Genomic DNA, 144,179 nt, shown 5'->3' with positions numbered 1-144,179 from the left:
CTCAAACCTACATTGCTCCATTTGAAATGGTTTTGACTATGACATGAAAGCTTTAGTGATGATTAAGTAGTACAGCCTGGGATTGTGAACCCAGGGTGAATGATAGCAAACTTGGCTTGAATGAATAAGGATTTTTGAATTAGTTTAAAGAGCACTAGAGGAAACCTTAAAAAGCACTAGAGGAAACCTTAAAATATTAAACCTGAAAATGGGTTGATCTCCTACTGTTCCAAAAGCACAACTCTGTTAGCAATGCAAAACAGACACCAAAAAATCATTAGTGTGTAGCGATATGGAATGCTTCAAGGATGTAAAATAATCATTAGGAAAAGAGTATGCGTGATTTCTAATTTCCTCCTATTTTTCCATAAAAAGCTAAAATAGAAACATGTTCAGACTTCAAAAACATAGTAATTAAGAAGATGAATACTCATGAAATACATATTTTCAAGCCCTAAATAAAGTGTCCAGCATAAATAGCATCTTTACAATAAACTTTTGAATGAACTGTGTTTAGAAATCACGACAATTGTAATTTTGAAAACTTATACAATGAATGAACTTATATATCATTTGAGGTTTCTTTTTTTGTCAAGTAAACCTAAATTATTAGTAATTGCCATGACTTGCTTTGGATTTATATTGGCTTTTAATTTGCTTTAATGTGATAATTTATAATTTCCTTTAAAAGTCAAATATTTGATATATAGTCTATATATACACATATTTGTAGTCTCTCTCTCTCTCTCTCTCTCTCTCTCTCTATATATATATATATATATATATATATATTTACTATTGTTTGTGTGTATGTATGTGTACCATGTGGATGCTGAAAACAAAACTCTGGTCCTCTGCAGGAACATCAAGTGCTTGTAATTATTGAGCCACATCTCCATCTCCTTGATATTTTATTTATCTGTTATTTAGTTCCTTCTATTCAAAACCTTGAAAAGTTGCTATTAAATTTGTAATTTTATATGACTTGTTAAACAAATAAGACACCGTAACTGATTTATTGTGTAGTAATGTCCCTCATAAACATGTAGTGTGTACATAGAGAAAAATATATGTGAAGAAAAAAGCATACCAAGACAGATAAAAGTGGATTTTTCATATCTAGTCAATATTGATGCTTATCATAAGATGATATTAAATTATGTAATTTATGCCTTGCATGTTGGTGTTACGTCATTTTAAAACACTATATCTCTTAAGAAAATTGTTAACCCAAGAAAAGCCAAATTTTAAAAAATTATCAGTTTGACTTAAATTGCTTCAATTCTAAAAGATTGGCATTGAGTCTTGCATGATGAAAGTGGAAAGGGGTGAGCCATAGAAAGACATTACATGTTTGTAGCAAGGTGGGAACTATGAGGAAATGTTCCCACTTTGCAGTGCTTGAACAAACTACTTCCCAACTCCCTGACAAGAGTAACAGTTGTTTACTTCCATGTCTTTGAGAAGAGAGTGATGGCAGCAACAGAGACCAAGAAAGAATGGCAATCTGGAAACCACCATCCAAGGTAGAATCCTTTCCTTCCATGAGGCTGTAGAGTTTATATTTTCCCTGGGAAGGTGAAATGTGGGAGACAAGTCCTCTGAATATCCAGACATCAGCTGGGGTTCATCTAGCTTAGTGGGTTTTAGAATTAAGCTCTTGTCTGTGTTGACAAGAATATGCTTATGGCAATAGTGGAAGTTCCAAGTAGCAAAGTCACTAGTCACAGCAAGTCACTGATCTCAAGCCAAGTCATTGGGATGTAAAATTCTAGTGTCTTTAGTAAGGACCAACTGATTGCATTTTACTTTATTGCATATATGATTATTAATGAGAAAAGAATGTGGTAGAACATCATCACTTTATCTGGTAGGAACAAACAGACTCCTGTGATATTAGTGTTGTCTGTGCAGTTTGACTAGACTAGGAACTACGTGTTTGTGTATTGATAGTGGGTGGCTGAAATCTTACTCAAGCTTCACTGAAGCTGATAGAACTCTTATCTACAATCCTAGTCCCATCCAGACCAATCTTCAGACATGGGTTTCCATAGTAAAATAGCACATTTTTACAGATTACTGAGCTTACTGTGGGCATGCTAGTTGCTGTCCATTTATCACTACCCTCCACTAGATCTGAACATTCTCCATGTTGCCTGTTTTATGGAAGATACAAAAGAAGATACAGGTTCTCAGAAATGTTTTCTTATTTGCCTAACATAATAAAGATACCAAGGAAGAAAACCTCCAGAATCGAATATTTCTATTCCATCTTGCCGCTTAGATGGAGACTTAGGTTCTTGTTTGTTCGTTTGTTTGCTTATGCTACTGTTATAAAATACCCTGACAAAATCAACTTATGGAGAAAGGGTTTATTTTAACTTACAGTACAGTTTCTGGTTATAGTCCACAATTGTGGGAAAGTCAGTGAGAGAACTTAAAGTAGCTAGTCAAATAATATTCACATCTAAGAGAAGAGAGAAATGAGTGCAGACATGTTTGTGATCATCTCACTTTCTCTATTCATATACTCTTCAATATTCCTGCCTAGGAATTAGTGCCACTCACTATCTGGGCCTTCTCACATTAATTAATGTAAAAAAGACAATCCCCTATAGTCATATCTCCAGGCCAATCTGATCTAGACTATCTTTCATCGATTATCCTTTCTCAGGTAATTCTGGATTGTGACAACTCAAACCACCAAAGATGGCAAATTTCTTCAATTATTTTTGCTAAAGTCTAGTGTGTGACTTTAAAAGTCTCTAACCTGAAGATAAACTCTTATGTGATATATAAATATATATATATGATATAAATACATCTATATTATACAGATATTTCGGTTTTCTGAAAGTTAATTCCAGTTTTAATCTAATCCCATCAATAATCCTGCCTCAAATTCTTGAAAACCTGCCTGTTCCCTAAGAAGCTATTTTTCTTTGGAGTTCTACTCACTAGACTGCAAATATTTGGGCTTTCGTAACAGGAGCTGATGGTAGCTGTCATCTGTCACATTTGGCAGGACACTGCAGAAGAGTGAGGTCTGGAGTGTGACCTGTGTTTCAGAGTCCTCCCCTTTTCAGAGCAACTACTTACATTCTATAATACTTCACAGGAGAGTCTGACAGAATTCATACAAATGGATACACAGGTAAAATACTTGCACATAAAATAAAAATAAATAAATCTTTAAAAAAACATTTAAATATCAAGGCTGTGAACCACTTGCCTTCACGGTACAAATTAGGGCATAGTCAAATAGTTTGGCATATGAATATACTTTATATTCACTCAGATTCTAAAATAGTGTCTTAAATTGGATCAAAGATATAATGCATGATGGTTAGTGAACCAGAAACTGTACTTTATTGCTATTTTTCAAAATTACTTCTTTCTATATATTTGGTATATTGTGTCTAAAATTTGGTATGCTCATGCCTACACATTAATCATGTTTATTTATTTTCCTTGTAATGTGATAGATAAATGGACAATCCTACTGTGCAGAGCCATCAAACAATAGTGACTTTATAATGCAGGTGCTCTTACTAATCATGACGTGGTTTTTCACACCTGGTTTTTCTAGCCTAAACATCATAAATGTCATTTAACATAAAATTGAATGCTAAAATTTGAGAATTACACATCATTTTCATTAGCTTCCAGAGTAAACTTGATTTTGAAAGCTAAAATCTTTCAAATCAAGAGAATTACAAACTTAAATGGAAAACAGCATATATAAGAAAAAAGAGTGATACAACAAATATTTTGGGGTATAATCAATTAAAAAAACACGGGTGCATTTTTCTTTTTGGCTTTTGACAACATTCTTCAATGCACAGTACTCAGATTTTGTGAGAATGAGAAAAGACAATAACAGTTATAGAATTCAATGCTGTTTAGACACAATATCATCATTATTGTACAGAAAACATTCCTTTAGAATATTGTCAAGCACCCTTTATCCGAAATTTCACTCATTTAAAAAAGCTACAAATTTTGCAATGTTTGACCCTTTACTGAATACATTACTCTGTGTCGAGAAACTTGTATTGTTAAAGTTTATAAAAATTAGTATTTTCAGTGAAGGCATTAGGTTTATATCAAGGGCAACAGAAGATCTGGGACTGAGATTGACAGACCCTGAAGCTATTCCAATGTCATGTTAAGAACCGTGTCTCGAATACATCCACCCATTGTTACTCTGTTCCTTCCCTGTTTAGTTAGTATCAGATACCAGCCTTTTGTTTATTGTGTAGAGAGCTTACAAAGAAAAGGCAAATTCTCAGCCATTTTGGCAGACATTTGAATACCGTGTTTTAGCACGTGGATCATCCAAACGGAACTTTGGGCATTCCGACCATTAGCTGGGTCACCGACTAGGCACAGGGGGCCTCACCTGAGTAATTTGAGCAGTTCTTCAGCCTGGCTCTTTGATTTGCCTTTCACAGGCCAGTAGTTTTTATTTCTTCTCATCTGTCGGCTATCATGTTAACAAGCCAAGCAAATCTCAGCAGCTCATTGACAACATAATAAAACGAGATGAAAATTTCACCGGCTAAAGAAAGCCTTGTTTTTATGGCTTTTGGCATTGGGACAGGTTTCATGTGTGTCTCTGTGATCAAATAAGGGGGAAAAACCTCACACAAAACAAACAAACAAACAAAAACACAGTGGTTACCCAGGAGGACTAGTTGTCCCTCTGTGCCTGATTGAAAACCAAGATAAGTCCTAAACCAAAACAATACAGTATTGTTCATGTCACCGACAAATTACTGCCAGGTTCATCCCAATGTTGTTTTTGTAGCACTAGTAACTGTGACCTAATTTACATTTTTTAATATGAAGCCTGGTTCAAGACTAGTCAAGTGATGACGATTGGAACCACTGGAAGCCAGCTGCTTCCCATCAGACATTGAGAACAAGTAGGTGGAGTTATGGTCTTTGAGTTCCTGAGGTGAGTATTGTGTTAAGGATTTCATGACTACTGGAGATTTTGGCAGCATCTGAAATCAGTTCTAACGAATGAAAATAAAATTTAAAAAGAAAGAAAACAAATAAACAAACAGATCTCCAAACTGGAAGACAATGCTGCCTCTTGCACAACAGGAGTACTTGTTAGCATATTGTGACAATGAGCTGCAAATTAATATCTAATCCAAAATACATGCAAAATTTTTATTCTAAGTAAGCTGAAGAAAAACTAAAATGAATGGTTCTATTGTGTTTATATTATCAGCCACATTTTCCCATATATGTTATTTAAATTTTAATGTTTTCCATTAGAAGTTATTGATAGCACTTGCGTTTAATAATGTCTGAGCTTATTTGATGACAGTGTAACTTGGCATGGTTAGATGTCTAGTGTCTAATAAAGGAAACTGCAATGGCATCCTTGGTATTCGCCTCTGGACTAGCTGCTTAGTTTATCAGTTAGACATGACATGTTGAAGATTTTGAAAACCAGTTTACTACATCCTATCCTACACAATTCAAGTGATGGGAAGACACACCCCAAATATAAATAATGTGTGTAATAGCCTGCATATAATAGAAAGGCAAATCAAATGATTCTAAAGTGTCCTATTCTTTATTAATTAGTGCAATACAAGAACTCAAATAGCCCAGGCCATTTTAGTGGGAATAAAGACATATTAAAAATACATAAAATGGTGTTTTGTGGCAAATTCTCTTCCTCAGCTATATGAATTGCTTTCCTTACATTTAAATCTTTGCTAGTGCTGAAAGGTAAAATAAAGCCAGAAAGCTGCTAACCCAAACAATTCTTAAATTTTTCTTCTTTCCTAGCCCTATCCCTGTAGAATTCACCATCTGGATTACATACTGTGTTTGATGTTTTAGCTCTTGACACTTTTAAACAATAGCCTTGTGGTATTTTAGTATGTTGTTTTACGATAAAAATAAATGTGTTATGTATTAAAGTACACAGGTATATATGCATCTAAAGTGTATCTGAAGAATAGGCTTTTCCTTTTTCTGTTCTTGATACATTATCATGTAGGGTTGATTATGTGTAATGAATAAATTATCAACTTTAAATTCATTAGTATTAGGGGAGCATATTTCATAGACGAATATGTCAAATCTTGCTTTGCTTTGGTTAATTAGTATCAAAAAATGAAAATGCTTTCTTTTCTTCAATAGTTTCCTTCCCAGGGTGATATTTCTCGAGGTTGAACTGTTGCTGATGAACTGTATGTGATAATAAAAACTGTAAGAACAGCCTTGTGGGGGAGACCTTCTTCTTGATGTCAAATGTAAAACTGAGGAAGGCTTTCACCATTTCAAACTGAACATTTTTTGTCCCTTTGGGCACCTAAACATCATACTAATTATAGAAGTGTGAAAAACTAATATTCTGTTAAATCATTGTTCTTTTTGTAAGGTGTATGGAAGTGAGGAGTTCACATATCTTTTTGAGGTGAAGAAACAAATTCTTCTCAGGGTTCAAACCAATTTTGCATCCTTTAAAGATGGTCAGAGAATTATCGTATGTGGAATATTTGGGACAAATGGAATGTCACTCCTCTATCCCAGCTGTATAATTTATATTTGATTATTAATGACTATTGCTAATGGCTTCCTCCAAGTTCTGGATGTATGTTAGACAAAGAGTTGACTGGATAAATATGTCACAGTTATTTGGTTGACTGTGGCAGCACACTATCTTTCATCTCAGCACTTTGGAGTTAGAGGCAAGTGGGTCTCTGTGAGTTTTCGACCAGCCTAGTCTACATGGTGAGTTCTAGGACAGCCAGTGCCACATACATGATGAGACCCTGTCTCAAACAACCAAAGCAATTATTTGATCAGGATTTTAAATATATTTTTCCTCCAGAAAGGTGTGGTGGTTCACACCTGTGACTTCAACACTTAGGAGTCAAGGACCAGGTTTACTGGCTAGAAAGTCTGGACTAGATCATAGTTCAGCGAGAGATTCTGTCTCCAGAAAATCATAGAGCAACAGCCCTGGTGTCACCTTCTGGTCTCTTCATGAACAGACACAGGTGCGCACACACACACACACACACACACACACACACACACACACATATATATATATATATATACACAAATAGACACACATTGTGTTATTTGTGAGCTCATACTGATGCTGATTTGGGTTAAAATAAGTTATATAACAAGCCCAGTGCACCTATTAATCTGTTGGCATCATCACAATGAAGCTTCAATGTGTCTAGAGGCAGCCAAGTGTTTCTGACATGAATTGCACTTCTTTCAGTTGTGACTGTACCTGAAAAGAAAGATAACTTAAAACCATTCTATAACATTGTCATATTCTCACTAAATATAGCACTTTCTATTATGTCTAGTTTCTAGTATTCTATACTATTCACTGAAAAACTTAATTATGAGTGTTACATCCTATGGACTTGTGTTTGTTCTCTTTTCATGGGAATAAATTCAATATGCTTTTATAAATGGATGGCAAGGAAATGGCAAGGAAAGTCATTGAAGATGTCTCAAACATTTCAGTGGGGCATTACAGCTCTCAGTGAGAACAGCAAGACCTTTCACATGTAAATTTTTCAGTTTTTCAAATCTAGATTTCGGAGTGACCATCCTATTTATTCCATTGGCATTTCATATGAAAGTGTGTCCCCACTCCCAATCTCTTCCTTCCTCTTTTCCTTCTCTTTCCCTTTATGCACCCTTCTCAGAGTTGGTCTAACATGTTACAGATCACCTCCAGGGTAGATTTCAAAAAACAAAAAAAGGTCAGTTTTTTTCCTAGCCTGCTCAAAGGGTGGTTGCTTTGCCTGAATTCACTAGTCTATTCTAATTTGCTATATTCTAGGCAGTCACATAGTGTACTTTAAGAAAAGTAATTTAGGTATAACAAACTCTTAGCATGGCAGTAGTCCTAGGCAGTAATCCTAGTAATCCAATAATCTCACTAGGCTTTTGTAGAACTGGTATAAATTATGAGACCCGTCCATGTATTCAGATCATGGGAACGATCAATGCTTGCTTCTTGTTATTATTTGCTACCTGCATAGCTTGGACGTATAGTTAAGCAATGGTTTAAAAAGAAGTGAAATTATATATGTGCATTAAAACTGATTTGAAATTTAAGGCAACCTGAAAGTACCATGTGTCCTGCTCTCATCAGATGAGTGTTATGAAGTCCTTAGTTGATGAAAGGCTCTAACCCAAATTGACATAAGCCTGTATGGCTGTATCCCTTAATTTGTTTAGTACTTTTAAAAGAAGTTGAGTCATGACAGAATGGGCTAATTCTAGGAACTGTGTGAGTATTTAATGGACTACTTCCTACATGGTGCAACAAATGGAATGTTTTTTAAAAGGAAGAAATCACAAAATGTTTGCAGAAGCAAAAGAATAATAAAATTTTTAATTACAAAGTAAATAAAATAGATAGACTGGTGTCATACTAAGGAAATCCATCCAAGTCCATTAACGTCTCACATCTGAAAGCACTAAGTAGTCTGTCCCTTTCTATTATAATGTGACAAAGGTGCTGAGTTACATGCATCTGAGCAAGCTCTCATTCATTTACACTGACCATTGCTTTAACTTGTGCCAGCCGTGCTCAAAGAAGCTGTTCCCTTTGAACAATATCTGGGAAAGTTGTGATTATATTTACATGCATGCAAATGCTTTTACAGACAGCTTTTGTATGAGGCATTGACTTATGAGAGACATTAGATCCAACAGCTTTTAAGAGTTAAGAGTTGAAACCTCTGATCCCATTCATGAAACTCTGAGGGTTGATGGGTTAATGTTATTAACTATAATATAAAAACTTGCATTTTTTAGAAATTAAATTAGCTAGTCTATGTTGGGCTGTTTTGTGTAAAAAAACATTGTAAGAATTAGTCTTTTTAAACATAAGATACAATTTAATGCAGGAATTTTTAAAAATAAAACAATCAAGCAAATTAATTGGTATTTAGTTTTTCTGATATATTAATTTTAAATTAATAGTGGTAGTTTCATATATATGTATATATGTTTAATATAATTTATGTTTTAGAATATTCTGACTGAAAAAATATTATTTTTTGTTGCAATCTTGAAATTCAATGTTTTTTATGTTTTACTGATGTATCATTTTACAATTAATTAATCACTTAAACTTTGCTTCCACACATACAATGGGGAAGACATATGGATAAAACAAGTTGTTCAGTTTAAATTTGAGAAATATACACTTCAAAAATATTGTTTAGAAAATGCTTTGAAAATAATGACCAAAAGAAGCATGCTTTTCTTCTTATTGGAATTATATTTTCTTCTAAAAATATCATTCTCAGAACTGTTTTGACTTACAAGTAATGTTCCAGAATTTTTTTACAAGGATAGAAATGATTTATGCATATATGTCAGAGCACACTAGCATTTAACCAATTTTTGTTTTTGTGTTGAGCTTTAAATGCAACCAGCTTAACTGAGGAACTGTAGTTTTATATTTCTTTTTAATTGTTTAAAAATTTACTGCCATATGCTTGCTGACTATTAGACAGTTATAGTATAGAAAAAAGTATTACCTCAACTAAATGCATAGTTGTCTTAGCCATCTCATTGATTGTCACTAGGAAATTGGTAAACTACAGTGTGTCCCATCTATGAAGAAGCTTTTTTGTGCCCCTATAATTTGAGAGACATTGGACTTTGAACACTCTGTATTTTGTGTCAATGGACAACATTCACAACTACTGAAGTAGAAACTATATCTTTCATTTTTTTCTGGGATTTACTCTTAAACCATCTTCAGGAGCAAATTATTCTTAGAATGCAGGGACAATCTTTTGGAAATAAATAAATATTCAAAATAGGCCATTATGATGTGCAGTACCATAGGGATGATTTTTGGGTCACACATGCAGCTCCAAAGAACAAATTATTTTTTGAGAAAAATATATAACTCAAAATTATATTTTGAGAAAAAGACAAAAGTCAGAAGTATACCTAAATTATAAACAATCTTGCAAAATTAGACTTTCTAAGTAACAAAATTGTCATATCAATTCTTTAGCTTCAGGGTCTCCCAGTTTCAATACTTAGAGCCCCAGTGTCAAAATTTTGCAATTTAAAAATTATTTGTATTAGGTTTTACTTCTTCCATACCTCATCATGTCTCTTTTATTTCTGGAATGCTTATTTTGTGTGTAAGTCCTATTACTATGATTATTTTCTCGTAATATGTTACTGCTCCTGGCTTCTGTGTTTCCAATCCAGGTCTCCATTAAACAGTCACAGTGAATAGTGTTGTTTGTAGTTAGTAGCTCTCAGTTTTATCTACTTAGTGGTGGTTTACAAATTCCTGCTAATGCTAAATTAGAACTGTAATTTCTTGAGGCTTCTACTCCTATTTTCCTTTCCCCTTCCCTGCTGCAGATCAGAGATGGGGAGGAGGGGAAGCACTGAGGAGATGAAAAGGATCAACAAACTCACCCTGTGGGACCATGGATAAGGAAGATCACAGTTGTTTGGTCAGGGGATCTGGATCCTATTAATGTCACCAGGCTTCTCCAACCCTCGATGGCAGAAATTTGGACTCTTCCTGTTCTTTGGAGATCTTAACATGAACTGAAGTTCACTAAACTCTGTAACTAAATGAAGTCAGGATTTCTGAAGCCCCCCCTTCCTTTAGTAGTACAGCAAATGGGTTAGTATTGCTATTGCCACCAAACAGCTGCTTGCTATCCAAAACCTGATGGGCCAACCTCTATCACTTGGGCGGCCCCTTCTCTCAGACATTAGCCTGCTCCCTCAATTTGTGCTTCAAAACATGTAGTTTATGAAGTACTAGAAGGGAACATGCTGTGTTGGATTTACTGCACACTGCTGGCTCCTGAAGTCTGAGGTGAAGCAGACTTCGGATTTTGCAATTTAACTGGTGTTCATTTATTTCAAGGACAAATAAGTTAGAGTGAGAAGGTAAAAATGAGTGTTAAGACTACATATGGAGAAGGAGATTTTAATTATTCTCTTATGAAACACTCCCTACCACACTAAATCAGTTAATACTTTTATATACACATATATTTAGTGACATATCTGATTAAGCAAGATAATAAATGCATGTATTATGGAAAACTATATGATCTTTTGGTTTTAGCCATGATTTTATTGATAGCAGTTGACAGTGTTGCAAGCTTGTATGCTTGAAAAGGCAATAGTTAGATAACAAAATGTTTAAAAACAAGTTCTAATTTGCTCCATTTAATAGGACTAATATACGAGACGAATGTAATGTATTAGATTAAGTGGAAGGAAAAAAACCAAAGGTAGTGAAAAGTTTCATGGATTATACAATATTTTTTTCTTAGAATCTATAGTATTGTGTAAAGGAAAATGTTTTGTTTTCACACAAATGAAAGAATTTGGCTTATTTTCAAGTATTAAAAATAGACCGCAAATTTTGCCAAATTTGATTACTTAATGTATGGATGTATTAGCAAATAGGTAGCTCCCATTCCACACTTTCTGCTTTTCATTGGTTCGTGTAATGATGGACAAGCCATCATTGTGTCTGTTGAATCTTTGTGCGAATGCTATGATGTAGGTAGGAGTAATTATCTGCATTTTAAAGATGTTGACACTAAGACACCAAGCTGATAAACTCCAGTCTGGGATTTTAATCCAGAGTGTCTGGCCTAATGTCTGTTGCAGTGCTTTTAACTACGACACGGCATTCTCTCTATTTTATTTTCAATGCTGGGATCTAGCCTAACATCATGCGTACTTGAAACATGTTCTCATTTTTTTCTTATGCCCACCCCATTTGCTATATCTAAATAACTGTGTAATTCTCCGAACATTTTGGTTATCAAGGTTAGAACAGACTTTCCAGAGATTGTGACTCAGAAGGCTTAGAAGAGATGGACTGCTCTTCTCAGGGTAGACCGTGAACACTTGGTCTGTCTCTAGCTTGGGAATCATGTTGCTTGGTGTGACTTTTGCTTAGTGAGCTCCAAAGATCTTGTCCTTTTGCCATGTCAGTCATCTTTTATCAAAAGCCATGGGAACTCCAAAGGCTTTTTCTGTCTTCCAAGGGAAACAACGAGTACGAAAGAACATGGTTCATTATTTTTACTGGATTGAGATTCAACCTGTAAGTGATACAGCACAGAGGCAGCCACAAACACATAAGGTCTCACACTAAGCCCATCCTTCATGCTTGCTGTTAAAATTTGTAAATATTATGGAAGACATAGTGCTTATTATTGGTCTGGTTATTGGCCATAAGTCCTCTTCAAAAGGTTTTAGAGACATTTTATGGAGAGGGCTTTGTATGTAGTTGGTAACCAGTTTCCAGCTCTTTGAGTGTGGAGGTTTTATTGTAGAGGAAAAGGAATGTGTACCCAACAGAAACTATACTTGGACTTCTGCATTTTTCTAGACTGGTGATAAGCAGTGGGATGTTTCCTATTGGAGCTGGATAGCAGTGGGGGGTGCAGCCCCTGCTAGACCACAGCTTCTCAGAAGTCAATGACCAACATTCTGCAGTTTGTTGCTAAACTGTGACATGTGATCAACTAGCTTACTTATTTGTGATACTTTCGGTTTATGATGGGTTGTCAAAATGTGAGCCATGATGTGTCAAGGAGGACCTCTAATTAAATAGAAAATCATTTTTGACAATCTGTCTTTTTTGTTTTTGAGATAAGGTTCATTCCATAGCCTGAACTGGCTTAGAATTCATTACTATGCATTCAGGGCTTACTTTGAACTCCTCTTGATCTTTTGGCTCCAGCCTCTCAAGTGTTGGGATTATAGGCATGAGCTAAAATTGGGCAGTTTCAGGTTTTTTTCAAACACATTGATAAAAAATACTCATATTGCTGAATTATGATCCACATCTTCTTCTTAAAGCCAGATTTAAGTCAATTTATTCAGGCTCTGAGTTGACAAATGTGGTAAGTATTTCCATAGACACCTGAAAGAGTTAACATCTAACATGTAGGTTAGGTCCGTGCCAGTTTCTCTCCTATAGGCTGTAGAATTCAATGTTCACATGATCATTGAACCTGAAATGTCCCCACCAGATTCATATATTGAATAATTGGCTTGAAGCTTCTGGTGGTATTATGAAGGCTGTGGAGCCTTCAGAGGGTAGGGACTGGATGAAATCGTTCACTGGGGATAAGCCTCTGATTCTAGACTCCCCCTCTGGTCCCGCCTCCAGCGCTAGGCTGCTTTCTGTTTCTGAGTCACGCAAAGACTTGCTCCAGTGCATCTGCCCTGCGTAAACTCAGTCATGTATTCTCTGATATGATGGACTGAATCCCTGTGATGGCTCAACTTATTTGTCAGCTTGGTACACTTGTCAAGACATGTACCTTTCCACCTGCCAATTGAAACACAGTCTCTATCAGATTGGCCTGTTGGTGAGTATGTGTGTGGGCATGCTATTTTCCTGTTGCAAACTGACATGGAGGGTCCCAGCCCACTGTGGGCCATGACATCCCTAGGCTGTTGGGCCTGAGATCTATATAAAAGGTAGCTGAATGATATTTGCAGGGCAGTCCACAAGGTAGTATTACTCTATGGTCTCTGTGATTCCGTTCATACCTCCATGTTCTCACATGGCTTCAGTGACAGAATGCAAGCTATAAGCTGAAATTATTATCTCCTTAAATTCACAGCAGAGTGAGAGAGATGGGTCTGGAGTTTATTGACAGGAAATAAGGTAGCTATTTATTACTCAGGTCTGGGTTACGCTTTTTATTACTATGATAAATAAGCTATTTCTTATTTACTAGGGCTATAGCCAATTGAAAATCTTAATTTCTAGATAATTAGGGTGTAAAGATGGAAAAGACTGCTTTGTTGGGTAGTGGTGAACATATACAAAAATAGGAACAAATGTCTTGTTTTCTAGAGACTCACAGATAAGGGTGGAATGTAGTCTGGTGACCTTCCTTGGCCCTTATACCAATCTCTAAAATAGTTACTCAGAAATACTAAGCTTGTACAACATGCATGGTTTTCTTATTCTGTTTTTTTTTTTTTCATTATACCCTTTCTAAGTATTTTATTACTTACCTTATTCTGTAAATAATACCCTTGAAAATAGATTTTTTGCTTCTTGTTTGGGGTAGAGTGCTTTAAAAATGATGTATTTTCAAACATTTTCCAGGTTGAAAGGCTGCCATGATCTGTTCTTTGATCTTTCATACATCCTCTGCAAACATACTGGTTGTCTAAACTGGTGACACATATGTCTATTTGGAATTCAACCATGAGCTAATATTTGTTGTTTGTCTTTTTCCAGATTCATCTGTTTGTTTGTTTTGTTTTCCCCGTCTTGCTCTTTTTCATTGTCTGACTTAGATGCATTGTAATCTGTTCATGCTCAGCCTCCAGGTTGAAAGAGGAGGCCTCCTTGACTTTCTCCTCTTTATATTCACTTCTCAACGAATTACCAAGTCCTGAATACCTTGACACAACCCTAAATTTTGTCAAATGCATTTTCTTTTTTGTCAGCTAACATTACCATTTATCTTTAAAAAGTTTATTATTGTGTGTGCAAGCATATGGTGTGGGTGTGTGTTGTACATACATGTGTGTAGATGTCAAAGGACAATTGGGGGGCTGTTTTAACCCCTCTACCATGGGGATTGAACTCAAGTTGCTGGGCTTGCATTGCAAACTCTTGTCTTGGATAATTAGATAGGGATTAGTAGCCTTGGAGGCCATTGAGGATGAACATCTCCCTTGATATCCAATTTAGATACCACCTCTGGTTTCCCTGGTAGAATTAGAAAGTAAAAAAAAATCCATAAATGCAATTCATTAGGCCTCTGGGTCAAAAGAATGGAATACTTCTGCCTCTAGACCTGTCCTTTTCCAAAGCCTGCATACTTTTGCTTTCATCCTTAATAGTTAATTTAGCTGAGGCTGTCAATCTTCTGGCCAGGAGTCCAATTCCCCCACATCCCCACTCCAGAGAAACTATAGTAAAGATTGATATGATCAAGCCATGCTAAAGAGATAGGAGGAATAATTATCCCCTTAATGAAATAATATACTTACCCTTCCCAGAAACATTTTCCCCACCAATGCAGACACTTTGAAGCCTCTGCTGTGCAGTCTGCCCACTTTTCTGAATTCTAACCCAGAAAAGTTTAACTTCTTCCTCTTCTTCTACTTCTTCTTCTCCTCCCCCCTTCCTCCCCTCTCCTGTCTCATCTCCATCTCTCTCTTAGCATGATGACAAAAAAAAAAAAAACAATGTCTATTTTCCCTAACATCCTTTCTCTGAAGGCTCTGCTCCCTTTCTCCATACATCTGTTTGCTAACTTCCTTTACCGAACATACCGTCAAAAGAGGCACAACTTTGTCTCTTCCTGTTAAGATTTACAGATTGTTTGCACTGTGTTTCCCCCCTCAAATTCTATTAAAATTTAAAATTTTAAAGAGGAACTTTAAAAAAATCTTTTTTATTAATGAAACTAAGATTTGAAAGGGAATCGTAGTTTCCCTGGTGACACACTGCTGAGTCATCTTGTAGGCTTTATTTGTCATTTTTATATCACACATGGTTCTTACTCATTTTGATATTGTTTCAACCCTGCCCAACAATGAAAGCAACTCTCCACCCATACATGCACACACAACTCTGGTCCAGGGATACCAGATCATGTGCATTCTGCCCCTTTCACACCTGTACCGTTTTCCATGCAGCCTTTAGCCTGGGATTTTCTTGCCTTCTTCTATTTACCCAGATCTTTTTCTAGAAGACTAATCACAGCCGTGGGCTTTTCTAGGATATGTCTTCCCACATATCTCAGGTTGGATGACCTGTCCAATTAGTGCATATGTCATCCACACAATATGTCCAAACAGTTCCAATTTGTAATGGTTTCTGAACCTGTTGTCCCTTACTCCAGTGTGAACATTTTCTTCTAACTTGTCAAAGACTAAGAGGTAATTTTATAAGTTTGAATGAATACACGATTTCAAAGATACCTCTATAAAACACATTCACTTTTTTCCTCCTTAAAGATCATGTTGGCCAGTACCTTCGACTTCCTGCTAGCTATCTTTCCCAGAAATTTTTTTGAAAGGTATCCTCAAGTTGAAAACTCTGAGCTGGCAAGTCGAGGCTTCCATGGGCTCCTTCCTTTTCTCTGTTTGTACCAGGGGCCTTTCCTTGAGTCCTTCTCTTCCCTTTTAACTCTGGAGTCACTTCCATTGCATTCCCTGTTTGTTCCCCAGTACCAGGCTTTCCCAAAGTCACCTGGATCTTCTCAGGCACTCCTTCCCTTTTCTGATCTCTGAGGAGCAGCTCTACAGGTTTGAGCTCTGCAGGTTTGAGTTCTTATATCCTGGGGCTGGTAGTAGTGTCACAGTGTCTCTACAATTGACTTCATTCATTGAACAGCGAAGCTCCATGATCAAATTTCTGCTTACTAACCTTGAAAGGCAGAGCTGCCATACCACTGTTGCTGTCACTGTTCCCTGTACTAACTTCCACTTGTCCTTCTGAAGGCAACAAAAACAGAGCTGCGTCCTATCAAGCCTGTGAAATCGGTGGCCTATTTCCTCAGATTATATCTTCCCCATCCCCCTTTTTGAGAAGCACTGTCCCTGATTTGAGAAACCAAGGTTGTCCCCCTCCCTTCCCTCTGGCTCTTTCCTATAAAATCAGGGGCATCAAGGATATCTACTGTGCAAATAATCTATTCATTTCAGATTACCACCTGTATCCATTTCTATGTTATACACTTTCAGTTTTCATTGTCAAAGGATAGTTTTCCTCACTGCAGCTAGAGCTTGAGACCATAAACCTTATAAAACAGCCGAGAGGAGCAGCTAAGCCAAGTTTTGTTAAAGAACAAAGTAGAACAAGAAATTATACCAATCTAGCCTAGACTTTGCACCCTCTAATGAAGCTGCTAACAACATAGTCTGTACCCCATACCTTCCAGTCTGGCCATTGATAATGCCATTTTTAATACCTTGTTTACTTATTTTTCTTTCTTTCTTTCTTTCTATTTATTTATTTATTTATTTTTATTTCATTTTACATTCCAACCAAAGTTCTCCCACCTCTCCTCCCACCCACTCCCCCCTCAGCCCATCTTGCATCCACTCCACCCAATAGGCAAGGGCTCCCATAGGAAGTCAACAAAGTGTGGCACATTAAGTTGGGGCAAGAGCAAGCCCCTTTCCCCTGCTTTAGGGCTGAGCACGGCATCCCCTCATAGGGAATGGGCTCCAAAAACCTAGCACATGCACCAGGCATAGATATTGGTCCTACTGCCTCAGATAGCCCAGGATTCACAACTGTCTCTCCCTTATGGAGGGCCTTGTTCAGTACCATGGAGGCTCCATAGCTGTCAGTCCAGAATTCATGAGTTTTCATGAGCTTGATTCAGCTGTCTCTGTAGATTTCTTCATCATAATCTTCACGTCCCTTGCCCATGTATTCCTTCCTCCCTCTCTTGGACTGGATTCTCAGAGTTTGGCCTGGTGTTTGGTTGTGGCTCTCTGCATCTATGATTATAGTTGGGGCATTCATCAATTTGATTACAGTGGTAGGCCAATTTGGGTATCCTCACCACTATTGCTAGGAGTCTTAGCTGGGGTCATCCTTGTGGATTCTTTGGGACTTCCCTAGCCCCGGGTTTCTCCCTAACCCCACAGTGGCTCTCTCTGTCAAGATATCTCTTTCCTTGCTCTCCCTCTCCATCCCTCCCCCCTTTTGACCATCCTTTTCCCTCATGTTCTCATCCCTGATGCTCACCCCTTTGCCTACCCTCTTGCTCCCAGTTTACCCAGGAGATCTTATCTATTTCCCCTTCCCAGGGTGATCTATGTGTCCCTCTTAGGTTTCTCCATGTTACCTGGCTTCTCTGGAGTTATGGATTGTAGTCTTTGCAAATGGACTAGTCTTTCATTTTCTTTCCTAGAAAATACAGATGTTTGGAGGGGGGTGTTAATTTTTTGTCCCACTAGTTGCGAAGTTGTTAGTTAAAAACTAAGTGCTACTAAATGTGTTGTAAGATCACATTTATGCCAATACAAAGGTTCTAACCTTGCCAATTTGGAAGCCTTTTGGCCCTCTCTCCACCTTCCTTGCTAAATAAAACTACTGTGTTTCCCACAATCTCCTTTTTATATTCTCTCTCTCCTACTTTTCTCTTCTTTTTATAATAGACATTTTAATGGACATGAAGTACTATCTATTCATAATTGTTGTTTTCACTTCTGTAAAGATTACTGATGATAGGCATCTTTTTTATATTTATTGACTCTTTCTTTGTCACTGCCCTCCACAGACTTTTTTCTCTCTCATTTTCTCTTTCTTTCTTTCTTTCTTTCTTTCTTTCTTTCTTTCTTTCTTTCTTTCTTTCTTTCTTTCTCTTTCTCCCTTTCTTTCCTTCCTTTTCTCTCTATCTCTCTATCTCTTTCTTTGTCTATTTACTTCTGTAGGACTTTTAGCATTCACTATGCTAAGTACAAGTGATGAAAAGTGGGCTTCTCTGCCTTGTGCAAGATCTTAGACCAAAAGCTTTTAGTCTTTCATCATTGAGTTTGATGTTAATTGTGGACTTTGATTATTTTTCAATGTTATTGTTTCGTGTCTCAATCTCCTTCAGATTTGAAATACTACTATAGTATTTCTACTACCCACAAGACAGCTTTATACCCATAAAGTGACTTATTGGAATGTATATTCCATCTTTCTACAGATGTTCAGTAATATATGGCTCCAGGGTGTATTGAAAAGTGTATGCACCTGTTTAATTATGATGCTTCCTATGCCACGTCCCCAGGACTGATTAGCTGCCAGATGCCTTGGCTCACCATTCTCCCTGGGATTCAAGTGGGAGTCCAATAACATCCTTGAATTTATTTCACATTTTAATTGGTCACAATTCATACCTTTGTGTCTGTTTATATAGCATTTATTTCCTTTCACTGCAATGCTGGTAAAATAACTCACTTTCTATGGCTCTTCACATCCCTTAGTTTTGTCAGGGTGGTAAATTCAGTACCTTACAAAAAGTGAGTTTCAGCAAATGTGACTGGAGCCTACAGAGTTTCATTGTGATAGCAATCACATATCAACAGGCACCAACAAATGTTGCTACTTAGGACAGTAGCATTTCACAGCTGCTAATAAGTCCTGTGAGAAAGTCCAGCTGTTGTCTGCTGTGGTTGAGGATAACAAAAACATTCCAGGAGTTGCAGGGGCTGTGCAGGAGCAGCAGCAGGAGACAGGGCAGCCCTTGACTTTAGAAACATGCCGAGGAAGCTTGAAGTGCATAGCACTATGCTTGATTCAAGTCAGCAAGCATAACTAAGTAAACCTGAAAACAAAAATTAAGACTTAATTATTTTAATGGATTGAAATAATTTCTGGTGTGCTTATGCTTTAAATAGAAGTTATTTTTAAATAGTGAAATAATTTAAATTAGAGCTGAAAAAGTAACTTAAGCATAATTATATTAATATTGCCTAAGTGAAAGGATCATAATACTATAAGCAATGTATTTTCTTTTTAAAAATCAAAACCTGTTTGCAAGTCATCATTGAAAATTAAATTACTGTGGCCTGGCTAGACTTTTGACTATAGTCACTAATGTAACAAATATTTAGATTCTTTAAGAGGAAGATAAAGTAATGCACATGGAACAAGTTAATTTAAAAGAAGTAAAATGAATAGCTGTGAAACGATGGTAATTGTTCTCTGATAGAGTTATATTTAATAAAGTCCCAAGCATATGTTTCTAAGGAAAATAAATGGCTAATAGTCTAATGATAGCATGGTAGGAGTAATTTAGATTCCCAGAATGATCTTATTTACAATAGATTGTTCTGAGGTTACGGTAATGTAGTGAAAGAAATATTTGGAAGTGTGTTGGCCAACTGGATATTCTAACTGCTTATCATGTTGTTGGTAAAGATTGGTAGGTATATGCTGTATTTGTAATGACAGAAACAAGGGATCACAGAAGTTTCAGTATTTGTTGTACTCAGTTTGGCCAGATTGGGAAGAATTTGCCTCATACCAAATTGGTTGAAGAAAGGAGAAAAGGACCAGTACACTTACTAACAGGTGACATCTTGATGATGTCAGAATACTCCCATGGTAAGGGGTGGAGTGTTTCTACTCATCACAATTTCTCTCTTTCATGGTGAGAAGTGAACAGAATTAACCACAGGTTTGTCACAAAGGCAGACGCCACCTGCCAATATCTCAAAGATGGTTTTACAGAGAACAGGACTTGTGTGAAACAGAATTAAGTCATTCACAGTCTAAAATCATTTACACATATGATGTCCCCCAAAAATCCCATGCATAATGAATAAATGGCATCATGATCAATTTTGGTACTTTTAGCAATGAGTACTTCAGATTTTCACAGGCAAATTGGACATCTGTTGTTATGCTTTCAGAATGAAATTTAAGCCAATAACACACCTCAAATGGCTTTTTTCCCCCTGGAGTAGCATTTTGGAAAGTATTTATTTTTGTGTTTTTCTCATGTTATTAAAAGCAGGAGACAAAGAATGCTAGAACTCTGGGAGGAGTGTGGACTTAGTCTTGGGCCTCACCACTTTATTACAAATGATTTTCTCCAACTACCCACTGCTATTCTCCCATCTCAGATTCTTCTCATTTAAAATGAGAATAAAAGACACTGTACTCTTTTGAAAACTAAGTAAACGAAATCACCATGTTTAATACCATAAGTAAGTATGTGAGAATGTATAATTTCTTCTTCTAATTTCGGTTATTGGTTTTTGATAGAATTGCACATGAACAATAGTAACTGGGTCTTACATTATGAGTTAGATACACTAGAGACACAGAATGCCACCCACATGAATTCAAGCATGTTATGGAGGCCAAAATTGAGGAATAAAGACTTAAGAAATTGAGCAGAAAATGCTTGCATTAAGACAATTAGCAATGTTAAAAGTATTATGTGGTTTGAGTTGGAAAATATTGCCACCCGTGTCTAAAAACTTGGCTGAACCTGATCGAGGCAACAATATTCATCTGTGTGGCCAGTAAGGGTTTCGCTGTGTCACTTAAATGTCAAGCCAGCAATAAGCGTTTCTCCTCCATAATAACTGAAGACAGCAAGCTATGGCAGCCCAGTATTTCAGTTCTTCTCTTGTCTAGTCACTAAGTGTTTAATGTGTCTGAATGTTTTTTGGATTCCAACTCATATACCTATTAACAGCTGTTTAACAGATAAGTGCTGCATCTGAAATTATCATCCTGCTTCTATTGCTTCTCCTAGATCTCACTTGGTTCCCCCTTCCACTACTGGATCTTTGACAGGGCAGCTCTGAACTGCTATGGCATATTTTGAGAGTTCCATGGAGCTATGTAGTCTTTTCAGTGATTTAAGCAATCCTTTAGCTTAATATTTTTCACTTTTGTGGGGGGAGGTGGTTTATTTTCCATTGTCAGCTATTTATTTAGCTAGATCTAAGTGCTTTGAACAAAAAGGTAAAGTGATTGACAAGCATTATGAAGAAAAATGGGGTTATTCAACATAGTTAGAGCTGCAGGATCCCGCCCATGATCCTAAGGTATTGAAGAAGCAAGAACCGTAGCTTCTATTTGACTTAGTGCTGTACATTCTGTTGAGTCACATATTGTTGCTGCTAGGTTTTGTTTATTTTCATTCATCTATTTATTTTTGTGGTACTGTAGTTTGAAAATAAGGCCTCATGCTCGATAGGAAAGTAACTTACGATTCTATTACATTTACAACCTTTTAATACTTTTATTTTGAGACAGGGACTTGCTGTGCTGCTCAGCAAGGTGTTCTGTGGCCCAGACTGACCTGGAGTTTGTAGTCTTTCTGACTCAGCCTCCTCAGGGTCTAGGATGACAGATACCCCATGGCTACTAGTGAGACTTTACAGTGATCACTAAGAAAAATTGCACAAAATGTCCTCTCTCTCTTTCTCGCTAAAACTCCAGCCACAAGTTTCTAACTACATGCAAGGAGTTGTAATAAATGGCCACAGAAAGGCCACTGTCCCTACTTGGCTGGCACATTCTTCCTGAAATCACACTTTGGGTCTTGCTGATCTCTTTACTGGACCACATATTTAGCCCTTTAGAACTTGAAGTGCTTAGCAAATCTGTAAGTAATATCATTGATCTGCTCCAGAAAGGAGGAGACAAAGGCATCAAGTATTTTACTACTTTTGCTTTTCTTCTTCAAGTTTCTAAAGACTTCTCTGAACGTTCGTCTCTCTGTCTACCCAGATGTTCTCTTCTAGGGTCTCTGTCTCCTCCCGTGGCCAATTGGAGCACGGAAGCCTTTTTTTTTCAGGATTTGCAGGGTTCTAAATGCCAAAATGCAAGGTCATACCCAGTGCACGCACTGGGCCTAAGTACATCTGAAAGCAAGGAGGGAGTTGGCAGAGACCTCAGTGATTGAGGTCAAGTTTAAAGGCAGCGGCAGCAACTGTTCAGCCTCAGCAGATTTGCGTTAAGGAAACGCAGGCTCCATTATAGCAGATCTTTGGGGATTTTCAAGAGAAACCAGAAACCCTAGATTTTTTTTTTTAATTATGAAATCATCCGCTTTCTAAAAGCTGTCATATGTATTATGTAAAATTCTGCCATGGGCCAAAGAAAACATGTGTGTGGCCTTGATTTGCCCAATGGGCCATAAGTCTGTGGCCTCTGCTGTAAGAAGCATCATTTATTATCTGCATGATGATAGCTCAAACTTTCTGTGCTCAATCATTTGTAATACTTATCCTAAAAATGCTACTCCTCTTCTATTTATTTGATTGCATTATCTTGAGCATTTTGTATTAGTTTACCAGGTATGATGCGCAGAATTCCCCAAAATGGACATTTCCAGACTCTGAAATCTATTTACATATACTGAGTATCCCACTTATCTGTATTTTTTATTTAGCAAACACTATTTTAAGGCATCTCTTACAATTACTACTTTATTATTGTTCAATTTTTCTTGACTATTAGCTTCTTTCCTGGGCTAGATTATAAGTAACTGTAAGATAGTTAAGTTAAAGGAACATAGAGATATCTTTCTTAGTCTCCTCTAGTTAGCTATGTATACACAAGATAGACATTAAATATTTGGACAATTATATTTAAAGTTAGGAATCCCTTTCTGAGTTATTAACATAATAATATTTAAGATATAATTAAGTATATTTAAAAATATTAATTGTTAAATAAATATTTATAAGTATATTTAATTTAAAGGCTATTTATTAGGTTATCATTAGGCATCATGGGCTTTAAATTCTTGTTATTTGGGTATTATTAACTCTATTTAATAGAGGTAAATTAAAAATCCCTTAAGTACTTGAGCTAGAGGCTTAGTCTAGTGGCATAACAGTTGTCTAACATTGAATCCTAGAAGTCAATCTTTACTGCCACAAGACGGAGAGGAAAATGCAGACAAATATCAAAGATTTTTTCTTCAAGTCACATATAGAGTACATATCTGGTGTATACTTTAATATTAAAGGTACCAATAATAGGTTATAAAATGAATTGAAATGAATAACTGAAAAGATAAAAAGTAGGCTAACACAGGATAGTAAGTCACCCATAACTCAGCAAGATTATATAGAGTATTATTTAAATATATTTTCTTCCTCATTTCAATATGAATCTTAATAAATATTCAGAGTATTGACACCATGCTATAGTTAGTCTTACCTTCTAAAATATAGTCTTCTTCCTTTCCAGTTACTTATCTTCAAAGGATTAATTAATTATTTTAAAAATTAGTTGGTCTGAAAAATTAATTGGTTCAGTATTTCCATTATCAAATGAGAAATGTAGATAGGAAGAGATTTCCTCAAGTTTATCTGACCTAGAAACCAGGAGTCAGAAAGAGTAAGGAGTCAGAAAGCACAGAAAAAAGTAAGAACTTAACATTAGCATTGTTTGTTTTAGATAATCAGTACAAGCCTGCTGGGAACTCATTTCTAGATTGACAGAGAATAGGTGCATGGGAGTCATAGGCTGATACTATACTTTGACTACTGTGAGCATCCTAGCTCACAGAAGGTAGCTATCGATGAGGAGTTTATGTTTACAAAAACAGTTGATAAAGATTTTCATGCCAATGTCACCTCACTGGGAGAGGGCACTATGCAGAAAAGTAAGACCTTTAAGTTAGCAACAAGACAAATCATAGATTTACTTCAGAGAAAGAGAGAGAGAGAGAGAGAGAGAGAGAGAGAGAGAGAGATTTACAAAGACATGTAGAAAAGCATCAAGTGACATAATGTAACAAGGGACTCTATAATTAACATGTATGGAAATATTTAATGCTGAGAGAAAAAATAATAGCCCAGTCTCTGGCATAGGAAGTATTATGTTCCCTTTATCCCTATAATACCAACAATATGGTATATACTCAAGACATTGGTGGATGAATTTTTGATCTAATTGCAAAAACCAAAGACTAAAGCAATGATTAAATTAATTATGTCCTTTTCCTAACCCTAAGTAGGTAGTCATATATAATGACAAGGTCTTTAATTCAATGTTTTCATATTTTAGTTTTAGCTTATAAATCATCAGATTTTGTGATACTCTAAATGTACTCTTGTTTTTAAAAAACACCATTTTAAAAATAACTTTATTTAGTGCTCTCTAAAAAAGGCTTAGGAAAGAAAGTGATTCTTGTCTTATCGAACAATAAAAAAGTAATCCAATATTCATTAAAGCATGCAGCTGACTCAACTTTTCTGTCATTGGCTTGGCTTTGTATGCATTGATAAATGAATTACTGTTAATCTTGTCTTTGTGTCACTGAGATATTTTAGTAAATTTGAATACTAGTGAGTATAACTTGGTTAGACAACTGTTGGGGTCTCTGTTGCATCCTGAGCAGACCTCTTTTTGAGAGCAGATATAAAGAGAGTACAAACTGGGTTAATTTAAACTCAAACACAAGGTCAGTTGGCAGAAAGCGAAGACCTCTATGACCTCTTGTTCAAATCCTGGAAGCTATAAATTCTACCAAACTACTCAGGGCCTTATTAAGCAAGTCCAACAAAAGATAATCAGCATTGTAATTATTGTTCACTTAGGGACTGAACAATAAGCCTGGTTTTTATTTGTCAAAACAACTGGCCTTAAGTCATTTGTAAAAACAGTCTCATGAATAGTAGAAGGCTGTAGGTTACATAAGTAATTAAAGGAAAATCATAAAATCCAAACACTTAAGACTACAGCTTTTTGAAAGTCTAGGTTATAAAGGTAATGAAACTGCAAAAAAGTGAGGATAAAATCCACTGAGTTTTCACAGTCTGTAGTATCTCATATTTTTCAAAAAGTTCAGCCAAAGAAAGAAGGAAAATGGAAAAGCCCCAAGTGACAAATTTAAGTGGCCTTGATTTCCCTTGCAATATGTGCAAGAGCAAGATGTAGGATGTTCCTAAACCAAACATTTAAAATTAAGGTAACACTTCATGGTGTCCTTCTAAGTACTTAAAAAAATTACCAAGTAACTGGAGGAAAATCCCTCCTTAAATATTCTAAGGTGTATTTTTATTTCTTTGCCCATGCAACACATAAAGCAATGTGTTTTATAGGCCATTACAATTGAATATTAAGTTATTTTAAAGTGTTATATTTCCTGAAAGTATGCTATTGTTATTTGTAATCACAGAGACAAGTTAATTTCAAAATTAAATTTTCTTTGAATTCTAACAATTTATACTATGTCAGTTTTGATAGTATTCATTTGTAAATGAAAATGACAGAGGATTTATCAAATAAAAATGGCCACTTTTAAATACAGTTGATAAATTGATAGAAAATAAAACATAGGGTAATAATATGACACATTTTGTATATAATTGCAGCTACTTTTGATATGTAAGTCACTTTTTAAAATCTATACTTGTGCCTTAATTTTCAAAAGTTAGGAATTTTAACTTTGCTTTGTAATGTATATGAGCATATGACCAATACCCAAGGTTACAAAGACTTTGCAGAATAATCCACATTTCATAAACACAGGCAAAGCTGAAAGCTTGCCTCACATTGCCACAACAGACTGAAGAGCATGGGGATGCCATAGCAGACTGAGCAGCGGCAGCCTACCATGACATTTCATTTTTGTTCTATGATGATGAGTGAATGAGGAAGCTTCCTCTGGTAAATGTGAAACTCACCATCTTGGCATTTTGACTAAGACTCAAACCTTTGGCAAAACACACATTCTGTTTCTAAGAAAAGAGGGTTCACAGAGCTCAGAAAACCTTGGACATCAAATACCTCTTACAAAACAACATTTTGATGATTTAAGTGTAGATGAATGAAAAACATATGGATTAAATTTCTCTTAAAATACTCATGGGTTTAAAAATTAAGGACAAAAGTGCTAGTCAAAATGAATTTTTTAGTTTTCCTGACTCCAAAAAGTTTGAAAAATAGTTGAAGTTTTTTAACAAATCCAAGGCACAACTGGGTTCTTCAATTTCTCCTTGGTAGAACCAACCACCTGAACTCAGACTCTATGAATTTCTGCCCTGTTCTACAGATGCAGCCTTGACATGGTGGTATAATTGCCAGCAATATGGGCTTACCAATTACACAGTTGTAATCCCTAGGTTTAGATGTTAAATCATGGACTGTTCTTCTTGGACCTATATCTTTCAACCATTGTTTAATTATTACAGGAAAGCAGCAAAAGTTTTCAGAACTTCACAGTAAAATCTAATGTCTTTCTGCTTAAAAAGAAAAGAAAAACCAAACACAAACAAACAAACAAACAAAAAACAGAAGAATTGATTATATTCAAGTATTCAAATGGTGGAATGCAGACCATCTCTATCAGAAATAATATTTACATAGAGACTACTAGACTCATTTTTCCTAACTGGAAAGTTATTATGACACAAACATTCTCATTATTATGCCTTCTTGAAATTCTGAGAATTACCTTTCCAATACTTGAAACAAATAATGTTAGATGTCTACTTTCTGAATGGCTGAACTCAATGCTACTCTTGTTCAACTTTGCAAAAACGGGCTTTGAAGTATTTCTTTTTGAGAGGCTTTACAGGTTTTAAATGCTGTTCTAGTCAATGGTCTTTCTTCTATGTATTTATTATTGTCTACTAAAATACAAGTGAGAGAACAGTTAAATAACTTCACACGACTGAGAAACAGTTTGACATATTGTAGTCTCCATCTTGGTAATATTAATCTGCCTAAATTGATCCTCTCTCCTAACTCTCATGAATAATGTCAGGGGAGTAAATCTTAAGTTGAGGATACAGTATCTTCATAGTCAGTTGCTTAATGACTCTCTGTCTGTATCTGGTGTCGCAAGAACAAGCAGAAAGTTTATCCATGTAAGGTGATACTGTGAAAGAAAAATAAGCGATGAATCAGAATGACATAAAATATTCATGCTGCAAGATACAAAGAAATGTAATGACAAGAGACAAATACTTTTATGCTTATAGTTATCGACAGCATTCATTTTTAGGATTAAAAGCTTTGCATGTATCTGTCATTTTCTACATTCAGCTTTTCATATTTTATAATTGTGAGAAAAAACAAAATATGACGAAAATGTCTTCTTACCTTTCAAAAATCAATGAGAATGTCACTCATCTAAAAACACTCTCCCCCATTAGACCACCTCAGATTTTCATTTTTGCATTTACAAATGCACATATAAATACCATATGTAAGTATAATACATGAGTGTATGTTTCAAAAACATTAAAATTCATAATTATGACCAAAAATTAATGCTTTAAATTAATCCAACAGTAATAATTTTGTTAGCAATTACTTCTAATTTTAATGATTATAAATTTAGCTTAGCAAATTTGTTTACCTATATCCCTAAATTCAGAAATCTACACTATTATAGAAAAAAATGATCATTATCTAAATGGGTTTTCTAGCACATCCCTGCATGGTCACCTAATGGTAGAAGTTTAATACCTAATTGATTGTGATGGTGAATGTTGATTGGACACTTTTATGTGGCTGACCTGGAGCTACTTCTCCTAAGCATACATACTTTTCAAAATACGTGCCAAACACAGGTACTAATTTCCTATTTAACATTCCCAGGGCCAAAAATCTAGAACAAGAGGAAACCAGGCCTTAAACCCAAAACGGGCTCTTTCCAAGGACTGTGCTCTATACCTGGATCAAATAATGCACTGAAATGTTTCTCTATTGTAAGGCTTGATATCAAGTTACTACAAGAAAGTTAAATTTGAATATACTATAATAGCTGAACAAGGTTAATTTGTTTGACAAAAAAAAGAGGTTTATCTTAAATTTTTAGCTTAATTTTTCTCTTTTTCTGGTAAGGAGGCTAGATATTCCATACATGTTTATTTCCACATACATTCTTGGCCATTTTTTAAAAAGAACATATTCCCCTTCTATTGATTTGTGAAAACCAAAAGCTGGTTTAATTCATTTTCTCATTTTGGTGTTTGCCCTTGAATTTGCACTGCTATTTTTTGACTCATAGAATTGATTTATTTGAGAGATAGAAAAACCAACACCTTTGTGTTATTGCTAATTACCCCCTTTCACATGTGCTCCCAAAGTCCCATTTTCCATTTTTTCTCAATTTTCACATTAATTTATCAATATTTTACAAATAAGTAGGATATCGTTCCAATTCATCTTAAGTCAGTATTCATATCTAAGAAGGTTTTTTAACATATGGATTTATTCCTTATTGTATAGTATTAACTCAGACAGTTAATAGAACATTTTCTGTGAATAGTTTTCATGTGCAAAGCGGCTTCCTCTCATCTCCACGTCTCACGATTTGGTTTTGGCTTTCCCCTTTCTGGCTGCAGTTGCCAAGTCCTTTATTAATGCCCAAATGAAACAAGAATAGCAAGTAGTTCAAGGATCTCAAATTGTGTTGCTGTTTACAGGGAATTCCAGCAACAGCGGGGCTCTAGAATTTTCCCATTTATTTGCTTGTTATTTAAACAACATTCACTGGGTGACAGTTATTTGCTGATCTTCATTTGAAATATTTGGGCTAGACCTATAATAACATAATAACTTTGAAGCCCTTAGTCTAGAATTATCATGTTTAGGTTAAAGGAATTACCTTGAATCAATAATGTAAATTACTTAAGAAAAACATTAATGTGTTGAATTTTGCAAATTGTCTTTTTTTCCCCCTGATTCTATTGGGACAACTTTTCTAGTGTGTTAAGATGGACAACAGTACTGATGATATCAGAGGTTTGCCAAAGTAGCAGGTTAGACATACTCTTTATGTGACCCCCTCAATCTAGAAGTCCAGGAAACAGCTGGGCAGTGGTGGCGCACGCCTTTAATCCCAGCACTCAGGAGGCAGTGACAGGCAGATCTCTGTGAGTTCGAGGCAAGCCTAGTCTACAGAACAAGTTCCAAGACAGGCTCTGAAGCTATAGAAAAACCATGCCTGGAAAAAAAACAAAATAAAAAAGCAAGGAAAGAGAGAGAGAGAGAGAGAGAGAGAGAGAGAGAGAGAGAGAGAGAGAGAGAGAGAAAGAGAGACACACAGAGAGACAGAGAGACAGAAAGAGAGACAGAGAGAAACTAGGAAATAAACACTTAACTGGAAGAGAGAAAGAAAGACCATCCAAAATCACAGATGAGACTGGGTAGAAAAGCCCAGAGACATAGAAAGACTAAATAGTATAATAAACAAAGACAAATGAACAAACAACAAAAACTTGGAGGAACCAGTTGAGACTTTGTGGTAGAAAAACAGAGCTGGGGTGTTCCTCAGGTTAGTAGTAGGTGGAATTGCATTTAAAAAGAGACTACAGTTCTGCCAAACCTCAAATTCAGTTTGGACATTCGGTCTGAGGGAAAGTGACTCCTGTGAGAGAAGTCAGCACTAGAGAAGTTCATTTGGGCATGTGCCATACCAGGGACTGGGTTACACTGGTGCCATTATGATGGTGGACTTATGGCTTGAGATTGAGTTACCTGGAGACCTGAGGACAAGGTAGTCAAGCACCCCATTGCCCGCTAAGAGGTAACTGCAGTAGGCAGTCATGGATGAGACAGAGCTGAGCAAGGATGCTCTGAGAAGGCCTGGCCTCAGTGTGCTCTGGCACTGACGAAGTCTGTGGGAGCACTGAATTCCAGGGTGAAGGACAGCATTAACTGCAGAGGATGAAAGCCCTGAGGCACAGGAACAGGGGGAATTTCCATGTCTACTTACTACTCTAAAAATGATATTTTCATTATTCGTGAGACTTTCGTATATGTATACAATGAAACATAATCAAGCCCACCTCTCCTTCAAATGTCTCCCAAGCAAGCCAACCCTCTTCCAGCTTCATGTGCCTGTATCCCATTAACTTCAATTAGTGTTGTCCAATTGTGACTGATGTGGGGCATCCATAGTGTGCACGAAATATATTAGTGACTTCACATTAAAAAAAAAAATTCTTCCTCCTCTAGCAACTGTCAACTGCTCTTCAATAGGGGCTAGAACCTGGAGATCCCCTTCCTCCATCTACAACATGGCTATTTCTTTGTCTCTTGGTAGTTTACAAACGGGGGAACTTAGGTCTCTGAAACTCAGATCCTGTGGACTCTGCACAGCTTCCCTCTGTCCAAAAAGGCACTTAATAATTAGTAGAACCATAAGGTACTGAGTCGGGTTCCCTAGTAACAGCTCAGTGCTCCACCTGTCTTCCTCTTCTCCAGCACACTTGAGAGAAAACTCTTTCCTTAGGCAGTAGCAACAGAAACGTCTATAAACTGCGGAGCGAGTTACAAGTGGCTGAGTTCACGGGCTACAAAACTAGAGTAGTAAGTCAGAAACGTACAAAATGTGGGGAGGTTCCATCAATGATTGCAGCACTGTGGACAGACTGACTCTTGACCACCGTTGGCTTAGCACCAGGACAAAACAAGTCTCCAACTTGCTGACCACCCCGCCCTCTTGGCAGGCTCCCCTGTTACAGAGCAGAAAAAGAATGTGCTCAATACATTGGTTTCGTGCCCCCCTTCCCCTTTTCTCCATGTATTTTTCTTTTGTCTTTTTATAATATTCTTACTCTTTATGTGTCAAAAATGACATAGGATTTCCACTCTTCATTCCACTTGTTCTGTCTATGTGATTTTGCTAACACATTTTTGCTGTTGTTTAACTTTTAATATCTTGTTATTTTCCCTCCCTCCCAACCTTCTTTTCCTGTCTTTACCTTATATGTTCTCTTATGTAGCCTAGATCATTATTGTTCCCCTTACTTTTTCCTCTCTTTATCTCCTTCAATAGTTACTTTTCCCCTAAATGATTTTTAACTTTGTAGCTTACTCTAATATTTTTGTTCTTTTCTTTTCTATGGTCAATGATGCATAATAGTTAAGAGTCAACTAGTTTAAAATGTTTTCTGTATGTGTTTTGGTTCAGTGTCCCTCCTATTACGGTGGTTTATTTTCTCCCTCCTAGTGGTACTGAGGACTGAGCACTTAAGATAGAACTGCTCAACCAGAAGATTTCCAAGTAAAACCAGAGAGATGCTCTCACCCAACAGATGTGCACATTGCAACACAGGACAGACATGAAAAGCAAGGCAATAATGCTCTTTCAAAAGGTCATAATTTCTCAATTACAAATGCAAAGATAATTAAGTGGGTGAAGTGCCGGCTCCTTAAAGAATACGAAGATTAGTTTGTAAAAATCATAGACTTCGAAGAAAGAATCAGCAAGCAGAGAGGCATGAAGATAATCAGTTAGGAACCCAGATAAGAAAGTAATACTGAGGAAAAAGTTGGTGATGAAACTCAAAGCAATTCCACTAAAATCAGGAACAAGCCAGACAAGGCTGTTCACTCACTCCATATCTATTTAATTTAGTACTCAAATTTCTAGCTGGAACAATAAGACAACTAAAGGAAACCAAAAGGATACAAATTAGAAAGGAAAAAGTCAAAGTATTACTATTTGTAGATGATATGACAGTATACATAAGCAACCCCCAAAATTCTAATATTTATGATCTTCTAATATTAAATATTAGTATTTTTAATGGAAGCAGAAGTTTGGTTACATTTCTTACATAAGTTTGCCAACTTTATTCATAAGTTCTGTGTACATTAAATTTTGATATCTAATTTTGTTATTGATACTATACTAGATTTAGAGAAGGAAATAGGTTTTTCCTCCTATTTTTTTTTGTAAGAAATTATATCACTTTGGAACTTACTGTATTCAGAATTTGATAGACCTCACATGCCAAGCAATTTGGACATAGTTGTTTTGGGAATTTATACTTGTGGATCTGCTTTCATAATGAAGTACAAAAGTTCTCACCATTTAAAAAAAAAAACTAAACTAATTGGCCATTTAATTTTTTCTTTTACTCAAAATAGATTTTTTTCCCTCACATAATATAAACTGCTTATGGCTTCCCCTCCCTCTACTCCTCCCAGTTCCTCCCAACCTCCCCTCTCATCCACATGTACTTCCTTCTGTCTCTCATTGGGAGACAAACAGGCATCTAAGGAATAAAAAGAATTAAATACAATATAATAAGCTAAAACAAAAAATAACACGCAAGAATAGGACAAAACAAACGGAGGGAAAAAAGCCCAATGGAAGGCACAAGTAAGGAATTCACAATTAATTCACACAATTAAGGGATCCCACAAAACACAGTAAACTGAAAGCCATAACATATACACAAAAGATCTATAGGGTAAAAAGAGAGAAGGAAAATGTATAAAGTAGCAATAAAAAATAATAAATTCTTTTAAAGGGCAGTGGGGTAGTGTTCAGGGGCAAGTTCAGACAAGGAACCCCCGAAGATGCTGTTGAGGTCATTTTCTGTTGGCCATCTACTGCTGAGCATGCTGCCTACCCATCACAAGTAGTTTATATCCACAGTGAGACTCCCTTGGAGAAAAAAAATTCATTTGTAAGTAGTTATCAATTGGAGTTATCCATTGGAGATCGCTTCATGGGGGCATGCGTCTACTCTTTCTTTTAGCTCTCAGATTCCATCTGGTGCATACCTATACAGGTACTGCTTATGCTGGCACAGGCTTCATGAGTTCATATATGCCATCTATGCAATGATTTACTCTCTTGGTGTCCTCCATTCCTTTGGCTCCTACCCTTTTGCTGCCTGCCTCCTCTTCCCCAGGGTTCCCTGAACACTGAAGGAAGGGATCATTTGATAAAAGCATCCTATTTAGGTCAGAGTGTTCCTGGGTTTCTCACTCTCAGCATGTTTTCTGGCTGTGGGTCTCTGTATTTATTCCCATCTACTTCAGGAAGAAGCTTTTCTGATGATCCTTGAAGATTAGAATAGCAGAATGTCACTAGGAATCATTTATTGCTACAATTGTCTTAACAGTAGTGTTTGGTGTTTATTCTAGGTCCCTGGGCTATCTTCTCTGAGGTTCTTGGTCACCCAAGCAGTGTTGGAGTGTCGGGTATGGGTTACATCTCATGGTGTGGACCTTAAGTGAAATCAGATATTAGTTATTTACTCCCACAAACTTTGTGCCACCTTTGCATTAGCATATCTTGCAGGAAGAACACCATTGTAGATCAGAAGATTTGTGGCTGGCTTGGTGTTTACTTTTCTCCTTTAGTAGTGTTCAGATTACCTTCCTGAAACAAAGATGCTAGTTTTTAAGGGTGAAGGCTCCATATAGGCACCATCTCAACTTCTCCATGTTCAATGAGCTGTGTATGTGGCCCTGCTGTCAGTTTGGGGAGAGCAACCTACAGTTTTGACAAGATCTTGATTTTTGTGATTAATATTTTAGCCAGATACTTTGCTGAAAATGTTTGTCAGCTGAACAGGATTTTTCCAGTTGAATTTTCATGGTCACATATGCATATTATTATGTCACTTGCAAACAAAGATACTTAGCCTTCTTCTCTTCCAATTTGTATCCCCTTGATGTCCTTCAGTTGTCTTGCTGCTTTAGCCAGACCTTTAAGTACTATATTGAAGGTATGGAGAGAGTGGGTAGCCTTATTATGCTCCTGACTTTACTGGAATTGCTTTGAGTTTCTATGTCAGTTGATGCTGGCTATGGGCTTGTGTAAACTGCCTTTTTTATGTTTATGCATGTCCCTTGTATCCATAATCTCCCCTTGATTTTTATCATGAAGGGGTGTTGGATTTTGTCAAAGACATTTTTTTTTTTTGTATCTAATGAGATGATCTTTTGGATTTGTCTTTCAGTTTGTTCATAGGGTGGATTACATTTTTATGATTTATGCATGTAGAGCTATCGGGGCATCTCTCAGATAAAGCCTAACTTATTTATAGTGTATGGCTTTTTGATGTGTTCTTGGATTTGTCTTGCAAGTATTTTATTAAGAATTATTGCATTTATGTTCATAAGGGTAATTGGTCTATAATTCTCTTTCTTTATTGGATCTTTATGTTTCTTGGTTATCAGGGCAATCATGGCCTCTTAAAATGAATTGGGCAACATTACTTCTGTTTCTCTTTTGTGGGATTATTTGAGAAGTATTGACATTAACTATTTCCTGAAAATCTGGTACAAATATGCATTAAAAATATTTGGCCCTGGGCTTTTTTGATAGGTAGACTTTTAATTACTGATTCTATTTCACTAGAGATTATAGATCTGTTTAAATAGCTTATGTAATTGTTTTATTTATGGTAGGTGGTATATGTCAAGAAAACCATTTATTTTTTAGAATTTACAATTTGTTGAAGTATAGGTTTTTAAAGTATGTCCTTATGATTCTCTGAATTTCATCCATCTTGTTATAGTGGCCTTTTCATTTCTAACTTTCTTAATTTGGATCTTCTCTCTCTACCTGTTAGTTAATTTGGATAAGGGCTTGTCATTATTGGTTTTCTCAAAGAACCAATTCTGTGTTTCATTGATTCTTTGTATTGATATGTTGCTGTTTCTATGTTATTGGTTTCAGCCCTGAGTTTGATTATATCCTGCCATCTACTTCTTTGGGATTTCTTTTACTTTCAGAGCTTCCGAGTGTGCTGTTAAGTTACTAGTATGAGATCTCTCCAGTTTTTTTTTTTTTTTTTTTTTTTTTTTTTTTTTTTTTAACATTAGCCGTAGTTGTATAAACTTGCCTCTTAGAAAAGCTTTTGTTATGTCCCTTAAGTTTAGGTATGTTGTGTTTTTATTTTTATTCAATTCTACAAAGACTGTAATTTCTTTTTTGAACCACTTTTTGTTCAGTAGTGAGTTGTTCAGTTTCTACAAGTTTGTAAGGTATCTACTGTTTCTGTTGTTATTGATATCCAGCTTTAATCTGGGGTTATTAGAGAAAATGAAAGGAATCATTACAATTTTCTTGTATCTGTTGAGACTTGCTTTGTGTCTGAGTAGTGGTTAATTTTGAAGAAAGTTCCATGAGGTGCTGAGAAAAAGGTGTATTCTTTTGTGTTAGGGTGAAATGTTCTATAATTATGTGTTAGGTCCATTTATTTTATAATACCAGTTAGCTCCAGCATTTCTCTGTTTAGATTTATCTGAATGATCTGTCTATTGGCCAGGGTAAGGTATTGAAGTCTCCCACTATCAGTGTGTAAAGGCCAACATGTGATTTAATGTGCTTCTTTTGTGAATTTGGTGAGTGGTTGTTTGGGGGTATATATGTAAAGAATTGCAATGTCCTTTTGGTGGATTTTTCTTTGATAGTATGTTGTTTCTTTCCCTACCTCTTCTGATGAGTTCTGGTTAGAAATTGTTCTTGTCAGAGATTAAATTGTGTATACAATCTTTTATCTTAGATTCATTTGCTTGGGATATCTTTTTCTATTTTATTTTATTTTTTTTGGAGGTGACATTTATCCTTGATGTTAAAGTCTATTTCTTGTATGCAGAAGAAAGATGGATCTTGTTCATTGCATCCATTCTGTTAGTCTCTATATTTTTATTGAGGAATTGAGATTATTGATGTTGAGAGATTTCAGTGAATAGCATTTGTTGATTCCTGTTATTTTGTTGTTGGGGTGGTGATGCTCATGGAGTGTGTTCTGTTTCCCTCTTTTTGATTTCCTGGTCTGGGATTATTTTCATTCCTTGTATTTTCATGGGTTTGACTAACTTCTTCAGGTTGGAATTTTCCTTCTAGTTCCTTCTGCAGTGTATTTGTCCATAGATAGTGCCTAAATTTGGTTTAATCATGGAATATCTTGTTTTCTTCATCAGTGGTGATTGAAAGTTTTGCTGATTATAGTTTAGGCTATCACCTGTGGTTTCTTAGAGTTTTAAAATATCTATACAGGCCCTTCTTTTAAAAAAATTCCATTTTTTTATTTGAATTAGAAACAAAATTGTTTTACATGTCAATCCCAGTTCCTTCTCCCTCTCCTCCTCTCCTACCACCCCCCCACACACACACACTAAAACCCTATCTATCACTTTTCTTTTCTGCTCCCCAGGGAGGGTGAGGCCTTCCACAGGGGGTCTTCAGAGTCTGTCATATACTTTGGGATAGGGCCTAGGCCCACCCCCGTGTGTCTTGGCTCAGGGAGTATCCCTCTATGTGGAATGGGCTCCCAACGTCCCACACCTATGCTTGGGGTAAGTACTGATCTACTACAGGAGGCCCCATGGATTTCCAAGGTCTCCTCACTGAAACCCATGTTCCTGGGGTCTGGATCAGTCCTATGCTGGTTTCCCAGCTATCAGTCTAGGGATCAAGAGCTCCAGGTTGTTCAGGTCAGCTGTTTCTGTGGGTTTCACCAGCCTGGTCTGGACCCCTTTGCTCTTCACTAGTCCTTCTCTGCATCTGGATTCCAGTTCAGTTCAGTGATTAGCTGTGGGTGTCTGCTTCTACTTCCACCAGCTGCTGGATGAAGGCTATATAGGATAGCATATAAGCCAGTCATCAATCTCATTATCAGGGGAGGGCATTTAAGGTAGCCTCTCCTCTGTTGCTTAGATTGTTAGTTGTAGTCATCTTTGTAGAGCTCCAAACATTTTATCCTGGACCTTCTTGCTTTTAGAGTTTTCATTGAATAATCAGGTGTTATTCTAATAGGTCCGTCCTTTTTATGTTAATTGGTCATTTTACCTTTTAGCTTTAATATTTATTTGTTTTGTATGTTTAGTGTTTTCATTATTATGTACTAAGAGGAATTTCTGCTCTGGTCCCAGTCTATTTGGTGTTCTGTAAGTTTCTTGTAGCTTGCTAGGCATCTCCTTCATTAGGTTATGGAAATTTTCCATAATTGTGTTGAAAAATATAGCCTGTGCCTTTGACTTGGGTTATTTCTCCTTCCCCTGTTCTTATTATTCATAGATTTGTTTTTTTTCATAGTATCCCAGATTTCCTGACTGATTTGTGCCAGGATTTTTTGGAGGGGAGATTTAATATTTTCTTTGACCAAAATATTCATTTATCTTATTGTGTCTTCAGTGCTTGAGATTCCTTCTTCCATCTCATGATTCTGTTGGTGAGGCTTGCCTCTGAGATTCCTGTTCATTTATTCATTTATGAATAAATTATTCTAAATTATTCATTTCTAGATTGTCCTTAGTTTGGGTTTTCTTTATTGATTCTATTTCCACTTTTAGGTCTTGAATGATTTTATTCATTTCCTACTATTTGTTTTTGTTTTCATAGAGTTCTTTAAGGGACTTATTCATGTCTTATTTAGGGACCACTAACATAGTTATAAAAACTATTTTACAGTATTTGTCTTGTGCTTCAGCTTTATTACAATATTCAGGACCTACTGTGTTAGGGTTTTGGGGCTTTAGTTGAGAAATATTGTCCTGGCTATTATTTACTATGTGTTTTAAACTCATGTCTAGGCATTTGTGTTGAGTTTGTGATCATTGTATAAGTTTAGGTGCTGGTATTTGTTTGGTCTTGCCTTTGTTGTGTGGGTTTTTGTCCCTTGCTTTCTGTTGTCCTCTCTGGTTCTCACAAGAGTCTGGTGGTTGTGTGTTGTTTTGTAGGGAATTCTTCTGGGATCCTGCCAATTGTGACCACTAGACATTCCAGGTAAAATGTGTTTATAGTTATTGGAAGCTGACACTTAGAAATGGGAATAGACTAGGAGAGTGTGGTGAGGGGGTCCAAGGGAGGGAGGAAAGCAGGGTGTTCCACAAAAATTTGCTTAGTTCTCTGGGTATAGGGCCAGAACATGTAAAAAGGTAAACAACAGTTTTTAGTCAATATTCACAAACATGTCGTTTTTGAAATGTAATCACCAAGAGTTTGTCTAAAGAGCAATTTAAAACATCAACTCTTGTTACTAAACTTGATTCTTATTTTTATTTTCTTTCCTATTTGTATTAGCTTTGATATGATTTTTTTTCCTGATTTGGGGGGATTTTACTTTAATCGAGTATATAATTCCAGTATTTTGAAATTTCTCTTATGATTTTGTCAAAGCAATGCCATTTCTCACTTTTAAAATTATAAAAAGTTAGTGTGTACACTACCTTTTCTTTGAAATTTGTTGCAACCTTAGCTTACAGTGTATAAAGATATATAATCTTTGAGAATAATGTATATTTTCTAGTTGTTTGATACAGAATTTTTCTATATATACTCTAGATTTTCCTTCTTGATTGTTCAGATTATATCTTTGTTGACTTTATATTTAACATAAAGATAATTAGTCATCAATTATTGAAATTAATTTCTTTGTTTCTCATCATAATTCTGTCAAGTTTGTTCATAGATCCAGAGTATGACGTATTGTGTAGTAGATATCTTAAATTATTTTAATTTTCTGAACACTTTTTTATCATTTGTATTTCTAATTATGTTTTTCAATAAAAATAATATACCCTCCTTCATAATAATGGTATATAGTAAAGAATTAGGGCTTGCCCAAGGACAAGTGTAACCATTGTCTTGGTTCCTGGGATGCAATCTCTTATACCCTTGAGGTTATTGTGAGGGTGTTTTTGCTTTTTATGTGAATTCTGTGAACAGCACCTCATTCTTTATTCTAATAAGACGTTTGTTGTGTTCACTTAACCAAGTCCTAGATGGAGCCGGGATGGAGCCGGTATGGGATTTAATTTAAGATATGGACAATTAATCAAAGAACCATGCCTATGCAATGAAGCCCCTTTAGAACTTCTGGACATTGAGGCTGTGGTAAAAATTCCTATGTTTGTCACATATTAATGTTGCAGGGTCACTTGTATTTGGAACTGTGTATCTTTCCTGTAACAACTCTAACTATGGGCATAATGATGAGGGTACAAATGCTTTGGGTAAGTTTGCATCTTCTAGCAACTTATGAAAACTGTGTGTGCTTTGGGAAACTCTTAAAACTTGTTGGTTTTTAGAAGACTTAAAGATTTGGCAGTCTAGGAGACTGTATCTTCATATAGTTTGACAATTAAAAGTTTCTACTCTGCCTTGTTGTTACTCTACCTGGTTTTATTCTTTTTATTTTATAATGATTTGATTCATTTTAACTATGACTTTTTAACTTTACTGGTTTCAATTTATATACTCATTTTAAATTCCCATATTTTAATTCCTTTCAATTATTTATCTATCTTATAAAATTTCCCAATCATTCTTTAAAAAAACAATAGGACTTCTACTGCAGCAGGGATTTCTACTTTCTCATATCTGATGTGGCTAATCATTTTTCTTAATTTGTTCAATTATAGTTTCATCAATTTTAATTTTTCTTTCAAAGAATTACTTTTTGTTTATTTGGTCCGTTTTATATTTTTTCTGAAATTATCTATATCATTCCTTTCATTTTCCTTGATTTAAGTTGATTTTCTGTTTTCTCACTATTTTCTGTTTTTCTAGCTATTTTCCTAAGATGGTAGCTTAGATCATTAATTTAAGTATTTTTAAAACTAATAGCAATATACAATGCTATAAACATACCTCTAAAGGAGTACTTATCACAGTCCAGAAAATTCCATCTGTTGCATTTTAGTCAAACATTATTAATATTGTTGATTCTTCTTTGACTCACAAATCCTTTAGGAGAGACTCATTTGTAAATTGCTGTCATTTATTTCTAATTAAATTATGCTGTGTTTTAAGATCATATTTTTATAATTTAATTTTAAATATAATATTGTAATTAACTTGAGAACTTCATACAGACATACAAATATACTTTAATAATATTCCCTCTTTACTCTCCCTAAATCCTACCAAATTCACCCCCCATTCTCTCAACTTCATGTTCTCTCTGTCTTTGGCTTTGGTTTCTGTAACCCACTGAGTCCAATTTGTGCTGGCATATGTCCATGGGAGTGAGACCATCCATGGGAGCAAAATTAACTTAACACAAACTGCATCGCTAAAGAAAACTGACTCTCCAGTCCACAGAAGCCATCTACTCTCAGTCTCTCCTTAGCTGGGAATGGAGGCTTGCGAACCCCTTTTTGCTCCATACAGGGGTGTTGTGTGACTTGACCTGGTATAGATCTTGTGTTAGCAACCGCAGTTGCTGTGAGTTCATGAGTGTTATGTCCAGATGTTACTATTTCTCAATAGTGCCCTCCCAACATCTGGCTCTTACATTCTTTCAGTTTCTTCTTCCATAATAGATTTCTGTATGTCCTTTTCCAGAACCTTGTGGAAAGGAGTGTGATACAGATTTCCCATTGACTAAGCACTCCAAAGATGTTTGTTTTCTGCAATTTGTCCAGTTCTAAGGCTACTGAGGTGGATGGAAGGACAGCTCTTAATGGAGACAGCACAGGTGATTTGAAAGAAGAAGGAAAGTGGGAGAGTAAGAAGAAGAGGGATGGGGAAAGGACTAACTAACACTAAGGATGTTTGCATAGAACTAACAGAAACTTATTATATAAACTTGTTAAATATGTACATACACACACTGTGTATAATTGGCATTCTGCTACACAGGTGATTATGCTACTCCAAGAAGCCATAGTTGCCCAAAACAAAATGAAACAAAAACAAATAAGCAAACAAACAACCCCTAATACCAGGTATGGGATACCTCTCCTTGAGTTGATGGTAAGAGATGCTCTGGAGACTCCCCAAACAATACAGATTACTTGTCTTGTTCTTGTCTGTTCACTAAAAATTGATGGTAAGGCCCTATTGCTGAAGATATCATACACTTTAGTCACAGGATATGGGGAATCCACGCTAGCACTGATCAGGAATTGTCCTTTCTGTGGTTATCTACCGTAATATCAGAAAGTATTATAAAGCTGTTAGGAAAGAGCCATCACCCACCAACAGTCTTACCAGTTGTAAATACCATGTGGTACAGTAAAGACCCAGCCTGGTAAGATATGCTCATTGGAGCAATAGTGACATGAATGCTATGGGGAACCCAACCACCTTCTGATTAGATTCAAGGTCCACTCCACATGAGGAAATGCATATCTGAACAAAAACTCATGGCTGGGAAGCTCATAGTCCCCAAGCATGACCTTAAACTATTATTTTGCTAAATGCACGCTCTATTAAATATCTTCCAAATGTATATCTCTTTACTAAGAGATTAGTGAAGCTCTCACTCTTCCTCATGGATGCTCCTTTGTGCAGTGTATGGGAGTTAATTCAGAAACTCAGAACTGGAAAAAAAAAAGCTTTTGTTCTTTTAGATCAATTTAGAAAATTTATTGTACCTTTGATACTTGCTTTGCATTTTATTGAGCTTTGAATTTCTTATCTATTATATTTTTCTCCTCCATGTGTAACTCTTTTTAACATTTCAAGCACCACATGTCTGGCATGTCAGTGACAATGAATTGCCTCAGTGTCTACATATCCAAGAAAGTATCTGTTCTCTGACACTTTGAAGGATAAATTTCAATAGCTCCAGCTTTATGGTTTTAAGCTTTTTTTCTATGAACATTTCACTCTTCCGTTCTTGTGTGGATGGTTCCTGTATGAAGTCACTTATTTTGCTTCTGCCTCTTCCTCTTCCCTTTTCCTCCTCTTTTTTACTTCTCCTTAAGATACTACCCCATTTTGTTTTCTTTGATATTTTTCAGTTTATTTTTCTTTTTACATGTATATGAGTTTCCCAGGACCACTGGAACAAACCACCATAAACTGGACAAGTTAAAGCAACAGAAACATATTTCCTCACAGTTATGGCCACCAAAAGTCCCAAATCAAGGAGTCAGCAAGACTGTATTCTGTGCAAAGGCCTCGGGGAGGCGTTTTCCCTTTTGTCTGCCAGCTTATGGGGGCTGCTGGCAATCTGTGGTCCCTTGGCTTATGTGCACGTTGCTCTAATTTCTGCTTCTCTGTTCATTTTTCTTTCCCCCTCTGTTTCTGTTCTCAAATCAGCCCTTTTCTTATCAGGAAAAGATTTAGGGGCCACTCTAAGTCCAAGATGATCTCAGCCTGTGATCCTTAATTTAATTACTCATGCAAAGACAAGTTCCAGGAGTTCGGATTTGGATATGGCTTTTGAGTGGCCACTATTCAGTGCACAAGAACATTCCAGTTTGGGACATTTCTTTTGGTATTTCTCTATGATCGCAGATACTTCCTTCAGTCCATTACTAGGCCATCAAAAGCATTCTTTTTTAGTTTGCTTTCCAGTGCTTTATTTTAATTTTAAATTAAGTTTTTATCTCTCTGATTATATTACCATTTGTTCTTGTGCATTGTCTACTTGTTCCATTTTCCCTTAACATATTAGCTTATTACCCTGCATATTAATCATTTTAAACTCCCTGACAACTTAAAATCTGTGTCATTTGAGGCCAGTTCCAATGTTTGCCTTGTACACTCATGTTGTGTGTTTTTTTTTCTTTTTAGTGTTTTCTTTTTTGCCTTTCAGTACACCTTATGGATTTATCTTTATGAAAGCCAGGCATGATGTCCCAGACAATTTGAATTGAGGTATATGGGCTTTAGTGAGAGGTTTTATTTTAATCTGGCCTCAAAACAGGCCATGTTTGATATTTGCCGTAGTTGAAGGGACCAAATTTTGTAAGTTCTCTCATGTCATTGTTCACAATCTTCTTTGGGTTTCCTTGAGTAGTCCTTGTCCCAGAGTCTACACTTCTTAAATCTGTTTCATTGGAGCCCTGTTGCTGTAGGGTGCTGTGGGAGGTAAGGAAGAAAATCTATAATTTTATGATTTATCATCTAGATTTGCTCTGTAATCTCAGATGCCTCTCTGTCTGTCTTCAGGTGAGACAAGAACACTAGAGGATGCAGAGTTGGAGAAAAGCCTTCCCTCTAGGTGGTATATACACTGGTGAAATTATTCCCTGGCAAGTAAGACTTGACTATAAAGAAGGGTCTTAGCATATTTCACAATGATTACTCTATCCTTTGGTCACAGCTGGGTCTCCAAAATGCATTTTCATCTCATTATTGTGAGAAACTGGCTTTCAAAAATGTCTCACTCTCAAGCTGTTCCAAATCTTGTCTTCAGAAAATCATCACAGTGGCCATTTAACTATCTATACCTGCTGTGGATTTCATTTTTAGATGATGGATCTCAGGTTGGGCTCTGTAGATTTTCTCTCCAGTTTGGAGTTAGTAATCTTCCTGAGCAACGGCTATCTGAAGCTAGGGAGGTTTGACACTTCTCATTGTTTAGCATTTTCTTGATGTGGGGACATTTGTAAAATACTATTTTATGTGGACTGTTTATGTTTTATGTTGCCTTTTGCTCTACACCATTCTGAGTCCCCTAGTATTCATGTTACTTTCCTTCTTTTTCAGAGTTCTCTCAAATGGAGCATTTCTGATAGTTTTCAGTGTGAGTTGCCTCATATAGCTGGACTAACTGAAACAGAAAGTCCAATATTGTTCGTCTAAAATTCATTGCATGGTTTCACTATGAGACCCTGTGCTTACTGGGAGAGAGTGTCTTTCTCCTGTTAGAGTCTTCTAGTCCATCAACTTAACCACTTGGCCACAACTACATGTGTTAGAGTCTTCTAATTGCCATTAAAAGATGGTCAGGTCATTGGTTGGCAATGCCTTGGGAGTTTTTCATGATACTATTATTTTCCCCCATGTTTCAATTAGTGAGAGAAATCCCAAGGTGAATGCAGAGCCTTAGTATTAGTGTCTTGTTTGTTTTCTGCTACCTCTTCATTTCTTGGCTCTGTCTTCTTCTACAATCTTTTTGTTTACCAATCCATTTGACTTATTACTTGTGCTTTTTGCAATACGCTTTTTTATTTTGCAACATCTGTCAGATTTCATACACTTCCAGCGGTCTTCTGCTGCCTTCTTGTGTAAAGATTTGACTAGTAAATGTTGTCTCAGCATCCCTAATTCATCTCAACCTTCAGAAAGCCTTGCCTGTTTAGACAACAGAAGGGTTCTCTCATACTTCTTCTCTCAGAAAAGTTCTTTGGGGTCCTGGAGGGACGGATCAACCATTAAAAGCACTTGCTGCTCTTCCAGAGCACATGGGTGCAGTACCCAGCATATGCCTGGTGTTAGATTTCTGCTTAAATTAAAGGCGTGCTCTATGGAACATGAACCATGGAGAGTACATTAAACAAAGTTTATTACAGATGGGGGAGGGGGAGAAATGGAAGAACAGAGCGGAGCAGAGAATAAGAGAGAAGAGAGAGAGGAAGGCAGAAGAGGGAATAGGTGGAAGAAGAGGAGAAGAGTGCATAAGTGGACAAGGGTCTGTCTTTTAAAGGGGTCCTTTACACCTGCGTGCAGACTTAGCTCCCATGGAACCCTGGGCTGACCAGGGTACTGCCTGAGTGGATTCTGCCAGGTAACAACGGCAGGTCAGCATAATGCCTGAACCTTTCATCTGGGGTCTCACAACCATTTGTAACTCCATTTCCAGGGTAACACCCTCTTTTGGTGTGTGTATGGTCCACATACTACAAGCTGGCACACCGTCTTATGCATGAAATAAAGGTTTTGATTATTTGTCTGCTATTCAGTGCTTGGCTTATGATCTGGCCAGAGGATCTCTAATTCTCTTAGTCTGCTATACTCACAGAAATTTACCTTGCTCTTGGGACTGAGTTTGCTCTAATTGCCACTCACTCGAATGCAGCATCCAAAGCTTGACTGTCATTCTTGAAGTTTTTGGTGTAATAACATCCTGAAATTCTCCCTATAGTAACTGGTAACTGGTCCCTGTACTGATGTAGAATCTTACATTTCGGAGTTTTCTCGTACCCTTTCAAGAGCTACTTGTTTTTACTCTCTAACTCTCTACTTTTTTTTTTTTTTTTTTTTTTTTTTTTTTTTTTTTTTTTTTTACACAAACAGGTTTTGCATCTACCTTATAGTGAATGGAGGGAACACTTGAGTTTTCTTTGGGCTGGGGAAATAGAAAGCTTCCTGTCCACAACTTCAGAATTCCAAGGCTTTTACCCTGCAAGAGGAGAGGGAGGGGTCCTCCCAAATTTTATAGATAGCCTTTTGCTAATGTGCTTCCTCTCTGGTCCACTTTGTTTTGTTTTCAGTTTTTTTTTTTTTTTTTTCCCATGAGTAATCAGTCATCTAGTTGAATCTCATGGAAGAATATTTGCAAATGAAGTTCTTTAGACCCAGTGACATTTTATACTTATGTTAAAGAGACAAGTTAGTTGAAGTTAATTTTTCAACTGGTATGTAATTTCTCTCTTGGAAACTCTGAAAGCAGGGTTCCACCGTGTTTTTGCTGCCACGGTGCTGTGGATGAGAGAGCCCTCGTCCTCTGCAATGAATACATTTTTCTCTACGTTGTTTAAAGTGGGCTGTCTCTGTTCTCCAGCAGTGTATTTACTTCCTGTTTCACAGCATGTGTTTGGCATGGACTTCATTCCTCTGTCCTTGCCTTGCTTTTTTCTTGTTCCCTGTATCTTGTCTCTGGAATTCCCAACAGACACAATTGGATCTTGTCTCGGATCCTTTTCATCACTAAATCTTGAAGTCCTCCTTTCAAGTTTTATTCTCCAGATTTTTTTTTACAAATGCCCAAATATTTGCTGTTCATGACTTTGTGTTCAACAATGACTTATCTTTCAAATGTGATACCATGAACCTGCTCTTTGAACATCATATGAAAGGTGCAGGCATTACGATGGCCTGCCCCTGTTACCTGGTGGAACAGGCAGTACCCTGGTCAGCCCAAGGTTCCATGGGAACTAAGTCTGCACGCAAGTGCAGAGGACCCCTTTAAAAGACAGGTCCCTGCCCATTTACGCTCTCTGTTTCCTTACTGCTTCCTCTCCCTGCTTTCTCTCTACTCTGTCTCCCACCTATGCTCTCTCTCTGCCTGCCTATGGTGACCGACCATGATGGTCAGCCATTACCCTGTTCCTTTCCTCTTCTTAGTCTCCCTACTCTGCAGGCCCTTATAATAAACTTATAGTCAACATGTCTCATGTCTCAGCATTTCTCTTTTCTTCTTTTTAAGTAAAAGAATAACATATTTTTTTCATTTCTTAAGATTTTTCTTCCAAGGACTGAATAATGCACACAAGTTATGAAAGAGGATACGAAGTTAATTGTCTTTCTAGTTTTCATTCTGTCAAAGAGCTTTCATTTTTGGTGGTGGATGACGTCATGAAAATATATTTGATAGTGAAAGTTTAAACTCCAGTGTGAAGTTCCACAGCTTCAGAATGGCTCCTCTTACTTTATAGAAGTTCGTTGAGACGTATAAACCATGAGTTTGATAATTTTGGCATCTGATGTTTATTTTATTTGTTTTTTTAATGCAATAATTTTAGAAATTCTTCTTTAAAGGTGAGTTTCAGACTTCTAATATTTTAGTTGAATTTTCGACTTTTTGATTATCTACAGTACTAACATACCCATAGTATATTCACATGATATAGTGTCCATTTTCAGTCTCTGTATAACATATGTGTTATGTCCATCTTCTTGGTCTTCCCATGGCATCATAGAATTAGCAGCTTGAGCAGCAGGCATTTATCTTCTCAGAGTTCTGGAGGCCAGACATCTGAGACCACAGCACCAGATGGCCCAGGCTCTTAGTTGGATTTCCAGGTACTGACCTTCCCATTGTTTCTCTTGACTTTACATAGAGATAGAGGCATCTCCATATAATCAGAATTATCATTTCTGGTACTGATAAGACTAGTACTCACAGGCTGTCATTTAAAATAAATTACCTATTAAAGCCCTAACTCCAGAAAAACAGCCCCTGGGGTTCAGATTGGGGCTCCAGTGTACAGATTTTAAGAAATATTATTAGGTCCTTAACTTGTGTTTTTCTTTTTTCCTTTCTTACTTGCAGTGCTTGCCTTTGGAAAGCCCATTCCAGAGACTTGTGCTGGAGTTAGGGCCACTCTTAAATAGGATTCCTCTACTCTTCTCCAGGCAAAACCAGTTCTCTTCAAGCCTGTTGTTCAGCGTTACCCATAGTCCTGAGATAAACAATGGAGACAAAGACCCGGGACTCTGGATGCCTTTGGGTCCAAACAGGCTTCCTACTGTGATGCAGGTTCCCAGTGTTTTGGCTACTTGCTGAGATTCACATTCCCAGCATGTGATGCCGCTCCTGTTAACACTGACGGTATTCTCATCTAGGAAAAACAAGTCGAAAACACCAAATTGTTTACGTGATAATCTCGCTTAGATTTGTATGTGCACATTTTTTTTTTTTTTTAAGTGTTCGGGATGTTCCGGATTCTTTCCCAGTGTGTTGACTTCTTGGTGAGGTCCTTCTTATAAATTAAGACAGAAAAATTCATGATATTAACCTGTTTCTTTAGAACCTTTGTGAGACAAAGGTGCGGTTGGAGATAGATAAACTACTATCAGGTGTTTCTTATAAAATAGAGGAAGTGAAGGTTTTGGATAAAGTGTACTTTGATAATGCTTTTGTGAATGCAGCCTGAGAATAACATGAGCTTAATGTTTAAAAAAAAAAAAAAAAGCCCAAACAAGTTTTTTCTCACTGGAACTTAAGCCTATCTTGTTTAGTCTGAAGTGACCTTAGAACTTTGTGATTTGGCAAAATGATAGAGAAGATAGAGAACGCAAACATATATAGGAAACAGAGAATGTTTAATTTACAGCTTACACTCAGCACATTTTCTCTCTGATGAACTGAAATTAACCAGGGCTTTTTGATGTTTCTGTATTGTTTTATGTACTTACATAGTTATAAATGCAACTTTTTTTTTTACTTCTACATTTTTATGTTTACAAAAGAATTTTAACAACAGGAGTAAATAATATTTGACATAAAATAATGGGATATTGGAGGATACAAAGTTTGAGGCTCTAGTATATAAAACTCAATTATGTTTTTATCCGGTAATTCTCAATTTTTCTCTAAAAATATGTATAGTAAAGTAGATACACATGTAAATTTTACTTAAATATTTCACCAAATCTGTTTGTTCCCTGCTTGTCCCTCTGCACATGTACACACACTTTTTTTTTTTTTTTTGATTTTTCAAGACAGGGTTTCTCTGTGTATCTTTGGCTGTCGTGGAACTCACTCTGTAGATCAGGCTGGCCTTGAACTCACAGAGATCCACCTGTCATTGTCTCCTGAGTGCTGGGAGTAAAGGTCTGTACCACCATGCCTGGCAATTATTTATTAATGTGACACCATTTGAAAATTAGTGGCAGAGGTACTGATGGTCCACCTCTAAGTAAAATGTGCATTTTCTAAAACAAGAGCATTCTCGTTAGAAAGTAAACAATTTCCAATAAAAAATCATGCATTGTCCTTAACGGTGCTTTATTGATTTTTTTAAAAAAAAAAACTTTTATTTTCTATTAAGGACCCCACTAGTAAACACACATTGTACTTAGCAATTCTGTCTTTTGGATAAATTTTCTTTTCCTATGATGCTGTTTTTGACAGTTGCTCAGCTGGAGTTCTCTTGTAGTTTCATCTTATTTAATTTTTTTCCTGCCCCTACTATTTAACTGGCTTCTCTGTTTCCTGCAATGGAGTTGGAGGGTTTTGATTAGATTCAGGTTAAGCATTTTTGATAGTGATACTTTAGGAACAGTTTTTATCTCATACTGCATAATATCACTTAGAAAACACTAAGGTGTCTACCATTAAGGATGCTAAGTGGTCATGGAGTTAAGAAGATACATTTTCATCATTTTTTAAAGTGTTTCTGGGTGGTTTTACTTAGGACTCGTTTGTTCTTCCCCAGTATGTTTTTCTTGGAGATTATAGAATGCTTTGATGATTCTTGCCTAAATAATGAACCAACTTCTAATCCTAATTAGGATCAGAATCAAGTCCTATGTCCCTTAATGGATAAAACTAGGCCGTCTCCTGGTCAATAGCAAGGACATTTGATGCCTTCTTCTGTTCCTAGTCTTATACACTAAAGAGATGCAAAAACAACTTACCTACTTAAGAACCTTGATGTGTGTATCTGCACGCTTTTCGATTTCTTTTTATTGGAGCTAGGAAGTCAATGCAGATTTATTTGGTCTTATTATTAGGTCTGCATATATAAAGTCAGGAGACACATAAGAGGAGAAGTGGAAGAAAATAAAGTAGAATAGGAAGAAACAAATCAATCTTATTAAGAAGAACTCTGGATTGGAAACAAAAGTTCTTATCAACAGTTGTTACTTTTTGCTTGACAAGGACAGTGTTCTTATGGAGAGTTAAATTTTCAGATTCAGAAAGCCCATTTACGAAATGATTTTGATAGAAGCATCTGATTGGGCAAGGAGCTAAGCAGAAACAGTTTTTAAGTGCCTCTCAGGCTTCTGTCTTGCAAATTCAAGCTAAGTCATCTTGAAATGATTAGCTCTTTTAATAAAAGTCATGACTATAAAAATGGTATTTCTTTTATTTTCATAAATTGAATCTAAATTATTTACACAAACGAGTTTTGATTTCTCTACCGTTTTGAACCTCTTCAACATTGAAACATTTTCATTGTTTTGAAGATGAACTTTATTTTTGAAAAACAATTGGAATTTGTGAACTAAGCTTGGTGACTAAGAACCATGAAATAAACAAAATAATAACCAATTTGGTAACAACAGAATATTTTCGCTAAAAGTACACAAAATATGGCAGCGGATAAAGGACCAATTATTGTGTCATAGTTCACAACTATTTACAAATATCAAATGCTCATGATTTATATAATTTATTGGTTTACTATTTACTTAATAATCATATAAGACAAGCATTATATTTTCATTATGACTGTTGGAAAAGTTGAAAAAGCTTTGCTGTATCTTGCCATTGGAAACTAAATAGGTCTCCCTCAGTTCTCTTTCCTGTCTGTTCCTGTTCATATCATCTTTGTCTCTTTAATTCTGTTATCCTTGCTCACAAACATCCTGTTTGTGGGCATGACTCATGGCTTAAGCCCAACTTGTATCCATGAGAGCATTATATAATGGGTGCCCAGGATTTAACATTTCACATTGGCTTTCTTCTGCCAATCAGGACCACAGTCTTATTTTTCCCTTCTTTGTAGAGTAGTCACTGATCCATTAATTATACTTTTATTAAATATCGGTTACACACAAGACGATGTACTAAAATATGAAAATGATGGTGAGATCTTTCTTAATTGAAAGGAGTATAGGCTAATTGTCATGGCTTCCAAGTAATAAGCAGTAATTTAATAAAATATGATAAAGTATAATTATATTTTAGTTTCTTAGACAACTCCATAGCTGACAAATGTTCATTCCACTGCTTTTTGTTAATGCTATTTCCTCTTTCCATTCTAAAAATAAAATAAAGTTGATGCTGTGTGGTGTCATCAATCACTCTCCACCTTCTGTTCTGTCATTAAAGTAGGGTCTCTCATTTAAACCCAGAGCTCACTCATTGAGCTAGTTAACCTAGCCAGCTTGCCCCTGGTATTCCCTGCCTTCACCTCCAGAGCATTGGTATTATAGGGGGCTGCTAGCCACACCTGACATTCCTATAGGTACTCAAGATTCAAACTCTGGTCCTCATACTCATGTGGAAAGTGCTTTACCCATTCTCAATTCTGTATTTCTATAGTTTGTTTAAAAATTAGACATCTTAGACTACTTGACTCCCTCAGCTGACCATTACCCAACTTAAAAAAAAAAAAATCTAAACATTTTCTCTCTCTGGATTATAAGGGTATCATGTGAAGGCAGTGGGGTCATTTTCATTTTTCTTTGGTAACTGTGCGAACTAGAGATGTCACTTTCCATGTGAGAATCCACTTATTGTGGGAAGTGTCAAAATATTCAGAAGTGAATAGAAATTTGTTTTATCTGAGAGAGCAAAGAAACTATCCCTGAGCTGTTCGTTTATTTGGGGATATGATTTGAGTTACAAGTCCTAAGGGAATTATTTGCTTAGTTTTTTGTTGTTGTTTGTTTGTTTGCTTGTTTGTTTGTTTGTTTGTTTTTCTTGTTTGGTTTTCTATTAGATTGTATTTTGATATTTTTAACTTGTGGTTTGAGTAGATTCTATGAGATTACAAGGTACATACACTTTTTTTTCTTACTCTTTGGTAAAATATCAAGCATACTATTAGAACATTAGAAACATTATTAGTTCTTAAAACATCTTTAGAAATGGGTGTTCAATTTTTTTTCCACTGTGGCCTCTGAGCATTATCTCTTAACTTTCTTTGGTATATGTTAAAGATACACATGATGTATTGATAACTATTTGTTCCAAACCTACCTGATTCCTGGATGTTTAAAAACTTACTGGTCTGGAGACCCTGATGTGCTCCCCCCCCCCCCCCCCCCCCGACCCCCAGGAGCAGCTGCCTCCTCCTTTGCCTGTTTGTCTTTGTGTCTGTCTGACAGTTAAGAGAGTTTGTCTTCACCCCAGAACTCAGCCTCCTGAGGACACAGAACCCAATACCGCCACCCCCCCATTACCCATGGCAGGTTACTTGCCCCTCCCAAAGGCTATGTCTCTCACCTCCTTAACTTGTGACAGCTGGGTATCCAGAGCCAACCCTGCATCCTAAACCCTGATAAGTTCCAGGATACCTGCCCATGTACCTGCTTCTGAGCCTGTCTTCATTCTCTTCCCCTCCCTGGGCCCCATAGCCCCAGGGTCTCCTGTTCCCATCATGTGACTGCCAGGGTTGCCCTCTGTTCAATTCCTAGGGTAGATTAATTAATCTATCAAGATTAAATTTCTAGTCATCAGAAGGTTGAATGAGTGAAACTTTCCTAGCATGGAAGACCTATAATGGGTTTGAACTAGACTCTGGGACTGGACAGCATGTGGGGTCAGGCTATTGAAGAGAACAACTATTTTGACTGTCTGTGCATCTGTGCTGTGGTGCCTGCCGGCAGCTTCCTGTCCACCTCATAAACCCTGGGACCAGAAGGTGCTCCATGTCCTCCACCCACCACTGTGGTTGCACCTGCTGTCCATCTGGCCTTTGGGAGATGGCAGTACAGGCTACACCTGGGTTAGTGGCCATGTGCTACAGACCTGGCCTCCCGTCTTCCTTTATGAATTCTCCATCCTGGATGCCAATCTCCAGACTGTCCTTTGAGTGGTAGTAGGGCTTTGCTGGACTTTGTGGCTGTGGTAGAGACACCAACTGAGGCGAAGACTAAGGAAGAATCTTGAAGTGTGGGCTATATTATCAAGCAGTAGCCCTCACAGATACTCTAGACATGAGAGTGAAGGCTGTGAGGTAGGGAGCTACATTTCTCATTGATTATATGTTCTTGAAGAAGCAAAGAGGCGATGGGCCCTCTCCCATGACCAGTTGGAAGCCACCTCAGGATGAGGAGACCATCACCTCAAACAGAATTCAAGATGCTCACCAGCCCTGTGCTTTTGTTCCTAAGGCAACCCCTTCTTTGAAAAACAGTGCAGCAGACAGACAGGGGTGACTGAGTGGTTGGGAGCTATTGTGCCCCTCCCTTCCTTCTCTTCTCTCGCCTTCACCTGTGGCCTTGTAGAGGAGTATATATGAGAACCCTCCTCACTGTGTTTTACCGTTTACCAACAGTTCCTATGCACACACTAATACTAGCTTTTGAACTTTCCTACCCACTGCTTCCTCCAGTCCTCCAGGGCCTCTGCACAGGAGGAGGCCTTTGAAATCCAGGACTAGAGTTTTTCAATTGGGTTAGTCGCTAAAAGGCAAGTGGATTCAAATATGGCTGACACACCACTCTTCCATTATGTCCCTTTGGCCTGTTAGTTTAGCTTCAGAATGTGGCATTTTGAAGGGTCTCTGCCTCCTCACTAACAGTTGTAGAGGTTGAGACCTGGTGGTTACATCCTAATTCCCTAGGCCCTGCTGGTGCTTTTTGCAGTGTCCTATGCCTTCCTCTCCCCACTGTAGGAAGGAGACTGTGGTTTTGTACTCATAAACTTTGAAACTTTTTAAACACTGGGAGATACATGTGATGGGAGAGGTTAGAAGAAAGAACTGATGTGGGATAAAACAAAGGCAACGGCAGCAGCTGGGTTCGAGTTGGCCATCGCTTAATCTATTCTATTTGTATTAAAGAAAAAATTCCTTGAGTCAAAAAGAAAGAAAGATTATTGAAGTAAAGGTAGAATCAGCACTGACCTATCACTGTCATCTGAATAATGGTCCACATATAAGGGGAACGAAGCATCCTCTATCCCAGTTTCCTCAGCTGTCAAACACAAGCACATAAAAATTTAGCACTGATATCAAAGATCCCCCTAGTCTCCAGACTTTTGCTGTTTTATAGATGTTGATTTTTTTCACTTAAAAAAAAATCTTTCCTTCATCTTTATTATTAAGATCAACATCCAACTCTCTTACCACGATGAGCAAGATAAATGCAGGCAGCATCATTACTGTCATATTCACTGAAGAGATGCAACATGGTTATCTACATGTCAACATCAGTTTCACAAAAGCACAGAAGGATTAGAGTTGGGTAGTTATTCTCAAAGCAGACTTCTGGTCTTATGGGGTAAGAACAGGAAGAAAAACAAGTCAAGGGACAATAGGATGGCGATTTCAGGAACCATGTTCTCAACATATTCCAGAGTAGTAAATCAAAGAAGTCGGGGCCATTTCCTCATTGGAATCACTGATCCTTTCTTTAAGATCCAGCCCCCTACAGGAGCCAGGGTCACTCCCACAGGTATTCAAACCCAAGCAGGAAATTGTCACCAGGTGGCGCCAAACTTCAGCTAAGGTTGAGCTGAATTTGAGTCGTGTGTGTGTGTGTGTGTGTGTGTGTGTGTGTGTGTGTGTGTGTGTGTGTGTGTGTTTCTCAGTTCTCTAGGTCGTTTTTGGAGATTTTAAAATTTTTTTTATTTTGTTATCTGTCACATTATGAGCAAATGTTGAAAGTATTGACAACTCCTCTTGGGTCCAGTAGGGTAAAATTGAGAAAGTTCAGTGTTGTTCAAATAAGCCTTTCTACTATTTTTTTTTTTTTTTGTCTTGTTTTCTTCTGAGCACTCACATTCATTCACTTGGAAAGACCAACTATTTGTTAAGTTTCCATCTCCCCATGCCTTTGCCAATCCTCTTCTTTTGTCTGGGATGCATTTCCGGCCACAGTCTTTGTGTTCTAGATCTAATTAAAAGCTTTTTCTCTGGAAAAGGTCAAACCTGTAGTCATCGACCCCCGGAAGTGTCACCTTCTGTGAACCTCCTTGGATCACTTCCACCTTTTCAAAAGGCAAAGTTAATAGTCTGTGTTTTCTAGTCTTCCAAAGCACTTTGCTCATGTTTGTTATAGTTATCACATTAAGATTTCTTCATTGCATTTGTCAGTTCTCTACTTAGTAGGAAGGCCATCCAAGCATAGGAACAAGCCAGACTCTCCCTCTTTGCATCATCATTGACTGATGTCACACTCATCTCACACTATGCCTTTCAACATCGGAAGTGGTAGTCTAAGAGAATATGTATGTTCAACGTCTAAGATGCAGTAAATTTAAATAAATGAAAGCAGGTAGGCACCAAAAGAAGATAAAGATCATCTTCCTATAAAGGAAATGATGTTTTGCAAATATGGATGAGCACTGTGTTCTTTGTATTGTCTGACTGCACCCTAGCAAAATATTCGTAAGTGTTACAACATGTTCATATACTAATGGTTCACAATGGTGTGTGTGTGTGTGTGTGTGTGTGTGTGTTCTGTTTAGATGTGGGAGACTAATAGGACAAAATAGTTATGTTTGAAAAATAATATTTCTCTCTTAAGTGATGGTCTTCACATATGAGGGAATAACTTGTAAGTATTTCTGGATCTATATTCCTCCTAGTTCTCTTATCTACATAGAGTATCATTAAATAACAACTGGTATACAGTTTTTCATTGACACCTAAAATACTGCAGTTAAGGTCCAGATCAAGATGCAGTTTATTTAATGAGCCAATAAGGACTATAATCCTGACTTTGAGTTTTACAGGTAGGGAAACATAATATAGAAACTTTAGGTGAACCTCGTGCTAATTACTGGCAAAATAGTAAACAGAATCCCACTCTTTCCACTGTTGATGAGTGGCTCTGACACACAGAGTAACAGGTCATCTTGATTTACTCACTTTATGAGATTCGTTAACAAATATGAAAAATAGAGGAAAAAAAAAAACCAAGTGGCACATATGATTATAAACCATAAACTGAAAAAATCCGTTCACAGGAATGCAAGCTGAACTTATAATTCCACATCAGTGCCTTGGTTCTTAGACCTCCACTATGCTCCTGTGAAATGCTTTGGAGATGCTCTCAAATCCCTTCTGCTTTTGATCTGGTCTGGGATCCTATTTTGGCAGTTAGAGGACTTGGAGTATCCCACGGGGACTGTTTGCTTTCTTATCTAATCTTTAGTGCATCTAGCAGCAAAACAGGCCACTTGGTGATATCACACTGCCAGAAGAAGGTTGTCTGAGGATACACCACTCCTGTCGCTTTTAGTATGCAGTTGGGTAAATAACTGGAGGCATCTCCAGCAATTGACTGCACTGTGTATTTATAATCTCTCTGCAGCTCCATTTTACATCACTCCTGTAATGATAGAGTCCAGCTCAGGATCCAACAAGTGAATAGGATTGGCCTTCTGTTTGGGCAGCACAAATTAAGAAGCCTAACAAAAGCAAACTCAATGTTTTTTTGTTTTGTTTTGTTTTTTAATTCTCCACTACCTCCTCACTTGTGAAGAAATACTTGGCACAGTTCACTTGGCCCAAACTTTTCACCTGTTTCTTCTTTTCTCATTGCCTTAGTCCCTTGTAAAAGTCACTCTAAAGCAAAAAGACCCATTGCCATGCTGTATCCCCCTTTGTTCACACATGAGTTGTTTGATTAAAGCTTCAGACCCCACTAGCCTGTGTTAAATAAGCATTAAAGTACCCATGAGGCCCCTAATTTGTAAAAGGGCTGATACCAATTTGGGAACTGGTGGGTTCCCTGGGTTACTTCAAACAGGAGTTCCTTCTTGGCAGGCTCAGCCACCTGCTAACAAACCAGAAACACTCAGTAGGATGCAAGCAATGCTCAGAAAGAAAATTAATTTGTCGTCTATGCCAGAAGCTTTAGAGACCATTGCACAATCTCAAGAAAGGAGGAATGAAGCAGTGGGTAGACACTGATGGCTGCAGGAGCACCTGGCTCCAATAACAAACCAGAGCATTTTCAATTGAAGGAAATGTGGACATGGCAGAAGAACAATGGCTTGATTTACCTTTGGTCAATGGACAAATTATAATGCTCTATGGTGCTGCAGAACAGTTTGATGCCAGTCTCATGTGCTCACTGACCCCCCCCCCCCCGCTGGGAGGGCAGCAGGTATCCCAGGGACAAGGTAGAGGTGTCTTCTGAGTCTTCTTGTCACAGTTCAGGGGTGATCCCAGATACAGATGCTCAGCCAGGATTAATTTAGGGTTAGGTTTCTGCCAATCACTGGTAACACAAAGTGAGAAACCCCATAACCTCTGTATACAAGGAAGGATAATCCATCTAAAGGGCTGTATAGTCTTCTGAGAGTAGTCATTTAAAATGCGGATGAAATGCCCATATCTTTATGGCATCACAGAGAAAACAGAATGTAGACAGCAGCCTTTCTTTATTGAGCAAAAAGTCCTTGCTGCTTTCAGATGAGTCTTTGTCAAATTAGATGGATTTCAAATAACTGAGACTATAATGTCAAATTTCTTTAATTTCTCAATGATTGGTTTAAGTTTCTGTCAGCCCTCTGTTATAAGTGTTTTCAAGCATTTGTTGAAAATGGTCTTCAGTTACATGCTTCAGGGACACATAGACACAGAAAAATTTCAGCACACGTAAAGTCCCTTGCCCCAGCACCTTTTCCAACCCAGGGGTGTGCACTTGTATGATCAAGTACATCTGTTCTTTATAGGCAGAACCACATCTTTTTTTTTCTCTCTCTAAATTTGGTTTACTGATCAAAACTTATTGTTATATCTTTGGCTTCTTTGAGTATACGGATGCTGGTGGTACATGTATGTGTATGTAGTATATGAGTTCTTTAGGGTTGGGGCAGAGGTTGAGGTCTGTTACTCACCAGCACACCCAAGGTCTGCATCTCCTGCACACTGGGTTTGTAGACAATACTCCTAACTTTTGAAATATTTGATGGGATTCTGGACTTGGGTCCTCATGCTTGTATGCTAAGCATGTTACCAAGTGCACTATCTCCCTGGTCTCTTTATTTATGTTTTAGCATTAGTTCTTTTGTATAAAATTAATTCATGTTTATATCTTCTTGCAATTAATATAATATAGAAAACTATCCATTCAAGCACTTATCTATGGAAGATAATGTCTTAAACTTGTAATCCCCTCTGTTTCTGGTGTAACTCATATTTGTCATTGGCCAGGAAATGAAGAAAAATTATAACTTAATATATGAGAAAGATAAAATGGGGGAAACTAAGGGATTGGGGAATGTAAACATAAGGCAGGATAAGTCATGAAGGAGAACATTTTTCTCACTCAATGAATAACTTAATTTTCAGGACACATGGCAGTCTGCTGTCCCAGTGAACAGGCCTTCTGATATTAACTCCTTATATGATTTTTAGTTCTGTTTCTGCTTAGGTATCTTCAGTGAGCTAATGGCTTGAAGATAACTACCCTATTTTCCAGAGCAGCAAATCTTAGTCCATAGATACAGTTATATTATGTTCAATATATCTACCCATATTTTACCTGTTTCTTGCTATTATCTTCTATATCAGTGTAACATAGATCTCATACTTCTTTGATATGTTTCTTCAAGTAGATTCAAATCCAAATTTCATGTTCCCTCTAAACTATTTCTACATATTTCAAATATATTTGGATCTTTTTAACTCTTGGAAAATGTTTTAATGAGTTCTAAATAGACTACTTGATATGAGTTAGCAACTATATTTTGGTAGTAATAAATAATGTATGTCATCAAAAGAGATGAAATTTTCTGTGGGTGTCAAACGTATTGAAAATGGATAATGTTAGAGGCTTTCTGGCTAACGACACAGGTCTTCTCACTCAACTTGTTAAAGTCTTTACTTATATACACCTGCTTGCATTTATTGTGGGACGACCACAGACAAACGATTAAACTTGAGATGTTTCAGGCAAACTATGCTGGTTCTTACTGTAAAAAAAAAGGGACATTTCTGAGTCATTGCAGTCTTGGAATGTAATACCAAACAAATGAGAACCAGACCACAAATAGTGGGGCCAAGTACATCATTACTGAGTGAGTAATGTGAACAACTTGCATAAACTGTGGCCGAAACTGAGTTTTTAGCAGACAACCATAACCTTTGATTGCACCAAGAACAGTTAAAAGCCCTTTAATCTGCATGGTGTTCTTCAGGAAAGAAAAATTCATCAATCCAATTCATAATCTCAGAGATCTGTGATTCTTCAATAGGAGTCAACCCTCCTTTTCAGATTTTTTTCCTAGTTAGCAACAAAAGCTATCATAGAAAATTAGTTGAGGCCCATGTATGTTTCTTCTATCTGTCAAAAGAGGGGAGGCATGTAACAGGTAACAGGGCCTGCCCCTTCCTTCCCAGTGCCAGGTGATGGACTCCTCCAAGTGTTAGATAACAGAACACTGTATGTTTTACTTTTGAGTCGTTGTGTGATAGACTATGTTCTCAACTTTTAGGATTTCATTTACGTCAAGATCATTTCTTAATTCTGATGAGTCACGTGTGCCGAAATCCCATTTCCTTGGGGTCTTTCAGCTTCTTCCAATAAGCAAAAGGCCAAAACGTTTTTCTCTAGAACACATCCCTCTGCTTTAGCTTCCCAACCACCATGCATAGATTTGTTTTTCCTTTTGGGCAGTCTGTGCTTTGCAAGCAAACTATATTAAAAGCATCTTCTGTGGCAAAGAATAAAACTCTTTCCTGCTTGGTTGCATACACTTTCGTATTCCCTGACAGCTACTTGCTAAGGATTCCATAATTTATTTTGTTATTTTTTTTTGGCTGTCCACAATTGTTTACTGGGTATGAATTTTACAAACATTGCATGCATTAGCGGTAATGGTGGTGCTGCAGTGTGTAGTGCCTTCTCCAGGCCGCAGGGCAAGAGCCACTTACAATATGGAGGAACTTGGGGCCCTTTCCAAAGCGCTCTTGAGGCTAGTAGACCTCAGACCACACATCTCTCTGTGTTTGTGGATTGGTTTGGTAATCCCCTGGGTTCCAGGATTTCTTCTGATAGCTTTATGGAAGGGATCAATGAGGATAACCTCAAAAAATGTATGTGGGATCTTTACCAACCCAGTAAAACTGCAGGACTCTCCAAGTTCCCCAGTGGCGTTCAGCTCTCTACTCAGCAGCCGACTGAAGGCTTTGGGCAAACTATAGCTGGTTGACACCATGATGGACAGGCTTACTGTGAGTTGAACCCTGAGGAAATGGGTGTTTGCGACACCAGGCAGACACGAATCCTGTATATGACATAACTTTGTTTTTCCTTGTACTCCACCGCTCCTGTTTCATCAGTCCGGGTGGTACAGGGAACTCTTTGCTGTACAGAGAGCTGACAGTATTGGCAGCAGGGGACCCCAAAAGAAAGCACATCAAGTCGGACTTTTCTTTCTCCATAGCTCCTGGATGTATTGATATGCACCAATCTTGGCTCACCTGATAGCTGCCGCCAGAGGAAAGGGAGAAAGCATTCTACATACATGTATTTTTATCTTGAAAAAAATGTCATATATTATTTACTACCTAAATAAATATTTATGTTCGAAGTACTGATATATTCAGAACACCTGTGTATGTACTAAGCATCACTAAAACCTGTCTTCTAGTTGGGATGGGTTTAATATTTCGGATACCATATTTATCTTAATTCATGTTTGAATGAGAATGTAATTTAGCTCTATGATGTTTAGAAAGAAGTTTCCTCTAAAGAAAGAAAGTTAGCAATTTTCTTGAGTAGCATCTAATATGTTTTAAAATGAAATTTGTATATTCTTTTTGACTCTCTCCTTGTTAAATGCATTTTTCCACTGCTGTTATGGGAACTATGCATCTACTCCAGACTCTGCCTCTCCAGAGAAGAATCTTGATTTTAATAAGCTTGATGTTAATAAGGCAATCTGTAGACACATTTATATGTAATCAATCTATTTGCTCAATATCTAACACTGAAATGATTAAAGTAAATTATTCTGACCTGGTAACTCCTATTACCCTGGCCAACTTACCTAATTTTTAAAAGCTCAATCCTTCCCAATGTTAAGGTCCCTCTGTTCTCAACTCTTGAAGAAGAAACAAACAGAACTCAACATAATTTCAATATCCATGAATGGAATCTTTAAAATAGTTTTCGTTTTTATGACTTGACTTTCTGATTTACAGTTTGTCTTGCTCTATCCTCACTGGTAATTATATATTAGTCTGCAATTTATTTAAAACAGAGCATCTAGATTGGCAGAATGGCTCAGTGGGCAACACTGCCTCTTGCCAAGCCTGATGACCTGAGTTTCTTTCACACACAATGGAAGGAGAAAACCAACAACTCAAAGTTGTCCTCCAATCTCTGCACTTCAGCTGTGGAGCATATAAGTAAGTCTACACACGCAAATTCACCTCCACATCAATAAATAAATGTAATTTAAAATTAACAACATTCTTATCTTTTAAGTGGTCCCTTTCTTTAATCATTGCCATAAAATACATGACTTAACAACTTAAGGAAAGTAGGGCTTCAGGCTCATGGCTCCAGAGATTTTATTCTAGCATGGTGTGAAGGGCCTGATGGTGGACAGCATCTTACATCATGTCGGTTAGGATTTAGAGAGAGAATTTGAGCATAAGTCTTTTCTTTAGTCCTTCAATCACATCAGAGCCCTTAGCCTATGGGATAGTATTACTCATATCCAGGATGGATTTACCAGTTACTTAATCCTCCCAGGAACAATCTCAAAGACACATGCAGTGGTGTTTTCTAACATGCTTTTGGGAATTTTTAATCTACTCAATTTCCAATCTGTATCAACCATCAAAGCTGTAACATCAGTCTTTAACATCCTAGTCATCACCAATATTTTATCTCTGGTTTTTAAACTTTAGCAGACCCTCTAGAGGCTGCAATCCATCTGATTTTCATCCCCCCCCATTCTTCTAATCACAGGTAACTTTTCTCCTTACTTGGCCTGTTTTCTATTGTCAATCAATAATCGCTCTTTTTCACCCATCTTCAAAGCATTTCACTTTGAAATGTCTTGTATTGTTAGTCTCACATTACCAATGTTTTTTTTTGTAATTGGCTAAGCCAAACTCCCCATCTATTTGTGCATCAGTATAGCTGTAGGAAAAAGAAAATAAAAAGAAAAGAATCATTTTGCTGACCAAATTTTAAAGATCACCAACTTTCCATGAAAGTCTGGATTGCCTGATAATTCCATTTTGTGTTCTTTTCTAGAACTAATTTTCTTCCATTCCTTCTCTACCCAAATCTATAAATAATAGCCACTACACATTTTTTTTTTCTTCCAGTGCTCATGTGTTCCTGTTCTGACTCCTAGTTGATGACTTCACTTCTTACTTCTAGATTGAGTCTAGAACCAATGAGAAGAGGTCTCTTCCATTTGCAAGTATATTTACTTTCCAACAAATTGGGGCTTGCTTTCCAATTAGAATTCGAGAGTAGTACTACTAGAAAATGAGATTCTTTTACTAAAAATGTTACCTCTGCAGCATCTCCTTTCTCCACTGTCTCTCATTATAAATTAGTACCCATGTTTTAAAGCTACTGTTGTGTTGCTAGCCTCCCATTTGTTGAAAGTCTGTTTTAAAGAGTTACCTATATTTGCTTCCAACTTTGTTTTTGTTACATCCATAGCAATGATCGATGCTTATGCTTTTTTCCTCCCTACTAAAATTTTGTGGGTTTTTTTTTGTCAAAGTCTTCAATGATCTCTCTAATTATACACTATTTATCAATGTTCGACTGCATTTGCTTGATCTATCAGTGGTGTTGGGTAAAAATCTTCCTGCTATTTCTTGAAGCCACTCTTTAAAGACATTTCAGGGTACCACTTTCCCCTGTGTTGCATACTTATTGTTTTTTTCTCATCCAGTCTGCGTTTTACTTGTTCCTTTTTCTTTTTTTGTGCCTTTAAATCTGGTGTCTTTCAGAGCTCAGTCCCTGACCCTATATTTTCTGTTTTTTCCTCTTGACAGTATCTTTCATTTTTAATTTTCTATCTTCAGTCCTGACTCCTCTTATATGCAGCTGTCTACTCCACTTCTCCAGGTTGGTGCTGAACAGTACATTCAAACTTAGTACACACACACACACACACACACACACACACACACACACACACACACACACACTCTAAGCATTCTTCAACCTACAGCTTTCCACATTCCATTAGATGGCAATTACACTTGTTGAGCTCCCAAATTAGATTAAGTCACTATTGGCTTCCTCACCAGCAAGTCCTGTCAGCACTATTTTCAAAAGGTACCCTAATTCTGACTTCTTTTTACTGTTATGTATGGTCTTCTTTCAACTCTCCAGTTTCTCATGTGCCATGGCAAAGGCTCCTGCCTACATTACCTTTGTCTGCCCTTGTTAACACACCTTCCAGTTTCTCAATAATAGCCAAAGATATTCTATAATCATGTTGAAATTAATTTCTCTACTCTTCAAAAACCTCCAAGGTGCATACCACACTCAAAATTAAAGCCATTCTCATTGCAATGGCCACACATTATCTACATCTGATTTTTTCCCCACACAATTTCTACAGCTTCCTTTGGTTATTCATTCTAACTTAGCTACAGAAGTGCCTACCATAGGGCTTGGGCACCTCCTGCTTTTTCTCTAGAAATATTTTTCTTCCCAATTCTTTGAATGCTTTGATATCTCTATTTGCTTAATTACTTTCCATCGACTTCATCACACAGATATCCAATCTCTTCTTATTACCTCTATTAACAGAGTTCAACCCTTACAAGAAAAAGAATATGAGGAAATTTTGCTCATTGTTGTATCTCTGTGCTTGCTTAGCGTTAAGACACTTTACTTGTACTAAACATGTCTTTAGACTGTCTGATTGGATGGATATATGAGTTTTTATTAACACTTTCGAACAAGTACATTACAATATCATCTCAAATGATGGGATACTTAAAGACTTCTTTCTTTATGGTCTCTTGAGTATAATTATTTAATGCTCTTTTGTAAGACTCAGCAGAGATGAGCCATAGAGATCACTATTTTTATTCAGACTCTCATGTGAATTGCACATTACTGTGTCATGAAAAAAATCCTGTCATTAATATAATTAGGGATTTTTACAAGAACCTCACAAATAGCCTTTTACCCAATGGGTACTTATTAAATACTTGAGCAGTGACTGACTACAGTAATTGAATCCACTTGAAATTATTTATTTTTTATCTTGATCATTTATCCTCCAGTTTGACAGCAAGGCAAGGCCATTGTAATTTGTTTTTGGTTGTTATATACAAGTGTAGTGCCCCCTAGAGATCCCACATATATGCTAATTGATGATAAAGTGGATAGTGCTCTTTCTGGCATCTGTTATAGATTTTCAAAGAAATCTCCCTAGTATATTATCATAGAATTTATTAAATCTAGAAACATTTCCAAAACATATGTTTATAGTTTTGTATTTTGAACTGTTCCAAGAATGAATTCTCCTCACTGGTGTTCCAGCCTCCTGCCTATCTCCCCTCTAAACTATCTTTCATAAACGCTGAATTACAATTCCTCATCACAGCTCTAATCAGTCCATTTTCTTCTGGAATACTGATGCTGATTTCCTACTTAATTCCAATTACAGTTCAAAATTATGAACATACATGTGAAAAGACAGACCCAGTGTCCACTTTATAGCTTCTGTTCAATTATTGCATAAAGTATTTTATGAACTACTTGGTTAGCATGGGGTATCAATTGTTTTCCAGTGAAAACAGAATAACTAGAATTTAGGTGAAATTAAAATTGCTTAGTAAACATGGAATTGGCTTGAATTCAAGATTTTTTGTAGACTTTAAAATTCTAAATGTGAATGCCTGAAATGTTTTGACTATAAAACTATATATTTTTTAAAAGAAGTAGTTATATTTTACACAATTATAGAATTCTTTTGCAGCATAGTTTGCAACATGCTAACTACAACTTTACTCTCATATATTGCCAGCCATTAGAAGGTTCTTACCACTTAACTGAATGGCCCCAGTCCTTGACATTTTCTATACATTTTGGTGTTTCTAAGAGCACATACAATGTACCCCTGTTTAGAATATTCCAGTGACAGTATCTATTTAACTTATTACAGTTCTTTAATATTTTGGCCATGTAAGCATGAAAGTCATTCCTATACTCTCAATAAACATAGCACTACCTCATACCAGAGATTTACCTCATGATATTAATGTAATAGTTTTAGATATCCTTTATTTCCTTTTCTACCTTCATCAAAATGATAACAGAGAATGTGATTTATTCATTATTACATATCTAATGCCAAATAATAAAATAATATTACAACAGTGAGAGTTACACTTATCTATATGGATGAGCATTTGGAATACAGTAGAATACAGTTAGAAATTGTACTGGCTCAGGAAAGTAGGTTTTCCTTTAGGGCCTACGAGTTTAACAGCCTTACATGTACTTAGATAGATGTACAGTCCCAGACATGAGTGCTCCCTCGCAACTGAGTGGGTTTTAAGTTCAATTAAACAGCTGGGTTAGAGTAAAAGCATAAGTACCACTATTGCACACTTGGCAGTATCTTGCCATGTATTGCTGTGGTTCAGAAGATTTACATCTGGATTGAGCTATTGATTGCTGTTGTATCTTGGCATTTTGCATAACATCTATTGCTACTATAAGAGCTAGTTTTCAGAGAGGAGGCTTCTGGGTCATTTCTTGCTAAATTCTTCCAAATCCTGAGTACAGAATGTGTTTATCTTCAGATACAGGGTCTTATCTTTCTTTTAAAGCACACATTACAGATATTAGCAAAAGATCTCTAATTATTGAAAATGTTTTGAAATGTCTTAGAAGATTTACACAAACTTGTATTCCTAGTAATCTAAGGAACTTGTAGATTTTCATTGCTTTGGTTGTAGTGAGCCCTAAGATGACTTTGCAGATGGCAGTGGAGATAGAAGCAAGTTATACCTAAAGAAATCTTTCTTTTTGATTTCCAGAGCTTTGATAAGTTGAAATACGAATAAAAGAGAGTCCCTACCTACATTTCTTCTCGACCTATCACTGGGTGGCAGGAGTGACTGTCAATGTGCCTAAACTAAGAACATTTTTCCTGGAATTATATTTTGCTAACATTTATGAATAATCCTGTATTTTATAATATGCGACATTAAAAAATCAGTTACTTATACTCTCATTAAGAAACTCATGATATAATTGAGTAGGTAGGATCAATCTTCACATAACTATAAAGAAACATGACAGTAGAAAACCAGAATTTTGAATAGCACAAAAATGTTTAAAAATGCATGAGAATTTCTTCCATGTGGGGTCTTCTGGGAGGTCTGTGTGGAAGAACATGTAACCCAGACTTTGATTCAGAGTCATTATAGAAATTTGAAGGCTGAAAAGGGAATTCAAATGCACTGAAGGGACACGGGTGCATAGATAGCAACGAGGACATTCAGGAAAGAGTCCTATAATCCAGTTCAAGTGAAGAGTGTGGTTTAGGTTGGGTCATAGAAATACATCAGATTGGGAGATGTTTTTTATTAACAGTGATTTCAGTTTCAAATGTCAAACTAAGCTTGCTCTGAAAAAGAATAGAATAGAATAGAAAAAAGAAAATAAAAACAGAAAAGCAGAAGCCACTGAAGGCGCAAGATAATTTCATCTCAAGAGTGGATACCAGAGTCTGCCTTGTTGGAATTCTGAAGTAGGTTGCAGGAGGAATAAATGATAAAATTAACTTTTTAAAGTAGAGATATAAGACAATTAATATAGGCACAGGGAAAAGGAAGTGGTAGCTGAAAGTATTTCTCCATGTTTGTCTTTTTTATTAATAGTAGAGATACTGACTTTATAAAAACATGAATTTAAATCTTATGTTGAGAATATAAAAATGATGACTAGTCTTTTAGAGGCTTATCAATAGAATAAGATCTAGTGAATATAATGGATATTGTGAAAGGGTTGAAAGGCAAATTTGAAATATGTCAAGTCATCATAAGTTAGAAAAGAAAGTTAAAATTCATCACAAACCACACTGTCCCTAAAACACTAAATTTCCTAAGTTATGGATTAAATTGTTTGAGAAACTTAAGAAGTCTGTGTACATTTTATGAGTCATATATAAAATCTCAATATAGAAATGTTGGAAATTAAATATTTTCATTTGCAGAAGCATTATCGTTTCTATGTTAGAACCTGGTATAACATGGTTTCTGAGTGGCCATTCTAAGTGTATAGAAGTTTACTGAGATGTAGAGACTTTCAGTGTGGCAAATTTGACTGTGTGGTGCTTTTTATTTGAAAGTTATTTTATAATAAAATGTTTTTATTTAAAACATAAAATAAATATAAACCATCATAGCCTTTTAGCTTTGAAACTATATTGATCTCAATATTTATATTCATGCTAGTGTTGCTATAGGTTTCTAACTTAAACATTACTTCTGCAAGATGACATCCTGAACTTACATTATCCATGAACATGCATTAAGTGACAGTGTACTTTAGAACTTCTGTTTTATTTCTTCTTACACATAGATAATACTAATAAGAATGATAATTTCATCATTATGTGGATTTAATTAAGTCATAAAAATACAACCACTGATTAGAAACAAAAAATTTATTGAGAACCTCAAAGAAATTTTGATTATTTTATATGATTTATATCGCTGGTTTTGCTCTTATTAAAATGAAAATGGGGGTTTAAAAGCAGTTCTTATTACTGCCTTCAAAGTAACAATGATAAATTTATTGTATGCCAATATAAATACCTATTTTAAAACAATTTTTCAAAAACAAAACTAAGTTATTACAACTGTGTTGATTTGCATTTTTGCACAACTTTACTGTGGTGATTAATAGAGGGTGTTGTATTGTTAGTTCCTTGTCATATTGTTTTTCAGTTAGTCTCTGGGAAATTCCACTGGCACTCATGAAATATTGAGAGTGAAAAGGGACATGCTAGTATTCTGAAAAAAGAAAGCTTGTCCTCACAGATCTCCTGACAGGGTATCTGTGGCCAGAACGCTTCCAAGATGCCACTGTGAGAACTGCTAGCATTGAAAAACACAAAAACACTAATATGAAGAAAAAGAAATGTAATGTGAAAAAAAATTGACAAAGAACAGAAAGGGAAAATTTTGTGCAGATGGCAACCCCCCATCAAGAAGGTGTAATTACAGATTTTCACAGATTAACATCAGAAACTTGAACCGTATCAATCAGAATTTGACAGAATTACTTAGAACTTCATAACCACTAGAAGAGATGAAGAACTTGCATAGCAAGCAGTTAAATAATTAATAAGGAAATTGTCTAACAATATAAATATTAAGGTGGTGCTTTCAAGTACACAGGGATATATGCAGATAAAGACAAGGCACAAATTGTGCAGAAACAGGAAAATGACTGAAAAACACGTTGCTTTTGTATTTCAAGTAATATGAAATCAACAATACATGACTACAGTTGATTGACGTGAATAAAAACATAAATAATGGCACTTTCTGACGACCCATCAGAGACCAGGTGAGGGATCCCCTGCTTTTACCCAACTCCTGTCCAAAGCGCCATTCACCCAGATCCCCCCAGGCTTGTCCCTGCTTGAAATAGACACGCCCAGGCAGGGAGGAGCTCCCTGAATCTGGGTACAGGCCACTCTTCCTTCCGTTCCCGGCGACCGATCCACCAGGAGGTGAGTGATCCACCGCTCTTACCCAACTCCCTATGAAGCCCCATCCAACCCGATCTCCCTGGGGCCTGCTCCTGCTTGGGGTTGACCTGCCCAGGCAGTGAGGAACCCCCAGAGCCTGGAAACACCCCACTCTTACTTCCTGTCCCGCCCCCACACACCCGATCCCTATGGAGGCCTAACTCCTTTAGAGTGAGGAGACTATGAGGAGGGGCAAGACCATCCAGAGCTTCGGACATTGAATTCCTGGCCCATATACACTACAGCGTAACAAGAGGAGATAGAGAGATCCTACCTGCACTCACTGGAAAAAGATATGGGAAGAAGACAGAATAAGAACTCGCTCAACAACAGAAAGACCAATATGACACCACCAGAATCTAGGGACTCCACTCCAGCAAGACCTGAAAAGCCCAACATAGTGCATGAAGAAGAGATGGACCTCAAAAATTATCTCAGCAAGATGATAGAGACCTTCAAAGAGGAATCAAGAAAATCCCTTAAAGAAATAGAAGAAAAAGCAAGCAAAAAATTACACGAAATGGAGGAAAAGACAAACCAAAGAATTCAAGAAATAAACAAATCTCTTAAAGAAGCCAAAGAAACCCAAGATAAAACAACCAAACAAGTGAAGTACACTCTTGAAACAGTTCAAAGCATGAAAGCTGAATTAGACACAATAAAGAAAACACAGAATGAGGCGATGCTGGAAATGGAAAGACTGGATAAACGTTCAGGATCTAAAGACGTGAGTATAACTAATAGAATCCAAGAGACAGAAGAGAGAATCTCAGCTATTGAAGTCTCACTGGAGGATATACATTCATCAACCAAAGAAAACCTCAAGTCCAACAAATCCCTAACACAAAATATCCAGGAAATATGGGACACCGTGAAAAGACCAAACCTAAGAATAATAGGTGTAGAAGAAGGTGAAGAAACACTGCTCAAAGGTACAGAAAACATATTCAACAAAATCATAGAAGAAAACTTCCCCAACCTACAGAAAGATATGCCTATGAAAGTACAAGAAGCTTATAGGACACCAAACAGACTGGACCACAAAAAGAAGTCCCCCCGACACATAATAATCAAAACTCCAAATCTACAGAATAAAGAGAAAATATTAAGAGCTGCAAAGGAAAAAGGCCAAGTAACATATAAAGGCAAACCAATTAGAATCACACCCGACTTCTCAATGGAAACTCTGAAAGCCAGAAGGTCTTGGATAGATACCCTACAAGCACTAAGGGAGCATGGATGTCAACCCAGAATACTATACCCAGCAAAACTTTCAATCATTATAGATGGAGAAAACATGATATTCCATGACAAAAACAAATTTAAACAATACATATCCACAAATCCAGCACTACAGAAGGTTCTGGAAGGAAAACTCCAACCCAAAAAACATAACTACATGCACAAAAACACAGGCAATAGATAATCTAATTTTGCCAAACACAAAAAGAAGCAGGAGGGCAAAATCCACACACAATGACACCACCAACAATAAATCCAAAACAAACAAGAACCAATGAACAATGGACATTAATATCCCTAAATGTCAATGGTCTTAACTTACCCATAAAAAGATATAGGCTAACAGAATGGATACGAAGACAGAATCCATCCTTCTGCTGTTTACAAGAAACACACCTCAACTTCAAAGACAGGCAATACCTCAGAGTAAAAGGATGGGAAAAGATTTTCCAATCAAATGGGCTCAAGAAACAAGCTGGTGTAGCAATCCTAATATCTAACAAATTGGACTTTAAACTAAAATCAATCAAAAGAGATGAAGAAGGGCATTTCATACTCATCACAGGAAAAGTCCATCAAGATGAAATCTCAATCCTGAACATCTATGCTCCAAATACGAAGGCACCCACATTTGTGAAAGAAACATTACTAAAGCTCAAACCACACATAAAACCACACACACTTATAGTAGGAGACTTCAACACCCCCCTTACGCCACTAGACAGGACCACCAGACAGAAACTTAACAAAGAAACAAAGGATCTGAAAGAAGTTATGACCCAACTGGGGTTAACGGATATCTATAGAGCATTCCATCCAAACTCAAAAGAATATACCTTTTTCTCAGCACCACATGGCACCTTCTCTAAAATTGACCACATAGTAGGCAACAAAGCAAACCTCCATAGTTACAAAAGAATTGAAATAACCCCCTGTATCTTATCAGACCACCATGCATTAAAGCTAGAATTCAGCAACAATACAAATGGCAGAAAACCTGCAAACTTTTGGAAAATGAATAACACCCAATTGCACCATTCCTGGGTTGAGGAAGAAATAAAAAACAAATTAAAGACTTCCTAGAATCTAATGAGAATGCAGACACAACATACCCAAACTTATGGGACACTCTGAAAGCAGTGCTAAGAGGGAAGTTCATAGCACTAAGTGCCCACATGAAGAAACTAGAGAAAAGTCACATTAGAGAACTGACAGAACAACTGAAAGCACTAGAGCAAAATGAAGCAAACTCACCAAGGAGGAGTAGACACCAGGAAATAATCAACCTGAGAGCTGAAATCAATAAAGTAGAAACTAGGAATACATTACAAAGAATCAATGAAACAAAGATTTGGTTCTTTAAGAAGATCAACAAGATAGACAAACCGGTAGCCAAACTAACCAAAAGGCAGAGAGAGAGCATGCTAATTAACAAAATCAGAAACGAAAAGGGGGATATAACAACGGACACTGTGGAAAGCAGGAGAATCTTTAGGTCATACTTTGAAAATCTGTACTCCACAAAATTCGAAAATCTAATGGAAATGGACAGTTTCCTGGATAAATATCACTTACCAAAATTAAACCAAGATCAGATAAACAGTTTAAATCGACCCATAACCCCTAATGAAATAGAAGCAGTCATCAAAAGCCTCCCAACCAAAAAAAGCCCAGGTCCAGATGGCTTCACTGCAGAATTCTACCAGAAATTCAAACAAGAGCTGATACCAGTACTCCTCAAACTGTTCCGCACAATAGAAGCAGATGGGATATTGCCAAACTCTTTCCACCACGAGGCTAAATCACTTTGATACCCAAGCCACACAAAGATAAGACTAAGAAAGAGAACTACAGATCGATATCCCTCATGAACATCGATGCTAAAATATTCAATAAAATATTGGCTAATCGAATCCAAGAACATATCAGAAAAATCATCCACCATGATCAAGTAGGCTTCATCCCAGGGATGCAAGGATGGTTCAACATACGAAAAACCATCAATGTAATCCACCATATAAACAAACTGAAAAAGAAAAACCACATGATCATCTCACTAGATGCTGAAAAAGCCTTTGACAAAATCCAACATCCCTTCATGATAAAGATCTTGGAGAGAACAGGAATAACAGGAACATATCTAAAAATGATAAACGCAATATATACCAAACCAATAGCGAACATCAAACTAAATGGAGAGAAACTGGAAGCTTTTCCTCTAAAATCAGGAACAAGACAAGGCTGTCCACTCTCTCCATACCTCTTCAATATTGTACTTGAAGTTCTAGCTAGAGCAATAAGACAAGAAAAGGGGATCAAAGTGATACAAATTGGAAAGGACAAAGTCAAACTTTCACTATTTGCAGATGACACGATAGTCTACATAAGTGACCCGTAAAACTCTACCAGGAAACTCCTACAGCTGATAAACACCTTCAGCAAGGTAGCAGGATACAAAATTAACTCAAAAAAATCTGTAGCCCTACTGTATACAGATGATAAACTCAATGAGAAAGAAATCATGGAAACATCACCTTTCACAATATCCACAAGCAACATAAATATCTGGGGGTAACACTAACCAAAAAAGTGAAAGACCTGTACAATAAGAACTTTGAGACTTTAAAGAAAGAAATTAAAGAAGATACCAGAAAGTGGAAAGATCTCCCATGCTCTTGGATAGGCAGAATTAACATAGTAAAAATGGCAATCCTACCAAAAGCAATCTACAGATTCAACGCAATCCCCATCAAAATCCCAACACAGTTTTTCACAGACACTGAAAGAACAATACTCAACTTTATATGGAAAAATAAAAAAACCCAGCCAAAACAACTCTTTACAATAAAAGATCTTCTGGAGGCATCACCATCCCTGACTTCAAGCTCTACTATAGAGCCATAGTTCTGAAAACAGCTTGTTATTGACACAAGAATAGACAGACCAATGGAATCGACTTGAAGACCCTGATATTAACCCATGCACCTATGAACACCTTATTTTTGACAAAGGTGCTAAATCTATACACTGAAAAAAGATAGCATCTTCAACAAATGGTGCTGGCACAATTGGATTCGGACATGCAGAAAATTGCAGATTGATCCATACCTGTCACCATGCACGAAACTTAAGTGCAAATGGATCAAAGATCTCTCCATAAATCCAGCCACACTGAATCTTCTAGAAGAGAAAGTGGGAATAACCCTTGAACAAATTGGCACAGGAGAACGATTCCTGAACATCACGCCAGAAGCACAGACACTGAGGTCTGCAATCAATAAATGGGACCTCCTGAAACTGAGAAGCTTCTGTAAGGCAAAGGACACAGTCAGTAAGACAAAACGACCACCCACAGAATGGGAAAAGATCTTCACCAGCCCCACATCTGACAGAGGACTGATTTCCAAAATATACAAGGAGCTCAAGAAGCTAGCCACCAAAACACCATACAATGAAATTAAAAAGTGGGGTGCAGAACTAAACAGAGATTTTTCAACAGAGGAATCTGAAATGGCTGAAAGACACTTAAGAAAGTGCTCAAAATCCTTGGCCATCAGAGAAATGCAACTCAAAACAACTCTGAGATACCACCTCACACCTGTCAGAATGGCTAAAATCAAAAATACCAATGACAACCTATGCTGGAGAGGATGAGGAGAAGAAGGAACACTCCTCCATTGCTGGTGGGAGTGTGAACTTGGAAGACCATTCTGGAAATCAGTATGGCGATTGCTCAGAAAAATGGGAATCAATCTACCTCAAGATCCAGCTATTCCTCTCTTGGATATATACACAAATAGTGCATGTTCATACAACAAGGACATATGTTCAACCATGTTCATAGCAGCATTGTTTGTAATAGCCAGAACCTGGAAGCAACCTAGATGCCCCTCAACTGAAGAATGGATAGAGAAAATGTGGTACATTTATACAATGGAGTACTACTCAGCAGAAAAATGCAATGGAATCTTGAAATTCGCAGGCAAATGGATGGAACTAGAAGAAACCATCCTGAGTGAGGTAACCCAATCACAAAAAGACAAACATGGTATGTACTCACTCATATATGATTTTTAGACATAGAGCAAAGGTTTACCAGCCTATAATCCTCTTCCCCAAAGAAACTAGAAATCATGAAGGACTCTAAGGGATAAATAGACCCCAGGAATGGGAAGTGGCATGAACTCCTGAGCTAATTGAGAGCATGAGGGTAAGGAAGTGGGTGCTGCCACAATAAGAGCACAAGAAGAAGAGTAGAGGAGAAGAAATGGAGGAGCAGAGATATTGAGTTGGGGGAAGAATAGAGGAGAGAGAGCAGGATGAGAGATACCATATCAGAGGGAGCCACTATAGGTCCGAGAAGAGATCTGGAACTAGGGAGATCTCCAGAGACCTACAAGGGTGACACGATCTGACAGTCCGTGCAGTGGAGGAGAGGATGGCCTAGAAACCCTTCCCCTAGAATGAGATCGATGACTACTCTCTATGCTATCCTAGAGTCCTCATCCAGTGGCTGATGGAAGCAGAGACAGACATCCACAGAAATACACTGAGCTGAAATCTGGAACCTAGTTGAAGAGAGGGAGGAATGAAGAACGAAGGGGTCTGTACCAGGTTGGAGAAACCCACAGAAACAGTTGGCCTGAAAAAGGGAAAGCATATCGACCCCAGACGCTCTTTGGGAGGCCAGTACGGGACTGATCCAGCCCCCTGATCATGGATTCCAATGGGGAGGCCCCTGCACTCCTGGGAGCCTCCGGAGGTGGACTGGCCCTGGTGTGTGTGTGTGGGACTTTGGAAACCCATCCCATTTGAAGGGATGTGCTCTGTCCCTGGACACATGGGGAGGGGCCTAGGCCCAGCACAGGAAGATTGGTGGACTTGGTGGAGCCCCTGTTGGGGGCCCTACCCTGCCTGGGGAGTGGTGGGTGGATGGGGTGCGGGGTAGGTTGGAGGTGGGGGAGAAGGAATGGAGGGGAGGGGAGGGAGAGGGAGAGGGGACTTACATGTGAAACAAGCCTGTTCCCTAACTTGAATTAATAATAATAATAATAATAATAATAATAAACATAAATAATTATGGTATAGTAAGAGAATCTCAACAAATTTGTTATATAGACCATCCAAAAATTATGACTAAACTTATGATGTTCAGACTTTCTGATGGTATGAAAATGATTCATATTCAGGAAACAATAGTTTGAGATGGTGGACTATAGCAGAGAGATAATATTTCCATCTGAACACAAAAACATGAAAGTAAAACTGATAAATTCAGCACATGATGTAGTGAGCAGTTTGTATTACAAAATAGACTATGTGTAGTTTGACTTCAGTGAATGTTAAGAGTTATGACTATTGGCCAGGTGTTGGTTGTGAATGCTTTAATCCCAGCACTCATGAGGCAGAGGCAGGCAGATCTCTGTGAGTTCAAGGCCAGCCTAGGCTCCAAAGCTACACAGAGAAACTCTGTCATGAAAAACCAAACCAAAGAGAAAGAGAGGAGAGAGAGAGAGAGAGAGAGAGAGAGAGAGAGAGAGAGAGAGAGAGAGAGAGAGAGAGAGGAATATCTCTGGACAGTGGTGGAACATGCCTTTAATCCCAGCACTCGGGAGGCAGAGGCAGGCAGATATCTGTGAGTTTGAGGAACCCTGGTCTACAAAGTGAGTTCTAAGACAGTCAGGATTATTAACTAGAGAAACCTTGCCTCAAAACAACAACAAAAAGTTATGAATATTTTTGAAGCAGATTAGGCTAACTATAATACTGATATTCTGTAGTATAGGTACATACAAAACACCTTTGACTTATGATACTTGTAGCTTCTAATAGACTTATTAGAACACAATATACTGTAAGTTGAGGAACACCTATGTATAATTTATGTGTCAAATTTGCAGATCACAATGCTTTAAAGTCAAATGCCAACTGCTATAACGACAAAATTTTCCATGGATTAAGAATTTTGTATGTAGCTCTCTCAGTAGGTATAAAAATGATCTTTACATAATTTTCATCAAACTATTGCTTTAAATAGTGATATCAAGTGGATTAATCAGTCAACTCAAGAAACTAGATGAGATAGCTAATAGAAAGAAAATACTAGATGAAATTAAGAAGTTAGGGCCAAGAGAGATGGCTCAGAGGTTAAAATGCTTGTTTCCTTTCTTTCAGAGGACCGGAGATTAGTTCCTAGCATCTAGATTGGGTAGCCCCAAAATACCTGTATCTCAGCTCCAGATGATCAGATACTTTCCTCTGATCTCCATTCACATACATATACATAGACACACATACTCATGTGTAGAGGAGACTTTTCTCTATCTAACCTAGTCCCATTTGATCTGTTTCTCTCCACCTTTCTGGTTCCCGCAGCCCCTTATAGGATACCCACTCAGAGACTTAGTATGTGTTTAGGATCATTTGCCCGGGAGCTTAGGCTTATGACTGGTTAGATTTCTCTCTTATAAATTAACCCATTTCTACTAATCTGAGTATCACCATATGGCTGTGGCTTACCAGTGATGCCCTGGCATTTTGCCTCCCTGGCTGGCTACAAGATATCTCTTGACTCTGCCTTCTCTCTACGTATCTCCATTCAGAATTCCTTTCTGGCTTTACTCTGCTTAGCTATTGGCTGAAAAAGCTTTATTCATCAACCAATAAAAGCAACACATATTTGTAGCATACAGAAGGACATACCATATATCTCATATTAATAAATATTAATAAATAATAAAATAAATCCTGTTTTAGAAAATAAGTCTGAGTTAAATGATAGATTGCTTGCTTAGCATTTATGAGTTTCTGGATTAATGAATTTGGCAGCAAATACAAAAAACCAGATGTGAACAGAATCAGTTTTTTTTCTTTAATAATAAGATAAAACTCTGGCAAGATTGCAAAAATAACAATAAAAAGAAGAGAGTTATTATTATGAATGAAAAGGTTAAATAAGAACTTTTTGTAAGGTGAATGTGATGTACAATTTTATACATAAATTTTATTAAAGGGAAAACTAAATTATTGAAAGATATAAATTGCACAATTGATAACTGTGATCAAAACAAAATCTAAATGGATAAAACAATAAAAAGGGAATCAGTAGGTGAATCCTCTTCATGAATTTGCTGCCAAGCTCAAATACTGTTATGGGTTAAATTTTAGAAAAATTAAAGTTGTTATATTTTTCTCTCATATGAATCTTATTTTTAAGATTAGGAAGAAGAAGGCAGATATAGAAGTCACTTTAATCTTGATACCTAAGTAGGACAAACAAAATTACCACCTAATTTTATTTAACAAATCTCTAAATAAAATTGTTAAATCCAATGATTGTTGACATGTTCACACTGCTTCATATAAACATGAGTATACCTTCATTATTATGGTTGCCATAGTATAGATCATGTCCTACAAATACATGACTAAGATGTTATAAATGGAATATCAATATAATTAGCCATATTAAAAGACTTAGGGAAAAACTGGTAATTTCAATAGGCATAGAGGTAAGACGTCAAAATATCCTATAATTACTCCTTGTAAAAGCTATTAATAGGAAAGAAATATTAAAGGAGCACTTCCACTATTATAAAAGATAACAGTGGTTAGAATGTAGAAAAGTTATGCATTATGGTGAATGAAACCTTAGCATTCCAACTGAACTCCAGAATAGCAAAGACGATTTCCCAATGACATCTCCAAGACAAGGAGAAATAATTGAAAAAACTGAATAATGTTATTTTGATAAGATCATCTGCAAAGAAATTCCAATATTATTAATGAGCAAAGCTATAAAAATTACAAGAACACTCAAAAAAATGACCAGATTCATTCAGATTTTCTATTTGAATTTTACTACTCACTTAATGCTCACTGCTTTTTATTTCCTTCTTCAGTCAATGTAGCAAAATGTATTTCCCAGGTTCCTCAGATTTCTGAAGATCTCAGAGATAAATATTACAGTTGCCTGAAATTTTTCTCAAAAGCCAGACTTGTTTATTTTTAAATGTCAGCTGTCACTTTTTATTGTATTTATACATTGTCTTGGAGATCAATATCATCTCCTGTACTTGGTTCATATCTGAGACAATTCTTACCTGTGAAGTGTGTTAGCCTAACAAAAAGAAAATTTGTATGCTTTGGTGGGGACATCAATAAATGTCTAGATACAAAACCCTAGTAATTTTCATAATGACTTATTTCATGATATCCATCTAAAATAGAGCTAAATATAGATTCTAAATAAAGGTGATAGCTAAACCAGAAACTTCTGTCAAGTGCCTTGCTGACATGCACTCTTATGACATGATTGAAATTTCTATTGTAAGAACAGCAAACTGTCCCACATGTTTAAATGGAAGACCCATAATCACCTGTGGTAAACATAAGTGACCATGGCATAATGTAAACCACAACCAAAGATGATTTTTAAAATATTGTCATTGATGACATCAAATATTTATATTGTGTACTGATGTACTTCAGTTCCAGTTTTAATTGCCTATTTCCATATTGTGTAGCTTTTCAAGGTGTTTGGTTGCACAAGGTCATCAAGAGTCCTTAGTGGTGCCACAGCAAAGTTAAATCTTACCTCCTCAATCACTGTGAAAAAAGGTTATTTTCTTTTGTATATTATTATTGCTGTATGATTTTTAGACTTTATTGCTGGTGATGTGGCCTCTAAACAATGTGTGGGCAGAATGTAAAAAAAAGAGTCTTCAATATAAGACTCTTGTCCCCTGGTCATACAAATACTAAACTAGGTAGCATTATGAAAGGCCTTTACAAATTTCATTAAGATAATCAATACTGAGTATCCCAGTAAGCTCAAACAAACAACAAAATAAAACAAAACAAGATGAAAGAAGCCAATGGGATATCTGTTATTGACATGTGGTTAAAAGGGAAGTCAGGAGTATTCCAAATATGAGAAAGAGGGAGTCAGTGTCTCTTGGGATAAAAGATAAGGATGATCCAAAGCTGACAGCCAACCCTACAACTGCAGAGAATAAGATTTTGTGAATTATCTGAATGAGTTTGGAAGCAGATCTCTTTTAGAGATTCACAATAAGATGCCAGTGAGTTGAAAAACTGACTTATTCTTGTAGCACCCTGAGCCAAAATGCTAAAGGAACCAATGAGCATCTTAATGGAATCATGATATTTTTACCCCTTAACCTTATTTCTTAAAGCAGTTAAGACACAAGAAAACTAGGAGGAAGACCTAGAACATTCTTATTTATGTCTCTCTTTAACCCAAAATGTGACCTGTCCATTATCAAACTCACCCCATGTCTTAGTGTTCTCACACTGTGAATAGAGTCCATGACCACAGCAACTCTTCTAAAAGGAAGCATGTAATTGAGACTGTAAAACTCCAGACAAACCTGGTTCAGCCCCTTGGGTACCTGACAGTTCATCACCCCTCTGAGCAAGGCAGGCAGTACCCTGGCTTGACTCTGTATGCAGGTGTAGAAGTCCCTTTAAGATGCAAACTCCACACCCTTCTCACCCTAGTTCCCTCTCCCCTCCCCCCATGCACCCAATTTGGGACATGAGGGAGCAGAAAGGTTGAGTTGGGATAAGAACAGAAGAGAGCAAGATAAGAGATAATATAATGGAGGGAGGCATTGTAGGTTTAAAGAGAAATCAGGCACTAGGGAAAAGTCTAGAGAGCTACAAAGATGACACCAACTAACAATCTAAGCAACAGAGGAGAGGCTACCTTAAATGCCCTCCCTTGATAATGAGATTGATGACTGACTTATATGCCATCCTATAGCCTTCATCCAGCAGCTGGTGGAAGTAGAAGCAGACACCCACAGCTAATCACTGAACTGAACTGAATCCAGTTGCATAGAAGGAGTGATGAGCAAAGGTGTCCAGATCAGGCTGGTGAAACCCACAGAAACAGCTGACCTGAACAACCTGGAGCTCTTGATCCCCAGACTGATAGCAGGGAAACCAGCTGGGGACAGATCCAGCCCCCAGGAACATGGGTGTCAGTGAGGAGACCTTGGAAATCCATGGGGCCTCCTGTAGTAGATCAGTACTTATCCCAAGCATAGATGTGGACTTTGGGAACCCATTCCACATAGAGGGTTACTTCCTGAGCCAAGACACATGGGTGGGGTGGGGTGGGCTAGGCCCTATCCCAAAGGATATGACAGACTCTGAAAACCCCCCTGTGGAAGGCCTCACCCTCCCTGGGGAGCAGAAAGGTTATGCATTAGGTAGGGTTTTAATTGGGGGGGGGGTAGGGGAAGAGGGGATGGGAGGAAACTGGGATTGACATGTAAAACAATCTTGTTTCTAATTCAAATTAAAAAATGGAGAAAAAAAATGCAAACTCCACCCACTTCCACTTTCTTTCCACCATCTCTCTGAGGAGGCAGAAAGATATGTCTGTTTCTCTGTCTCTTTTCTCTCTCTCTTTCTTCTCAGCCCCCTTCATTTCCCCATGCCTCTCTCTTGCGCAGTAAAACTTCCTTCCCATGTAAGCTCTGCCTGATGTCGTGTTTGTCCCCTGACTTGGGTTCTGCCACGGTCCCACCTTACTTCATACTTCTAACAGAGACTTGCTTACAGTTTCAGAGGTTTAGTTCATTACAATCATAGAATATGTGGTGGCACACAGGCAGACATGTGTACATACATATGTTTGCCTTTCTGAAGTCATGAAGTGAAATGTTGTATCTCTAAACCTTATTTTTATGGTAGAGCATTTTTTCAATGTGCTTCATTCCATCTTCCATAACACATATACACATATAAACATATACACATATAAACCTTATTTTTATGGTGACATGTAGTAGAGCATTTTTTCAATGTGCTTCATTCCATCTTCCATAACAGTATGTCTGTTAAAGTCTTTGGAACTTTAAAAATTGATTTTTTAATTGATTAAAATAGCTTCTTCAAGTCTTTTGCTTATATTTTCACTCTCATGTTTCTATCTTTGGTCAAAAAATCAAAGAAGATACCAGAAAATGGAAGGATCTCCCATGTTCTTGGATAGGTAGGATCAACATAGTAAAAATAGCAATCATGCCAAAAGCAATCTATAGATTCAATGCAATTCCCATCAAAATCCCAGCACAATTCTTCACAGACCTTGAAAGAACAATTCTCAACTTCATATGGAAAGACAAAGACCCAGGATAGCCAAAATAATCCTGTACATTAAAGGAACTTCTGGAGGCATCACCATCCCTGACTTCAAGCTCTATTACAGAGCTATAGTCCTGAAAACAGCTTGGTATTGGCACAAAAATAGACAGGTAGACCATTGGAATAGAGTTGAAAATGTTGATATTAAATTAACCCACACACCTATGAACACCTGATTTTTGACAAAGAAGCTAAAGATATACAATGGAATAAAGAAAGCATCTTCAACAAATGGTGCTGGCATAACTGGATGCTGGCATGTAGAAGACTGAAGATAGATCCATGTTTATCTCCATGCACAAAACGTAAGTCCAAATGGATCAAAGACCTCAACATAAATCCAGCCACACTGAACCTATTAGAAGACAAAGTGGAAAATACCCTTGAATTAATTGGTACAGGAGACCGCTTCCTGAACATTACACCAGTAGCACAGACACTGAGATCAACAATTGATAAATGGTACCTCTTGAAACTGAGAAGCTTCTGTAAGGCAAAGGACACTGTCAGCAAGACAAAACGGCAGCCCACAGTCTGGGAAAAGATATTCACCAACCCCACATCTGACAGAGGGCTGATCTCCAAAATATACAAAGAACTCAAGAAACTATTCTCCAAAACACCAAACAATCCAATTAAAAAATGGGGTACAGTGCTAAATAGACAATTCTCAATAGAGGAATCTAAAATGGCTGAAAGACACATAAGAAAGTGTTCAACATCCTTAGCCATCAGGGAAATGCAAAATCAAAACAACTCTGAGATACCACCTCACACCTCTCAGAATGGCTAAAAAATCAAAAACACCAATGACAGTTTATGCTGGAGAGGATGTGGAGAAAGGGGAACACTCCTCCACTGCTGGTGGGAGTGTGAACTTGTACAGTCACTTTGGAAATCAGTATGGCGACTCCTCAAGAAAATGGGAACCAGTCTACCACAAGATCCAGCAATTCCACTCTTAGGCATATACCTCAAAAGAAGCACATTTATACAACAAGGACATCTGTTCAATGATGTTTATAGCAGCACTATTTGTAATAGCCAGAACCTGGAAGCAGCACAGTTTTTAATTTTAATATGTTTCAGTTTATTAATTGTTTCTTTTGTTGGTTGTTCATCTGGGTTTGTATTTAAAATACAAATTTAAATACCCAAGATCATTTAGTTTTACACTCACATTTTCTTCTAGGGGTATTTAAAATCAATATTTGTTTTATATTTAAGTCTATGGTAATTTTATGTTGACTTTTATAAGAGAAGTACATTCTTTATCTACTTTTCTTTTGCATGTGATTGCTCAATTATTCTAGCACTCACTATTGAGATGATGAATAGTTTTGCTCTATTGTTGCATGGTAATTATTGTTTTGTCAGTGACAAAATGACTAGTTGATGTGAATTTTTTCTAAACACTCTACCACACTGTCCCCTTGATGTGTTCAATGATTCTGTAGCCCATTTTACTGTCTTAAGTATGGAATTCCATTTTCGGATCACTAAGATGAGGGTAGTAGCATCAGTTACTTCAACTGTGTTCCTTTTCTTTCACTACATCATTAGCTATTTTGTGTCTTTGGCTTATTCATTTAAATTTTGAAATCATCTTCAGTCTCAAACACAGTGTACTGGAATTTTGACTGAAATTGTTTTGAATCTATATCCTATTTAACATCATGACAATATTAATTTTATGCACATATTAATACATGTAATATTTTTCCATTCACTTAGGTTATTGATTCATCTTACTGATAAAATATTCAGCAAAGTGTTAAAGGATTATGATCTTTACTCAAAAAATTGTAATTAACTTCTGCAAATATGTAATTTATGCAGTTAACATATATCATTAGATTGTATGAGTACAGATCAATTTTTCATGAAATTGAGAACTCAGATACAAAAAAGAATTTGGAGTTTTTCTTCTCTCTCTTGCTCTCAGTGTTCTTTTGTTTTTGATTTTTGTTCATGACAAACATCTTTTACATTTTTGGTGGGGAGCCTAGGCTTTAATGACTGAGCCATCTCTCTAGCCCTCTATTAGCTTTCTCTAAGGCTTATTTTGATGGCCTGTACAAGTGAAAATTATTAATATATTTGATTTGTTACTTTTTAAACACATGTCTGCTCACTGGGTCCTGAACTATCCCTACTGAATTGAATATACCAGCTAATCTGCAGAGTATCTAGTTTCAAAGCTTCATTATATTTTAAATGAGCAGAATTTTGGAAGTTAGAAATTAGTTAACACCATTGTTAGAAAAATAAACTGTAAAGAGAAGAAAGTCAGTGATTTTTACTGAATCGATGCTATGGCATTACTCCAGGAATTTTTGGTTGAAATAAAGCTCAAATGTCCATGGTTTCATTGTATCTAAAGGACAATAGATGCTTTATGTTATAAACTTGTATTAACTATTTGTGAACTGTTTGGTTAAGAGCCTACATAAATCTCTTTTGATAAAAGTACAAATGAAGGAGAGGGCATTTGTCCATTTTGTTTGATGACAGTCTTAGTAGGTAGTTGAATCAACTTGGCTGAGGCAAATGCCCGTGTCACTAGTAATTATGTGCACTGACTCTTTCAACTGTGATGAACTACCCCAGGGAGCAATTGGCATAGTTGTTTGTTAGCCTGGGGGGTAACCTGTACTTTCAGAAGTTTCTCTGTTTTCTGTACCGCCAAAGGAAATATGATCTGGCATCCTTGGAAACCATGTCTACTGACTCTGACCTTGTTCAACGTGAGCTTGCTGGACCCACTTTGAAGAGGGGGCCCGACTGAACAAATCCTCTTCCTTAAAAAAGGAAAGCTAATTAGGCACTAAGAAAAGTCTCATTCTTCTGAGACTGAAAGCATTCCATTTTGTTTTGTTCACAATCAAACAGTCTGAACGAGCTAATAGCTTGAAAACAGAATGTCCCATCCAAAAGTAATTAGGGCTTTGTATTTATTTGAGTTATTAGAGGAAATAACTTTACAATTTATTTTCCTAACATATATTCAAATTTTAGGACAGCTATCTTGACATCAATTATTTTCTTATTAAGTAAGAGTTTTTTCCCTATAATTTGAACTAAAATTTAATTTAATTGCTGATTAAATTAACCATTGATTAAAGTGGTTGCATACTAAAGACTTTAGAAAAATTAATAAAATTCTCTGCTTAGTGGCATAGGCTTAGGAGAGCTTTTCAGACTCTGTGTTATAAAAGCAGATATAGAACAAGCAATTTTTGATGTTAACAATGCTTTCCATTTCCTTCTGTTTTTCTTCAGAAGAATCTCGCAGATTTTATAGGCAGCTTCTTATTAAAATACCCCTATAAGAAAAGTAAAAGCAGAAAATCATTTTACCCAATTAAAAAAAGCAGGGACTAGAAAGTTTCTGTCATATAAAATATATTTTTTTATAGTTTCTTGGCAGACTTGCAAGAGTAAAAACTCTTGGTCCAGTTGTAAACTTTATCCTTCTTTTCCAGGAGATGACCCAACAGCATGTGATCCAAGATTCTCACTTGACAAGTCAGTCTGTCCCTCTCTCTACAATTCTGTTTACATCTAGTTTAAACTGGTGTCAAACTCTCCCTGGCTGACCAACCAGATGTACCTACACTGAATAATTCTGTCTAAAAGGGATGAGAATGAAGTATCTATTGTTTCTTAGCCATTTTCCTGATCAGTGATGGATTTGGTTCTAATTTGCCCTGAGGTCCTCTGACTTTACACATGCACCTTAGGCACAGTGCCCAGACCCACAGACCCAGGAGCATTTATTCTTTGATTGATTTTTCAACTTTCTATATATGTATCATTGTTCCCCATTTTTCTCCTCTTCTATGAAATAATGGAAGTTGCTTGTTAGCATTTCTGTGGATCCATGTAGCGCATTACTGACTGAACTGAACGAAGAGTTACCTGGAGAGGTGACTTAAGTTTCAGGAACACAATTTAGATTTCTTGTGAACAATTAATCATAATGCAAACTGGTGGTGGTTTAGGCATGTCACAGTAACTTATATCTTACATTGTGGCAAATTTCTGTGGCACATTAAGACAAGAGACTTGTGTAATAACTATATTATTGTCTTGGGTCAGGCACCAACACGCAATCCTGGAGAACGGTTTGTCCTTCTTTCTGTTCAGATGGGAACCGTGCATGTCAATGGATACAGAGACTGCTATATGGCACAATGTAAGAGACTTCTCTGGATGATATGTCTCTCTTATAAGCTGTATAACAAGATGCTTAGTCTCAGTCCACAGTTCACACTGACACATGGAGACAATTCTGCATGATAGCTGTGTTAATCAAGATGAAGGTTTTGAAACTTGTATCTGAGTCTATTTGAGTCACACTGTGACACAGAGTATTTCCATTCATGAAGTTTGTAGGCCTGTAAAGTAACTAATTGGTGCTTGAATACTCATTCCTTTGTAACACATTTGGCTTCCATCTGTGATTTTATTGGAATGCATCATAGATGAAGAGCTTTTGGGCTGAGCAATTGTTATAGGACTATATTCTTGTAGAAAATATTTTCATAGTATCATCATGTGCTCCTGTTCAGAGCATCACATTCAGCAGGGTGAGGTTCCATGTGGACAGAACCAACAGTGTATTTGGAAAACCAATAGGAAGCAACATATATAACCAAATTGTCATTGAACTGCAAGGTCAGACTTCCCTGGGTTACTTCGAATTTTTGATGTCTATACATTAACTGGCTAAGAAAGGAATAATAGAATTATCAGGAGTGGTTACCAGACTACCTACTAGTGAGAAAGTGGATGGTTTCTCCACAATGGCAGAATGGAATATTGTGTCTGTAGTACAGGAGAGCCTTTGGGGTCTCTTGGAGTTACCATGACCTGTGATTTAGGTTAATGGGAAATTGCAATGCAACCCAGGAGGATGGCAAGGGGTCCAGACTTTTCATGATAAAAGTATGCTCAGCACCCTAGGTAAAGAATGAAGAGCTACTGAGGTGCTTGAGAGAGCAAAGGCAATAGTGATTGAGTAGTAGACAAAGTTAGTAATAAACACCAGCTAATTCTGCAACATAGCCAGTTGCAGAAGTGAGGACTGTAAAAGACATGACAGTTTCTGTTCATCTTGTTAAGAGCATGTTTGTGTTCTTACACACACATATATTAAGGAAACATTTGTGTTTTCATCCCTCTGTTTCTTTGTCATGTAATATGACATGGATTAAGAAAATATCAGTGGCTAAGTACTGTGAATCTATATTATCACATTGAAGTTGTGAGACACTAAAAGACATTCTTCAGGAGACTTTGCCACACATTCTAAAACACAAAGCAGTTGTATTTGGGTAGTCGTATCATGGTAGGTGTAATTACAACCCAGTTATTGTTTTCATTTGAAAATTAGGCATGACATAAGAAGATGTGCTTGTGTCAAATTGAGGGCTTATGATTGCCAATCTTAGTTGCCAATTTGACTTAATCTGGAATCAATCAAAACAAAGATGTTGGGCACTCCTGTGGAGGATTTTCTTGATCAGATTATCTGAGGCATGTGGACCCACCCTAAATGTGGACAGAACTTTCTTATGTTAGCCCAGATAGAAGCACACAGGAGAAGAAAACTTAGCTGTTTTTTTGTTTTGTTTTGTTTTGTTTTGCCTATGTACTTTCCCTCTTGATAACAAGTTCAAGTTCATGTATTCTCTACTGCAGGATTCCCTCACTGTTATTCAGGACTCCAGTATAGACTAAAGACAAGGAGCTCTCCAGTATTTCTCCAAGCTTTCAGCACCCACTGGGGCTTCTGAGACACCTACTCTCATAAACTAATTAGGGCCGAATGTGAGATAGCTGAGATAGCCAGTCTTTTACTATTTGGACCACATTCTGTAAGCCAATTTAATAAACCCACTATATTAGTTGTGTTTCTTTAGAGAATCTTGCCTAATATGTCATTATTTTCGAAGAAAGCAGAAGACAGGAAGATGTGAATTAGCAGCTGTCCAAGGTCTCCAGTGTTTGTCTCTTTGTCAATACCCTACATTGCCCTTATGATTTAGATACAGAATTACTTACAAATAAAATTGAAATCTTGAACTCAGAGGTGGCAGTGAAAGCCCTCAGATCCCTAAATGAGGATGAAATTGTCTCAACATTGGGTTACCAGCATTCAGACTGGATGCTAGCCATCAATAACCATTGCAGCCAAGCTGACACTTGTTGGCTAGTGACCAACTAAGTGAGTGACAGCTCTCATTTTGTTCCACTACTCTATTCTCTTCCAAGCAAACACAAAAAAATTAAAATCAGATTCTTCCTTCAGACCGTCTATGATACAAGGCAAGATTGGGGGAAGTTTTGTTAATTTTTGTAAAAACAACTTCTGTCTTCACATAACAGAGGGTAGACTTTGGCAATGAGTGTCCTGATTCCCCATTTATGCACTATCAGCAGCTGTCTGCTACCAATCTTGATGAATATTTGATGAAGCAATATTCATAAACAAGGCAGACTTCCCACATGCAAAATGCTTCTTGTTTCACAAATTCCAAACATAAATTAAATAAGAAAACTTAAAAGAGATTAAAGATCTGGATAGCAAAACAGTTTATATTAGAAGCAGAGAATATTACAAAATTCCAGGCTGGTTCTGAATAATAAGAAAACACATTCACACACATATACACTTAAACACATACTCTCACACACAGAAGTCTATCTGTTATTTACTAAGTTCTGTGAATCACACAAATTCTCATATGTGATTAAAATGCTGATAGCTGCATGTATGTGTATACATATGTATACTGATAGCTGCATGTATATATATATATATATTTATTGATAGCTGCATATATGTATATGTATGATACTAATAGCTGCATGATGTATATATATATATATATATATACTGATAGCTGCATGTATGTATGTATATATATACATACATACATGCATATATATACATACATACATGCAGCTATCAGTGTCTTAATCACATATGAATATTTGTATGATATCTATATCTATAAATCTTAAAACTCTATGAGTTAGAATATTGCCTCTGAAAATATGCATATGCCTGTCTTTATAACTACATTTATATGTAGACAGTACTGACATCAATATCTATTTCTTTATCCATGTCTACACTAAAACTAAGATATTCTGAAGCAATTGCAATTCTCAATTATTCTGTAGTAATCAGGTTCCTGTCACTGTGGCACATACTCCAGGCAGTCAAACTCAGATAGAGAAAAGGTTTACTATTTTTGAGGTTTTAGATTTTAGTCTTTGATTGGTTGGCCCTTTCTTTCTTTCTTTCTTTCTTTCTTTCTTTCTTTCTTTCTTTCTTTCTTTCTTTCTTTCTTCCTTTCTTCCTTTCTTTCTTTTTGTTTTTCCGAGACAGGATTTCTTTGTGTAACAGCCCTAGCTGTGTTGGAACTAGCTCTGTAGAGCAGGCTGGTTTCAAACTCAGAGATCCACCTGCCTCTGCCTCCCCAGTACTGGAATGAAAGGAGTGGGTCACCACTCTTTGCCCCTTTCACTTTTCCGCCTTAACTCAGTATGTGTTGTCCAACAGTGCCATTGATTTCATGGTGGAGAGGTGGGGAAAGCGAGGAGTAATTGGAGCTGCGTCCTATTATTCTCTTCAAACATGTAACCCCAGTGAACAAAGGATGCCACTTTACATCCTTCTCCAATTTTCTCCTCAGCACTAATAACTTCACTCTGTGAGTGAGTTCTTAAAACGTAAGCCTTTTTGGGGTAGGCGAAAAGTGAGTCCAAACTTTAGCAGGTTCAATTGTTGAGCCATGCCTATGCATTCATGAAACTAAGGACAGTCTTTGCTCTCACAGCCCAGGAATGTAACCTTTGACCTATCCACAAATTCAGCTCATTGTCTCTCAATTTTAAATCGAAAAGAAAAAAAATAGAGAGGAGTAAACATAATAAACAGATACCAGTTTCTTTTTTATGTACAAAATTATTTTTTTAATTTTTGCCTCTTTAGTTGCTTTGCCTGCACATATGTCTGTGCATCACATGTGTGCAGTGCCTGCGGAGACCAGAAGAGGAAAGATCTCCTGGGACTAGAGTTACAGACAGTTGTGAGTTACCATTTGGGTGCTGGGACTTGAACCCCTGTCCTTCCTGTCCTCTGAAAGAGCAACCAGTGCTCTTCACTGCTGAGTCATCTCCCCAGCAGCAATTTTACTAATTTTATGTGGATAAGAGTTAGGCCTGATTGTATATATGTGCACCACATGTGTCCCTGTTGCATTGGAGGCCAGAAAGAGGCAAGAAATCTCTGGGAACTAGAGTGCAGATATTTGTGATCTGTGTGTGCTGGCAACCCAATCTAGGTTCTCCACAAGAGCAGCAAACACTCTTAGCAGCCGGGTCAGATCTCCAGTGTTAACATGCGCCAGTTTCATTTCATTTATACAATGAACATTGAAAACATAACAGACCAAGTCAGCTTCCTGGTTTGAGCCTCTAAAGCAGTGGTTCTCAACCTTCCTCATGCTGTGGTGACCCCTAACCATAAAATTCTTTTTGTTTCTACTTATTAATGTAATTTTGTTAGTGTTATGAATCATAATGTAAATATCTGTCTTTTCTGATGGTCTTAGACAATACCTATGAAAGTGTCATTTCATCTCCAAAAGGGGTTGTGACCCACAGTTAGAGAGCCATTGCTCTAAAGGCTTGCCATCTCATTCAGAGTAAAGTGATGTCCTGTAATGACTTGTATTATTTTCGAGTGTGCCTCCTCTTCCCCAGTAATCTGACCTCAAATACTATTCTTCCTCTAAACACCTTCCTGCAAACACACTGACTTCCTTGCTTTCCTGAAACAGGTCAAGGTGAGTCATATACCTGAGGCCTTTGCCTCCGCTGGTTCACCTCCCCCACCCCCAAAAATGTGCTTCTGGGGTCTGTGTCCCATTTCTCTCTGGTCTTAATTCCATGACAGTCTCTCTAAGAAGCCTTTCTAGATTATCAACATCTACATAACTTCCCATTCCTATATTCCTTTAAACCAATAAAGTGTTTTCTACCTGACAAAATAACTAACATCTAATGAATTTTATTTATTTTGTCAGAGAGCAGTGCCATTCTGTTTTGTTCACTGCTATATTCTCTGTGCAGAGAAAAGTGCATACCATATAGTAACCAAGAAGCAGGGAATCACAAATACTTTCTCCTGTCTCTAATGATTTATTTCTCAGGGCATTTCTTGCTATGCTAAACGTAGAAATAATACAGGTTTATTGTATCTTAATTTTCTGGTAATTTTAGTATGCTTGTACTTTTATATAAAATCTATCTGTATGGATTACCAAGTATTACTCATCTGTTTATGATTCCTTGTACATTTGCTATTGGCCCTCCCTCCCTCTCTCCATGCCTGCCTCCCTTCCTTCCTTCCTCTCTCTCTCTCACTATATTTCTTTCTTCTTTCTTTTTGGTATCTATCTATCTATCTATCTATCTATCTATCTATCTATCTATCTATCTGTCTATCATCTAATCTATTTATTTATTTTACATCCCTGATGCAGTTTGACCTCCCTCCTCTCTTCCCAGTCCCCCCCCTGCTAATTCCCCTCTCAACACCCCACTCTCCTCCATTTTTATTCAGAAAAGGGCAGGCATCCCATGGATATCAACCAGCCTTGCTATATCAAGTTGCAGTGAGACTAGGCAGCTCCTCTACTATAAAGGCTGGACAAGACAACCCTGTAGGAGGAAAGGGTTCCAACAGCAGGAAACAGAGTCAGAGACAGCCTCTGTTCCCACTGTTAAGAGCCCTACAAGATGACCAAGCTACACAACTGTAACATAGATGTAGAGTGGCCATTTATTTCTAAAAAGAAAAAGGAAAACTTGCTTTACTTCTGGCTTTCATGAGCCAGTTTTCTTTATGAAGATTGTATAGCATTTTCAATATGTCAAACTGGTGAGTTCTAAAGTTGAGGTGAAGTTATGGACCATTTCCCCAACTTGTTTGAACCTAGAAGTTTCCCTCAAAGCAGTAGTGCTAGGACATCCTGAACTTTAGAACAACTTTCTTCTGTTTGTAGTCTAGATCTTTTATAGTGTTTTTATGAAAATAGAAACCTGCTTTGGAGAAAGGAGTGGGACACAAATATAAAGAATAACAGATTCAGAAACGATAACAGTTGTTCTAGTATATTAATGACAGTTGTGACATAATTTTTATGATTTCACATATGTTGAAACACAGAGTTATGCATGCATGAAAATCCCAGAATAACTAAGTACTTCTACCATCCTAGAATTGGTGACTTCTTTATGTTAATACCTTTTTCTTTCATAGTGCTGTATCTTTATTCTTTTTATTTTAGTTTTTAATTCTTTGAGTTTATAATAAACCATTTCCCCTTTCCTTTCTCTCCTCAAAACCCTCCAATGTATATATCAATTCTTTATATATTATGAATGCAACTTTTCATACTATATATATTATATATTTTCATATATAATATATATCTGAACAATTCATATTTACAAGACACTAATAATAACCAGAGATCAAACATACATTTGAAAGAAATTAAGTGTCAATTGAAACCAAGAGGAGTCAAAGTAAACAACATAATATATTCATCTAAAAGGATGAGAAGAATCATAAATATCTATTCCCTTCAGTTAGGTTACTAATGTAGGACCCAAAAGCAAAAATCTAGCTTGGTGACACATTGGTTAGTTAGGGTTACTTATAGAAACATGGAAAGCTTCAGGAGCTATGCCACTGAAGAACAGAAATCTTTCTCCTTAGGCAACTGTTAAGGGTCTCTTTCTCTCAATCTCTTTCTCTCTTTCTACACACACACACACACACACACACACACACACACACACACACACACACACACACACCTTTAGAACTGGATATGACCTTGGAACCCCATCCCCCTGTTTATAAATCTTGTGGAGGAGTAGGCCTTGCTGTTCAACAGGGTAAAGATGGTGTCATGACCAGAGGGCAGACTTCTTTGAGGGGGATGACTTTTTTTATTCTTTAATTGCTACTCATATTTACATATCCATCCCTCCCATTCTCCCTCAATCTCGAACCCTCCCATGTTTCCCACCAACCACCTCCAACCCACCCGACTCTTCCCCAGGGATAGTGAGGCCTCCCACCAGGGACCTTCAAAGTCGGTCAAAAAGTTTGGGGGAGGGCCTAGGCCCTCCTTGCTGTATCTGGGCTAAATAGTATTCCTCCAAAGGGAATGGACACCCAAAGTCCATTGTGCTCTAGGGATAAAGACTGGCTCCATCGTTAATGGTCCCATAGATTGTCTTGTCCTCCTCGCTGGCACCCACATTCAGAGGGCCTGGTTTGGTCCAATGTTGTTTCCCCATCTTTATGACAAGGGTCTCCATGCTATCAGTAGGTAAAGTCCACTGTTTCTTCGGGTTTCTCCAGCCCAGTCTTGGCTTCTTTGCTCATCCTTCCTCCCTCTTCACAACTGAATTCCAGTAGTGTAGTTCAATGCTTAGCTGTGGGTGTCTGTTTCTGCTTCCAACAGCAATAGGATGAAGGCTCTCCTTCCTCGCTCTCTGTGCCAGGGCTCCCACTTTGGTCAAGGGTTCTTGTCCCCATCCCCTTCATCGAGGGACTATGAAAGCTTCTTTTGGGGTCCAGGGACAGACTTTTATACCATGACCTGAGAGAGGACAATTACTGTGTATCCTTAAGAAAAAAAAATAAGTGGCAACAAACCAAAACTTGCGTTGTGAGAATGAGTGAAGGTTTTAACTTTTGGGAAACCGGGCATGAAATTCTCTTGGTTACAAAGGAGCTGACTTCCTTTATCACCATCTCTTAGGTAGACAAGTTATCAGTTTATGACTACAATGAAAAACATACTTGGGGTAAGTAGGTGTGGTTATCTGGGAAAGAGACTTATCTGGGAAAGAGACTTTCTTTTCCAGGCATCTAAGTGAGGTGGTCTCATGATTTCTGTTAATCATGGGGGGCTAGCAAGGTTGTTCTGGCTAGAGTTGTACAAGGAAGAACCCAAAGCCATTTTGGAGTCTCTGAGAGAGAGTCAGTCCCAGTGCATCACTGGGGGCTAAGGGCTATTTCCACTTAAAGAGCACTCTTTGGCCTGGGGTTCACTCCCTTTTATCTTCAAAGGCAGTCATGGATGTTCACATCCTCCTAGATTATCTATCACCTCTTCTGGGACATCTCTTACTTCTGATGGGGAAAGTGCTCAGTTGGCATTGAAAAGCTAACAAAGGCTTCTTAGTAAATTACTATTTATACTCTGTGAAGAAACTATGTGTGTGTGTGTGTGTTGCTTATGTTAAGTACACACATCAATCATCATCAGACATGTATCATATATATATTCCTACATATATATATATATATATATATATATATATATATATATATATTCCTAATTATGTAGTAGAATAAATCCTACAAGTATATTTTAAATATTCTGGAAAAGTCTGAAAGGTTTTACAGTGTTGGCAATGAGAAAAAGGTTTGATGTCTTAAGTTAGAAAACAAATCAATACTCTAAATAACCCTTTCCCCTCAAAGCTCTCCTAGAATTACAGCCAAAGTCTATAAATGCTCTAGCACTGGTCACTCAAGTCACCTTTTATACTCTCTAAATATTTCCTTCTGAAATCAAGTCCAAAACACACTCTTTATGAAACTGTAAAAATAATATATTTTAGGCCAATAAGTACAAAGTAATTTGATATTGCAGCAACAAAGAAGTAACACAAGGTCAGCAATAAAGTTTGTATGCTTGTATTTATAACATTTTATTTATTTCAAGACAGACTTCTCATTCACATTGGATATCTATGAGGCTAGATGATATCTTACAACTCTTTAATACAAAGAAACATCTATGATGTGTTGAAATTTTCATTGCCTTTACATTAAGATCCAGAGAGTATGGATGTCCATAGCTGAAAATCAAATCTTGAGATACGGTTGACTGTATTTAGAAGCACTCTATGACCCTCTTTATTGACAGAAAAGACATTATATCAAAATTTTTCTTTTTTATGTAGCAGGTTAACAGGTTCTGTAAATTTTTATAGGCTTTCTTTTTATTTTTGAGATTATAATATAATTACATTTCCATTTTTCCTTTTGTTTTCTGAAATTATAATATAATCACAGTATTTCTTCCTTCCAATAACACTTACACACCTAAGGCTCAGGAACATTGCTGAAGAGGGAGCAAAAAGAGCCAGAAGATCATAGAGGCTCAAGCCCACCCTCAGTGGCACACCTCTTTCAACAAGGGCCATACCTGCTCCAATAAGTCTGTTCCTAATCTTCCCCTAACAGTTCTACTAGCTAGGCACCATGTATTCAACCATTAGAACCTTGGGGCGCCATTCTCATTCAAACTATCACCACAGTTGCTATACAAATGACCCTTTGCTATGGTTTGGATCATATCTTTGTCTTTCCTGCCACTTGATTCATAAGTTGTAAGTCTAAACTTCAATAGCCTGGAATGTCATCTTATTTAGGACTACAGTTGTAGGAAGAATGAGTTAAAGATGTGGTCAGGTCAGACTGTAAAGCCATTATCTGGTATGCAAAAGATCCTGGCTTCTATCTCCTTCATTACAAAAACAAAATAACAAAGGAAAGAACAGGAAAAAAGGAAATTAGATTAGAGCAGGGCATACATTCAACTCAACATGTCTAATGTCTTTGTGGAAGAGGAGATTTTGTACAGACCATGAACACAAGGAGTATGGCACTGGACTAGAATGTGCTGTGTGATCCAGAGAAGCCAGGAAAGCCTTCCCTAGGGCTATCAGAGGGGGCAAGAATCAGAAAGCACATTTTATACTCTAGAATAAATCTTTTTTGTTGCTAGCCATCTTGTTTATGGTTGTGTTGTGGTGGCCAAAGCAAATGAACATCCTCTCTATTTCATGAGATAGCATCAAAACAAATTTACAACAAATCTTTTCATGCTTAATTGTAAAAAAGTTGAATGGATTATCACCTCCTTTCAACGAAAGATTTTGGGCTTCTGTTGGTGTCCTATATTCTTTAGTATATCAGATTCCAGAGCTCCCCTACCTAGAGTTATCATTACTGATACTGTCTTGCTATAAAGATTGTGGAGAATTTGTGACACAAAATGCTCCAGGCCAAAAATAAAAGTTGTTCTTTGCTTTTGACATGCTTTTTTTTTTTTTTTTTTTTGAAGAATGTAGTTTATTATTTGGAAAAGGACTATAAAGATGGCTCCAAGTTAAGAGGGCCCTGGTTCAGTTCCCTGCAGCTATAATGTGGCTCACAGCTATCTGTAACTCCAGTCCCAGGATATATGATGGTCTGTTATAGCCTCCATGGACATCAGGTATGCATGTGGTACATATACATACATACATGCAGGCAAACCACTCATATACATAAAGTAAAACTAAGTGATTCCTTTTTTCCATTTTTAAAATTAGAAACAAGCTTCTTTTCCATGTCAATTCCAGTTCCCTCTCCCTCCCCTCCTCCCCTTCCCTTAATCCCTTTCTGCTCCTCAGGGAGAGGGAGGCCTTCCATGAGGGATCTTCAAAGTCTGTCATATCATTTGGAGCAGGGCCTAGACCCTCCCCTTTATGTTAGGCTGAGAGAGTATCCCTCCATGTGGAATGGGCTCCCAAAGTCCATTTGTGTACTAGGGATAAATACTGATCCACTACCAGAGGCCCCATAGATTGCCCATACCTCCAAACTAACATCCTCGATCAGGGGGTCTGGAACAGTCCTATGCTGGTTTCCCAGCTATCAGTCTGAGGTTCATGAGCAACCCCTTCTTCAGATCAGCAGTCCCTATGGGTTTCTCCAGTTTGGTTCTGACCCCTTTGCTCATCATTCCTCCCTCTCTGCAACTGGATTTCAGAGTACAGCTCAGTGTTTAGCTATGGGTGTCTGCCTCTGTTTCCATCAGCTACTGAATGAAGGCTATAGTATGGTGTATAAGGCGGTCATCAATCTCATTATCAGAGAAAGGCATTTAAGGTAGCTTCTCAACCACTGCTTAGATTGTCAGTTGGGGTCAAACGCTGGACGTTTCCCTACTGCCAGAATTCTCCTTAAACCTATAATGGCTCCCTCTATTGTGGTATCTCTTTTCTTGCTCTCCTCAATTCTTCCTCTGACTAAATCTTCCTGCTCTTTCATGTCTTCCTTTCCCCTCCTGTTCTCACCCTCTCTTTCTTCTAGCTCCCTCTCCCCTCCCCTGATGCTCACAATTGTCTCAGGAGATCTTGTCACTTTCCCATTCTCTGGGGGACCATACATGTCCTCCTTGTTTCCTAGCTTTTCTGGCAGTATGGATTGTAGGCTTGCACTCATTTACTTTATTACTAAAATCCATATATGAGTGAGTACATACCATGCTTGTCTTTTTGTGACCAGGCTACCTCACTCAGGATGGTTTCTTCTAGTTCCATCCATTTGCCTGTGAATTTTCAAGATTCCATTGTGTAAATGTACCACATTTTCTTTATACATTCTTCAGTTGAGGGGCATCTAGGTTGCTTCCAGGTTCTGGCTATTACAAATGATGCTGCTATGAACATAGCTGAAGAGGTCCTTGTTGTATGAATGTGCATCTTTTAGGTATATGCCTAAGAGTGGAATTGCTGGATCTTGTGGTAGACTGATTCCCATTTCCCTGAGGAACCACCATACTTATTTCCAAAGTGGCTGCATGAGTTGGCACACCCACCAGCAGTGGAGGAGTATTCCCCTTTCTCCACATGCTCTCCATGATAAACTATCATTGGTGTTTTTGATTATAGCCATTCTGACAGGAGTAAGATGATATCACAGAGTTGCTTTGATTTGCATTTCTCTAATGGCTAAGGATGTTGAGTATTTTCTTATGTGTCTTTCAGTCATTTTAGATTCCTCTATTGAGAATTCTCTATGAGTTCTGTACTCCACTTTTTAATTGGATTAGTTGGGTTTTTTGTGACTAGCTTCTTGAGATCTTTGTATATTTTGGAAATCAGTCCTCTGTCAGATGTGGGGTTGGTGAATATCTTTTCCCATTCTTTGGGCTGGGTTATCTCACTCGTTTTGTTTTGTTGATTGTTCTTTGCCTTACAAAAGCTTCTCAGTTTCAGGAGGTCCCATTTATTAACTGTCAATCTTAGTGTCTGTGCTACTGGTGTGATGTTCTGGAAGTGGTCTCTTGTACCAATTAGTTTAAGGGTACCACCTACTTTCTCTTCTAGGAGGTTCAGTGTGGCTGAATTTATGTTGAGGTCTTTGATCCATTTGGACTTAAGTTTTGTGCATGGTGATAGATACGGATCTATCTTCAGTCTTCTACATGCCAGCATCCAGATATGCCAGTACCATTTGTTGAAGATGCTTTCTTTTTTCCATTATATAATTTTAGCTTCTTTGTTAAAATCAGATGTTCGTAGGTGTGTCGGGTAATATCAGGGTTTTCAGTTCAATTCCATTGGTCTATTTGTCTAATTTTCTGCCAATACCAAACTGTTTTCAGGACTATAGCTCTTGAGCTTGAAGTCAGGGATGGTAATGCCTCCAGAAGTTTCTTTATGGTACAGTGTTGTTTTGGTTATCCTGGGTCTTTGTTTTTCCATATAAAGTTGAGAATTGTTCTTTCAAGGTCTGTGATGAATTGTACTGGGATTTTTATGGGCATTGCATTGAATCTGTAGATTGCTTTCGGCAAGCTTGCCATTTTTACTATGTTGATCCTACCTATCCAAGAGCATGGGAGATCTTTCCATTTTTTGCTATCTTCTTTGGTTTCTTTCTTTAAAGACTCAAAGTTCTTTGGTACAGGTCTTTCACTTGTTTAGTTAGTGTTACCCCAAGGTATTTTATGTTGTTTGTGGCAATTGTAAAATTATAAAGAATTACCACAGTTATCCAAGTAGGAGAGGAGTGAACAACCAAAGGAACCATAACTGATTTAATGAGTCATTTGTATTTAGACATGCGTGGTTTAATCTTTGAGACAAGTATATGCTACTGGCAGGATCAACCAGGTAAAAAAAAATAAGTAATTCTTAAAAAACAAAAAGAGAGCCATATAATAAAATGTCTCTTTCTAATAGGGTAGCTCCTCTCCCCCAACCACCTCTTTCTGCAAGTGGACACAGCTACAAACATTATGAAAGATTTAAAATTAGAACAAAACACGATATGAAATAGGTGACAATAATGAACAAAACCATTTGACATTCTTCTGTGGGATCATCATCTGATCACCTTATAAAATGTTTCCCAGTATCAAGTCACAACTTGTATTTGGAAGAAAGTAATTTCATTTGACTCAAATGAGATTGATTTTCTCTTAACAATCTTTCTCAGACATAACTATTCCTTTCTCTTCCTTGAGTGATTATCAAGATTCTTGGCCATATAGTTAGTTTACTGTGCATAACACTGTTGTATGTATTGTCCAGCTTCATTTTGCTCATTATGGTGCTATAATAAGAATGCATTGTTAATTTTAGAGGATTAAGAAATAACAGTATCCTGTTCATTCTCACCAAGCTTTGCATTGGACTCTTTTACTCTACCTCAGACTTGATCTTCCTTCTACCTCAAGGCCTGCCCTCAAGCTATTTTGCTTGCCCCCAAATGGTACTGATCTTCCTACTTCAGCTATATAAAGTTGTATTAGATATCTCACAAAGTCCTTCATGACCTGACCACAACTATCTCAATTCTGTCTCCTCTTACTTTCCCCACTTCCTTTTATGCTGCAAGCATGTAGCCCTCTGTCGTGGCCCAGCAAGTCTCAGCCCCAAACCACAGTAGCCATGAGGTTTGGCCTGAGTGGGGGAGCATGGACTTGGAAACTCCTAGCAACCATGCTTCCCTAACCATGAGGCTATTATTCTGTCCTGTCATCCACCCCTCAGCCTGGTCATTCCTAACTCTCTCTGTGCCCTCACTTGTCACCTACATACCTAGCCCTCCACCCAGGTACAGGCCTATTCAAATGCTTAGTCCTATAGAGATGCAAACTAGGGGACATTCTCCACTGAGGCCATGTCATTCAATAGCTGATTTAGCTCGAATCTGCAATACAATTGTAGGCTGGAGCTGAACCGAGATATTTCTTAATGATATTTTCTGGCCCCCCAACAGCCCTCCTTGCCCATGTTTCAACTCTAATTCATTTTCCCGTTAGGCTATTCTTTCACTTTCTGTATTCTTCTGTTAGTCTTACCTTTGTCTTTGATCAAAATAATATTTTGTGTGAGGTCTAAATTCCTCACTATTTCTGAAGTACCCTGCATGAACTCTCACATATTTTATCCTCCTTTTACCAGATGTTAGATGCTTTACTTATGATAAAATACCATGACCAGAGCAATTCCAGGAAGGAAGAGTTTGTTGTGTCTAACAGTTCATAAGTACAGTTCATCCTGGTATGGAAATGACAGTGGTAGGAGCATAAAATACCTGGTCACATTGCATCCTTAGTCAGGAAGCTTAGGGCAGTGAGTGTATATATTCTCAATTGTCTTTTTTTTTTTTTTTTTTTTTTTTTAATTGTAAGCCACCATGTGGTTGCTGGGAATTGAACTCAGGACCTCTGGAAGAGCAGTTCTTAACCCCTGAGCTATCTCTCCAGCCCCTCAGTTGTCTTTTTATAGTCTGGGAATTCATCCCAGAGAAAGATGTTGCCCACAGTGGGCAGGTCTTCATACCTAAATGAACATTGGCTTGTCTGGAGGCCCATTTCCCAGGTAATTGTACATTTTATTGGTTAACAATTGGGTTGAACCACCTCATTCTATCTACTTTTTCTCTATCTATACTTTCTTGCTGTAAAATTATGTGGTTGTTTGGCTTTTTATGTCTTTTTATCACTTATTTGCCTACACTAGGAATAAGCCCTAATATTAAGGGAATCTTTGTTTTGTTTCAATAGTTTCCAAATGCCAGATTAGCACATAGGACAGAGAAGATGAATAATAAATATTTGTTGAATAATGAAAATAAATTCCCTTTTCAAATTAGTAATTTATTTCCACTTTTCTAGAAAACATGAATAAATGTGGCTTTCTGTACATCTCCAGTTTTACATAATCAGTGATAATTTTACATTTGCCTCAGTCACTAAAATTTACCCAGAACACTTTAACTATTTTATATTTCATACAAAACAGTATTTTTTACTAGAAAAGATATGGGAACTAGCAGCTACATGTGATGACTTGAAGTGACTCTGAAAGACCCCCTGGAAGCTCAGGCCTCCAGTATCTCAGCCCAGGACTGCGGCCACCCCAATCACCAGGCAGAGTTGAAAGCTTGATGCAAACAGCATGGGGCTTTATTGCAGTTGTTTAATGAGCTAACCCCATGTTAGCTCGGGGCTTTCATTCACCCGCCAGGGCAGATGGCTAGGAAAGATGGCTTGAAGGGTCTGCAATAGAGATCTTATAGGGCAGTGTAAGGGGAGTGTCTAGGGGTATGTACAGACTCAGGATTGGTGTGCCTCCATGGTTGGAGTGTTTGCCCTGTGTTGATTGGTCAACTGGTTGTTAAGGTCCATAGGCCCTCCCAGGGTGGTTGCTATGCTCTGCGAGTCATTGCTGTGCACTTGTCTGTAAAGCACACCCAGAGCCGTAAAGCATAGCACCACCAGCTAACTTTTGATTGGTTCTTTGCCACGAGGCAGGCATCTGACCTCCTAGTGACCAAGACAAGGTCAGACAAGCACATATTACTGTCATGGCTGCCGAAATGGGGAGCTGGCCCCTTCAACTCAATCATACATTCACTCATTTACATATGTAAAATGACAACTTGTGCTTAGAACTGATAGATGGTTTTGGTTTTGTTTCAAGATGCTGTTTGCTAGATAATTCCAAAACATAGCAACTGGAAAAAGTACATGTGTGATCTCATAGCCTTGTTAGTTCAGGAATAAAGAGCTGCTTAGCTGGTAGCTCTGGCTGAGAGTCTCCATTTGTTTGGAGTCAGGGTGTCAACAATAGCTGATGTCTCTGATGTCTTCATTGGAACTGGTGGATCCATTTACATGTTGGATCACTCAAATGGCTATTGGCCAGAGGCCTTCATTTGTCTGTGTGGATCTTGATTTTTGTCTTTAAAGGCACACTAATTTAAGGAAAACAGAGTGGAGGAGACAGACAGACAGACAGACACAAAACATACACACACACACACACACACACACACACACACACACACACACAGAGAGAGAGAGAGAGAGAGAGAGAGAGAGAGAGAGAGAGAGGGACAGACAGACAGAGACACAGAGACAGAGAGAAAGTTCCCTTTCTGTTTGTTACAATATTTTCTACACCCTCTCAAGAAAGGATTCAGCTCCTGGATCTGGCAGGGAAGGGTAGGGTGGACATTGTTTAAAACTAACCCATAGGGTAATCTTCTTTCCCTTGTTTCAAATGTTCACTAGAGAGTGATTCCTGGTTTGTCTTCTTCCTCCTCTTCCCAATCCTTCCAGAATTCCCAAGGAATAAGAATTATTAACTTGATTTGTGGACATAGAAGAAATTTGTGGGGTCTTGTATTCTCTTTCCTTCCTCATACATTCTTGTTTACAGATTTCTATCTGTTTCTGAGAAGTGGTAAGCCTCTCAGTCATGCTGTGTCCTTACCTCAGCTAGTTCTCTGTGACTAAGTACAAACATCTAGTAGAGAAATGCAATGTTAAAAATCCACCTGGCTGAAGGCCTACATTTTATTCTCTGCTATCTTTTTTAAGTAAAGAGACAATATTTTGACCTCTGTGTTTTTGACTTCTCTGTTTTTTAATTGCCTTTGGCAGGCAGGAAAAGTGATACTATTTATTGACCTTATTGATCTTCAATATGACTCTTAAGTGAAACATACAAAAACACACACACACATACACAGAGAATATAATACAAAACAGACATATGTTAAAAGGCTAAAGTAAGTATGAATTATGGTGGATGTAATGTATCTAGAGGAGGATTTTCTAGATGAACTGAAAATTGGTACTAAAATGATGACTCATATAGAGTCAGTCTAGGAGAAAGGGATACAATATAAAGAAACAGCAATACATACATACAAACAAACATGCATAAACACACACACACACACACACACACACACACACACACACACACACACACCTACACATGCAAGGTAAGTATGTTCAGAAGATATGGTGATATTTTCTATGAGAAACTTTGGTTTGATAAGATTGTTATGGATGGGAGGAAACAGAAACGGTGTACCTGAAAAACTATTATTAATTAAACACATATGTACCTGAAAAGCTATTATTAATTAAACACATAGATATGTACCCAGAAAACTCAAGCAGCAGAATGCTGCAGTTTAGGAGATAGGTAGCAAGACTGGAACATTTACTGCTGACAAATTTCTATGCACAGGACAGGAGGTGGTGTCAGGTGGGTGACACCTCAGACATTCACAATCATTTGATTGCCTTAATGATTTTAAATCAATACAAGAGAAAGTTAGATGAGATGAACATATAGTGGATTGATAAGACAGTAGGTTTAAGACCCCCAGAGTTGGGTCACTATAAATAAGGTATGTATGAGAAGGTATCATAGTAGGCATAATGCTCTAGTGGAGACATGCTGAAAAATTTAAATCCAGGGGAAAAACTGCCTTTTATAATGGGAAAATGTTTTCCTCAAGGGAAAAAGAATAGTTCTTTTATCTTTCTAAATTTCCCATTTGAAGATGGTTGAACAAGAGTGGCCTAGGTGATAGAACTCTTTACTTGAATGAGAAAATTATGAAAATTTGAGACTGGCATGGAGTTGGTAAGCACTCCATGACATTGTAGGCAAAAAGAGAAAACAAGATGTCAGATTTCCACATTCCATGAAAGTTCAGATTACCAGGATGGAATTTACATGTAAAGATCTGTGAGAGGCTACTAAAGCAGGTTAAAGTACACAACTCAAAGACAATATGAGAGAAGGCAGGCATTGGAGAATTGAGAGTGAATTTGGCCACTGAGGGGAAAAGGAAATGAAATGGAGGAAGGCACATATAGAGAGGAAATTCAAATTCACACTGCTGCCTGCCCATGTTTTATTGAGTAAAGCTGTCACATTGCCAAGTCAGAAAGTCATTTATATACCTTATAGAATCCAATGACTTCTTGCCGAAGTAACAGTGAGCTTATTTTAATGTTCTCTCTGGGACTATCAACCACTTGGCCATGTTGAATTTATGATCGCTTCATAACTAATTGTATTTCAAAAGAGTTTATGTTTGTCAGCTAAGAATAATAATATCACTTTTAGAACAAAGTGAGACATTCATCCATTGGTTTTGGCTTATGCTTTGGTTAATCACATTTGCCTTTTCAGGAATTTATTTAATTTCTTTTATATGCTATTTCTCTAAAGCAGTAAATTAAGTAAGCTTCAATCTTTTCCCCCCATTTAAAAAAATTGCTTATACACCAAGAGGTTCAATCTCAAAATGAAAAGTCTAATAACCTTTTAGTGTCTGTAACTATGTTAACACCAAAGCATTTGCTATGTTAATCACCATGGTTTCTAGGACAAAACCATGAAACTTAATTGATCCAATTGTTTAATTTGAAATAGCTGGTTAAAACAAATTCACATTTTTTAGGCGCATGTTTAACATTTCAGTGGGACTTGCCCCAGTCAACTATAACTATCCCAACTGTTCATTATATGAATATTATAAGGTTATCCCATGTATTTGTGTATCTTCAAGTGTATATACATGCACATGTAAGTATATACACATATGTATGAGGTCAGAGGTTAACCTTGGATGTCTTTCCTCAAGTACCACACACATTTTCTTAAGACACGGTCTCTCACTGGACTAGGACTTTCCACATATGCTGTGATGGCAAGTCAGGCCTCAGAGATCTGACTGTCTTCGTCTCCCTAGCACTGGATAACAATTGCACATCACCACCCCTGACTTTTTGTGGGAGTCATAGGGATTGAACTCAGGACCCCATCCTTACAAGGTAAGCACTTACCAACAAACCATTTCCCCAACTCCCCACATCTCAGAATTTTAAAAGAATGACAACTGCAGTAGGTGAAATATTATCATTTATTTAGTCGTCACAAAATTCTCTGAAAGGAAGTTGCCAAGATGCTTTCAGTCAGTTCTTTTAACAATAATTGCCCACAGCACTATTGTATTCTAAGTTCTTACTAGAACTGTCAGTCCTCTAAGCTCTGCTTACAGATTTCAACTTTTTAGTTTTTGTTCAGAATTTCAGAATCTTTAAGATTTCTCTTAAAAACAGCATGGTCAGGTTCTTGACAGTAACACCCCACTTTGTAGAACTAACTTCTGTATTAGTGATTTGTCTGCCACTGCGACAAAGCACAAAAAGGCAATTCATGGAAGAGTTTATTTGGGCTAATGGTTCCAGAGGAATGAGTACATTATGGCACAGTGAAAACATGGCAACAAATGGTAGACATGACAACTGGAACAAGGAACCTGAGAGCCCACATTTTCTACTTCTAGAGAGGTTGCACTTCCTGAAACTTTTGACCTGAGCCTCCATATGCAGTGAAGTTGACAACCATCAGCCATCACAGCAATGAAGTCAATTGTAGTACTTCAATCATTTAAGGGGCATCTTATAATAATCAATAAACAATTGCTTCCTTTTTGTTAAATGAGTTTGGGGATCAATGGCTATGATGTACTTGGAAACCTGTAAAGCTCACTGATATACTATCAAGTATAAGAAGCCCCACAGGAGATTGTGTTTAGATTGTTTAAACCCACCACTTCATAAACCTATTGGTTGTTTGAGAACTGTTCTTATGTCACCTGTACAAACGTCTTCTATGACCCAGTTTGAGGAAAACCAATATGGTCACCTGTTTCTGTGGGTTTCTCTAGCCTGGTCTTTACCCCATTGCTCATCACTCCTTTCTCTCTGCAACTGGATTCCAGGAGTTCAGCTCAGTGTTTAGCTGTGGGTGTCTGCTTTCTGCTTCCATAAGCTACTGGCTGAAGGCTCTAGGATGGTATATAAAGTAGTCATTTAAGCTTGGTGCAGTCATCAGTGGGTAGACAACTGCAGGCAATGGTTCTTTCTCCCTTTGAATCTACAATAGGTAATAGTTCACAAATGAGGGGTAGGGACCTCTGAGCCCTTCCTTCATTCCTGTTTGCTTGTTGCTGAGACCATTCTTACCCAAACTCAATGCAGGTTTCTGCAGCTTTTGAAAACTCATGACTGCAAAGGCTGTTTCTTGCCCAGATGATGTCATTTCACATCACATTCCTTATCTAGCTTCTACGGGTGCTCCAAGTTTAACATACAAAATCAGAAAATTGAAGCTAAAGTCCACATATGAGAGGGAACATAAAGTGGTGTTTTGTTTTTTTTGTGAGGGAATATCACTCAATATAATTTGTTTCAGTCCCATCCATTTACCTGCAAATTTTATAATATTATTTTTAAACTGCCAAATAGAATTCCATAATATTTAAAATGCACAACATTTTCATTATCTGCTTATCAGTTGATGGATATCTAGGGTAATGCTCTTTTATAGTTGTGATTACAATTACAATGTATATAAATAACAACATTTTTCTGTAGTAGGATGAACAGTCCTTTATAGGTCTAAGAGTGGGATAATGGGTCATATACAAATATTTCATTGAGTACTTTTGTATCTATCTTCATAAGAGATATTTTGGTTTTCACCTTCCTTGTCTTTTGCTCTAACACTATCTGATTTGGGTACTACATTAATACTTGCTTCATAGGAGACTGAGAGTATTACTTCCATTTCTAGTTTGTGGAGCAATTTGAATAACATTTGTTGTAGCTTTGCTTTAAAGGTCTGGTAGAATTCCAACGTGGCTCCATCTGAACTTTTTTATAATTACTTCTTTAATCTCCTTTCTTATTTCAGTACATCTATTTGCATTATTAATCCTTGCTATTTCTAATTACTTTTAATGTAGGCACTTAGAACTATATATTTTCCTCTTAGGATTGCTTTCATTGATTTTCTGAGGCTTTGGTATGTTGTATTTTCATTTTTATTTAATTCCAAGAATTATAAAACTTCTTTATTGGTTTCTTCAATGGCCCATTTTAAATATAATGTGGTTTAATATCCATGAATTTGTGAATTTTCTGGAATTTCTTTTAGTTTAACCACATTTCACTTGTGGTCAAATAGAGTGCATGAAATTATTTCAATTTTCTTAAATTTATTGAAATTTTCTTTGTGTCACAATGTGTGATCTATTTTACAGGAATATCTGTGTGTTCTGAGAAGAATGTATATTAGGGTGAAATATTCTTTACATGTCTATTACATCTATTTCGTGGATGGTTCATTTATTGCCAATATTTCCTTGTTTATTTTCACCTGTACAATCTATCTATTAGTAAAAATGGGATATATAAGTCACTTCATATTCTTGTTAGGGTAAATCTGCAGTTTCATGCATACAGAAGCTTGTTCTTTGAAATTAGGTGTACCTGTTTCTCATGTACACACATTTAGAATTTCAGTGTCTTCTTGGTAGATTATATCCTTGATCAGAATGAGGTGGCCCTTTTTATATCTATTTTGATTAATTGGATTTCAAGTATATTTTGTCATATATTAGAATATCACCACCCACTTGTTTCCTGGTTCTATTGCTTGAAATAATTTTTCCATCATTTTACTCCAAAGTAATGTCTCTCCTTGAAGGTGAAATGTGTTTGTTACAAAAGCAAAGTGATGAATCCAGTGTGTTAATCTTTATCTTATGAGGGGGAAACTGAAGCAACCAATATCCAATTATTATTGAAAAGTGTATTATTTCAATTGCTGTCATATAGTTGATTTTGTGATGTTTGTCTTATTGGTCCAAATTTATATAACCACTCTCCAAGCATCATTTATATTTGTCCCTGTCGTCTCAGGGATATGCTTATCATTCCTTTCAGAATGAAGCATTCTTTTCAGTATTCTTTTTAGTGTTTATTTCGTGGCTATGAATCACTTTGACCTGTTTTTGTCATGGAAAGTTTTCCTTTCTCTTTTAGTTATGACAGGCAGTTTTACCAGATAAAATATTCAGGGTTGACTTCTGTGTAATTTCAAAACTTGAATCACTTTGCTCCAACTTTTCTGGCTTTTGACGTTTCCATTGAAAAAACTCATGTGTTATTCTGATGGTGCTGGGTCTATATGTAATTTGGACCTACTATCTTACAGCTTTATGTGCATGAATGTTTTATTTGCACGTATGTTTGTACACCCCTGTTCGCCTGATGCCTTCAGAGGCCAAAAGAAGGCATTGGATCTCCTGGGATTGGAATTACAGACATTTTTGTTCTGTCATATGGGTGCTGGGAATAGAACCCCGGTCTTCTGGAAGTGGTTTTAACCATGTAGCTACTTCTCCAGTCCCAGGGTTTTAATTGTAATATAAAACAAGGAGTTTCTTATGTATGTAGGATATGTGTGCCTCTTGTTCATGGATGGGCACTACTTTTCCCAGATTGGGAAGTTTTATTTTATGAGTTCATTGAAGGTATGATCTATACCTTTGACCTTAAGGTTTCTTCTCCTTCTCCTTCTCCTTCTCCTTCTCCTTCTCCTTCTCCTTCTCCTTCTCCTTCTCCTTCTCCTCCTCCTTCTCCTCCTCTTCCTCCTCCTCCTCCTCCTCCACCTCCTTCTCCTCCTCCTTCTCCTTCTCCTTCTAGTTTTCTTCTACAATTATAATTGGTAGATTTGGACTTTCCATGGTATCCCAAAGTACCTGCATAATCTATTTATGAACTTTAAAATCATACCACTTTATTTTATTGAGTGATCCATTCTTCTACCTTGCCTTACATGCCTGATATTCTATCTTCTACATGATCCAATCTGTTGGTAAAGTTTTCCACTGAGTTTTATTAGGCTTGTTGAATATTTCATTTCCAGTTTCCTTTATGTTTGGGTTTTATTCAATATTTCTCTTTATTGGATTCAGTTTTCATATCCTGAAAAATCATTATTTCATTCAGACGTTTATTTGTATTATACTTCAATATCTAATTTATTCTTGTCTTGTTTAAATTAATTTGGATATTTATTGGTATCCTCTTTTAATTTCTTGAATTCTTTGAACATTTTTATGATTATTCTTTTGAAAGCTGTGTCTTGAAGTTCATCTAAGCTCTTCTTCACAGGGACAATTATCATAGGACTGGGATAACTGCAGGAGACATTCTGACTTAGTTTTTCACAATTTGTGTTGCTCTTTCATTTTGCTGCAGGACCTTGGGCCTCTGAAGTTTGGTTGTTGTTGTTGTTGTTGTTGTTGGTGGTGGTGGTGGTGGTGTGTGTGTGTGTGTGTGTGTGTGTGTGTGCATTTTAATATGAGTTGTTATCCCATCATGTTGGAGAACTCAGGTACAGTGGCAGGCTGATTGGCTTGGAGACCCCCAAGACCTGGAACCAAGGGTAGAGGTCTCTTAGTAGTTAGCATAGCCTGGTGGGGAGTATCCAAATGCAGGGAACTGGATTATGTACATTTGGAGGATCACAAGGAGGTGAGGATAGGGAAAGGGTTCTCTTCATTGCTTAGGCTATGTGCCTTAAGAGGCACCAGGTAGAAGATGGAAGAGTTGAACTTGAAGGTGGGTATGGTCTCTAATCTGGGACTAACCCTGTCTGGTTGAGGATGCCATAGGTAAATTGAGGCATGATCTGCAAAGAATCCTGAGGAAGGAGGTAGGTTTGTATAGACTAAGAGAGAGAAATATGTCTGCCTATTCATCACTGCAGTCTGTGTGGGTCTCAGGCAAGATAGGTAGGGTTTTAGGCAACCTAGGTGGGAGGAAGGACAGGGCTCTACCCATGATTAACATTGGCTTAGGGTGTTAGAAATGTCAGGTGAGGCGCAGGGCTGCTTATGTGTGATAAAAATACAGTACCTAACTGGTAATTTGATTTTCTGAGAAAGGTGGGCAGAGAGGTGGGCTTATAATCACTTAAAACTACCAAGGAAGATTCTGAGAATATGAGAATGAAGCCAACAAAACTTAAAATGGATTAAAATAAAATTATATCCTTTTTCCTTTTAGTATCTTTGAGCATATTTCACACAACGATGGAAAGCTTTAACTGTGCATATTGCTTATTCTGTCACTGAATACGTAATTGTGCCACGATAGGGTCTTTAGGCCCCTTTAGGTTGTATTGTGTTTAAAATGAAGAAACAAAATGTTTCTGATCCTCTTCCATTTGTTGTATTCTACGAATTTCCATGGGTTCATAATTTTTCCTTAAAATATTTTATCTTGACTGATTTTTTTACTTGTATGTGTAGGGTGTTTTGTTTGAATGTATTTCTGTAAACTATGTGTGTACCTGATGCAGTGAAGCCAGAAAATGGTATCAGATTCCCTGAGATTGGAGTTCCATTTGGCTGTGAGTTGCCATGTGGGTGCTAGGAATCAAAGCCTGCTCCTCTGGAATAACGCCCAGCCATCTCTCCAACCTGCTTGAAAATGTTTAAGGTTACAAGAAAGATGGTTTAATGATAAAAATTACACAAAGTCCAGGTTACACAGTGGACTTTGAGATTAGAGAACTTGGATTAATCAATGCCTATGTGGTAAACAATGTGTTTATTTGCAAATGTGACCTTAGGCTTGTTCAACTCAGCCTTAGTCCTGTATAAATCTTGAGAAAAATGAAACCAAGAAAATATTTTTCTTTTTACTAACACTTAATCTGTGTTCTAATTTTCAGATTTCATTGGTTCATTTAACGATGAACATATGTACCCCAAGAGATGAAACAAAGCAAAACAAAATGATGAATTCTGGGCAAGTGAGTGGATGTTTCACAGCTCTGCTGACTGCTTTCTTTTCTCCTTTCTTTCCTTGCATGTTGATGGCAGGCATTCTGTACATGTGACCAACACCAATAGCATCAAACAAAGGAATCATCATCGACATTTAGAATAAATCAAGGAAAACAGAAACAAACTCCAAATGTAGTGAATGGTTACATAAATATCATACCTTGTTGGAAAGGTGTTGTGAATGGGTTGATGCATGTGTGAAATGCTAGAAACTTACCCAATAGAGAAGAAGATGTCCAAGGGAGAATGGTCATTGAACTCAGATGCATAGAAACATTTAGAAAAATCTAAAGGAAAGTTGAAAAGAAAAAGCATGTATGTGGTTCTGAGACAGAGCAGTATATAGCATACTGGGTGAAAATAGATGTGATCTTGGCATGGTGACATATGCCTGTGATTTCAGGATTTGAGAGGGTTCAGGATTATAAATTTGAGCCATCCTTAGGCTCAAAGGAGGACACTGTCTAAATAAATGAATGACTAAATAAATGACTAAATGACTAAATAAATAAATAAATAAATAAATAGATGGCAAAAGTAAAAATCAAAACAGAGCAGGCCACCGTGCCTGCCATGCAGACACCAAAAACAAACAGAAGAAAAAAATGGAGAGAGACTGTGGTAGCTGGTCATGCCAAATTGTGCCATCTATACTAAAGGTTGTTCTTAACATATAAATAAAAATAAATTATCAAAAGTAGAAACTGGAAGAGATGCCGGCAACTTGGCATTGTTAAATTTTGTAGTGTGAAAAAGAACAATTTAAGGGAATATAGGGAAGCTATAATTGTAGCCTAGCACTAGTTCAGGGCAGAGATAATGCCAGTTTGGAAGTGATAGTACAGGGTGAATAGAAAGAAAAGAAACCAAATTGAAGGTGTCATTGGAGAGCAACCTACAATTTCTGTGATGTACCCAACCCTTGGAACTTCAGAACCTAGGGAGATCTTGAATTTTAAAGAATTAAATAAATAGTTTTAATTTAAATGACTTGGGTGCAATTTGACTCGAGTAAATTTACTTAATAGAGATAGCTATCAAATACGTACTGGAGTAAATTAGCTTTATCTTTTAAGAAATGTTATCAGGCTCAGAAGCTTAGAAGTCTGATATTATGATGTATAAACATCAAATATGAAGTATTTAGACTGAGGTCCATGCATTTGCACTTTTACTATGTGGACACTCATTGGCTGTGGTTTTCAGTGTAGTACTTAGGAATTCTTCTTGAGGGTATGCTAACTTCATTTAAACACAAGGCATCATTTCTGAAAAAAAAATAATTGAGTCTTTTTGGCAAAAAATTTTATCCTCAGAAACTCAACCATTTTACAGAATGTAATATTGTATTTTCAAAGGGCTTTTGACTTTCAGTTAGCTGCTTCCCTTGCTTTTTTTAAAGAGAAATCTTGTTAAAAATGTCAGCTCCCTTTAAGATGGTTGCAATTTTAGGGGGAAAACCTGTGACAAGGGCTACATGCAACATCTCAAGAGCAACAAATGAGGCAAAGATCAGTGAACAGTGCCTTAGAGCCAGAAGTGTTCTGAGGTATTTTGATGATGACAATCATTACTTTTATTTATCTGTAAGATTAGCTTAAAAGACACTGCTTTTCCAAAATTACACTAAAGCTTAAGTGAATTCTTTAGGCATTTAAGGTGTATCAAGTAATATAGTACCCCTGGTGAATGAAATGGAAAGAGAATTTCAGATTACCATTGCTATATAAACAGCTTTCGGTCCTATACCTTTTTTGTTTGTTCTTTTTTGCTAACATATTGTAAGAAACTTATTTGTAAATCCTTCTAATTTTGGTTTTTCCCAACAAAATATTCCTTTACCGTATGACAAGCATCCACAAAGCCCACTACTTGTATGATGTTGTTTTTCCACCAAAGGAAAACAAATATCTATCCATCCGCTCACTTCAGGCAGGGTGCCAATGAGAGACCAAGGGAATTATTTCACTTAAATGTAGCTTTATGGCAATAATGAGTTTAATAATGGTTACTTACCAGAACATAGGTATGGGGTTAATTGTAGAAGCCCAGGTATTTCTCTCACCCAACAATTGCTAACTCTCTATAAACCCATCAAGAGGGGCATAGCCCTATGAGATCCTTCTCTGTTTCATGACAGAAAGTTAACTGATTCAATCTTTTTTAAAAACAATTTTAAATTATTTTTCAATTTATGTGTGTATGTGACTGTGATGGGAACTGCGTGCAGGTGCCTGTGGAGGCCAGAAGAGGGCTTTGGATCCCTCTGAGTAGAAGTTACAAGCAGTTAGGTGCCAGCTGCCCAAATGGGTGCTGGAAACTGAGCCCAGGTGTTCCGGAAGAGCAGCAAGTGCTCTTAACTTCCAAGCCATCTTTCCAGCCCCAGTGGGCCCAATCTTATGCAGGATTCCCATTATCTTCTTGTTCTTCTTTTAGTTAGTTAGGGGGTATAGACCTGTTCAGATTTAACACCTCAGAGACTTGCTTTACCCCACTGTACATGTTAGACTCAACTGTGGAAGACTAAGGGCAATGATGGGAAGGTCACACTCCTGGATATTATTAAGCAGTGTAAAGTCTAATGCCACAAAGTAATCTTAACTTGACACACGAACTACACAATTTAATCATAGGTATCAAGGTAATCTTACTTAAAATTAGTCTATGAAGCAAAGATCATAAATAGTATATGTTTTATTAAAAGAAAAAAATTAATAAAAGTCAAGATGATTAACTGTTTAAAGATGCCTTGAAACATTTTGTAAATTAAAAATATATATTATTATGAATGTTTTCTATCTGCAAATAATAAAATAAATATTAGAAATGCTTTTCGAAGAAAAGTAATTACAGAGGGAAATACTTTGATCAACATTCTCATTTTTGCCAGCCTCAGTTCTTTGCTCTACCTTTTAGATAATACATTAAATGTAGAAATTTAACATTTCACAGCTATCTATTACATGCTATTATACCTTAGCATTGTTTCTTCAGTTTAGCAGAATAATTGGGAAGATTGTTACCTTGAAGTTAAGAATGTATAGAAAGTAAAGTAAGAAATTCCAAAACTAGTGCTAGAATATCACTTAGCAGTTCACGATATGGCAGAAAATTAGGTCTTTATTGAGAAGTCATTTCTTGTTCTCTTCAATTTTCTTGTGATTAGATAATTCCACACTCATAAATTATGTTTTGCCATTGTGGATTCTGCAATAAAAGATTTGTTTGCTGTATAATTTTTAAAATTGGGTAACTTTTCTTACTCTATACTAAACTCAGCTCCATTTCTGAATGGATTTGTGAAGTAACACAGTTCCCTGGGAAAAGCTCCTTTCCCATTAAAGCTAGTTTCTAGTCTGGTTTTAGGTTTACCAGAAAGGGTACCATGTGAAAAATTTCCCAGAAATAAAAAGAAAGTGCTCAACATTTCCAAGGGATCTCTACCAACTGGGTTGTGACTTTCAACAAAGTTTTGGCATCACTGATGTCTGCTGGACAAAGGAACATCCATGACCTGTGATATCATTTATCAAGGATAACCAAGGCACAAAGAAAGCAAATTTCAGTGTCAAGTGAAGCATGAATACTGGAGCATCCATTGAGCAACTGAACCAGCCTAAAATTATGCCATATTTTATCCAAAGTTCTTTATGCTAATATGGGTACATATTGTTTCTGTTATGCTAGTTCAATAGTCCTTTAGCTTTCCCTCCAGGCCCAACATACTATATTTTGTTTGAAGTAAGATTGTCATAAATCCTCCTGCAGGCTCACTTACATATTCCCTAATCACCCTTTGCTAAGTGCTGTTAAAATGTTCATATATTCGATGACACTAATATGAAACAGGAATGAGGCCAAAGGATATTTTGCTTGAGAATGTTGAGCTTTGGCATATTTTTATATTCCCAAATGTTATTTATTTGTTTAGAGATTATTATCTTTTAAAAGCTTGTAGGGCAAGTCTGTGGAATTCTATTGGATTTCATGTTTAACTCTACCAGTTTGAAAAAGGAAAGTTGTTGAAGAGCATTCTTCTCAGTCTCCTTCTAGCATCTAGCAATACAGGGCAAATATCTTAGCATCTCTAAGCTTCAGTCACCTTACTTAGCAATTATTACAAATCCTCGCTCTGTGATAGGATGCATGCTGTCACCTACATCTCTGTACATACTCGTACAGTAAATATGTACATACTCTGTACTGTAAATATGGAAATCTAAAAGTCATTTATATGATTACTTAATTGAAAAGTCCTCATCTGAAATGAAAAAATTATAAATCTAAATATGGTAATAATATGTGTATTTTATACATAGAAGAAACCAAAAGCATTTCAAGAATATTTCATTCAATATAGACCTCTATTGTTAAGATAACCCACATCCCTTAAACTGTTTGTATCATATTTCATCATTAATGCCAACCCTTTCTTGCCTTTCCATCATACACCAATTGCTGTTTAAGAAATCACATTTTTTTTCTGCAAATGCCATGGGGGTGGTGATGTTCTACATGAAAAAGAAAATAAAAAAATTCACTTCTGAGATTCAGTCCTATTTTGACCTACTGTCATTATTTATTTATTTACATTTTTATATTCTCAATTTTCTAAAAAAAATTTATTGCTTGGTAATTACATATACAAATACAATGTACGTAGAGTGCCAACTCCTCCAGAACCTCTTTATCTCCTTAATATCTCCATGTCTTTTTCTTCCTTCTCCTCCTTCTATAACTTAGTTCAAGTAGTGATGCCCATAAAGCACCCTGGTTTGGGTTTTCCACTGGAGCATGGACAACCTCCCATAAGGCCACACTAACTGAAGTAAACCATGTCTCTTTAGCAGTCAAAACTGCTAATAGCTCATCATGTAGGTGTGGTCCTCATGAGCCCCTCCTTTCTTGTGCTGGACTGTTGAGTGGATTGATCTTGTGCCAGTTTTATGTTGACAACTATGGCATTGTGTGTTCCTTAGTCGATTATGTGCTGAAGACATTATTTTTCTGCAATATTCTCTGACCCCGGTTTCCTAGGGTTTTGCTGTCCTTTGTTCTGCAATGTTTCCTGAGTCTTGGTGATAAGCAGGTGTGATACAGGTATCAAACTAAGGATTGAGCAGTCCATATTCACTTATCCTCTGTACTTCCATCATTTCTGGTCTCTGTATCAATTATCTTCTGCATAAATAACTTTTTCTGATGAAAGATACACCCTGGCCTATGGGTGTAAGTGGGAATATTTATAAGGTTGTCTGATACTATGTTCCTTTAGAAAAATAATAGTAGTAGGACTTATGACCTCCCTATCTATAGTAATTAACCAGGTTTACATGGCCGGGCATGAGCTTCCTTTTATGAAGCAGGCCGTAAGTATAATTAGATACCTTTTTAGTTGGGGAGGATTAGTTATTGTTTTTTCTTCCCTTGGCAGCCTGCAAAACACAATCCGAAACAGCCGCAGGAAGGAAGCCTCCAATTCAATGATAGCTTGGTTTCTTCATATCCTATGACCCAAGTGTGGCATCAATAACAATAAGTTATTACCATCAAGTTCTAATGGGTAGCCAAAAGAACTGGCAATACGTTGAATTGTTTTGGGGATTTTGAGAAGTCTTCATCCAACAACTTGAAAGGCGGTATTCCATACCTGAAACTGGACTTTCTGTTTGAAAACCTACATGGCATAGCATTATTCCTCCATGTGGAGCAACTCCAATTTAACTATATAATATATTAGGAAGTGTGATGTGTAATCTCAGTTATCAACTTGGATGGATCTGGAGTCAATTAAAATGCAAGTCACTAGGCACTCTAGTGAGAGACTTCCTCTCTTTCCTTTTTTCATTCTTGGTCCAGGCTGTTATCAAACTCATACCAACTCTTCTACTTGAGCCTCCCAAGTGTTGGAACTAAAAGCATGAGTTACCATGCCTTGCTGTCTCTCCCATATTTTAAGAAGAGTTGAGTTTGTGGTGGGTGAGTGATAAGTAGTTTCATTCTTCTGCATGAAGCTATCCAGCTTGTCCATTTATTGAAGATACTCTCTTCTCGCTAGTGTGCTTTTTCCTCATTGTCAAAAATCTATTGGCTTCAGAAGCATGGAGTTTAAATAGCTAAGCATCCAGGAGGACATCACATGTTTGTTTTGTGAAATGGTTACACATACTAAACAAAAGGGTCAAAACTCAGTATTTCATCAATGCATACAAATTAAATTATATATTTATAATAGAAACACATGACTCGGAAATAACACTAATGTGAAATACCCACATGGAAGGCCTCTGTATTACCTCCTCACCGGTACCTACTCTAGGATGCCCTTTCATATCATAAGAAGTTCTGGACATACACTCACCTAGTAGGTACCAAAACCCACCCTGGAAAATTGTGAAACATTACTCAAAGAATTAAAAACAAGGATTTTGTAAGGTTAAAGTGCTTAAGAATCATTTGGAAAACCCAGTGACACTAAAAATGAGTCCTCCATAGTCTCAAGATTACTATATGAGAGAACCACTCTTCATTCTATTATAGGTTAATGTCAATGTGTTAACTTATAACATATAATCATTGCATATCTACAGTTAAACTGTTTTGGGCTGTCTTTGTTTAACCTATTCTCTTGGAAAATTTCTGGCCTATAGATCTTGGAACATATCTAGAAAATTAATACCTTATCTCTCTCAGTAATCTCTTTTTAGAATGAACACTTCCATCTTGGTTATAAAGTCTATATTCTCTGGTTTTCTAAACAAACTGGAAAAAATCTTTGTAAAATCATTTGTAATTAACTCCCAAGACCACTACTGTTTCAGGGCTATTCTGTTTGATAAGTTAACTCGTTCTACACATATATGTATCATGTAATTTCTGCATAGTCTGCTATGCCTTATGCATAGATTTTGTGCAGTTATTTCCAAAGAATAACAAAATCCACACTAAATTCAATATGGAATGTTGTTCAGGGATGAAGATATATCCTAGGGTAGAGTGCTTGCCTTAAAGAGGCAAGGTCATGAATTTAGTTACCAGAACTGCAGAAAAAGTGTGTTAAAGGGTGTCTTGTTTCTTTTGACAAAGAAAAGTGAAAGTCAATTAACAAATTTCCTTTGACTCCTGCTTTTACAATACCATGTAAAGGCACATTTACAAAAAGCAAAACAATTTTCTGTGTTAATCCTTAATAGAAGGGTGTTAGCCTTTCTATTCCTGTTGATACTCTGCACAAAACATCAGTTCTTGGGGCCATTTATTGGACAGAGCATCGATCTTTTCTACCACTTTCTACTTTTTAATAGAAACATTTTGTACATTTTAATTAACTATGTATATGGCAAACATGTTTTTTTATACTCCCTCATATTTAATTTTGTTTTTGTAGTAGTAGGTGATCAGTAAATACTTGTGACATAGTTGAATTAGTTGTAATGAAAATAAGAATCTAAAGGGTCAACAATGTAGGACTAGAACTAAAGTGCTCAGCCGTTTGGGAGATGAATGCCATTCTTTTAAAATGTTGATGGTATATTTGTTATCATGGTTTCAGGAAGTTAAGTTTTATGGAATAATATAATTATTGTAAGACATTGTATTTAACTTTTGTTGTTAAAGATACAGATATTATAAGAACTCGGCTTGATGGGACACTTGGGAGAGTGAGGTAGAGGGTCTCTTCAGTTCTAATGGCATCAGGTTATATAGTGCATCATTGTCTCAAAAATAAAATTTAACAAAAGAAAAGGAAAGGAAATCCATTTATATACCTATTGAGGCAAATTTTTTCATTCAGTATATTATATTTTCTAGGAAAAAATACCTATTTGAAGAACTTACAAGGCAGAGTGTTGGAGTATTGTATATCCACAGCTAAACTGTCTTGGACTATCTTTAGGCACCTTAATGTTTTATTGCCCACCTCTGTTCTTGACTTACCATATCTTCCACCATCAGGTAAAATACTTGGGATGTACTAAGACTGATTTTCTTCAATCCAAAAGCCAAGAATGCAATCAGATAACTTTTAAAACCTCCATAGTGGTTATTTTGCTTTACAGTAATCCATCTAATTTCTGTCTCCAACAATTTATGTGGCCATGCCCTGATTTATGTCTTTCTTTTGTTTTGTAAATATAAAGTGTTTGTGAAATGTCTTCCATGTTGGAAAATGTTATTTTCAGCAATCTGAGCCCATGTTCTAAGGTCATGGTCACTCATTTACATTAGAATAAACACACTCACTGAAACTTGAACTGTGTTTGTATCAACAATTTTATGAATCAATTACTTTAATTTGAAACTAGTATTTCTTCTCTATAATCTGCGATTTAATCAAATCAATAAATATATTAATGGATTGGTCAGAAATATGTGTGATTTGATTGTACAAAATTAAAAATAACCACTGATTCAAAGTATATAAAATTGTGTCTTATTTTACTAATACATCAAAGGATTTGGGGTACTATTACTTTATATCATAATTTTTCTTGTTGAAAGCACTTTCTAATCTACATACTTGACACAGTAAATGAAAATCCATATTTATTAATTTAAACTTAAAAGCATAGTATTAGACAATTAAAATAATTTTATGTAGCTTATTCTTTAGAGTTTTTCTCAACTATTGCATTCTAATGGAGGTTATTAACTAACTTTTTAACATGAATATTTAATGCTGTAATTTGCAATTCTTTGAACCTGCAAGTCATGGGAATACACATTAAAAAATCAGTGATCTGTCTTACTTGTTTTTTTTTTTTCCCCAGAGAAAGAAAACACACACACATACACACACTGCTTATGAATAGACACATATAATTTAGTTTCCATATATTTTTGGTCTTTTTTGTTTTTTTTTTGAGACAGGGTTTCTCTGTATTGCTTTGGAGGTTTTCCCAGAACTTGCCTTGTAGACTAGGCTGGCCTCAAACTCACAGAGATCTGCCTGCCTCTGCCTCTCGACTGCATGCACCACTAACACCCGGCCATATTTGTTTTTTTACAAGGAAGAAATCAGTCATAAATTTAACTGGAACTTAAGTACCAATGGCAATTCCCTAAATTATCAATGAGTAAGCTTATGTTTCTGTATTTATGTATATTGCTATATGCAGAAAATTATATTGCTCATGTTATAATTACTCAGAAATGTTATTCATTTCTTGTGTAAAGGATAGAAGTTATGCTGTTATAATTTTTAAAAAAATTATTGTGTATATTATGTTACAAAATTCTGAGTCTTCTTTAGCACTTTTTAAATTTTAGTAGTTGACGGTCTTGTAAGTTAATTTAAGCATAGGGTGGCAACATTTATTTCTTAATGTGCTCTAGGTAGGCAAAAAAAACTTTATGATGCTTGTTTGTAGTGAGTGGGCTTATCAAAGTTGCTATAATTACACAGGACTACGTTCTTCATAGAAAACACACATTCACACAGAGATTATACAAAAGCCCAAAACACAAATTTGATTTAGATGAGGTAAGTCATTTGCAAGTTCTCCAATAGTTTGGGATGGCCATGATCAAACCTGAACTAGATTTATGCACCTAAAATCTGCCCCTGCCTGTCCTTTACTATTACCACAGAGGATTAGGGATGGGTGAACCCAGCCATGTTTTGGGTTCGTCAAACATCTTGAACTACTTTTCCAATGTTCTGGGTTAGGCAAAACCCAAAATGTGTTTTGCCAAGCACAGTTTCTCTTAATTCCAAAACCCAGGAGTATTTTAAGGTAAATTTAATCCATATGCTTCTGATTCATTTACACTAAACTCATCAAAATGTTCTGTCTTAAGAGCTATTTGATGTGCAAGAAACTTTTTGAATACTTTATAAGCCATTTAAAGTCCTATGCATTGGCCAAGAGCAAGTGAACTCAAATTCTAAAGTGACGAAGTTTGGTTGCAGAATTGAAACACCAAGGTTGTACAAAGGTTCTAAACTTGGCTACACAGTTCAGCCCATGGTAAGAACATACATTAACTTTTTTTTCCAGAACGTAGATTGTGTAATACAATGAGTAGTGAACAAAATGCAAAATAGGGCATGGAAATATAAAGAAGCCAAGTGACAAATAATTCGAAGCAGATTGAATGTCTGTTCTTTAGCAAGAAGCATGCATGAGCTAACATAATGGAGGATGACACCACATCTGTTTTCATTTTTCTCTCTTTTGGGAGGACTTTCTTCTTTTTTGGACGGGATTTGGTTTTATTCTGCAAGGTTCTCTCCCACTTGTATCTTTGAGGTAATTAGAGAACTTACAGCTAGCATTTCAATCCTGACACTAAGGGAAAAAAAGGATGTTTAATACTATAAATAAAAGGGATACTCTTTTGTCATAAAAAGCCATAGTAGATCACTCACTATATTTATGAAAATTTCAGTGTAATATTTTACATAACCTTTAGGTTTCTTCCAAGGAATGGTTGCTAATTGAGATTCACTATACTCAATTCACAGCTCAAATTGACCATCAAAATCCCATCACTTATATATTTAGACTCACTAGGACTTAATGAAATTTGCTACAAACTATTGAATATATATCTAAATATTTTTATCTCCCACCATTATTTCTTTTGATATGACTGAGAGGATATGATTATATTAAAATGTATTTGGAAACAATAATTAGGGATCATCTATATAAATATGAAAACTAAGAAGTAAGACATAAAAACAGAGTGCAAAATAAAACATTGCCACAGAGGAACAATTTATCACATAATAAAAGATTAGCATTTTGTTCTTACTTTGCAGTTAAGCAAATGTCTAAATGCCAGACCCAGATATTGAATGAAGTTGAATAAACATTAATAATGAGTTTTGCATAAACTTTGACAGTGCTTTTGACAAAAGCTTGTTTTTCCTACTGTTGTTGGCTTAAGAAACATTTTAGTGGCTTTCAAAATATTACTCTGTAATAGAACACAAATAATAATAAATATCTTTATCCTTATTATCCCAATTATTCTATCTATAGTCCTTCTTTGAACTTTCCCAAGAACATTAGGTTGACAAAGAGGATGCCAATGAAGATGCTGGGGTAAGAACAGTGTAATACAATGATACTGATTCTTGAGTAAAATGACACACTCAAATACTTCTGTTGTATGTTCTTTCATTTTACTTAAATCCAACATCCATTTTAACATGCTATGCAAATATAATAGCTTTTAAGGGTAAGGTCTCTAATTCATTATTTAGTAAGTAACCAAAATATTATACATATATATGTATATAAAAGTGTTAAAAGTTTTTCAACCTTTCTTTAAATTTAGTTTTACCCTCTGAAAAATGAGGACAACAGTATCAAAGTCTCTCAGATTTTATTTTTTTTGAAAATACAATGCAATGTTAGCCCAATTCATGTGTTGACTGGAGTTTGGAGACAGGTCTTTTGTTGTAGGTGACTGGCTTATCCATTCATTGCGATGAATGGACTACAGAGAGAAAGTCTTTGTTATCAAGGTTATCGCCTTCTGAAGACCTGACCAGATGCTGGCCATATGCTCTCCTAGTCCCTCCAGATCACATAACTGTGAACTAAAGCTGTTTTCTTTATAAATTATCCAATCTTAGGTATCTTGTTATAGTATCAGAAAAATGAACTAAAACACTTGAAAAGCTAGAAGTTGAATAAACTTTAGTTGCTAAACAAATGGTACCAGTAAGATTCAAAGCATGCTTATGTTGAACTTGTCATTGATGGACTCTCTCACCTGCACATCCAGTGAGCATTCCATTATGTTCAGGTCTTTGATATGGAAACTGTCTGCTTTTGTTGAACTTCTCAGTGATGGACTTTGTCACCTGAATACCCAGTGAACATTCCATTATGTTCAGGTCTTTGCTATGGAAACAGCCTTTGGTTGTTCCTTCAAACTTACTGTTTCTGAGGTGATATTTTTCAGATACAGTTATAGACTATAATTCATTGCTTTGGATAAGAAAAGTACCCTAGATTTACAATTGGGCTAGAACTAATCCTTTGGAAGAAGAAAAGAGCATGGCTTAGGGCTCTCTGAAAAGGGAGAAATTCTTCTTGTGGAAAACAATATCCCCTCTAACTATGACTTCAGCCTGCCATACCTGCCCACCCACCCTGTGGATTTTAGACATGCCTACCAGACCCCATCAGTGCATCTGTCAAGTAGGATGGTGTCTATTTTATTACTATCCTCTACTCTCTGTATACAGTGTCCTTGTATAATATGTGCCACATATTCACTTGTATAATATTTAATTGTATCTGCTTGTATGTAATATACAGTCCATATTCATTCATCAATTATTTACTAAGGAAATCTGTCTGTTAAGCATTGTTCTAAGTATCTGCAAAGAACAAATTGTTAGTCTCTCTCATCAATGAAGTAATAGCTTCTCCCTTAAAATTTTATGAGTAAAAGTATATTTGCATCAAAAGGTTAAAGTGTTTTCAAGAAGAAGGAAAACATTGTAGAGCTTTATTTTAATATTAGTCTTTGGAGATTATATATGAAAAACAGATTTTGTCTAGTAATTTTAAAACAGGCTTATGTCTTAACTCAGTGACTTCCCATGAATCTTTATTTCTTATTAAAAATGCAAATATATTTTCTTCTGCCAAAGTGAAATATATTTAGTTTTATTCTTCCTGGGATAATAAATTAATTGAGTTCATCTAGTTTCCTGTGAAACTGAGATAAATGAGTTAGAGATGGGGCATCTTACTTTCCCTGGCTTCTGTTACTCCTGCCTTATTGATTCTTATTACATATTGTTTTAGTTGTATTATCATGTAACTAATATGGTATTATCATTCATGTGACCTTAATTCAGAGTTCTTAATATATTTAATGGGAAACTCTCATTCAATGTGCTCCTGAGAACAAAAAAGAGGATTTTTAAAATATGAGTATTTTTTCTCCATTTTTTATTTGGATTAGAAACAAGATTGTTTTACATTTCAATCCCAGTTCCCTCTCCCCCCTTCCTCCCCTGACCTCCCCAACTAACACCCTACCTATCCCATACCCTTTCTGCTCTCCAGGCTTTCCATAGGGGGTCTTCAGAGTCTGTCATGTCCTTTGGGATAGGGCCTAAGCCAACCCCATGTGTCTAGGCACAGGGAGTATCCCTCTATGTGAAATGGGCTCCCAAAGTCCATCCCTATGCTAAGGATGAGTACTGATCTGCTACAAGAGGCCCCATAGATTTCCAAGGCCTCCTCACTGACACCCACGTTCATGGGGTCTGGATCAGTCCCATGCTGGTTTCCCAACTATCTGTCTGGGGACCAAGAGCTCTCACTTGTTCAGGTCAGCTGTTTCTGTGGGTTTCACCAGCCTGGTCTTGACCCCTTTGCTCATTAGTCCTCCTTCTCTGCAACTGGATTCCAGTTCAGTTCAAGGTTCAGCTGTGGGTGTCTGCTTCTACTTCCACCAGCTGCTTGATGAAGGCTAATCGATGTCATATGAATTAATCATCAATCTCATTATCAGGAGAGGGCATTTAAGGTAGCCTCTCCTCTGTTGCTTAGATTGTTAGTTGGTGTCATCTTTGTAGCTCTCCAGACATTTCCCTAGTTCCTGATTTCTCTTTAAACCTATAAAGTCTCCCTCTATTATATTATTTCTTATCTTGCTCTCTTCTGTTCTTCCCTCAACACAACCTCTGCCCCAACATATCTTCCTCACCCCTCCTCTTCTCCCCTTCTCATTCTCTTGTTCCCTCTCCCCTCCCCCCATGCTCCCAATTTGCTCAGGAGATCTTGTCCCTTTCTCCTGAGGGGACCATGTATGTCTTCTCTTAGGGTCCTCCTTGTTTCCTAGCTTCTCTAGCAGTGTCGATTGTAGCCTGGTAATTCTTTACTCCATGTCTAAAATCCATATATGAGTGAGTACATACCATGTTTGTCTTTTTGTGACTGGGTTACCTCACTCATAATGGTTTCTTCTAGTTCCATCCATTTGCCTGCGATTTTCAAGATTGCATTTTTTCCCCACTGAGTAGTACTCCATTATGTAAATATATCACATTTTCTCTATCCATTCTTCAGTTGAGGGCCATCAAGACAAAACGACAGCCCACAGATTGGGAAAAGATATTCACCAACCCCACATCTGACAGAAGGCTAATCTCCAAAATTTACAAAGAACTCAAGAAGCTAATCTCCAAAACACCAAATAATCCAAATAAAAAATGGGCGACAGAACTAAATAGACAATTAGAGGAATCTAAAATCACTGAAAGACATATAAGAAAGTGTTCAACATCCTTAGCCATCAGGGAAATGCAAATCAAAACTCTGAGATACCATCTCACACCTGTCAGAATGGCTAAAATCAAAAATACCAATGACAGTTTATGCTGAGAGGATGTGGAGAAAGGGGAACACTTCTTCACTGCTTGTGGGAGTGCCAACTCATAAGCCACTTTGGAAATAAGTATGGCAATTTCTCAGGAAAATGGGAATCAGTCTACCACAAGATCCAGCAATTCCACTCTTAGGCATATATCCAAAAGAAGCACATTTATACAACAAGGACATCTGTTGAACGATGTTCATAGCAGCATTATTTGTAATAGCCAGAAGCTGTGGATTCTTGTAACAGTCTCCATCTGCTGCAAAAAAGAAGCTAGAATAACAAAGGGTGAGAGCTACTCTTGTCTGTGTATATAGGGATAATTATTGAGGAATTTGGTTAAGAAATATACCATTAGGAAAGTGGCAACAAGAGGGTCTTCTCTAAGGTCTATGACCTCACCAGCCGTAGGTAAAAGCTTGATTTTATAGTATTAGGCATTAATTTCCCTCCACATCTCAACAGAGTGGCCTATAAGTTCAATACACATCTATTTGTTAACCTCATGATAAAAGTATCACTCTGCACCTTGAAGGGTATCACGTCCTGCTGCAGGTTTTTGTGATTCATAGTCTTTACACTTAAGGCTCAGGGAACATTGCAGAAGAGAGTTAAAGAGATGACAAGAGGTAGAAGTCAAGGGCATCCTCTGTGAGATAGTGTCTTCTCTATACCACAGGGAAGCTCCTCTCAGGAAATCCCTGTAACATGGCTGTCTAACAAGATGAGCACAGCAACATTGATTTACATGCCGATGTGGATGGGAAAAATCTCCCAAGGCTGAACTATAGGAAGTTAATGGCTGCTATGGGAGGGTTTCTATAGAGACAAGGTTCCTGATAGGTTGCCAGATCCTAAGTGGTCACTTTACATACACATTTAAACACACACACACACACACACACACACACACACGCACGCACACGAACAACACTAAATGGACTTAGCTGCACGTGTGTGTGTGTGTGTGTGTGTGTGTGTGTGTGTGTGTGTGTGTGTAGATATGTGTGTAGCCAAGGACACAGATTTTTAAAGGGCAGGTAAGAAAGACAAAATGAATTGGATGGGGTGATGAAAGGAAGGAAACTATGGAAATATGGTACTTACGCATGAACTTTTCTTTACAAGATAAAAACATTAAATATGAGAAAAGAAACAATTTGTAGCAGATACTAAGATACAGACTCTAAGAAGACTTTGGAGAATGGGGGGCTGGATATAATCAAAATAAATCTTAGTTGCATCTACTGTGAGAATGAGGACCATTCTCAGCAGTCAGACTGCCCACATTCTAGAAAATGTCACTCTGAAGGGGAGCACTTATGTGAAAGGCCCCAAGGGAGGGAATTCAATAACATGAATGTCAAGCTATGTCTACTTGGAACAAAAGGAAGAGGCTCTGGGTAGACACATGGTGGAGAACAGAAAGAATTTGGCTATTGTGTAAACTATCTGTAGTCATGGTCTGAACATGATCAAGATTTCTACACTGGATTACAAGATGGAGTCTAGACTGACGTGCCCACCACTAACATCGTTATTCAGGAGAATGGGGTTTCCGTTGAAACAGAAGTTTCTTGCAAAATACATCCACAGGGTTCAGATGAGGACAGGTGTCTCTAGTTTTGTTTTCAAGCCCAGAAGGATGAATTAATCCTTGAAGGATATGATATTGAACTTGTTTCAAATTCATTGGCTTTGATTCATCAAGCCACAACAGTTCGAAACAAGGATACCAGAGAGGTTTCGGACAGCATCAGCGTGCAGGAAAAGGAACAGTACAACGTGTGATGAGTAAGACTGAAGTCACCTAGCTCCAGCAATAAGATACCAGATTATACGTATGATTCGGGATGTCTTTGGGGACAATAAAAGACTTACAAGTAACTTTTCATGAATGTTTTTAAATTGGCCTAAACTCAAGGGAAATATAATTGGAGCAAAGATGTGCCTAATTTCCTAGCCTTCACGAAACTGAAGGTTAGAACAAAAGGGCCCTATGTTGAATTTCTACTGTTCTAGAAAGTTATTTGCGATGTGAACAGGTTTCGAGAAAGAGTAGCTATGTGAACAACATTCTATGACCATCCTTGAAGAACTAATTTGTTTGCTTCAGAAATAGCCATTGGCAATTGATGTCAAGAAATGAGTACTTCCTGCTGATCTTGTGAAGAATAGCCATGAGCAGTACACAAATGTGTCAGGGAATCCTCTAGGTTGTGAATGCCTGGGTTGTAATGAGTCTATTTATTTATTTATTTATTTATTTATTTATTTATTTATTTTGGTTTTTCGAGACAGGGTTTCTCTGTGTAGCTTTGGAGCCTATCCTGCACTAGCTCTGGAGACCAGGCTGGCCTCGAACTCATAGAGATCTGCTTGCCTCTGCCTCCCGAGTGCTGGGATTAAAGGTGTATGCCACCAAGCCAACTGTAATGAGTTTATATTATAGCTGTTTACATAGTTTTAGCAGTTTACATATTATAATTTAATTGAATTTTTTAAACGCTTGAATATTGGGCACCCACCACTTAAGCTTCTATAGTTCTATACATCTTTACTATTTATTATTACATATTTACTATTTTTCTACCTAAGATCAAATGGGACCCATCCGTTTATGCTACAAATTCTCTGGGCAACAAATATTTCTAATTTTCTTTTTCCTTTGAAAATTTAATTGTTTACTATTAAACAATGCTTGGATCTTTATTTCTTCTCATGAAAAGGATTGTACATTGGAAATAAAAAAGAAGAACAACTGGGCATGGTGGCTCAGGCTTTTAATCCCAGGACTAAAGAGGTAGAAGCAGTAGGATCTCTGTAAGGCCAGTCTGGTCTACAAAGTGAGTTCCAGGACAGCCAGGGCTGTTACACAGAGAAACCCTGTTTCAAAAAACTAAAACTAAAATAAATAAATAAATGAATAAAAGAAGAACAAAGACTTTCAAAATACATCTTTTGATTTTCTGATTACAACACACACACACACACACACACACACACACACACACACACACTTTAAGTAAGCTTTAAAATAATCTATTTCCTTATGACTCTCATAGAAATCATTAGTGTTATTTCTCTCTCCTCTCTTACTCTGTGTTCTCCCCCACCCACTCCCCAAGTAGAGTCCCCTTCCTATTTTCAGCTCCCCACTTCATAGCACCAGTGTCATATTGTCCCAGTCTATAGAGCTCATTGTCCCCTATAACATGGTCTTTTTCTAAATTTTTAGCTGCTGTAGTTACTTCAGGATATATACCCAAATATGATTCAGAGAGAACATGTGGTGTTTGTCTTTCTGGTCTGAGTTACCTCACTCCACTTAATGTTTCCCAGTTTTATCTATTCACCTGAAAGTTTCATGGTTTCATTTTTCTTCACAGTTGAATATAATTCCACTACATATGACATTTTCATTACCCAATCATCAGTTGAAGGACATTCAGCTTGTTTCCATTTCCTTGCTATTGTGAATAGAGTGGCAATAAATATGTGTTTGTAGTAGACTATCAGGTCCTTTGGATGTATGTAAAGGAGTGGAATGCTTGTGTTAGATGGTAGAACTACTTTCAGCTTTTTCATCATTCTCCATACCAAATTCTATAATAGCTACACATCAATTTGCAATCCTGACAGCAAATGAGGATTCCCCTTTCCCTTCATCCTTGCCAGCATTTAGTGCCAGTTATTTTCTTGATCCTAGCCATTTTGACTGGGTAAGTTGAAATCTCAAATAAGTCTCAATTCACACTTCTCTGATTGGTAAGAATGCTGAACACTTTAAAAGGTATTTGTTAACGATTTAATCATTTTGAGAATTCTCTTCATAAGTATAACACTCATAAAAGCATATATATGAGAGAAACAGAATACAAGAGTATTCAAAGAAGAGATTTTGAAAGGGGATGAAGTAGGGCTGGACTGTGGAGAATGGGGGATGAGATACTGTAAAGTATTTGTGTACAAAAGTCTCAAAATTTTAAAAAATCAAATAAATTTCACAAAAATCAATAAATAAAAACAGATTAAAATGATTTTGCAATCTATTTTCTTCTGGGGTTTGTTCTTCCTAAGTGTGTTCCTAACAGGTAAAATGTTCACAAATAATTAATAAAATTTTTTACTAGGAATGAAGTAAGAAAGGAAAATCTGTAAACAGTTAGAAAACAATGGAATCCCAAGTCTTCAACAGCATGTTCCATAATGAAAAAATCATCGCAGATCATCACCATAAACTTGTTTGATAAGGTTACGCAACATCTAATTATATTCTTCATCTTACTGGCTGAAGAAGCTACACAGACGTCATGGATTTATTCTCCAGTGAAGCATTTGAAACAGTGGATCATGAACTTTTACTTACAAATTAATTATAATTGCCTTGGATGAGAACAGAGTCACATGGATTGGGAACTGGCTGAACGATCATAAACAAAAATCCAACATGCCAATTTCAACCCCGTTGAAAATACTGCAGAAGGGTTTCATAATGGTCAGAACTTTATAAATGTCTACTGGTCTTAAAAGTAGAAAAGCTTTTGGAAGTACAAACACTTTCAGAAGTACTGCATGAAACAAATATAGTAACGTCTTAGACATAACATGAGATGCCATGCAAATTCACATTTAATTTAGAATTTGAGTTGAAAATGCTTGACACTGAAAAATTATGCATGCATACTGTTCAGAAAAAGGCCAATGCCGCTAAACATGAGTATTTTAAATTTTCTCTAGATACTAGTAAATACAATTCTGCCAGGATTATTAATTTTAGTAGCATTTTTATTAGAAACATAGCAAAGAAATAAACTGCAATTTTAATTTTATACATTTATGCTAGCAATTTGTTCAATTTAAAAAAAAAAGTCATAATGGATTTACATTAAGTATAATGGATTGAAACCATAGTACTCAAAATGCAGATGTGTAGCACATGCATAACTATGAGACTATTGCTCTGAGGCTGAAGTTTCCATTAAGAAAAAACTCTAGATTTATGATGAAATATTAAGAGTTTAAAAATGTATGCTGCAAGACATTATGTTGTTATGTAGTAGTGTTTTAAAATTTTACATATTAGGGAATATAAGCAGCCAATTTTATAACATAAATATTGTTAAAACATGTTTAGATGACAAAATGTAAATTACCAGGTAATAAGTGGTTCAATGTGTAAAAAAGAATGAATGAGTTTTCTTTATTTTAATTTGAAGAGAAATGGACAATATTTGCCAGGCAGTAGTGGTGCAATGGCACATGCCTTTAATCCCAGCACTCAGGAGGCAAAGGCAGGAGGATCTCTTCGAGTTTGAGACCAGCGTGGTCTCCAGACCAGTTCCAGGACAACAATGGTTACACAAAGAAAGCCTGTGTAGATAAACAAAACAAACAAAAAAGAAAAAGAAAAGAAAAAAAGGCCAATATTGCTTTTTCTATTGAACAGGATACATTTTTAGTGACCTGAAAAGATGGTATACTGCAATGACATAGGAGAAATCACACTGAACAATATGATTCAAATGGCAAAACATGATAATTTGTAATGCAATCCAAAAATTTCCCAGTCCTGGGAAGTTTATTTAAGCAATATTTTTATTAGGTTTTGTTTTATAAATGAAACAAAAGATACTAATGGATTTCTTAAAATTTTAGTTTACTGGGTTTTATTTATTATTTCTATTTATGTGGAGTGGTGGTAGGTGTGTGAGTGTTTCTCTCTCTCTCTGCTGTGTGTGTGTGTGTGTGTGTGTGTGTGTGTGTGTGTGTGTGTGTGTGTGTGTGTGTATTTGAATGAAGTGCAGGTTTCAAGGAGGCCAGAACACATTGGATCCTTTGGAACTGGAGTTCGAGGCCTTTGTGAGGCACCCAATGTTGATATGGAGAAACTTTGGCCTTCTGCAAGTGTAGTACATGTCCTTAACCATTGAATAATATCCCTAGCCCCTTTACTAGGATTTATACTACTGAATCGATACATTCTAATTAATTGCCTGTGCCCATTTTTGTATAAGAATGGGATAAAATAAAAGAATTCTAAGTCCCGAACAGAAGGAATTTTATCAGTATGAGGTATCCCTTTAGAGGGAAAGGACAAATTTGTTGCTTAGAACCCAACTCTAAGTTGAATGAATATCCCTTATAACAGTTTCTTTTCATTTATAAAAGCTAAAAGGATGAAGATATGACATGTGATGTAGTATCCTCTGAGGGAAAGGCAAATTAAAAATATTTCATCCAAGCAGAAGCAATGGAAAGCATGTTTGCACAACAGCATCTCAAGGGAGAAGGTGGGATTTCCATCATTGATTGCTCTTAGAATTCACACTGCGAGTACTGAGGCCAGCATTCTATTCACAGGGGATATTACTTGACCTGTCATGGCTTTTTCATTCATTTCTATTTACATGATTTTGTTGTCCTAATAATCATTGTTTTGGAGAACATTTTGCAGGCAACTCAAATGTTTTTAGTGATATCCTTGGGGTTTTGTTTGGCTGTGTTTTTGGCTAGGACTGAGCTGTCATACCCTAACATGGTGAAGTTAGGAAAGCGCCTGCCATTGAAGCCCACCTGTTTTTTTTTTTTTTTTTTTTTTTTTTTGTTTTGTTTTGTTTTGGCTTGAGCAGGCAGTTTCAGTTGGTTCCTGATCTTGGAGAAGATGTGTGAGCATTATAGCTTACCTATTGTTTGCAAATGAAGAGTGCTACTGCTTTTATCAGATGACTCATTATAATTCCTGAGGAGCTAGTAATTCATTTACTCTTTGTGTTTCCTAAGCATTTGTTGTAATGGTGGGTGGATATTGAGGACAATGATGAAATGTACACATGCTTGATGACATTAAAGAGCAAAATTGGGAAAAAAGAGTCCTACAGTCTAAATGTTCACATCCATTGCCTAATCTATATATTGACATCCTAATCCCCAAGGTGAGGTTTCCTGGTCATGATTAGATAGCAAGAAAACAGTCTCATGGATGTGATTGATGAATGTCATGTCTTAAACCAGTGTCTCTTAATAGTGCATGTACAAAGACTAGGTCCCCAAACTGGCAGCATTAATAGGTATTCTAGATCTTTAACAGGCACAGCTCTGTGAAAAGTTCAGGATTGTGGAACTTCCGCCTCTTCCTCTCAGTATCTCTGGATGGTAATTTGTTTTAGCAACCCAAAACAGACTGATATGCAGTAGTTAAACAAAAAAAATAACTTTTCTGTTTATAATGTAACATGTTTTGTGGATCATATTGGAGAAAATACTAAATCCATCCTTACTGGTGATCATAGGGTGATTAATGATTGCATCATAGAGCTGATTATATCTCATATAATTTGTGAATATCAATGTTTGTGAGGCATATTTGTATGTGTGTACAGAATCTAAAATGCAGTTGGTACAGTCTGACTGAAGGCAGAGTGGGGGAGAAATACATGAAATGTTCAAGGCATTGAGCTATTTAGTGTCATGGAGAGTAGTTTATAAGAATAGCAAGATACTGTTGACAGAAGGCCAGGCTATTAGCCATTCCCTGTGGTAGCACTATACATTCAAAATGTTGATCAGGAGTCCAGGGCATGACCCTTAAGGGGGGGGCGCTAGTTCCATCCTTTTATTTATCTTGCTCAAATCTTGGAGCATGCATCAAGCCTTGGATGCCCTTTGAATTACAAAAATCAGGGTGTTCCATGGGCTCATAGAAGGGTGAATATACCCCAGCCTTAATTGTTCCTCCACTAGCTGGTAGAGTGCTAGTAGCTTAGGTTTCGTCAGTGGCCACTGCTCCACCCATATGGGTTTTCTAGGTGTCCATCTGATAGGCAGCACTGGGGGGCAGTGGCCCTTATGATTGGGGGTATGCCCTGATAGTCCTCTCAGACCCCCCCAGTAGTTGTGGGTTGAAAAACTCCTCTGTGAACCCCTTTAGTTCCTTTCCCACCCTTTGTGCCTCTTTCTCTTCCAGGATATCCTCATAAAAAGCCTGATGATCTATGGTCACAAAAGTGTCCAGCATGCCCTGTCCTACCAAATTGGCAGTAAGGCCTTTGACCACTAAGGGGTTTCTCTTTCCTTGGTCCTCATCTGGGCTAGTCCTGTCTGCCCCTGTGCCTACCAAACAGTGAAACTTCTTACCACCTGTAAAAACAGTCATTTTTGGATGAAGTTCTTCAATCAAGGGGACAGTCCAGTAGGCTTGTGTTATCTGGGTATGAGACCTTCCAATCCTACTTTTAGAGAGGCTTCCTCCCTTTTTTAACTGGGCTGGAGTCTGCCCCTTCTCTAGTTTAAAGGCTTACCTTCTAGTCAAATTTTGATCTATAGTCCTTCTTCCAATGGTATCTCTTCCTGCACCGAGGGCGTGGGGTAGAGGGGCCCAGGTGTTCAACCCAGCAGCCTTACCTGATCCTGATACAGCCCAGAGATCCCTTCTTGCTGAATGAACCCCAGTGGAGTAACCATCTCCCATTCCCTACAGCATAGCATAGATAATAGTGATGGCAGGGTTAGCTCGCCTATTTGCCTCAGCTTGTACCCTACATTCCTCCTTATAAAAGGCACGTCATTTGATAAATTGAGAATTAGGGAGGACTGCCTTAGCCACATCTAGCCAGTCCTTGGGAATGCATGGATTGGTAGGCGATGTCATGCAACAGGCTGTGTGACCAAAGGGAATTAGGGCCATCTTCAGCCATGGCCTTGAGGAGCTCTTTAAGATCCTTAGCCTCCTAAGGATACCAGTCTAGACGCCTGCCTGGCCCTGGTAGGCTTGGGGGGCCCTAGTTGCATCCTCCCATCCCTATTTGATTGGGTAGGCCTCTGTCTAAACTGGCTTTCCAGGTGTCAACCTGCTGATGTCTGGTTGATCATAGGGGTCTAGGTCCTGTGGGTTTTCCCTGAGTGCAGTATAGGGAGACCCAACCTCTTCACTCCTGGGAGTGTAAGGCTGGGGTCTGGAGCTATCTGTGGCAGATGGTTTGGCCCATTCCTCCTCCACCTCATCTTTGGCAGACCTCCCTGGTCCTAGTCCGTCTCCCTTCTGAAAATAGAGTTACCCATACTAAGGGTCTCACTTACCCTGAAAGACTGCTTGGGCTCGGCCATGATTTAGGTCCTTCATGCCCCATGTTGGGAACTAGATGCAGGGTCTTAACCCAACCACAGAAGGCTGAGCTGGGTCTGAGGAAGGGTAAGTGCTCTGCTCACCTGTTTCTCAGCCTCCCAAGATCCTGGAGACAATCAGACACAGCAAGAAATCTAGTCAAGGAGGAACTCATTTATTGTCCCACAGCAAGCATCTTTTAAAGCAATAAACCTCAGAGAGGGAAAACAGTCAGCCAATGGTTTTAAAGGTCAACCTATTATGTGCCTAGGCACCCTATGCTTTACCTAGTGAAAACGAGCTGTTCATGCAGTAACCTCATCTGGTTCAATCTAGGCAATCAATCATCTTTTTTTTTGTAAACTCAGGACTTCCCCACAGTGACATCTTTGACAGTCTGAGGAGGTAGTTTGAGGGCAGGATCACCCCTTTGGTCTGAGCATTGGTAAAGGTAAGAACTCTAGTGACTAGCTGCTCTGCTTCTCTGATCCTTCAGCTTTCACCCCCTAATAGCTGGCTCCAAGTTTTTATTATTAACAACAAAGAGAATTTGTGATACAGTAAGTTGTCTAAGTTAGGCTTTTTAATGCTATGATATACACCAATACCAAAAGTAATTTGAGAGGAAAGGGTTTATGCCATATTATAACTCTGCAACTGCATCACTGGGGGAGATCAAGGCAGGAATTCAGAGGCAAAACCTAGAAGTAGGAACAGAATCCAAGACCAAAACCACTATTTATCGGCCTAAGTATCTTGCTTAGCCTGTCTTTCATAAAACCCAGGACCACTTGCCCTAGGATGGCACAGCCTCCAATAGACTGGTTTCTCCTGCACATCAACCATGCCCCACAAGACAATCTGATGGAGCCAGTCTCTCAGTTGAGGTTCTGTCTTCCCAAGTAATTCTAGTTTCTGTCATGTTGAGAAAACACCCACAAGGATCTGAGTAAATACAAGTAAATATATGTCTAGGCTATTAGTGGAAGAGATGGATAAAAACTAGTTCACCTTTCTCAGTTGAAATAGTGTTAATTCCCCAAGAAAATAAATTAAAAGATGGGAAATAGGAAATGTATGATGATATTAAATTTCTTTAGTCAATATGTAGAAATTTTCTTCATTTTAACCATTCAGAAAACTTGAGAAATATGAATAATATGCTCTTTTTCTCAGGCATGGCCAAGTATAAATATCAATAAGTAGTAAAATGTCATACTACTTACAGAAGGAAGTAAAACAAATAAGCCAAAAATTATGGGGAAGGTTTTATTCATATTCCATGTATTGTTAATTATTTATGTCCTAGTGTAATTTTTCATTACACTGGTAAATGAGAAGAGGTGGAGACTTTGCTAGATGTATACGTTTTTGCAGCTTTTTTTAAACTTAGGTTACCGGGAGCAATAGATAAGAGTCCTGTACATTGCTCTGGATTTTAAGAAGGTGTGTGTGTGTGTGTGTGTGTGTGTGTGTGTGTGTGTGTGTGATCACTGACATATGGCTATGTATATAGAAATCCAAAACAAGGAAAGCAGTCAGTCCATCAATTGGTTATTTTGTTTACTTGAAACCAAAAAAGTTAGTTTGACTGTTTCCCTCTCTCTAGATGTTTGGACATTAAATATATAACCCAGATGTCAGTTGGGGCCACCTTGTCCTCCTTGAGATATATAGATAAGATTGGCTTGAATCACAATACCCACAACATGAAAAGCCAAAACTCATTTCAAAAATGTTAGTGAAACAAGGAAGCTAGAGTTCTGACTTTCATGGCTCCTCTAGTTTCTGCTGCTGCTTCTCTCTTACTTCTTGTTTCTTGTATCGACTATGTTGTCCCAATTTTAGATTATGCACTTTTAATAAAAGTTTGACAAAGCAAAATTCTGGCTCACTCACATGAAGTTTAAAAGGAATATAGGGATAGTTTTGAAACTTGCTATCAAAGGGGACAAAGGAGCCCAAATGTTTGCATTGCACAAAAGAAGAAGCAAAATTTCATACTTACACAGACATTGGCTATAGCCTTTCAACCCCAATAGAATTGGGTCAAGAGGTAAATTAGTATACTTATTTAAGGCATTTCATCTAACAAATTAAGTGAGCATGGATATATAAAATTAGATATACACACATGTAGACAACAGCCTTGTAGACTACAGCCTTGCTTTAAAAACAAAAATTCAAAGTTGTTTCCTTGTGAATAACATAGTTAAATTGTCAGGACACAATGTGATATTGAACAATCATGTAAAATGAATGAAACTTTGTGTATCCTCCAAAAGGAAAAATTTCCATGTTATACAGTAGTCGCATATCAGATATTTACATTATGATTCCTAACAGTAGCAAAATTACAGTTATGAAGTAGCAACAAAAATAATTTTATGGTTGGGGAACTATATTACAAGGTTGCAAGTTGCATTAGAAAGGTTGAGAACCACTGACTGAGTTAGTACCTGGAATAACGTCTTACTAGGCTTATATTCAGATTTTTAGTCTCATAAGGCTTTCTGTATCTCTTGACCTGATTCAATACTCACTCTTCCCTGGTATTTAAGTTCTCCCATTGAACTCAGTAGACCTCATAATGAGGCTAGAAAAACATCCTATCACATTAAACCCTTTTCTATATATTTCTTTATTTATTTTACACTCACTAAATCCTTTGGAGCCACTGAAGGATGCTTTTCTCTGTATTTGTACCATAAGTCAGTCAATGAGTACGAAGTAAGGTAGGTATTCTGGTAGGCAGGATAATTGCTTGTTTTGCCACCCACTGTAATAATGTCAATATCTAATTTGAAGAACCTATGTAGATGATCCCTATATCTTCCAAAAGGAGCACTGCAGATATGATTAGTTTCAAGATATGGAAACTGGAAGATAGCGTTGAGTTACTTAGCTACATCTTTCACATCATAAAGATCTTTAGAAGAGAGAAATAAAAATGTGAAATCTACCCTACCTTCTGACTGTGAATTCAAAGATGATAGAGGAGATGACGAGTGCAAGAATGTGGCCAGCCTCTGGGAGCTCAAAAGAACAAGAGAGCAGATTTCATCCTGGAGCTTACAGGAAAAAGTTTATCTCTGCGGACATTTTGATTTTAGCCAATGTAACACATTTGAGAACGTTAGCTTCCAAAAACTGTAGAATAATAATGCATGTTAATTTGAGCCATTAATTCGATGGTCATTTGGAAAGCTAATGTAAATGTCTTCTTTTTTTTTACTAGTTGGTGTTATTTCCACACCATATTCTTCTCCTGGCTTAAGGGTTTCAATCTCCTATAGGTATACACTATCAGACTGAGCCACTCACCACTTATTTCTGTCATCTAATGATGTTATTCTTATCACACCTCACATATGAAACATATTCACACTTTACTCACTGCCATTCTCTTCATTGTATTTTATCATCATTTATGGTGACCTTTACATCAGTGTCTAAGATCTAGTTTCCACCATAAAACTCAACTCTTGGCCTTTGTGTAGTTAATAATCTTTACTTCTATTTCATCTCCACTCTTAGGATCTTACTGCAAGTCTTCTTGGAAATAGCAACAGAATTGCTTCCATTGTTTGAATTTTAATCTTTCTACTCTGAGGTATCCTCATTTCCCCCATTCTCTTTCTATTAATCCCCTTCCCATAAGTCACTAACTGGCTCAGATTTAGTTAATTAGCCCAATTTAGTCTCTGCTGCCTAACTTTTCCCCCTTTGGGCTTACTCTTTTAGGCTCAATGTTCACATAATTGTTCCATTATATAACCCTTCAAATTCTCTCTCTTTTTTTCTTTTCTATGCTACTGGCATTTCAAAACTAGAAGCCACTTAAATTTTCATCACTTGGTTTACCCTTGTCACTTGAGAAAAGCACACCATCATGTAGATAAAATTTACTTCAGGTTCGCATCTATTATCTATTGGAATTTTAGCACCACCAGTATTTTTGCTACATTACAAAGTAAATTGTTCCTTTCCCTCTATGTATGAGTTCTCTTTTGTGTTTTTCACTCTGGACTGGTTAACTAAATTATTTTTCAATTTAAAAATCTGAAAAAAGAACTTGCAGACGTAGCAAGCATCTTCCCTTGTGCAGCCATGTTCTCTGTGTCTCCAGTATAAAGAACACGAGCTGTTATTGTTCCTGAATAGTACCAAACACTATATTGCTTATTACTCAAGGTTTTGTTCATAAAATCATCCACTTCCTTTCCTCTCATACAATTAACATCATAATAGTTTTGTTTTCTCCTTTATCAGGTGGTATTTTAATCCAAATCATATCATGGAAATTTTCATTTTCTGGACTGGGGAGATAGATAGTTTGCTTTGTGAATTTCTGCCTGTGTAATCATTAATACCTGAGTTTAGTCCTCAGAATCTATGTAATAAAGTACCAGGGATTATAATCCATGGAAATAGATGAACAAGGATCCCTTGAGTTCATTGGCTCACCATTCTAGTCAATGGTGAGCTCCGTACAAGTTCCAAGTTCTGTCTCAAAATCAAGTGGACTGTGTTGCTGAAGATGGCACCCTAAATTATCCTTTAGCCACCATATGCACAAGCACATGTGTTTACAAACATATGAATTTTAACTAAAAAAAAACCTCTAGTCTTAGAATTCCTTGCTTTCTAGTTCTTCCTTAAAGAAAATTGCTCAAATAATTACACATGTTGATTATTTGACCTTCTCACCTTAACAGCAGATACTTAATCCTTTATTCCAACAACACTTTCAATTGTTCTCCATATGATATGTCCCCCCCCACACACACACCTAGCTTTCTTTTTATGTTAATATCTCCTCTTGACTTCCAAAGCTTGGAGTGCCTTCATGCCCAACTTTCAGAATTTTCTTCTGTCCCAAATATTCTCAGATTCTAATGTGTATAATTCTTTAAACAAATGATTTTTTATGCATTTGTGTCTATGCTGATTACAGGTTTTTTTTTATCAAAACAGAAAATATAATAAACACATTGACTAACACATTCTTTATTGAGCATAGAGCATATTCATTTAAAATAAAGATATCACAAATGAGATAAATTTACAATTTTTAATGCCTTTATGAGGCTATATCTTATTACAAAAACATAAAATGACAAAATAAGTATTGGCAAATTCACAATACAAAAAGCATTTCATAGTTTTGTAGTGATTTTATTAAAAGAAAATAATCAAGAGTGTCTCCACCTTGACATTTAAAATTATTCATCTCAAAATTAAGATTTTATTATTAACAGAAAACTCATAAATATAAAAATCATTCCTGTTATAATCCTGATTTCCTTTGGGAAATAGCTCGTGTGTTAAACAATACTTGTTGGCTGCAGTTGTTTAATTAAATCCCAGTCATTTATGAACCAAATCAAAGTACTGTTCAAAGAAATCTATGTTGTTCTTTAAAAAAATACAAAAAACAAAAACAAACCATCTCACCTTGAACTCCTTGTGCCGTCATGTTACTCTATGATGAAATAATCTCAGTATTAAATATTTCATTTATTAAACAGCATCAATTTATTAAATGCATGTTTCTAGAATTGGATGTAGACTTTTGATGGTGGATGAGTGTCAGAAACTTTAACATTTAGTTGCTCAAAACTGGAGGTGATGTAACAGCAAAGGGTAAAAGCTTGCAAATGCAATTAACTCTGCATACATGTATTAGTACAACACAAATGTCATTTTAATGATAATCTGAGCCAATGTTTGAAATCTGGAAGAGTTTATATAAAAATGAAAGTTTCTGCTTTCTTTTGCAATGAGCCTCTATTCATAAAATAATTAACTGTGAAGTAGAAGATCTAAAATTCCATTCACTTCTTTCAGATTGTGGTCTTCATATTGCTCCAAGTTCTAATGGTGAATGAACTCTCCTAATTTTGCCAGATGTGGCCACAGTTCATCAGAGAAAGCTTCTGAAGTGGTCATTTCCTCTATGGCCCAACCGGCTTCACATCACCTTGTCTAAGTCTAACAGGTTTCATTGCCTTACTAGGTTGTCAAATTATTCCGTGATGCCAGTTATTTTCCTGCTGTAGAGCTCAGAAGTAACATAAACTTGCCACTTAAAGGCCCATCATCTCCCAGTGTCTGCTCTTCTTCTCTAATCCACATGCATCTTCCATGATCTCCAGGCTTTAGTATTTTGGCTAAGAAACCACTTTTTTTTTTCTTTTAACCTTATCTGTCTGGTGTCCAGTGGTATGTTTGTAGAGTTCACACTATTTAGGGCAGGCTACTCCTTCTTCACAAATGAGTAGTGTACCATTGCTTGTGAAATCAGTCTACAGCAGAATAGTTCCTGTCTGTAGAGAAAAAAAAAAATCACACCCTGTCGCTACACTCAGGTTCAGTCACCTTTATTGGCTGATTTTGCTTCACTTGGCTCCTGTTATCATATGTTTTGTGTTGTACTTAGGTAATTTTGTATACATGGAGCGCTAATAAGCTCAGCAAAGTTTGTTATTAGATCACGCCCAGAACAACACTGACAGAGAGAGAGCATGGAATTGAAGATGAGAGGTCAAAAAGGGTCAGGGAGAAGTTACCATTAAAACTAGACTTTGAGAGTAGAGAAAGTAAGGTACTCATGGGGACAAGGAGGTAGGAATGTATACAATATTCCAAATCATAGTATCTCCATTGTTGTGGAATAATCCTTTACACTATGTGAACATGTGTGACTGTGATTGGTTTAATAAAGAGCTGAATATCCATTAGTTAGGCAGGAAGAGTTTAGGTGGGACTTCTGGGAACAGGAAGGCAGAGTAGATAGCCAGGCACAGAGGAAGCAGGATGGAAGGGCAGTATAGAGTAGAGGTGACCAAGCCATATAAAAGAACACAGATTAAAAGATATGGGTTATTTTAAGTTGTAAAAGCTAGTGGGACAAGCCAAAGCTATAAGCTGAACTTTTATAATTATTAATAAGTCTTCATGGCTTTTTTTTGTTTGTTTTGTTTTGTTTATTGTGAGCTGGCAGCCCAAAGGAAAATCTGGCTACACTCTATCATGAGCTGACTTGACTCCTTTGCTAGAACCTGAGTGTCTTTGACCTCTGTCGTATTAAGGCCTGGTAGACTAGGTTTAAGTTCTATTTTATTATCACATGATCAGTGCTGAAAGTCATCAAGACAGAATATTCAAAGCAAAAGTTGGCAGGTGTGAACTTATTGTCAGGATTTACTAAGGTAAATTTTGTTTCAATGAACAGAAGAACAGAGAGCCAGAGATATAAAGTAGGGCCATATTAAAAATTACTTTCCTTATTGTTTTACCTGATTTTTTATTTTGTTATGTTTTATTATTATCTCTTAGAAGCCTCCTCTTGTCTAATGAGAGACAGAAAAGTATAACATGAATAAATAAATGATCAAGAGACTGATATTGGGGTTCAAGCCTCAAGCTGAAGTTCAGAAAAGCAAAGCACCTGGCCACTAGCTCTCACCTCCAGCTCAGGCTGAAGGGCTAATCCATGCAGGAGCTCTTCACCAAGTCTCCAACTGCTGCCTTTCCTCAGTGTGGCTGGAGAACGAATGCCTCTCTGAGACCTTGCTTCAGGTTTATATACTTCCCTAATGTTGGGATAAAGGTGTGAGCTCTAATTCCCTTTTAGACTGATTCACTCTTGTGTAGATCTGGGTGGCCTTGGACTCACAAAGATCCATCTACCTCTTAATTCTGAGTCCTAGGGTTAAAGGTGTGCACCACCACCTCCTAGCTTCTGGCTGCTTGGATTAAAAGTGTGTATCTGGCTTCTATGGCTTGCAGTTGACTTTGATTTTTCTGAATCCTCAGTCAAGGTTTAAAAAAAACATAAATAATTTCCAGAAAGGGAGTGTATCTGGATGGGAGGGAAGGTAGGGAGGAACTGGGAGAAGGAAAGGGAGTGGAAACTCTAATCAGGTTATGTTACTTCAGAAAAGGATCTATCTCCAATAAAAGGTGTAAAATTCCTTTCTCTGAGTAAATTCAAACTATTTTACATAGACTTCAAAGCAAGAGTGTGGGATTTATGGTCAGGTCATCTTGCATCCATCTGGGAATAGGTGACACCCAAGGTTTCAAAATTCTTAAGCAGAATAAAAGAGCTCACTGGGGATTGTGTCTGCATTCTTCTGAAGTTACGCATTTTCAACCTAGTAACAGCCATGAAGACAGTAAGAAGTGCAGGAGACCCATGACATTGGGAGGTGCTATTGGCTTAGCTCATTTGTGGGACACACCAAGCTCAAGATGAGCTCCCTTTACCTACTCTGCATACCCAAATTTCTTGCAAAGGCATATTTGATTTGGGTGTTTATTGGTGTATACTGGTTTTTACCTTGTACTCTGCTCTGTCACTGATGTTTGTCTTGTGTTAATTTCCCCTGTGAGCATATTAACATAAGAATATTGCTTTTAGACCTGTTTGAAATTACATACTTGTCCAGACAGAGACCCACAAGTAGGCCCTCAGCTTTCTTTAGTGCCTATAATGGGTATAGTTCATTGAAACATCTACATTTAGGTAAGTTTTATGTTTGGCTATTTTATATTTGACAGTTTTATTGGAAATACAAGTGGCTTGTTTCTTGTTTTTTTGTCTTTTACCAAAAATGTATCCATTTACTTATTTACATAGAAATAAAATGATTATAATTGAAGCTGCCTGTGGGTGTTTACATAAAACCAAGATTAAAAATAGCATCTGATTATGGCTATGATAAGAATAATTAGGCTGCAACAATGTCATAGCCCCAATTCATTTCACAATTAGCAAGTACATTAAAACTTGAGGACAGGGCATAAAAAATGAGAATGCCAGCATTTCTTTTGTTGTTGTATATTAATGACTTAATATATGGCAAGTTCTCTATTAATCTGTGATGCAGATAATCCCTCCTTTAGACTTAAACAAAAGGACCCTGTCCATTGATTTGGAGGGTTCTATTTTTGTTTTGCTGGGCCTGAATCTCTGTCTATGCAGTGAATGTGTTCCTAGGATCAAAGGAAAAGTACAGTCTCCCATAGCTTGGACATAGAATGTTCAGTAGGTAACTGGAACCCCATTTTCTCCATTCAGCATAACATCACACATTAGCTTACTTTCAATGCCTTTTATTATGTAGAGGTAATGCCTTCTAGAACCAATTTCTTTTTAAAATTTATTATGGGATCTTAATTCTGTCAAATATTTTATGCATCTGTAAAGGTGATAATACATTTTTATCCTCCATTCTGTTGGTGTAGTATGTCACATTTTCTGATTTGTGTATGTGGAATCACCCTTGCATTCACAGGACAAGTCTTACTTTAACACAGGATACAATTATAAAATGTGGCCTTAGATTGAGTTTCCAATATTTAATTGCCTTTTTTGTACCCTTATTTAAGATATCAGACTATTGATTTTTTAATTGTTGTTTTTGTGTTCTTTATCTGGTTTTGATATCAAGACAGTGCAGGCTTTTGAGAATGCATTTTGAAGAAATAGGTCCTTTTCTACTTGTGAGAATTCTGTAAGGAAAATTGGAATTCGTCCTTTGGCTGTTTGTTGAAACTGAACAGTGAAGCCATTTGGGTCTAGCCCCCTTCTCTTTTGAGACTTCGTATTCCTGATTCACTTCCATTACCTCTTTCTGTATTCCAATTTTCCATTTCATGTGGTATTCTATTCAGTAGTCTGTCCATGATTTCTATGTTGTCAAATCTGTTTTTTTTTTTTTTTTTTTTATATTTACAGTCTTCTCTGGTGATCATTTGTGGTTCTGTGCTGTCAGTTTTTAACTCTCTGTATTTGTGTTCTATTTGACTCTCTTGAGAGTCTTCTTTCATTTAGTATTACCACCTCTTCTTAAACTGACCTTCTGCAGTCTTCCTTCTTATTTCATGTATTTCTGTGTCATTTATTACTTTTTTTCTAATTTTGTATTTATTTGTGTTCATTGTACTAGTTGCTTTCAATGTAGCTACAGATTATTTGAGATCTTACTACTTTAAATGTATGTGCTGATTTCTAAAAACTTTCATCAGTTTCCCTCTGCTGAATCCTACAATTTTGACAAACTGTTTATCCATTTTCATTTATGTCATGACATTCTTGATTTCTTCCTGGATCTACTGATTATTTTTAAAAAACAGTTTAACTCCCATATATTTATATAGTTTCCAAAGTTTTCCTCATTATAGATTTCTAATTTTATTTCATGTGGCTAGCAAAGATCCTTATATAAATTATATTTTCCTAATATTTTGCAGGACATTTTGATTTGCCTGTAATCATAACATACAGGAGAGAGAAATGAGAGGATCAGGAATTCAAGGGTATCCTCAGTTGCCATAAGGCAAGACTGAACCTGGGGCTGAGACCCTGTCCAAAATAAAGCCCCCTGGCAAAAAGAAAAAAAAAGCATAACCTTTTTAAATGCACAAAATTCATTCCAAATGCAAAAAAAAAAAAGAAAGAAAAAGAAAAGAAATCCAAATAAATAAATCACTTTCTTCATCCCCCAATTTTTCTCAATTGTTTCCTCAAAACAGGGCACCAAGTCCAGAAAGATGTCTGGTACACACCAAGTGTTTAATGTTGCTCTCCTCTTCCCTCTAGGGACACTAACTCCACAAAGCCCCTCTCTCTGTCTGATGCTTGCTGGGTCAGTTTAATTGCTCACTGCTGCTTAATTTGTAAGAGTTCTGGTTTGCTGTTGAAGTGCCTGTGCGTTCAGCACTCGAGCACCAAATGACTTTTTTGCAGGTACCAAAATATAAAAAACAACAAACAAACACCAAAAGCATCATAGGGATAGGAATTTAACTCAATTGTGGAGTGCTTGTCAAGCATGTGCAAGGAATGACCTAGATTTGATCCGTGGAAATGCGCTAGCACACACACGTGCACGCACACACACCCCATTATTACCTCAGAATCACAGGACCACAGAACACGATCAGAGATTTGCCCTTTTGTCAGGCTTTAAGCGGCAAGTTATGTGTCGAATTTTAAGTGACTGTTTGGGACAAGAACTATCACCCGAGTTTGTTTTTGTCTTTCCCTTCCACATCACCTAAGTATAGAAAATGGGGTAGAAACTGAAGTACTGTCTTAACAAAGCCTCTGTGAGAGAAGCATAAATCACACCCTTT

At 37.0% G+C, this 144,179-nt stretch overlaps 2 pseudogenes; one reads left to right on the top strand and one right to left on the bottom strand.

Moving 5' to 3' along the window:
- Positions 1–51,794: 51,794 nt before the first annotated feature.
- Positions 51,795–52,721, top strand: LOC113834183 (annotated as a pseudogene).
- A 6,608-nt stretch (positions 52,722–59,329) lies between these two features.
- LOC113834184 lies at positions 59,330–133,049 on the bottom strand (annotated as a pseudogene).
- Between the last annotated feature and the right edge of the window lie 11,130 nt (positions 133,050–144,179).

This window comes from Cricetulus griseus, chromosome 2, assembly GCF_003668045.3.
Source record: "Cricetulus griseus strain 17A/GY chromosome 2, alternate assembly CriGri-PICRH-1.0, whole genome shotgun sequence".
In the NCBI taxonomy this organism is placed as follows: Eukaryota; Metazoa; Chordata; class Mammalia; order Rodentia; family Cricetidae; genus Cricetulus; species Cricetulus griseus.
The sequence above is the reverse complement of the archived record's forward strand: the minus strand, read 5'-3'. Positions and strand labels throughout refer to the sequence as shown.